The sequence below is a fragment of the Tetrao urogallus genome (assembly GCF_951394365.1).
Source record: "Tetrao urogallus genome assembly, chromosome: 20".
Classification (NCBI taxonomy): domain Eukaryota; kingdom Metazoa; phylum Chordata; class Aves; order Galliformes; family Phasianidae; genus Tetrao; species Tetrao urogallus.
This window is the reverse complement of record NC_136833.1, coordinates 6,738,033-6,852,431: the sequence shown is the minus strand read 5'-3', so window position 1 is coordinate 6,852,431 and position 114,399 is coordinate 6,738,033. Positions and strand designations below refer to the sequence as shown.

The 114,399-nt window shown below is 44.0% G+C and overlaps 5 protein-coding genes across 5 annotated transcripts; 2 read left to right on the top strand and 3 right to left on the bottom strand.

The window, feature by feature from the left end:
- Positions 1-5,058: 5,058 nt before the first annotated feature.
- Positions 5,059-7,515, top strand: HASPIN (histone H3 associated protein kinase; the record flags this gene model as incomplete). The annotated part of the gene is made up of 1 exon (XM_079545004.1): positions 5,059-7,515. The coding sequence occupies one exon, from the start codon at positions 5,059-5,061 to the stop codon at positions 7,513-7,515; it is 2,457 nt and encodes an 818-aa protein (XP_079401130.1).
- A 14,088-nt stretch (positions 7,516-21,603) lies between these two features.
- LOC306954136 (transient receptor potential cation channel subfamily V member 2-like) lies at positions 21,604-29,868 on the bottom strand (the record flags this gene model as incomplete). The annotated part of the gene is made up of 15 exons (XM_079545200.1): positions 21,604-21,734; positions 22,469-22,563; positions 23,340-23,458; positions 23,856-24,163; positions 24,252-24,318; positions 24,826-24,991; positions 25,686-25,756; positions 26,289-26,384; positions 26,513-26,671; positions 26,985-27,161; positions 27,404-27,702; positions 27,872-28,012; positions 28,455-28,607; positions 28,851-28,984; positions 29,627-29,868. 15 exons carry the CDS (start codon positions 29,866-29,868, stop codon positions 21,604-21,606), a joined length of 2,358 nt encoding a protein of 785 aa, XP_079401326.1.
- A 6,488-nt stretch (positions 29,869-36,356) lies between these two features.
- Positions 36,357-37,403, bottom strand: UBB (ubiquitin B; the record flags this gene model as incomplete). Its single annotated transcript, XM_079545026.1, has 1 exon — positions 36,357-37,403. The coding sequence occupies one exon, from the start codon at positions 37,401-37,403 to the stop codon at positions 36,486-36,488; it is 918 nt and encodes a 305-aa protein (XP_079401152.1). The 3' UTR covers positions 36,357-36,485.
- Positions 37,404-43,978: 6,575 nt separating this feature from the next.
- On the top strand, positions 43,979-46,914 carry CENPV (centromere protein V; the record flags this gene model as incomplete). The annotated part of the gene is made up of 5 exons (XM_079545300.1): positions 43,979-44,217; positions 45,112-45,210; positions 46,028-46,097; positions 46,338-46,452; positions 46,790-46,914. The coding sequence occupies 5 exons, from the start codon at positions 43,979-43,981 to the stop codon at positions 46,912-46,914; spliced, it is 648 nt and encodes a 215-aa protein (XP_079401426.1).
- A 1,680-nt stretch (positions 46,915-48,594) lies between these two features.
- On the bottom strand, positions 48,595-102,514 carry PIGL (phosphatidylinositol glycan anchor biosynthesis class L; the record flags this gene model as incomplete). Its single annotated transcript, XM_079545311.1, has 8 exons — positions 48,595-48,729; positions 49,100-49,233; positions 52,808-52,839; positions 60,006-60,071; positions 60,744-60,811; positions 66,296-66,386; positions 97,953-98,052; positions 102,268-102,514. 8 exons carry the CDS (start codon positions 102,512-102,514, stop codon positions 48,595-48,597), a joined length of 873 nt encoding a protein of 290 aa, XP_079401437.1.
- Positions 102,515-114,399: the final 11,885 nt, after the last annotated feature.

Below are 114,399 nucleotides of genomic sequence, written 5' to 3'. Positions count from 1 at the left end.
GCATGCTCAGCCTATCTGCCCCACTGCTGCCTGGAGCCCAAAGCCAAGTGATGAGTGGTGGTGCTGGGAGGCAGGAGCATCCTAAAGGAACCTGCTCTTCTGCTCTGAGTTCAAACACTTCTTCAGGTATCATCTGCTGGGTGACAGCTGAGCAGTGCCTCTGAGCACGGGCACAGTCCCACATAAACACCATCTGCTCGTCCTGATTCTTCAGCTGGAGCAGATATCAAATACATCCCATGTCTTTGTGATATGCGTCCTGTTCACTCATAACTGCCTCCAGCATTGCTGCTATTGCACTAAAAGCAAGCAAGTTCATAGCAAAGCACCAGTGAAAACAAGGCAGCCCATACAGCACTGTCCAGAAATCCCTCTGTCCATCCTCCTTTTCCCCAGAGTCACCTCCTTATCTGCCTGTGTGACAGCCCAGGCTACGATCAGACTACAAAACTTGCTAAGAGTTAAGCAGTGTGTTGCCTCCTGGCCTGGTTTTACTCTGTGACACAGACAGTAAATTTTTTGCAATTACTTTCCAGGTCAGTTAATCTGAGAAAGGATTTACACAGGTTAGGAAAAGAACGCTGCTCTGAGAGAGAGGTTTTCCTGTTATAGCTGTGAAGATGTGAAGCTGAAGACATCAACCAGATCCAATCACAAATTAAAAAATGGATGTGAAGCTGATGGAACAGCTTGGGTTGGCAGGGACCATAACGACCATCTACCACCAACCCCATCTGTTCTTGTGGATTGTTGGGGGTTTTTTTGGAGCCGTGAAACAGAAGCACTGCTGCAAGTGCTGTTTTTGAACACAAAGTTTCATTTTGAATCAAGCATACCTCAGAACATCCTGAATATCACTCCACACAGGCAAAATTAATGCTGACAGCAGTGCTGCTCGCATGCTTTTGCAGGTATCGTTCTCATCATCTTTTAGCTTTCATATCCTTATATTTTCTTGCTTGGAAAGCAAGATTACTGGTGTGTTCCTCAGAGTCTGTGCACTTTTCAACTGTTAGAGTCTCATTCACATGGGAGGAAGAAAATAAAATCTAACCATCACTTAAAGGCAAAAATTTAGTAGTTTGTCCTTCTCAAGGGAGTCAGGCTGTCCCTCTTCTGCAAGATATCTCCCTTCTCAAGTCCAACACTTTGAATTTCCCATGGAAACCTGCAGTTCTGTTCCTTCCCCAGCAGGCCATTTAGTCAGTCTAGAAATTCTCACGGGGAAGATTTCTCCTCCCATACTGAAACTCTCTTTCTCTTTTTATTCCTGACACATTACACCTACACATAACTACTTGTACAGCACACAGTAATTGCATTCTCATTATTCACAGGTAGTCACAAGATGCACATCTCTTTTCTGCCCAGACCCTTCTGCACATCTCTCCAGCTGTCAGTAGCTCCCTGGTGTTAATCCATCCCGGAGCAGAGCCGTGTCCAGCCATGAGCCAAATACAGGGACTGAGGAAATTAACCTCTGATCCTTGTCCTGACCTAAAGGCATTCAGAACGTAACAAGGTTGCACCTGTCTCTTTCAGGCATAGTAAGATAGAAATATTTTATGTTCAGACCAGTATCCTGGTGTAATATTACCTCTAAGTCACACCCAGAAGACACTGAGCAATGGCAGACAACCTTGGCCAGTGCAATGAATCAAGTGGAATCTGATGCTGGAAGTGCCCATTTTAGGCCCTTGTTCACTTCCAATTCCAAACGATGGTTCTCCAGACATAGCTGCTCTCAGTGACCCCCACTCCACTCTTTACTGAGCTACTGAGTGCAGCAGAAAACATCATCTCCCAAAGGCAGGACAGCTGACTCACAGAATACTAAGCCATTTCTGAAGCACTGGAAATGCTCCCGCAGCAAATGCATCATGCAGATAGGTGCCAGAGCAGATACTGAAAATAGAAAGGAGACAAAGAGCACAGGATGTAAACAGATAAACTATTTTAGCAAGGAAATGGCCAGGTCAGCTCTCTTCATGAGCATTTTATTTTTCTTTCTCATAGTAAACACACCTTTAGAACAACACCAAAGAAAAACAAGGGGAAGAGTTTAACAGGTTGAGAAAGGAAGTTCTCTCAAACCACAGCATGTTCACACCTTCACACAGGAAACAAACTGCGTTCAGAAAATGATAAAGTTGGTTGCAAGAATAAAGAAACACATTTGCCACCTGCAAGGAAAACTGCTCTGCTCAGCTTCCCTTCTAAGCTGACTTTGCAGTGTAAAGAAGAAATAGATTACTACTTACCAACGAAACAGTGACACAAATTCAGCCTCAATGCGTGCTCTCCTAACTGCACTCCTGCACACAATGGAAATCCTCTCATCAGGAGTTATGTTTAATAAAACACGTATTCATCTTAAATAGTAACTTAAAGGCACATCCCTACATCTGAGTATGCCTGACATCACTTTTTTGCTTCTTTGCCAAACTGTTATCTTCCCTGACCTGGAAGGGTATGCAATGGGTCCTGGCTGCACAGCTGTAGTCAGAGGCCTCGGTTGTGAGTGCTGAGGAGACCCTTCATCCCCTTGGGCCAATGGGGAATTGCATCACGTCAACATCTAGAAAGTCTAGGCTGAGGCCTCTGCCCTTTCTTCCCTGGAATTCTCAGTTAGTAACTCTTTTCAGTCGCAGGAAAACACACATAGGACTCAGACTTGACCCACAAAGGAGAAATTCCAGTAGCAACGTCCTCAGCCAGCCAGCCCAGCACCTTAGCTCTGGAGGCTCCTGCTCTAAGCTCTTACCTATTACCACAAGCAAGAGGCTGATGTGTCCAGACACACTGAGAGCCATGCTGCACACAGCAGCAGCAGTGTGGGAGCAACCTGCCTGCAGCAGCTCAACTCCATTCCAGCTCATCCACTCTGTTACAAGGGACAGAAAATTTCTCTTGTGAGGTTGTAATCCAATCAACTTCCAAATAAACCTGCCCCAACAGGCTCTCAAGCAAAGCACTTCATTGCTCATATCTGATCTTAAATCAGCACGTAGCACTAAATGAAGAATTACTTATGGTATTCCTCTGATAAGCTTTCCTGAACAGACTTCCACTTTACTGACCCCCACGAACTACCAAACCACTCACAGAGTTCAACACACAAACCTGCCAGCTGGCCACGATGAAGGAAGGAGAACCAAACCAAGGCTCGTCAATCTTCCTGGCATGTAAGACATAAGCAGCTGCTATCACTCCTGGGTAAAATAGCATTTCAAATTGTATCCTGCCCTACCCTGCAAGGATACAATTAAAAAGCTATCTCAGGTGCATCAGTTCTTGCCAGTCACCTTCCTATTCCTTGGCTATATTCCAGCAAAAATAGCTGAAATCTGTCAGGTGAAGCTGACCTGCAGGGAGCTAATCTCCCCACCTGGAATGGTCTGGAGACAGGCCAGGGCTCAGAGCTAAGATGGCTGGAGCAGAGAAGGGAAGATCAGCACCCATCCGTGGGTAGAGGACAAATGCCTATTTGTGCTTTCCTGGTCCCAACAGCATTCAGTTGCCTCTCCCCAGGAGAACGAGGCAAAGACACAACAGCAGATCTCACTAAGTCTGCTGCCGCGGGAGCCTGGCTGGGGTATGACGTTAATGACTCCAAATGAGTCATTTGCAAATCTTCTCATTCAGGGAGATGGCATAATAGTGCCACTGCAGAGTGCATTACAGTCAGGGCGAGGCGACACACCACAGCCACACCATCAACAAGGCTTTTGTACAGAGGATTTTATTCAAAACTCAGAACGCAAATAAATTTAGAAGCAGACACAGCAAGACTTCCATGGAAGCAGTACAAAAAACCATCTGTGGTTTGGATGTTCACTAATCCCTTAAGTGCCATCCAATTACTGCAAATGCCTTTGGCATCCACTGCAGCAATCGTGAAGAATTAAATGATCGAATGGCACTCATTGGAAATCACAAGTCACAGAACTCTATAATGCATTTAAGAAAAAAAAATCTAAAAAGGAAAACATCATAACCCACTGCAAAAGTTGACCTCTTTGGGAGCCATGAGGGACAACAAAAGGGATTAAGTAATGAGGGATGCTTAATTCAGAGAAGAAACTAGAAGAAAAAAAGAGAGAGATTGGGAGTGTAAGAACGCTGGATGAAGAAGAGGTAACTTTAACTTGCAGCTCCTCGTTCTCAGCACAAACTCCGACAATTAATTCTGTAGAATCATAGAATGGGTTGAAAAGGACCCCAACGATCATCTGGTTCCAACCCCTGCTGTGTGCAGGGTCACCAACCAGCAGCCCAGGCTGCCCACAGCCACATCCAGCCGGATTTTGAATGCCCCCAGGGATGGGGCATCCACAGCCTGCTTGGGCAACCTGTTCCAGTGCGTCAGCATCTTTTGAGTAAAAACCTTCCTCCTAATATCATAATTAATGACCTCTCCTAAGGGAAAGTAACCAAAACACTCCCAGCAGCTTTTCTGTGCCGTGACTTATCGGTGTGGTCAGGCTGCAGAGATCTCCAGGTGCTTCAGAACAGCCAGGGCTCCAGTAGCAGATGGGGAAGGGGGGCTGGGAAGGCTGCAGGGCTGCTGTGGGGGTGGGCAGCAAAGGGCAGCAGCTGCACGGCTGTAACGGTGCCTGGGAAAGGTACAGCAAGGCACTATGGCTTCAGCCATCAGTGCGGCATTCCTACACAGGCTGGGATCTTTTGCAAGACTTTATTCTCAAAAATAGGTGCAATTAAGAACTGCAAAGCACACACACACACACATATATATATATATGTCGCAGCCTACATACTCATACATCAGTGTATGTGTGTATTCGCAAAACGGTCTTTCCTTTCTTACTTGCAACAGCAGACAGGGCAGCCTCTGCCGACCCATTTCTATTCCTATTTCTATTTCCACTTCCTCCAGCTCTCCGCTCCCGCAGCTCAGCGCGGATCCGCAGGGCGGGGCTCCCTGGCGGCGCTGCCCGTCCGCCCCACCCCCCGGTCCCTCCGCAATCTCGCGAGATTTTGTTTGAAACGGAGGCGGGAGGCCGAAGCTCGGCTCAGGCCCGGCCCGGCCCGGCCGCGATGCCGCGGATGCTGCGCACGTACTCGCGCCGCGGCGGCTACCTCCGCGTTCTGCCGCAGCCCGACCGCTGGATTTCGCCCCCTCAGGACCGCAGACGGCTCTTCAGCTCCTCCTCAGCCGCCTCCAGCGCTCTCTCCAGCGCCCTCTCCAGCGCCCCCTCCGCCACCTCGGACGACCCCGACTTCTCGCCGCCGAGGAAGCGCCGCCAGAAGCCGTTGGGTGAGCGCCACGCCCGCTCCCGGTACCTGCGGAGCCGGCGCGGGGCGGAGAAGGAGAACCTGCCCCCGGCCCCCCTCAGCTCCCCGTCGCCCTCCCCGCCGCCGCCGCCCCACCGCCGCCGCCGCCGCCAGGGGTCGCCCTCCGCCGCCCGCCGCCCGCTGCTCTGCAGCACCCCGCACTGGGCGCCCCCCTGCGGCTCCGCTCGCCTTTCCCGCCGCGCCGCCGCGCCGCTCCCGGAGCTCAGCACCAGCGTAGAGGGCGGCTCGGGGCTGCACTGCAGCCCGGAGCTCTTCTCGTCTCACGACGCCTCTGTCGGCGGCGCCCTCGACTCGCCGGGGGCATCGCGGGCCGGCTCGGAGCGGCCGTCGCCGCGCACGCGGAGCGGGAGGGACGACGGGGCAACGGGAGCGCCCCGAGCGGCAGCACCGAGCGAGAGCTCGGCGCCGGGGCTGCGCTCGCAAACGGCCCTTAGGGCTCTGAGGGCGTCCGTGCGGGAGCCTCTGCGCGGAGCCGCGGCAGCCGCTCCCGTCGACGGTGAACCGCAGCGCGGCGCCGCCGGCTCGGCAGGGCTCCGCGGCGATGTGAAGGGCGATGAGACGACGGGGAGCCCGGGCGGACGCGGGGACGCGGCCGAGCGGCGGCTGATGCCGGTAGTGGTTTTGGAGCGACGGGACGAGCTGCTGCGGCTGAGCGGCCGGAAGGCGGCGTCCCCGCTGGGCGGCCGAGGAGCCGCGAAGCACCGACGTAAAAGCGCCGAACTGATCCCCGGGGAGGGCGGCACCTGCAGGAAAGCCTGCATCAGCGGCTTCAGCGCCAGCCGCTGGGGGAGACAACCGCGGCTCCGTCCGCGTGGGTACAAAAATAAGTGGCAGCAGCAGGCGGGAGCCTCCTTCGGGAGAGCGCAGTTGAGACGAAGAGGAAAGAAGAAGGGAGTGCAGATGTCGGGAGGGACGCGGGAAGCTGACTGCTCGTTCCTCGATAACTCCCACCGCTGGGGTAGATTTCGAGCATCTCTGTCGTTCCATAAGAAAAAGAAAGTGATCTCAGATGACAGTTCCTACGCCAGCATCCTTTGTAATCCCTTTGTGAATCCCCAGCTTTCCGGGCACCAAGCAACCCTGTCTTCTAGTAAGGCTGAGAGCTACGCCTTGTCTGCTTCCTCTGTGATCCTGCTGGCTCCCATGAGTTCTTCAGCCTTAGAGATCACGCTTACGGATGCAGAGAAGGTGTTTAGGGAGTGCCAGCAGGAGGAACCTATTGCTTTTGAGGATTGCATTCCCTTAGATAAGATGAAAAACTGCAAGAAAATCGGAGAAGGGGTGTTTGGAGAGGTTTTCCAGATCGACAGTGAGAGAGGACCAGTGGCCTTAAAAATAATTCCCATTGAAGGAACTGAAAGGGTGAACGGTGAAGCTCAAAAGAGCTTCGGAGAGATCCTGCCTGAAATAATAATTTCAAAGGAACTCAGTCTTCTGTCTGAAGAGTCCATGAATAGGACCGTAGGGTTCATCAGCTTGTACTCTGTGCACTGTGTTCAAGGGGCTTACCCTAAATACCTCCTAAAAGCCTGGGACACATACAACAAGGCAACAGGATCAGAAAATGATCGGCCAGACCTGTTTGGAGAAGAGCAACTCTTCATTGTTCTGGAGTTTGAATTTGGAGGCAGTGATTTGGAGAACATGAGAAAGAAACTGAGTTCTGTGGCTTCAGCAAAAAGCATTCTGCACCAGGTGACTGCTTCGCTGGCTGTGGCAGAACAGGAACTGCACTTTGAGCACAGAGACTTGCACTGGGGGAACGTGCTGGTCAAGAAAACAGATGCAAAAGAGCTTAGCTACGTGTTGAATGGGACTACGTGCACAATCCCCACAGCAGGGATCCATGTCAACATCATAGATTACACCTTGTCTAGGCTGGAGAAAGATGGGTTAACTGTCTTCTGCGACCTTTCCACTGATGAAGAGCTGTTTCAAGGCACAGGGGACTACCAGTTTGACATCTACAGACAAATGAAAGCGGAGAACTCCAATGGCTGGACTGACTATCATCCACACAGCAATGTCCTCTGGCTCCACTACTTGACAGATAAACTTTTGAAGGATGTAGTGTACAAGAAAAAGGAATCATCTTCTGCCATGAGAAAAATAAAGCAGCAGCTCACAAAGTTTCATAAAGAAGTACTGACTTTTGGGTCTGCCAGTGAAGTTTTAGGCACCAGCAGCCTCTTCCAATGAGTGAGGGAGTGCAGGGTTTCCAAGAACTGATGCTGCCCTTCTCCTTTGCTGTCTTTAATGAATGGTCGATTAAACGTTAGCAGAATGAAGTGTTAACATCAGTTAGCAATGTGAATGGTAAACTATCAAAAATGTGTAAAAAAAACCCACACAAAAAGTCTTCTGCTCTAGCATGTTTCCATATGTACTCTCTTTGAGGGGTGAGGGTGGAAAGGAAATGGATTCGACCTTGCAGAGGAGGGGGAGCAGATGCCTTCAGGCCCAGTTCATGTTTTGAATTCCACTTAGGTTATTAAAAGTTCTTTCCTCATTCTATCGATTTTTCTTACCAAGTTCTTTGCTTAAAAACAAAATCAACCAATCAAACAAACGAACCCCACGATGCTGCAGACAGGTGAGTGCTGGTAGCCCAGCCACAGAAAGGGGAGGAAGGCACTTTTAGTTTTCTAAACGACCTTTTGTTCATTTTGGCACAGCTTGTGCTTGGCGTGAGGCCATAAAAGGTAAATTTCCTAAAGTTTCTGTAGTTGTATTTTTAAAAACACTCTAATCTGCAATAATATGTTTTTTTTTTTCCCTCTCTGTGAGGACCGCTGTTAATGTGATCACATACTGTGTTATTTTAAAAAGTACCCGTGCTCCTGATACATGTTTGACAGCTCTGACCTTGTATGCTGACAGGATCCCAAAGCTGTGACCTGGTAGCAGTAAAGTGATTTTCTCCATTTATCTAGAGGAGAAAATGCACAGGGGGCTCTTCAGCCTTCATGGCAGCTGGGTGAGACAAACTAAAGCTGAAGGTCTTGCATCAAACTTGAATTCTTTGTTTTCAAGAAGTCCTAGGCTAACATTCCCATACATCAAAGAAACTGGCCTGCAGAGGAAGCTAAATCAATCCAGGTGAACATTCAATGTAATTATTATTGAAAATTAGTACATCCAGTGACCCAGGTGTATGAAGGAATGGAGAGGAAAAACCTCCCCATCTTCAAGGCTCTTACTTTTGCTATCTTAAGCTACAGAAAGCAACCTGACAATCTGCACTGCTTGAAATCGTTAGGCTGGAAATCACACTCTGTGCAGTTGCTGCAGATGAGTCCGCATTTCCTTTTTAAAAACTTTGTTTAATAAAATTCTGTGTATTAATCAGCTCCATATATTTTAATAGAAGGCATGTGACAAGAAAGGAATATGAACAGCAACACACAGAAGCTCCTGAGCAAGAGAAACGCCCTGATTCTGTTCTCATTCATTTGGAATCAAAGTTTTGTCCATTTGGGACAAAACTGAATTATGTTGCTCATCTGTTTTCTCTGCTAAGTTGGAAGGAGGATGGCAGCACCCGGCTTTCCAGTTCAGTAAGCACAAGTTTTTAAGTATGCACTATTCTGAAGTGTTGACCTTAAAGACTGCTCTATTTTTTACTGAAATAATGAAATTTGAGCAAGGCTATAATTATAAGGGAAGGAAAGATTTTTCACGTGGATCCAAACACTTTGGAAGGTTACAAGGGACAAGTATAATTTTGTGAAACCAGTGCCTCACAAATAGAATGGACACAGAGCAGGAATTCATAGAACCACAGAACCATAGAATGGCCCGGGTTGAAAAGGATCACAGTGCTCATCTGTGCTATGTGCAGGTCACCAACCACCAGACCAGGCTGCCCAGAGCCACATCCAGCCTTTCTTGTTCAGTTCTCAGTGTGTTTTGTGGTGAAAATAGCAAAACTCGGTGATATTAACAATGATTGCAGGCTTACTTCAGAACAGACTTTCATCTAATTGCCAAATCACTGAGGAGCTTGGCAATTCTGAGGGAAAAGAAGGCTATAGCAAAATACTGATTACACTGCAAATACTCTTTAACTCACTGGGATCCTGTTAAAGCAAAATGTATTTGGTGCTTGGCATTCCTTCCAGAGCAAAGCTTAAAGTGCAGGAATTAAGAAATTATCTCCTGCCTTGAGGAAACGCACGTGAGTGACAGGCTGAATGTGAACACAGGCTATGGCCTAACTGCAAAGGTACAGCAGCAAAAGCAGCTACTCAAAGTCCCATTTAGAGGTAGGAAAAAATGAAAATAATCATCTCTACTTACAGTTGTTTTCTTGAACGCTGGGTGCCCAACTCCACAGTTTAAGGGTAAGCCTGCAGAAGCGAATGGTAGCGGTTGGCCACAGTGAATAGCAGGAGAGGATGGCTGCCAACCAAATAGGAACACTTTAATGTTGAATAAAAATAGATTGGGAAACTCAACTGCGTCTGCCCCCATAAAATGCATGAGGTGGATGCAGCCCAATAAAAGACTGGGAGTCTTAAATCAGTAGTTCAGGCTGCAGTCCTAACAAGCAGAACGCTGCGCTGCGCTGCCCTGCCTCAGCATTCATTTGGGTAGTAAATGAATGGGAGCCCGAGCTGCTTGCTTTGGGAATTCTGTCCTAGCTGAACAGTTTGCTGTTCTGCAATCTTACCTCAGCCATCACCTTAAAGTGGAGGTTTTTAGGACAGCTCAAGACATGTGTGAGTCATCACTATGGAACCTTTGCCTTGCAGTGGCCCACCACTGCTTCCTTTCTAGTAGACAGAAAAATGAGACAGGTGACATGTTTTCTAATCTTATGTCATAACCGAGCGACCCAAATCATCTTGTTCTGCTGGTTGCTCCCTCCAAGGACTTTCACACATGGGACAGTGCTACAGCCCTGCTGATTATTCAGTATTACTCAGCACGTGGAGGAAAATGCTTCCTTAATATTAAAGCCCTATCTCCAAACATCAAATAACATTTTTCCATTTCTGTTTTACATCAACACAGCTTTTAAAAACTGTTCTTCTCGAGTTGCTGTTCTGTACATCTCCAGGCATTCACAGAGGAGGTAAAAACATGTGAGATTCCCAACAGCTTCCCACAAGGCGAGTGAAATGAAGAGGCTGTGAGATTTTCAGAATGCTTTGTTGCAGGTACCAGAAGTTGTCCTCAGAGCAGAGCCTCTGAGGAAGTGTAGGACTGCAGGCTGATCACTGTTCCCATTTGTTACCTTGCTGAGACACCAGTAAAGCTGGGATTATATTGAAAGTTTTGACGTAATGATGCTGCTGTTCTGGAAAATTAGTATTCTCTCAGGATGGAATCTCAAGTGGGTGAGAGAGTGAACAACTGGTCAATGAAGAGCAAGCAAGAAGCACATATCAGTGCTTGGATCATTACAGGACAAAAAAGTTTTAAGAAATCCTGGCAGCAAGACTAAGAAGTGCTCAGCTTTTCCATAACGTTTCACCTGAGCCATGCTGGCCTATTTACAGAAGTTCCACTTTTTGCTGGGAATGTAAAAAACCCCAGTCAGTCTGAAGGAACAGACAGCCAAAATACACCAGTATGGAGAGAGTCTCAGCATTAAACACTCTGTTTATATTTCCATTAGATAAACTCGTTATCTAGTGGTACAAATTCTTGCTTTATCTACAGTGTGTTTTCAAATAAAAAACGCAAGGACAAAATTGAAGCTGTCCATCCTTTCCTTCCCTTGGTGAACTCCACAAGTCATTCAGCTAGCAGAGATCTGATTGAAAACAAGGCACGGTCAGCCAAGGTTTTCTTGCGTGTAAATGACTTAAATCATCAGTGCTGAACTGCAGACATTAAGACCTATGTTAATTTGTTCATTTCATTAGCTGCTCAAAGCTTTAGAAGTTCAAAGGCAAAAGCAATGTGAGTTGAACGCTTTACATTTTTTATCAGTTCTTCTAGCACTGGGAAAGATTTTTTTTATGTCCCTCTGATACCAAATTAAAAATAGAACCATTACACAGTGCTTGGAACACAGATTCTAAATTTGGCTTTGAACCATTTCCCCAGTAAACTAAAAAGTAGCACTCATTACCTACCAGAGCACAACTGCATCCTCCCGTGATCCTGCTGTGGTATCTTGGAGACCATGCAATATCCCCACTGATGTCTCCAAGGCTGCCCCCCGTAAATCCAACTCTTGCGAAAGGAGAGATCCCTGCATATTTAGGTGTCCTTCCAAGGGAATGGAAAACACCCACCAACGAAATCCCTTTACAGCCGTTGTAATGGAGCAAATCTCACACGAAAAAATAGATTGACCTCACTGCACATTCACTGCTTACGGGTGAACAATAAAACCTAACCAATGTAACGTGAGGTCCAAGATACCCGCTAATTCTCAGACCAGAAGGCCGATCCTTCTGCACTGACTGCATGCAGACCCTCCCGCAGCAGCAGAGGTCAGACAGCCCTGCGCTGAAGGACTCGATAAACCATTTGCAGATGGAGTCGATGCCCAGCCGGCTTCGAGACGAGCTCGTTTCTCCACTGCATTACAGAAATACGCCACCAGGGGGCGCAAGCTGTTTGAATTCGAATGGATGCCCAGACCTTTCTGCTTCCCACCATTTGCTGCAAGCCGCGAGCAAACCTTAGCAATGCACTGAAGTGGGTTTCTCTCGGTTTGTTGTTAAAGAGGGTTCAGTTGTCATTCAGAATGCTGCAGTTAGTAACTTCCTGTATATTTTACACTGGATCCAGGAGCTGGGCCCTCAAAACATTTTGATTTCTGCAAGTCTCATGAGGCAAAGTTTTGGCAGCTGCCCACGCATGCGTTTATTATAAACGCTGCAAAGGACACTGCTTGGCAAATCAAAGTCGACACCAACAAATTGCCTACATACAAGCAGAAGAAATGGTTTTATCACACTGCGATATCTGTACATCTCGTGCACAGAATGGTTTTATTTCTTCAGTTACTTCTTTTTTTATACTCTACAGCTAAGATGGGATCGCTGGCTTCACCCTGCAGTCCTCTACCATACAGGGAGAGCGCATTCAGTGAGAGCACAAAGGAGGAATGTTTTATTTGTCACTACTTAGGCATGGTTGGAAAATCCCCAACATGGACTGTTTACGCTACCAGTGTTTTTACCTTTGTCTCCAGGCAATAGACGTAAACCCTTCCTTCTTCTCCTTGGATGTGATAAAACGGAGCTCCAACAAGGAGATCTGTCACCCCATCACAGTTCACACCAGATGGGCAAAGTTCAGGGCCAAAATAAGATCCAACCTGGGCTCCAGAAAAAAAAAAAAACAAAAACAACCAAGCAGCTCTTTCACTGGAATTCTCTATATATAGCTTTGTAGAATTAGCTCTTTGCAACAGTAAGGCAATTTTTAGAACAAAACATCACATATCTACTTATATGTGGATCGCTTCCCTGTTATTTATTACATTTCTGCCATCCTCAGGGACAGATCCTGCAGTCAGTGTAACAGTACCCAAATCGTTATTCAAAAATGTGACAGAATGAAAGGCAGAACAACGTCGCTGATGACGTCTTTTCCCATGAGCCATGAGAACATTACACAAATATAGTATGAACTCCATTTAGCTAAATGTCTTCCCAGCCTTTTTCAGATTCAATGATTTCTTCTGGTGTTCCCATAGCATTATGGAGTAATCACTGGGTAATCCACATCTAGCTAAACCAGATGCTTGGCTGCTCCCTGATTGCTACTTGTGGGGTATCTAACCAAAGAAAACATGGAGTAGTGACAGCCCATGGCCTCCAGCAGCCTGATGTGAGCAGCTGAGCTTTGATAATTTACCCAGCTGAGCAACTTCTCCCAGAAGATGAGGCCCCAACAGATCTCATTTAAAAAAGGCAGGAAATGTTCTCAGCCAGGGAAGTGCACACAAGAAGTCCAGGCTGCCTGGACACAGCCTGTTTCACAGCAATAGTAAAGCTAATTGATTTATTCAAACAATTATAATGGCTTTACTCCTGCTTCAAAGCACGTACATTTGTCTGGAGGAGAAAATGTGGCTGTTATTTGAATGAATTAGGTGTGTGTGGCCACTTCACCTGAATGCCACCGCAGTATATAGTGGATGACTAAATAGGTTCAAGAGAATGGGTGCTATGGAAGCATCTGTGAGATTTGAAGGCTGTGGGGATCAGATCTTCATCTTAAAACTACAGCTACAGTTCAATAAACTGCTCAGAGCACACACAGAAATGTAAGTATCATGGATGCACTGAAGAGAGGGAGCAGACACTTCATATATTTCACATAATTAAAAATTTGACAGACTGAAAGGGAGTTTTCTGGAAGTTTGGTAATGCAGCTGGGATCCTTGATTCTACAGAAAACCTTATTTGCAAATAAATGAGCTCAAGTGACAAGATTTGTACAAGCCAGGCATCTTTAGAACTTACTCCTTAATCTCCTCCAAAATAAGTTCTCTGGAATCAATAAGACAGAGGTCTAAATGAATCAAGAGAGCCAGGGCATCTCAGAATGGACATCCTGTTTATCTAATGCAAGACTACTTTTTCTTCCATCCACCACTAAAACATAAAAGCAGACACAGAGGGGGTGAATGGAAACATCTCTCTTCTGGATGTGAGCTTAGAGACAAAAAACATGGCTTTGATGTTGCTCCCTACTCAGCCCAAGCACGTAGAGTTTGACCTCAGCCATTTCAAGGGTGTTCAGCACATTTCTCAGTCAATGGTTTCCAGAAACACTTGCCCAGATACCATGGCAATGATTATCTTGTCATCAGTCAGTCTGGAGTCATGGCTTTCATTAAGGATTCTATCCCTGTGGAAGAAAAAAAAATAAAAAGAATTGTTTTATGGGACAACCTACATCTTCAGAGCTAGAAATGTCAGTGCTGCTGAAGGGTGCTTATGTTCTTTGAGCTCTCAGCACACGAGAGACTGCTCAGCACCGACATGCAAGGCAGACGCACACATGCACGTGCACAAGGATTAATGCTTTCTAGGGATGATGGCTGTCCACAGCTGACAGCTCTGCCTTCACAAGCAGCACATGGGGCATTTTTGCAATGAAGTATTTGTTATTGCTAGAGTCAATGCTACTGGGAAGAAAATGGAGTCAAGGAGAAAAGCAAGACTCCCAGGGAGATGCAGCAGATCAGGGAATAAACACGTGCCCTGAGCAAGATTTTCATTCTGAGGCCCCCATCAGATAGACTTTACACTTTGCCTCTTGGCAACTTCTCCTTGTGGAAGCCAGAGTCAGACCTGACAGATCACCATTCACAGCCCTCTATTGGCAGAGCCTGCCACTAAGAAAAGCACTGGAAAACTAAAAGTGAGAGCTTTGAAGGTGTGAGATCAAGAGCAGCGAGGAAACACAAGAGGCTGTATAATGCACATGAAACACAAGGAATCACTTGAGTGTTCCAGGAGCTTCTTGAGACACGTGAACTTACAGTACTTGCTGCAGTGTTTCCACAGCGTCATCCGTGAGCTCTGCTGCTTCGTGGTTTGGATCTTGAAGGGAGCAGTTAATCTGCTGCAGCTTTCTTGAAGGCTCAGGTCAGTTTGGGTCTGTGTTCCATACTGCACCACAGCAAACCTCATCTGGAGGAAGGAGATGGTAAAGCCAGAGCTGGTTATACGAGATGTAAGGCTGGATCCTTAAGTCCCTCAGAGTGCTGAGTTTAGTCCCAAACTTCACTGCATGGACACAGAAGGCACGAGCTGCAAACACTGTGCAGATGATCTATCTTTATCCCCGTTTCTATCACACATTTGTATGCTGGTGATGCTGTTTGGACCAACTCCAGGAACTGACTAATTTTTTTTTTTTTTTTTTTTTTTTGGCTCACAACAATTTCTCTGTCTGAACGTTCTGGATTTATCTATCTGGGCAGACCTTTTGTGACCATATGGCTCAGCCTCACTTTGTCCCCACACATCAAGCTTCATTTAAATCATTTAAAGTAATGCCTTGTAAGCCTCACTCATTTTTACGTCTTCTCTCTCAAGGTGCCCTGAGAGATTCACCAGGCAGAACATGTAGGCGAACTTCTGGCATGAAGACCAGCTCCTAGCTGCTCTTCTGCTCCCCTCTTCCTTGTCTTACTAACATCTAACTCTTGCTTTACAATAAGTAGAATTATTACCAGCATCTGTGTGAGTCATTTAAACAGCAGTAATTGTGTGAACTGGGGGAACCTTTGCAAAGGCACTGTGCTGGTGTTGCTCCTAAACCCATCTTGATGAAGCTGAGGAAAGCCGTTCCACACAAGCTGGCAGTGAGAAGAGTACAGGCTCTGTTTGTGTCCTCTGCAGTGGTGAGGGCCTGGTGATGCTTCTGGAGGCAAGCGTGTGGGGCTGGGGAAAGGCCAGTGAATGCTGGGCAGAGTCACAGATAGACTGAAGATGCCATCTGGCAAATAAACATTCAGCATCCCCAGCACAGCCCTGAAAGCCTCCTGGTGAAAGTAAGAAAGCAAGCTGTGCTTCCCCTGATGAGGCCCCATGCCATCAGGTCAGCCAGAGCTTCAGCCCTGGGTTGAGGAAAAGAGTGAGGCTGGAGGTATCACCAGGCTGAAGCTGTTGGCCTCCAAGTTGGTAACAGCCTGACGACTCCATACATTTACAAAAGCTTCCAGCAAAATTCCTTCAAAGCAAAACAAAAACAGAGCTCCAGATATGTTGGACCAAGTTCCCTGGAACATTCATTACTGTCTTTGAAGTAAGTGGCAATTCCCAAGCAGCAACAAGGAGAAAAAATGATCACCATGGGGCTAATCTCCCTCATGAATATTCCTGTGCTCATATGGAATTTGGTCTGGGAACAAAAGACTCCTCAACCCTGCACCAAGTTCTGCTGCTGTCATGCTGCAAAGCCAAGGTATTTAAACTTCTGGCTCACAGGGATTTCCAACACAGATGACTCAGTTCTTAGCACTTCAGTTATTCCAATTAAGTGTGCTGTACTTAAACTGAGGGTGAAAAAGAAGTGTGTTTCAGATTAACTAACTATACCAGCAAATTATCTGTGGTGCTCACATGCACGCACCCTCAGCACAGATCTGTTAGATCAGTTCCAAGAACTGGAGACCCACCAGCTCAGGCAGCTGCACTCCTCTGCACTGAAACTCTCAGCAGCAGAACTACCAAATGCTAAAAATGCTACCATAAGGAAGAGTGATTGAAACGATTACTGAAGCACATGAGGACAGCAGCCTCCACCCATTACTCCATCTTTATTTCCCACAAGCCAAGTTGAGAAAGGTCAAGATCTGAAAAAGCATTACAAAGTTCTGTGGACATCTCTGTTAAGAATGTGCGTGTTTACAAAGCTGGGACAAGCATGAAAAGAGAGGCATTAGCAGAGATAAAACACCATCATCTAACATGTAAAAGTCAAATGCAAATAAGGAAAATAGCAGAGCAAAAACCCTGATATTAAATCTAAAATAGTAAAGCAAGTTCCAGAGAACTTTGATAGACTTCTCAATGAAATGCTAAGATTGATAACATTTCTTCCCCGGCACATTGGAAGTACAAAGCTTGCCAGAAAGTCTGTGAGGCTGATCAGGGCATGCACTGAATCCTTAACCAGTGTTCCTTTTGGACAGATGGAGTAAATACGTGCAGCACCGAGTCTTTTGAAAAGGAGAGCAGACAAACAAAAGTCCACCTCCCCTCCACTCTCAACTACTACAAACAAATGAAAAGGATAATAAACAAATAAAAGGACAGAAGGACAAACGTGGCTTTGTGTTTGTATTTCAGAGTGGGAATTCACCTAGCAGCTGCTTTTCTCCCCCTCCACCTAAACACGAATTTCTGTGAACTGCAGAAATCCACAATGCAAACGAAGGACTTTCATTCCACTTCAGCCCCAAACACCCTGAACGTCCTACACCATAATCATGTTATTGGCCTACTTTATGGAACTGATCCAAGTCTCCTGAAATTACTTTGCTTCCAGACTACGAACTTTTATTATCTAATAAAGAACTTTAAAGACTTCAGGAAAATAAATACAGAGACAAGACTCACTCACGAGGTAGAGCAGGTGCAAGAGGGACATCGGTGCTCCCAGTTTGGAGATGAAGGAGGGCCAGAGATGCCAGGCAGAAGCAGTTCTCTTCCTGTGCTGACTTTTCAGCTCTGCACATCTCATTGCTCACAGAGATGGTGACTCCTCTGTAGATTTCCTAGCAGAGGTGTTGAGGTGTACACTAGTGGCATTTTAATAAAACTGCAGATGCAAAGAGCTACTGAAAGGCAAACTTATGTTACAAAGAAGTATACTTGGGCTTTTACTGATCCCTCATCTCTGTATCATTGACCCTCATTTGGTGCAGAGTAGCCCACAGTCACCCCCAGACAGTTCATACTGTGTAACAAGTGCTACTTGTATGCAGGGTGTGTTTCTACCAGTGATAAGTGAGGCAAATGTGCAAACACTGAGCCATCAGAGAAGTTAACTGTGTAGAAAATTATTTGGGAATGTGGGGACTGGGGAAGGGAAGAAGAACTGACAGAGATGGAGCTCTTAGCCCAGCATTCATTTTCTGAGCACCCTCTAGCCAAGAGCACAACAGGTCACACATATACACTGCTAGCTGCCTCCCGCTCCCCTCCTCTAAGGATTCTCTGTGTTTACAACGTTTGACAACCATCAGAGCCTGACCGTCCTGAAATGCTGCAATGCTCTGTATCTCACATATCAGAACTGAAGAAGATCACATCAACACCAGAAATAAAGCACTCTCTGGGCTCAGATTGCAATGACAGCAGCCAGCGGTGAGGCAGCCACAGCCACACACCCTTCTGATTCACTGCTGCTGGAGCAGCCAGGAAGTGGTGAAGGGGAACAGTTTTCTTTAAAAGGTTGCCTTTCTTTTTAACCCCAGAGGGATAAATTACATATATAGATGTTAAAATACAGTGAAGAAGAACAAACCTAATCACTAATCACAGCAACAGTCCAGCTGACAAATCCGCCAGCCGCCTCGCTTTGGAAATAACTCTTTGCAGCTCACGTAGACGCTATATAAAGCATCTGTTCTTTGTCTGAGCCCTTCTGCTTGTCACATTTCAAAGACTTCTTTAACCAGCTAACGAGGCAATGGAAAATATGCTCAGATGCACATGGGGTCATGAAGAGAGAAGGAATCAGCCGGGACGCAGATATATACACCTCCTTATATTGGCTTCAGCCTCAGAGCATGCTTGAAAAAAATAACAGGGAAAAGAACAGCAATAAAGTGTGCCATCTGGGGAGGAAGAGAAACCTGCTTCAACCTCTACACCTTAGGAAGCATACAAACTGGGCATGAAGCTTATTGGGAGAAAATGACGCTGATAAGCAGTGAGAAGGATTACTGTGCAGTGGGAAACATTTGAAGCCTGGTATAGATGCCACAGAAAGCAATGACCTGGCAAAGTGTGATGGAGGAGATGCAGTATGGGAGCTATACAGTCTGCATTTACCTCCTATTCCAGCCAGGGACCAGGCAACCTTGACCAAATACACAGGAGAGGATTCGAGCACCCACAAACCTACATGGAAGATAATGAGAGCTGCTGGTGTCTTCTCTCCATTCATGGATGGGCCTTCAGGGTCTTTTGGCTCATACACAGAGTGGACACAGGAGAGAAACTGCAGTTGTTGATTCACTGGGGTTGGAGAATCTTTTCCGTTTTTTTTCTCAGATGAGAATATTGCCAAGCCTCCCACTTAGCACACGGATGGATTTCAGATGCAGGATCAATGCAGGTGGACAAGAAAACACAAGGAGCAGAAGAGAGAGGGTACCTCACCGTTCGATAATTTCTTGTGCAAAGGACTGAAGAGTTCTGTGACAAAACATTGTGCTCTCTTAAGAGTGGTTTCCAAAATTCTGTTGGGCCATCAAAGCCGTGAACCACCTTCTAAGTCCTTCCTCTGGAAGGGATAGCAGACATCTCTCAAAGCAAATCCCAGACAGCCTTCCTGTTTGCTACATGACCGAAACGCAAAGTGGCTCAGTTGGTGAAACCAAAGGGGAGCCTTGTGCTTTGACTGAGGACACAAAAAAAATGGAAGGTTACTGACGTTAACCTCAACAGTACTGACTCACCTCAGCTTTATAGGAGGGACCCCACTGCAGAAAAGTAACTCCACAAAAATCTCCTTTCATCCACGATCAAAAAAACCTGTGCACACCAGTTTGGGAATGGCTAAACCTTCTGACCAACTCGATGTAGTGGTTTGCTGCATCGGTCTGTCTCTGTCTATTGTCCATCATTCTTCACTTGTGAGCTTTAGAGGGCTGGGGCTGATGTTCTGTGCAGTGACTGTGAAACACAAGGAATACCACAGTCCTGTTTCACAGTGAACACCAAATGTTTTTTTTGGAAAAAATTTAATGCAGATCAAAATATTAACACTGCAAACTAAAGAATGTGATTTAAAGATAAACAGGTTCAAGAAGCAGGTTACCTTGAAAGCAAGCTGTCACAGCCCACACCTATCAAAACCACTATCAACAAGCACAATTTTTCTTTCGTTGTTTATTAAGACTCCAGGAACAGACAGCATATCTGATTCTGCCCTTCTTGAGAATCTCAAAGTGTCCCTGTTACAGCAAAGCACCATGCACAGCAATAGATTACCATGTCAGATGATCCCTTTGTGCAATATGAGCACTTTGCCAAATCTTGGGAACACTTAGGACAAAGCCATAGATGGAAAAAGCAGCTGAAGGTTTTACAAAGCAAGAAAACATCAGAAGCTGGAGTGAGAAAAGTTAGTTACAATTCAGAGACCCAAAACAGTGAGGATGCAGAGGGAATCATCCAGCACAGGAGAATAATCTGATTTGAGCAGGTTATAAAAGTAGTACTTCTGCTGCCAGTCACACAGATGTAAATAAGCAACAGGATTAAAATGGTTGTATCCAAAAGACAAGTCTTCTAGATTCACTTGCTCAAAGTAGAAACAAGAGATAGGAGATCTTGAGCTACAGTTTATCTTACTGAAAGAAAGGTACCACCATCATTTGTAGACTGCAGGTTTTTCACTAATCTTTCCTTCTATGAAAGGTGTATCCAAAGCAACAGGTTCAGATGTGGCTAATAAGAGGTCATGAAAAACAAGAGATAACTTGCATGGCAATGAGGTCAGCACAGTACTGGGTGAAATGTAATCAGAAATTTGATTACACCTTGGAGTCCACACTGATCACATCTTCAACTTCTTTTTGAGAGAGGTTGATGTTCTGAAAATACGTCCAAGAATCAACACTTTCAATTAAGTAAACTTGCTATATTTATAGTTTGCAGAATAGTACATTATTATTTTTAAATGTAGGCTAAAAGTGAGATAGCTCATTTTTTCCTCCTCTTCAGAGCTTAAGACATTTCCCACCCTGAGGCAGTGTGCACAATACAAAAAAGCAATGAGGTTCTCGTAGTCAATTACAGAAAGATAAGAAGCTCACTAAGACTGACAGGAGACGTTGACCACATGAAGCACTTGGGACCATCTATCTCTCAGAAGCAATGTGTAAAATTCTGCTGCTGCTTTCTACAGAAGCAATGCAATCTCTAAAAGACAGATGCTTCAGAAATTCACCTAGAGAAGTTACAGTTCCAGAAAACTCACACATCACTTTTGTGCTCTTAAGCAAATGTGCACATTGTGCAAATGATTTCATTACTATCATATGAAATGGGAATTCTGGTGTGATCCCAGCACTGCAGGTACTGAGACAAAGACTTAGCATGGCTCACGATGACTGAAACCTGAATATTTGTCCACTCACATCTCACAACAGCAGTGTTTTACACAGAAGCCAGTTCCATCATTGACAACTTTTTATGCCTCTAAAATACTCTGTATTCCAAAGCTCTTCAGTGCAGGTTGTTGTGTTGTGACAAAAGAATAAGTTAACCCATTCTTAGATAGGTGAACTCCATTCTTTGCTTCTCTATGGCAAACAACATTATTTCTATGCAGCTCAGAAAGCACTGCCTTCCAAAGACTACCCCCCACTGCCCCTAAGATCTTGCTCTTGCACCTTTAAACATGGTAATAGGAAAGTGTCAGTCAGAAAAGCTTGAGGAAAAAAACGGTTTCTTCAGAGGAAAATTTATAATTAAAGTGCATGAAAACATTTAATGTCACAGGGTGAACCACAGTCATTGATGAAATGCACTTTAACACTGATAATGCCTTCGATTCTTCCAGCTGCTATAGGAAGAACTACTCCTTTGAAGATGGAAGCAAGGTTGCAAACAAGAAAACCCGCTAAAGATTTCTGGTTTGTCCCTTTAGAGGCATCATCTCAGTTGCTGATAGCTGGGGCTGCAGCAGTGACTGCTCCTCTGAAACAGCTGATCTCAGTTGTTTCTGTGGCACCTGTTTCCGTGATCTCGTCTCTATAGCAGGAGACACAAAAACAGCAGCCCTTTGTCAGCAGGAAGCTAACAAAGGGATCCAGTTTTTAGAAGATGCAGGTTTAGGGAAACCCAACATACACCCAATTTAGTATTTCAAGTGCTGAAACCTCCCCATTCCTGCAGTTCTGGCATCTAGAAAGAGACTATGCTGAAAGAGCAGGAAGCTGCGTAATTCTGATGGAGATTCTGCCCAAGCTGAGCAAAACATTTCTAGAGAAATTAACAGCTCTCCATACAGAGCTGCCTCCCAGGTACAATGAGGGGATCAAACAATTAGATCTAAGGCAGAATTTGGTGAAGTTATGAGTGTTAGTGCCCTGACTTATGCTTTAAAAGCTTTGATTTTAACACCTGCAGAATGAGTGGGTTTACATTTTAGCTTTTTTTATACAAAAATCAACATGCATTTTTTGGGGGTACTGATCTAAGCCAAAGGCAAGAACAGCCCTTGCTCCACTCAGCAGTGCTTCCTGCCTATTTCCAATAGAGATAAATAGGAATGGCCTCTCCTTTGCTCTCGTTATTTATTCCTGAACTCCAGTTCTTTATGTGCTCAGCTCACAAGTGATGCTGCTACTATTTAGTACTCTGAAACAATTTCTTGAGCAAACTGGCCTAAAATTTCTGTTACCAAAAGACATAACATGCAAACAGGGTGGCTGAGCAGGAAGCCAAAAGGACACAGAAGACATTTCCTCATTATTTGACTTTACCTTCAGGATTTATTTCCAAATCATTGGTGTTTCCAGGCTCTTGCTTGAGAACTCCCACTTCCTTTGCCCAACTTGTCCATTTTATTTCCTCTACTCTGGAGAAACAAAATGCAAGAGACACAGATGAATGAAGCACAGCATTTCATCCAGGTCTCATTGTCCTGTGGCCAACCCCATCCTGCTAACACAGACTTAATACTTCGATTGTAGCAACAGCACCCTACAGAGCTTTTTCTTGAGCAAAGACCTTCTGTAGTCTAAGCTCTCTGAGGTAAATCCCTATCCCTCTGCACGTGGTACGCTGGCCTATGCCACTTGTTTGTTTTAAAATACTCCAGTTCCTCCCAGGGAACATTCTTAATACAAAGGAACCTCTTAGATTCCTCTTTCTATGCACACTTCATTGCACGTAAAACCCTGGAGCTACAGAAGTGCTGCTGGCACTTTGTTTCTCTGAGTAGAGAAAAGTTTACCTGTGCTCTGAGCCCCTCAGTGGGTGGAGAAGTACTGCCTTTTCATGTTGCACTCATATTGCATGCTCCTGAGGGAAGGGGACACCAGCCTACACCCCTACCACCACAGCCAACTCCAAGCACAGCTACTTGCTGCAGTGAAGAAAGCATTGCTGCAGACAGCCTGCCACCATCACCACATCCACAGATGTGGGCTAAACAGCACACCTCTTGGTGACTTGCTCTCAAACTTTCAGCAGTGAAATCACCAGCCAGCGTGCATGTACCAGGAACATGTGGTTGAGACACACAGCCAAGTCAGTGTTGAAACTCCTGTGGTGGAGCAGGGTTAGCAGCTTATCATCCACAGGAATCCATCACTATGCTGGAGTTTAAGGGTAACAGCACATCTGTCTTACCTGAAGCACCACCTCTCATCTTTTTTATTGAGGCCCACTGACATCAAGCAGCCAGATCTCCTCTTTCCTCCTTGGCGCCACAGCCAGGCCTTCTCTATTTCTAGGATAGCAATAGCCCTCTGAAAGAAGAAGTCCATGTCAGGGGAAGAACAGGCCATGCAGAGCCCAGTCCCTCATTTTCATTAAATCTTCCCCCCAGTCAGCAAGTACTTTGACTTGGAAAATCACTTCAGAGATCAGCCTCAAAGTGTTCCTTAGCTTAACTGCATCAGGCCAAAATTGTAATTCACTCAAGTTACTTGTGCACATGGATCTGAATAGGCTTGTAGTCAGGCAAACAGCACGAGCTTTAAATACACCTAAAAATGATGTTAGAGTTTATCCCCAGAGTGGTAAATTTATATAAAAGAAAACTTTACAGTTGAGGTTTAGGACAAAGACAGTGTCATGCCTGACGTTATGAAATTCAAATAGGAATTTGGACCATGATAACTGCTGAGCAGCACTGTGTCTCACCTGCAGCTTCCAAACACTTTTGCTGTAACCAGAAATATCAGTGACAGTCTCACTCATGAGTGCAATCAGCATGTTGAGCAATAGGATGTAAGTGAGGATCACAAAAAGCAGCAGCAGAAGCATGACAAAGTATCTGAATCTGGCATGTTCGTGAAAATCCAGGTCACCCATCCCAATGGTGATCTTGAAGAGCTCCAGGGAGACACTGAGCAGCCCACCATACATAGCATGGCTCCCAGCACTCTCCATCTGAGCAACAGACTTGTTCTGAGAGAGTGAAGGAGCGTCCCCCATCAGCGTAACCAGAGCTACAAGAAAAACAGAATTTGAATCCTCCTCAGAAAGACATTACTTCCTGCAGCCCAGCCTATAACACGATGCTGATTAAGTCCTTACCTGCAGCAAAGCCAAAGAGGAAGATAATATAAACCAAGAGGAAACGCAACAGATCTCTCAGGATAGTCTGAAATAAACGAGGAGGAAGTGTCATTCCTTCTCAAGCAGCTGTTCCCAGATTATTTCAATGCACTTTCTCTTTCTCTTCTATCCTCACTGGGTTTCATACAATTGGTGGTCAGACTCCTTCCCTTCTCACCTCTGTTTTGCCTTGCCTTTCTAGTCCCAAACTCTCACATGGATCTGGAAACATTCCTCAGTCCAAGCACAGCTTTTCCAGGGAACTTAACACTGGCTTTGACTGCTGGATTTGTCACTTTCTGACCAACAAGTAAATGTCAGCTGCTCTAACTTGCCAGATTCAAAGATGGCAAAGCAGTGGTTTGCCACAACTGTACAACTGCACACAACTGTACTTGAAGGAGAAATCTAATCTCCTGCAATTTATTTCAAGTCCATATATCAATTCATTTTACGGTTTTCATGGTCTTGAGGGAATAAAAGTAACTGCAGGAATTCTATTAGCTCCTGACACATCCAAGTTTTTCACATAAAATGTCTCCCAAGCACTGACCTTCTGTATCATGACACTGTAAATGCCGATGCGCTGAAAGCCCCGAGTGTAATACAGCATGTTCACCCATCCCAGAAGCAGGGAGAACACCATCACTGCCACATAGTTTTCCGAACTTGCGCCATACAGGACTGCTGACAACAGCAATGAGAAAGCCTGGATGAAGCTGGAGAGAAGTAGAATGAGTGACACAGTAGTTTGCTTCAGCAAAAAGGCCCATTTGCAGTTCTGTTTTGCAGGGAAAAGTGAACATGTTTTACCAGGCTACATAGAGCACACAAAGTGACAGCTATTCAGGCACATAGTTTATATAAGCAAATCCTGTTACAACCAAATGTGCATATTGTTGCAGTTTTGTTATGAACTGGTTAATCTCACAGTATGGAAGCTCTCAACTGCTTAATGCAACTCATGTAACCGATAGAAAACAGAAAAAGAACTGTAACTCACAATTACGTGCACACATACATGCAAACACATGCATCTACACATCTGTCCTCAAAAAATATGAAGTCTCTTTCTTTTTGATCAAATTTATGACATGGTGATGATTCAAAACTTGAGCTCTTTTTCTAACATGCTCTGAACTGTGGAATAACCGAAGATCTGCCCTTTGCTGTATTCCACCACAAATCCAAAGACAGGCTCTACCCCACTAAGTCTGTTACAACAAAGGGTTATGACAAGATGCAGCAGGTAGGAGAAACAAGCAGGGAAAGGGTGGAAAGAAGAGACAGCGGCAGAGAATCAATCTTTCCTGCTCACCATCTCTCTAGTAATGTTAGGGCAACTTAGCAGCACACAGCAGAGAACCAATTTCACCCGTGCTTTCATTGCGCAAAAAACCTCAAGAGACATACATCAAGATCTCAACACAGCTGTCAGAACACATAGTCTTCAGGGACTGGCGTCTCCTCCGCAGATACAGACTCTAATTGAGAAAAATCAAGGGTAGCCATTCATCAGAGCAACAGAACATCCTACAGATCGATTCCTGCTGGCACAGCCTATCGCGCGGGAGAGAGGTTCACTCCACAAACTCCTCCTTGTGCTTTCATTGTCAAGATCCAAATTTTCAGTTAGTCACTCTTCCACAGCCTTACTTGTAAAAGGAGAAGTACAAACAAAGGCTAAATAATGGCTCAGCCTTATGTCCTTCTTAATAGTATTAATAGCATTAAATGCTAGAGATGCATTTTAGTGCCATAAATCACAAGTCACTCCTAATCAATTAGTGTTGTGAGCCTATTCCTCCTCTTGCCCTGGAGCCTGGTCTATACCACTCCTGTCATTACAGGATCACTCTGATACTGTGTTTCACAGCAGGGTTCTCTCCTGCCATCCACTCATGCACATTCTGACCTCAGAATCAAACAGAACCAAATCTGTTGCCTCCATGTCAGCGATGGTTTTGTTTGCTTGTTCTCATTCTTATAATGAGACTAGACCAGAGAGCCACATACCTGAGCAAAAATTAGGTATACACCTCCAAGCAAAATAATGATCAGCCCAGAGACCCACAGGAAGCCTCCAGCTGTGAACTCCACTGGAAATGAAGGCTGCAAGATAAAGACAAAGAAGCAAAATACCAAATAGTGACATTGGCACTTGTGATAAACACCCCAAGGTTTTTAAAGCTCAACTCCATTCATTCAGGTCTTTTTAGATAAAAGAATATTAGGCTTACCTTTACCCTTAAGGGCTGATAGTAGGCAATGGCTGTAAAGATGATCATGAATGACAAGTATGAGATAAAACTGAAGTAGAATCTCTTGGAAGCAAATGTTTCCCACTTCTGCTGAAGCAATTTGTTCAGTGGCTCCAAAACCACCATTTTGTACCGATTCTAAGAAGGAAGAAAACCACCATCAGCAACAAACATATCAAAGTATCAACAGAAACGTGAATTCACCAGAGGATTATCTTTTTCAGGGTTGGAATTCAGTGGCTGCAATTAGGCTATCCCTAAGGGTTTACTCAGTTAAGACTGTCAGTATGAAAAACATTACACATCCCATGGGAAGTTAATTCTGTTTGGCTTCATGAGAAAAGCCAAGCAGCTTAGGACAACCTCAGCTTAGGACAACCAAAGGATCAAAACCATCTCAAGGTGGTGCAAAAACTGTTGCTGTCTTTAACTTTTAGTAAAAAGCACTCACTGGTGTGTCACTGCTGTATGCCAGAATCTCCAGCACAGAGTTTTCCTCAAAGCTGTCTAGAGAAGACAAGTCATAGAGGGAGACGTGGATAGGTCCATAGGTCCATTCAGTGAACTTGCGGGACAGGTGCCTGTACACTGGGTCTTTGATCTCTCTTTGGATGATGTGTTTGAAGATCTGAAGAGAAAAATATCAGAAAAACATGTATGCAATTAAGATACAAAGTGACCCAAGTGACCCAAATCACCTTCAAATAAACACCTTGCCTTCTGCATTACCCACTGTTGTATCTGAACACCAGACTACTTGGTTCATATCAGGCAAGATACTACATCAGACCCTGCTGTTATGCTGAGGATGTATGCTGCAGTTGTCATTGTTTCCCAGCAACCCCAGGAATTCCCTCTATTTGTCTTTACCTCCACTTTGCCTGTCTTGGCAGCAAGCTGCAGGGGATTTAATCCGTCATAATTCACAATCTCCTCCAGTTTCACTGTTGGGTCAGTCTTCACACCTGCCTTCAGGATTTCAACGTATACTGTGCTCACAAACTTGGTGTTCTCCTCAGTGTCATCTGCAATCATCACCAGGGCATGGAGGACTGTATTTCCCTGTGTATCTTGCTCCTGGAGTCTGGCTTTTTGGTGGGGGTTGTTTAGAAGATATTCTACAACCTCAAACTGGTTGGTACAGGCAGCCAAAGAGAGGGGAAGTTCACCTGAAGAGATTAAAACAGCAGTTGGGAGGGGCAGCAGGAAGTGTGAAAAGAAATCGAAAGAATTGAAAGTGAAGTTGTGAACAGAGGGACAAACCCAGCTAAGACTAGTGGCATTGAACACAGTAAGGCATTAAAACAACCCAAAGAAATGTGCTCCACACAGGCTCACCAAAATAAAAGCAAACTCCCTCGTTCTTCTTCCTGAAGAATTCACCATGAGCTCTGGCATGGACGTCAGCTCCATTCTCCACTAGAACTTTCACTATGTCCAGGCTCCTTCTCTCTATGGCAATATGGAGTGCAGTCTGGCCTAAAGAAACAGGCAAAAACCCAGAAATCAGTACCAATATCAGAGAGAACAAGCAGAGGACTCTTTGGCAAAGCACTGTTAAAACAGTAAAGGATAACTCAGCTAGCAGAACTCATTCTTTAATAGCTAGGTAGTATTCCTTTTTCACTTTCAGAAATGCTTTATAAACTTTGCTACACAGATTCTTTCATATTTGTGGATTTATTAAACACGTATTATTTCTGTTTTATAGACTAAGGACAAAGTTGCAAAAGGCTGAGGAGGAAAGTGCCAGAATCAGAAATCAGAAATGGAAAGATGAGCAGGCTGTTACCGTAATTACACCAGAACTCTGGAAAGGCAGTGCCACATAAACACCAAATCCCCTTCTTTCTCCTGTACCTCTGTGTCTCACCTGTCTGATGGGGAGGTGCATCTGACTCAACACCAGCAGAAACCTTACCTCTGTAGTAACAGTCAGAGCATGCCACATTGACAAGCGGCCTGGGATTCTGTGTCTTCTGATCTATTTCCAGCAAAAGAGGGATTGTGTCATTCCTTCCATTTTTCAAATTCATCAGGGCTTTCATTAAGCAAGTCTTCCCAGTCTTTGCATCTAGTAGAAGAAAAAAGTATCAAGTAGGTTGTGGATATGTGTCTTGCACATATCTGTATTACCTGATTCAGCACTCCCACAACTTAACTCAGTGTAGGACCAAACCCAATATTTTTAATGGCTTTTGTATTCTAAGTCTGCAGCAGAGGCAAAAGCCTTAGGAAATATGCAACTAATGGCACTTCCCTGTGCTACACTAACAAGCATTGCCTCTGCTACCCCAGTTTCTGAGCAGGAGCCCACCTGTGTATTCAGAATTGGTGAGAAATTTTGAGGTCCTCCTTAAGTACTCAAGTAAGCCATCCAGTGCCTCGGGGCTGCCCCTGGAGACTGCACTGAAGAGCCTGTCTCTGTCAAAGCGATTGGGGTCCTTTTGGCTGCAGAAGAAACGCACAGTGTTAAGAAGTCCTGGAGACTGCAAGACAAGAGCATGCAATAAGTTCTAGTCTGTTGCGTAAGAAAAGAGGAGAGAGGTAAAAAAAAAAAAGTTTCTTAGAAAAAAAAAACAAAACTGTATTTTTGAGTCAAAGGAAAAATACAGACAGCTATTTCCCATAATGCTCTTAAGTGATTGCTGTTTCCATCAGCTGGAGCTCTTCCCAGATGCAGCCTGATGTGCAGACCTGGAATGTATCCTGAGCACAGACAAGCCCAAGAGAGCTGCAGGATCAGAATAGGTCCCACCACGTGGTATAAAGCACTACATGAGCTCATTTACATCCCTTTCTGGCAAGAACAGTTCAGATGTATAGAGCTCCATGCTAAGTTGCTCTTACACTCAACTTGGCTTATTTGGTGCTATTTGGTTCAAATATACCCCAAATAAACAACACACACCGTACCTTCCAAGTACGGAGAGGAAGGGCTAACATGTCCCCTTCCTACCTTTATTTATACCTCTACCAGACAGCTGTAATATTTTTGTCACTTTTAGTTTCAACTTCTGTAAAGTTTGTAGGCAGGAGTCAGCACAGATCAACAGTGATCCTATCCCTGCCAAATAACCAATAGTTACTCACTTGCTCACAAGTCCTGGCCGATAGTTCAGATTAATCATGACTTTAGGAGAGTAGTCACTGCTTTCCTTCTGGTAAGGTGACTCCAAGGGCCGGGGCTCTCCCTTCTTTCCATATTGTCCTGATCTTTCTTCCTTTGTACTAGATGCAGGCTTATCCTCCTGGATACTGTCATCTGTTTCTAGCAGTCCTACCAACCTGTTCCTCTGACATGGGCCTGACTGATCATTTGTGAAGTTATCCATTTCTAGCAGAGATGGCCTTGCAGATCACCAGATGTTGCCCACTGGGAGAATAAACCTGCAATAGCATGGGAGAATTAATACAATTTGTTTGCAAACCTAGAATGTGAGCCATGTGGCACAGACATAGAGGAAACGTTTCCAGGTCCAATGCTCCTACAGTTGACTATAGGAGTCTTGAGAGAAAAGATTCAATAAAGTTCTGCACAGTCGGGCGTATTTGAATAAAGGATCAATGTCTTAAACATGGCTCACCTAGAAAAGTAGCACAAGAAATAGAGACTGCCAGAAGTAGTACAAGAAATACAGACAACTCTTCGACAGAACAGCTGAACCCCTTTTGTGAGATGATCTCACCTGTTGGCAGCAGCATGGGTTCCTTACATAAAAGGCAAAGAGAGTGGATCTTTAGGAGACTACGATCACTGTTCTTGTCTCAGTGCAGCCAACACCAGCCAGTCACTGAGTGGCCAAAAGATAAGATTAACTATAGATTAACTTTTTTGAAACAGAGCAATAAGCTGGTTCATGTTCTCTCATGTTAAGAAAGGCACTGTTTCCATGGGGAAAATATTTGCAAAAGTTATATTCCTCTCATGTGTTGTTGCACTGCACTGGGGCAAAATATGAGAGAACTCCCTAGCCATGTGAATACAGGCTTCCAACTTCCAGCTCCATGGCACAGGCACACACACATGCTGGATGCCACACGGACACGCATAGTCCTCAGAACCTGAACACAGCTCAGCTCTCCCAAAAGCAATGCTGGACCCAGATGTGCCGTGCACATAACCTAAGTATTCATTACAGCACCCAGCTAGCCCACTTTAGTATTTTTTACCCTTCTGAGACATCCCTTCTTGTTTATCTGGATACATCCCAGATCCACACCCAGTGCAAGCTGCCTGCAGCCGGCACATTATGAAGAGTCGCAGTTTGTGAAGCAGCAAGGAAACATCCGCAATTACCAGCCTGAACCAGAGCTTAATAACTCTGTCCTATTCACATGTACTCCCTCCAAATGGGGATTTTCTCTCCCTTGCTGGGACTAAGCCAGACTCCATAGCCTATACCAGCAAGGAGGTACATGGACACACCATAAAGATTCTGGCTTAGATTCGGATGCAAGGCAGCACAGTTAGCTCTAAGCAGAAAGCAGCCACAGAATATCTTTATGCAGCTCACAGCAAGAAGTCCAAAGGCTGGTTTCATGACAAACCATTACAATTCAGCCATTCTGTTTAGTCTGCATTTTACTGACAAACATTCCTCTGCACGCATGAGATTACACCCTACAATCCCATTTCAGCCTCGTTTTGTCCCCCAGAACACTCACTGGTACATTTGCCAATCCTTCAGAGTGCTACTTGTACATCCATAATAGTTTGCTTGTTGTTCTGTCTTCCTTTCCCCCCAGTCATTACTCAGTTGCAGTTTCCTTCTCTCCACAGCTTCAAGAAAGTTATTTAGTGACAGTTGTTTACAGACAGAATGTCTGGTTTAAAAGCAAAAGCAAAATGGTCCTTAAAAAATACAACAAAGACCCTAAAATAAATACATCCAAGTCATGTTTTCCTAGGAAACAGGCAGCAGTCTCTGTTTGTCAGCTCAGTTTTAACTTCTCATGAACTGAGTTGTCCCCTTCTGCAACTTTACCGAGCCTTTTTGAGTAGTACAGCATAAAAAAAAAAAAGCCCTGTTGTCAAAAGAGGAAGAGTACAGCACTTACCCCAAGCTGCTGCCAGCTCCAGCCAAGAACTGATCTCACAGGGAGTCCCAACTGAGCCTTCAGAAGCCAAATAGCTTCCCCGTTGAAATGATGTCAAATAACATGTGTTAATAAGCATGAAAGCAGCCCACAAATTATTTACATCCATGCATGAGAACTCTTTTCTTCCGCAGAGACCGCCACACTCATCTCAGCACTCTGGTGATGGCACGACACTGGACTCCTAGTTGGTGGTGGTCCATGGAAGAATCCAACCTGTGAGAAGAAATAACTGCCTGATTATTTACTTAACTGTACAGCTTTTTGCAAAGTGAAGAAGGGCTTGCACAGGAAATGACTAGATAGATTTCTCAGTAAAAGAGAGAGCCAATGAGTGCACTGCTCTTATATGGGAAAGCTGGCTGGCTATTGCAAATTCATCATGCTTAACTCCTTCCTGCACGGGAGACATCTTGTGGCTTCCAACAGCCCATTTAGACCGCAGGGGATGATCAAACCCTGGCAATGCCAGAGCCTGTGGTTCAGCTGTGAGGTTTGTCACAAGACACTCTGCCCAAGAAAAGCATGAAATCAAGAATGCATGAAAACATCTGAAGTCGACTGTTCCTGTGGGAAGCCAGTTCTCACACAATTTCATGCACCACCATTGTGAGGCAAAGCAAACCCCAGCAGACAAACTAGCCAGAATGTTATAACAAGCAGCAGCTGCTCATCACATGGACAAGAGCCTTCACAAAGCAGCCCCATTCCTAACTACTTATGCCACTGGTTACTTAATTTACCCTGGTGCTCAGCTCCTGATGGGCTCTCCAGAAGAATCACCAAGTCTTGGAAAGGCTATTTCTGGGAGCACAGGTGGCCATCCACACAACAGACTGTAGCTGACACCGTGCACATGCACTAGCACTGTTCACTTATCACTCTGAAAACAGGACCCCTGGGACACAGAAGATATCAGACTGCATGAAACATCTCAGTTTTTTCTCTTCTAACAGAACTGTGGGCAGAGGACACAGCATGATCATTATTCCCAGTAGCAACAACGCAGGATGACATTCAGCACCTTTGATGGCCTTCCAAAGCACAAAGCCGCTCAAGAGTATCGTCATCCACGCTATGAAGAGCACTGATGGTTTACTAAGCCATATATGTGATCTAGAAATCATCTAGCAAATCTCGTTAATTAACAAAATGATATATAACTCTTTTAACCAACAGCTTGACAGCTATGAATTAGTTAACAAGCGCTCCAAAAAAGTTGAGAAGGGATGCGTCACATCCTGACATATTGAACTCTGGCTATGGATTTTTTCCAAAGCTACCACAAGCTTACAGAGAACCCAAAGCAATATTCAAGTGACAGGACAGCAGGACAATGTGGGGCTCCCGAGAACATTAATTTCCTTGGGTAACAACAGGTGTAGAATCAAGCAGGATAGTTTAGCATAAACTTCCCTCCCTCAGCTTTCATGAGTCAGCCCACCATTCTAACCAGGGAACAAAATCAGCCTACAAAAGTGCATCATAACAGATTTGGTTCTGCTCATCTGGTTTTAATAGTTTACACAGAGGAAGGCAAATGTGCAGTTTGCTGGGAAAGGAATCACTGCCAGCTGGGAGGTCAATGCAGCAAAACAGAAACATGGAGCTGCTGGGAGAACACAGAAACATCGGTATGCGTGCACACATGCGCACACACTTTCATAGGGAGGATGCTATGACAAACATTTGCATTTCCATTTCGGAGAAGGGAGAAGCAAGGCAGAAGAAAACTTCAAACCGCAAAGAGAGAAACTAAACGCTAAGTGAAATTTTAAGTTCAGGCAAAGAAAGTATTTCAAAATGAGCACTGCAGCACAAGTATTGATGTACGCTGTATGAAGAAGCACAGTAATTCATGGCAGAAAAAACAGTGACTCAAACCTGATTAAAGAGAATGCAACAGGAAGCAGAAGGGGGGACAGCTTTCTGAGAAGATGTGAATGAGCGTCTCCTAAAGTATGTGTTCTCTGATCATACACAGAGTATAGATGAGCACACCAATTTTTACCAAACACTGAAAAATACTTTTATAATTAATATATTTTCTGTATGCTGTAAACAGAAAAACAAAGTCATTTACTTTTGTCTGTTGTTTAATTACAGCTTTGATCTGTCGCCACTGTAAGGGGCAGCAGCTCAAAATCACCCTCACAAAAGAAAGAAGACTGCAAGAGTTGCATGTAGAGAGGAGCATTAAAAGATTTCCTGGAACAACGGGTGGGTGAGCATTTCACTCAGACCTCATGAAGGTCACAAGGCTAGAAGAGCAGACTGTTACTTTTAAAAGTGCTCTTTCAGACTTGGGGAAATATCAAGTCTTTTTGCAACGCCAAATTTTCGTATGACTGTTACACCAAACTCAAACTGGAGGGATGAATTTCAATTTATTATAGTTATGCAAATGGAAGCTTACAGTGTTAGAGGGACCAGATGGTGCCCAATTTAAAATCCAAATATTCTTAAACATAACTACTTTTCAAAACTTGCTACTGCCCCAATAACTCAATTATTTACACAACAGTGTTTTGCTAACTACTGGTCTTGCATCGCTGCATTTAAATGCTCCCATCTATATTACTTTTCAGGCCTTTGAAGGAAGTATCCACCTCTCATATACCTTCAGTGGAAGTGTCTTTGTACTCAATATATCCTTTTCTACAGGATTACAGCCTGAAGAAACGCTCCACTGACAATTATACAATCGACACAACACAAAATCCGCTTCAAAGTAGCATTTCTGTGCAGCAACAGTGACACCGGGTGGTCACTCCATGATCCTGACTTGCTGCTGCTTAACACTGAAAAACAGCGCAAGCAGCTGCAAGCGCACCCTTGTGAGAAACATTACTCTCCAGCCAGGGTAGCACTGCAACGCTACAGCACCTCTCAATTTCACTTCTTGTACTTCTGCTGTTCTGTGCCGTTTCTAATAAGTCAAATATAATTAACTTTCAGCATGAGCCTTACCTGGTGGGCTGGGAAAACAGCGTGTGGACACATAGGTAGTTTTGCACAATCAGCCCAGGCTGCACAGACCAGGCCTGAGCTGCTCCCCGGCCACCACCCCAGCTCGGTTTGGGCTGAAGGCATTGTGGTCACTGAGTGCACACTGGTGCTGGCGCACCCATGCCTATCATGTTCCCAGGGTCTCTGCTCTTGCAGAGCAGGCCAGGCCCCAAACTTAGCTCTGCATGAAGCCAGCTGCACCTAACGGCACTTAGGAAGTCTGGGTTCTGCACTGCATTTGAACAGCACTTCAGCAACAGTTCCCATTCAGTAATTGGCTCTGGAAAAACCTACCTGCCCCTTACAGACTCGTTCCTAACCCAAAGCAAACAAAAACCCCCTTGAACCCACAGCCTGCCTAATCTGATCAGTTAGCTACTGTGACTGTTACCATGCAGCACTGTTTAATTATTAAAAGAACCTGAGAAAGGACATCTCTTAATTATAATCCAGGGAAGATAAAGCAGCTGATTTCACTGGAGCAAATAATCGGCAGAGAAAGTAAATTTATTCACTGCCATATCTCCTCTGGACTGTGAGTTACTCAGGGAATTTATACACTAAGGAAAGCAGGGAACAAAACCTGCTGCAAATAATTCCAATCACAGCTGTGACTAGCAGAAGTGTGTTTAAATTGCCTACAATCAGCAGGTTAAATCTTCCCCCATGTTCACACCCATATTAAGAACACACCGCCAGTGTCAGCACTGCTGTTCCAGTCATATCCAGGACATGCTCAGTAATGTAAGATGTGAATGTGGTATTTGAGCGACGCTGCACCATGCGCCACCACTAATGAACAAAGTGCACTGGCACAGCACTGTGCATAGAGCACATGGATGCGGACTCCAATTGAACACTTAAGCAGCTCTTAGTATTCAACAGATCAAGGTCTCGACAGCCATGATCCTTACAGCCTGCTTAAGTTTCCATAAAAAGGAACTTGGATGACGACATCCATCCTTTAAGGTCCATTATTATGTGCCTGAAACGTGCCTGAACCATCACCTCAAACTTCACCTCGTATTTCCCAATGCCTGCTTGGATGGAAATCGGTTCCAAATGCTTTTGTGAAGGCCAGTGTTTAACCCAGAGACCCACAGCACCCACCCCTCTGCTATGCAGTACTGAAGGCATTTTCATTAGAGCTGATCAATTCAAACAGGCCCCCCAAACTGCCCACAACAGTGCTTACTGCAAAGAGCCCTTCCCCAGATAGAAAGTGTTTGATGCAGTGAAGCCTACAACAAAACAGCCCGCTTCCATTTTATGAGAGGAACAGAATGCAATTTGAAATATTAACATACCTAATTGGCAAGCCACGTACACAGCCTGCACCAAGGACAGTGGGACAGAAGTCGCACCTAACTGTGAGGTAATGGAATCTCAGGCCCACCTACCTTAACACAGCGCAGTTTACAACCCACTCCCACTACCTTAGTCCTACATTAATGTTGTTTGATAGCAGCTTTCTGAAGTCCTCACCGGAACGCTGTATCCTTTCTGGAAATACAGAATCAATTTAAGTTCTAGAAAGAACTAGTGACAGTAGTAGTGCTTAGACCTTAATTCGTGTTGATTCACCACCAAATACCTCCACAGCCCACATGAAGATTCTTAAGCCACCACAGAAAAAAGCCAAAAGGAATGTGTGTGTCATTTATCTATACTGGGTTTTCTAGCTTAAACTGAGACAGACAACACAATGTAATGTGCAACAGAAAACTTTATTAGCATTTCAACATACAGATCAGCAGTTAAGTTTGCATTTAATTTAAGACATTAGAAAGACTACAGTGCAAACACAAGTGCTGTGCATCTTGCTTGACAAGACTGCTGACAACTAATAGCCACCCCTGAGGCGCAGCACCAGATGCAGGGTGGACTCCTTCTGGATGTTGTAGTCAGACAGGGTGCGCCCGTCTTCCAGCTGCTTGCCAGCGAAGATCAGCCTCTGCTGATCAGGAGGAATGCCTTCTTTGTCCTGGATCTTGGCCTTCACGTTCTCAATGGTGTCACTGGGTTCAACCTCAAGGGTGATGGTCTTGCCAGTCAAGGTTTTCACAAAGATCTGCATACCTCCTCTCAGGCGCAGCACCAGATGCAGGGTGGACTCCTTCTGGATGTTGTAGTCAGACAGGGTGCGCCCATCTTCCAGCTGCTTGCCAGCAAAGATCAGCCTCTGCTGATCGGGAGGAATGCCTTCTTTGTCTTGGATCTTGGCCTTTACGTTTTCAATGGTGTCACTGGGTTCAACCTCAAGGGTGATGGTCTTGCCAGTCAGGGTCTTCACAAAGATCTGCATACCTCCCCTGAGGCGCAGCACCAGATGCAGGGTGGACTCCTTCTGGATGTTGTAGTCAGACAGGGTGCGCCCGTCTTCCAGCTGCTTGCCAGCGAAGATCAGCCTCTGCTGATCAGGAGGAATGCCTTCTTTATCCTGGATCTTGGCCTTCACGTTTTCAATGGTGTCACTGGGTTCAACCTCAAGGGTGATGGTCTTGCCAGTCAGGGTCTTCACAAAGATCTGCATGCCTCCCCTGAGGCGCAGCACCAGATGCAGGGTGGACTCCTTCTGGATGTTGTAGTCAGACAGGGTGCGCCCGTCTTCCAGCTGCTTGCCAGCGAAGATCAGCCTCTGCTGATCGGGAGGAATGCCTTCTTTGTCTTGGATTTTGGCCTTCACGTTTTCAATGGTATCACTGGGTTCAACCTCAAGGGTGATGGTCTTGCCAGTCAGGGTCTTCACAAAGATCTGCATGTTTACCTGAAAAACATACAGAAATTCCAGTATTAAGTAAGTCACCCATAAGCCCACACATGCTTTGTATATGAGAAAACGACTCACTAATCCACATTACATTAACATAAACTAGGATTTCAGTAAGCTATTACTAACCCTCTAATTCCTGTTCTCCAGCTCCTCGTTGGAGTAGTACCCAATACTTTTCAAAGCCCAAGCAGTACCCATGCAGCACAGAGCCAGCCCAGTCCTCCCCCCACCTTCCCCTACCTGCAAGGCAACTCACCCCCCACCCCCCCGCCGCGGGCTCTCACGTTGGCAGAGCTGCCCGACGCTGACTCAGCTCCCCGCTTCCGGGCAGCACAACGCCGCATCCGCCATCTTTTCGAACATCCTCCCTTTTTCTAACAGAATCTCTCTCCCTCCCCCCCCCCCCCCCCCCCCCGCCCCAGTTTTTAACAACGTCGTTAGGACGGATTTACAAACTCCACAACCACCACCCCTCGGAAACGCTACTCGAAGAAGACTCACTCCAACCCTTTCTGTCTCCCTGACTGGAAAAAAAACAAAAACAAAAAAAACCCATGCTTTCCCCTCCCGCCCCAGCACCCCCACCACACAACTCACGTCTCCGGCCCTGAGCGCAGCTCCCGACAAACACAATTCTCAATGCAGCAGCTGTATTCTGCGGGGTGACGCAGCGCCTCACGTATTTATGCGCCAGCCGCGCGACAGTCCCCGCCCCTCCAGCGCTGACGTATCCATCCACCCCTCAAAGTAGTCCCTCACAAAACCCCCCTGGTAAAACAAATACTCGCCTCCCTACCTCTCCAATCCCTCTTCCAAGAGCAAAGGGGGTCCCTGATGTCTTCGGCAGAGAGCTGAGACCCTTAAAAATCCCCGAATTTCGGAGGGTGCGGAGGGATCTGGAGCTGCGGTGAAACGGCTACTCCAAACGGCTGCAAGGTCGGCATTGATTGGTGTAGCAGTAAGAAAGGTGGCTGCTGATTGGCTGATAGGGAGAGGTCGTTGTAAAGAAAGCTCTGGAAGATTCGAGCGCTGCAGCGTTCTGATTGGTGCGCGGTGAGGTCAGCCCTGTTGCTAGGGCGGCCCTGTTCTGCGGGGGCAGATTTCGATGGGGGGGGGGAAGGAGGGGAGAGAGCAAGAAAATGGAGGGCGCGCAGGCCCTGTGGCGATGGGCGCGTTGTGTTTACGCCGTATCTTTTTGGCAGCTATTGCTTAGGGCAGGGAGAAAGGAGCAAAAGGAACCCCGTAACCACAGCATCACGGCTCATTTCTGGGACTGGAATAGCTGGGGCCGCTCCTATTGTGTGTGGCTGTAAGGAAAAGCCAGGAAGAGCAGAAATGTGTATTAGAAGAGCTGGAAAACGTTACACAGAAAGCCGGCGAGCGTTAGCAGCTGCTGCTGTGTCACGCTGGCTCTGCTCTCTCCTGAATCCTGAGCCACCCTCAGCCTGCCCTGCATGGCAGCTCCTCAGTGCTGAGAGCTCTGCTGCTGTTAGCTGCTGTCGGAACAGGAAGCCCTGAGCAGGTCACAGAGCAGCTTCCTGCTGTGAGCCAACGTGGCAGTGTGCTTGGTGTTAATTGAAGTTCATTATACCTTTCGGACTGGCTCTTATGTCATAATCAGAGTATGCAAAATCCAAAAAGGTTTTCATGCTGTTTCATTTGCTGCTCGGTGAATGCAGGTGAACTTGCTGGTAAATCCTGTGCTCAGGAAGCATGGGCGTGCTGTGAATAGCAGGATTTAACACAGAGCCATGAGCTGTATTTCCCTCAGTTAAAAAGAAAAACCTCTGGTTTCATTTCTTTTAGCAAGGCCCGCGTCTGCTCAGCACTTTGTGGTTTACAGTAAAAAGGAAATAAATCTTTCCAGCAGTTATTCAGAATGTAGGCAGGAAGGGAGGAAAAGAGTAACTGGAAAGCTCAGAGACTGTTCTGGGGCAGTCACCAACCTCTGAGATACTATTCAGCTATGCAGATTTAGGACAAAGGGCGGATTTAAGCAATATTACATGCATTTCCTTAACACTGCCAACTTTGCTCACTGTTTCCAATAGGTTCATTCTGCGTGCGCAGTGCCGAAGCAGTAGATGTTAGAGCCAAGGCAGCTAAACAAGGAGCTCTGAGAGGAAAGCCATGAGAAACTAGAAATAATATTTACAAATGTAAAAGGCCGTTGCTGCTAAACTGGAGATTTACCATAAACTAACCTAAAGCCTAGCCCGAGTGTTTTGGGCTTGCATTAAGGATTTCAGCACTTCCAGAAAATGCCAGAGCCCTCCCTTTAAAAAACAAACAAACAAAGTATTGGCAAAGCCTGTGACTAAACTGTTTACAAAAGCAGTTATTTGCTTTCTAGTTAAATATATCTAAGTATTTAGTATGTATACTGCCCTTCCTCCAGTAGCTCTAGGTGAATAAGCCACTGACTGTGGACTGTGTATAAATAAATACAAACCTGAAAATACAGAACGCCGTATCTTGTGAGACTGAGTGCACAGGTGGTTCCAGCCTTTGCCAGGGTGCAGAGCCTGCTGCTGGGGACACGTGTTTCTTGCCAGCAATTTCAGAAGTAGGTCATTAGGCAGCAGTACAAAGTAACCTGCTTTCAGGAGAGAAAAACTTGGGGTCAAATAAATGTTTCCAATGAATCTGAACATTCTAGAACGCGGTGTCTGTTTTTGTGTGCGCTACCATCTTAGCAACAGCATAGCATTTGCACATGAGCAATGTCAAATGAAGCAATCAGTTTATCTTTAGTTACAAAAGTTTAACTTGGGGCAGCTGGACAATCAGAGGATTCGTGTATGCACAGCAAGATCAGTACTTTTCCTTTGTCCAGATAAAAATGGGCTACTTGCCATACGGAAAAACAGTATATTGTCCTACCTCTTAGAATTACTCACACATATCTCAGGTTTATCTTACTGTATATGACACAGGATAATTATGTTTATCTATTTATGCTTGTGGAGATATTTTCTCCCCAAACCTGCAATGCTGCAATAAGGCCCGGTCACAAGACAAATAGAGCTGTGCCACGTTACTGCTTGTCCTTGTACAGCCAAGCTCAAGGGTTGCAGAAATAACAAGTCACAATTCAAAGTACTGTAAGATGTTATGACATTACCAAAAAAAGACAACTCTCTGAGTTTTGTTTTGTTTTTCTAAGCCTTATGCTAAGAATAACTTAAATAAACAAAGTTTTTAATAAGCTTCAAATTCAGGAGCAGAAAACTTCACAAAAAGAACTAGCTGGACTTGTAAAAAAAATAGGGAAATTGGGCAATACTTATTTGTCCCCCTGCCTGTTTAAAACGTTTTTTGACTTTGCAGCACACAGGAGACACAGCTTTGTTTTAAGAGCTGTGCTTCTACCATCAACATGCTTGGGCTTGCTTGTCCTGCTCTGAATGATCCAGAGGAAGATGTGGCAATTCGCTTCCTGATGTCAGGACACTCTTCACAGGGCATTTTACAAAGACATCAGTCTGAAATCACAGGTTTGTGCCTGCACACAATGCCAGTGAAAGCGACAATATCTGGATCTGTTCTAAAATTACATGTCTGTGTCTTTGCAGTCTGTCTCCTGCTTACAAGTCTGCTGGAGCCGATCCAAACTGCAGTGCAGTGAAGGAGCTCTCTTTGTTCCTGTTTTCTTTGCTGTGTCTGAGCAGGATAGCAGAGAACCATCTTGAAAAACGGAAAGAAGTGAGTCTAGAATGCTGTGAATAATTAACATTTTTCTATTGAACAGCAACACTGAAGACCATTCTGAACAGCCTTTGTCCGTCAGACCCTTTGTCTTCAGATCCAGCTCTTCCCTTGATAAGGGGAATATCCAGAAAGGTCCCCCCCATGATATTAAGACTAAAATCCAAACATTGGTATTTTTCTCTCCTGTACAAACTGTGAAATCTTTAACACCTCAGTGCTTTTAAGCATGGTGTTAGCTATAACTACTTCTAGTTCCCTGTTTGTTAGACAAAAAGCATCTACGGTTTCTACTTCCCTTAAACCCACAAACATGTCGCTGCTTTTAGTGCTGCTTCTGCAGTGAAAATGCCCTTACAGGCAGAATCCACACAGGCTGCAAGCCAGCTCTGCATAGCTGAGTCATTGTTATACAAGCAGAGCTGCATGGCACAGAAAAGCACCTTTGTACTTCAGCACTAAAACACATCAGCTGATGAACTTTGAATATGTGATACACCCAAAGAGAACAGTCATTTACTGGACTTTTCTTCCTCTTATCTTTCTCACCTCTTTCTGAATGTTTCTTCCTTTTCTATTGTGTTTCAGAAGTTTTAGAGGAAAACATTCTTTATCTTCTACTGCCACTAATGTTTGGTAAACGTTGGAAATAATCAGTGTGAGGGCTGTTAACTCTTTAGGCACTGGGCAACATCTAACAGCCACGCGTACATGTACCCCCAATCCCATATGCAACCACTGAAATTTAGGACTTGCAATCAGAATACCAGTAAAATTTAACATCAGCCAGAGATCTGCTGTAAAGTTCTAGCATTGTCTCTTCCCGTGAGGCCTAATTTTGAGCTTTATGAGTCCTTTGAAACAAATGAAAGAGGAGGAAGAATATTTTTGCTGTAACCTTCTGAAATGACTGCATTCTGCCTTTCAATTTTTTTCTTTCTTGCAGTTCTTTCCTTGAAACATCATAGGGGAACAGAATTTAGCTTCTCAAAATGCTTTCTACATTTAGTATATGGTGAATTAATAGTGGAGGTAAGTGGAAACTGACAGATTTGCATATATGACATAGATTGCACACTCCAGTTTTCACTCAGGAACTGCTTTAGGAGGGTGTACAGATGTTCAGTGTCTCCTAAAGCAGGCAGGTGTCTGTTTGTGAACTGATCCATGAGCAGCTCCTAAAACATGCTCTGCCTTTTAGTTTCGTGGTGTTCTTGTTTTTAGAGGACAGACCACTATAGGCTGAAACCTACAACTGCTGCAGGCCATACCCCACACCTAGGGCAGATGAAGCCATGCTGCAGACTACACAGACTTGGTTTCAGCTCACGGTCTCTAGTTTCACCTGAGTGACATTTCCTCCCAAAATATAAGGTGACTAACATGAAGTTGAGTGTGACTAAAAGTCTGGGAGTGGCCCAGGATCAGGCGCTCCTGAAGAACGTGCTGACGTGGGCCAGAATTTGTCACATACAGCATATTTAAAATGGTTCCATTAGAATGAATAACGAGTACAGAGGTTCAGATGGGGAATAACAGGAAACTGTAACTCAGCACCCTTTCCTATCATCAGTGAAGGGTGATGCTGAGCCACTGGATTGTTATTCGAGTCCTGCTATGTGCCAACTCAGGAGGCAGCCCACACACTGCAGATGCATGTTTTTAAAGCTGTTTTCCAGACCAGAGAGTGCTGATGGACGTTTCGTCATCGTCCAGTTGCTTTGCTATATTCCTGGATGAGACGTGACCCTCTGGTGCCTGTTCTGCTCCATACCAGACTAGTAACTCACTTGTTTACATCTCTCCCTGTTCCGCTTCCAGAGAAGAGCAAGGCATTAAGAATTGTTGCCAATACAAGTTATTGATTGTCGCTCCAACAAAATACATTTCCACTCCAGCCACCCTGGGTATTCAGCCTCGGAGTGATTTTTTTTCTCCCCACCAAATGCAACTTAGATGCCTACAAGTTCTTCTTTACCCCACATTGAGCAGTTTCACTCCAGAAACAGCGTTGCCCTACAGATGTTTGTAAATAATCTTTTCTAGGTTATTTACCAACAGAGGAGCGCTGTCAGAGGTTGTGTTTGTTTCAGGGGCTGTGCTGTGTTGTTTGTTTTCCTTTTAACTTAAAGATTCTGGTGACTGTTAAAAAAAACAAAAAAAAAAAGCGCCTAGTGGGAATCACATAAAAGCCCATTTCTCTGCAGAGCTGCCATCATGATTCACACCTCAGGAAGGACAGAGCCTCACTACGCTTCCAAAAGCACATAATGATGCACTGCAGTGTTGTTGAACACAGCCTTGTTTTTAAAGGAGGAAGGATGCATAGCTGAGATGTCACACAACACACTCAGGTCTGCAAAGCAGTTGACAACCTTGACTACGAGGCACCCTGTGTTTACAATTAAAGAGAAAACCTCATAACAATGTTTGCAAATAACTGGCATTTCTACCACTGTAGGGTATGTTACAGGCCAGCTGGCATCCTGAGCTCACAACCTACAGATCCGAACTCACCATATTCACTCGGGCATTGGGGCTCAGATTCCATAAATGTGATGAATTCACATTCACCTGCTGCCCCAAACCTTCAGCTTGGCCATTCCTTGGCTGTTTTACTCAGCAGAAACCTCGTCTTTGCGACCAAATCTCTATCAGATACAGCACAAGCTCGCTTTCCACTGGGGCAAAGCAGCTGACGGGGCGGGATTCTCCTCGCTACCATTCCCGGTTGTGCCCACAGGCGGAGCCCCCCGGCCAGCGGCGCCCCGCGGGCACAGCCTCCCGGGACGCCCCTATCCCGCGCCGCGACAGCGCCCCCTGGCGGCAACGGGCAGCAGGGCGGGGAGCGGCACATGGGGCGCGCTGCGGCGGGCAACGCGCGGCGCTCCCGGCGGAGCAGCGCGGCCAGCGCTTCGCCCGCGGGTAGGAACCGCCGGGAGCGAGGGAAGAAAGCGGGCGGCTCCCGGGGCGGGGAGCAGGCGCTGCCCGCCGGTACGTTCGATCTAGGGGCGCAGAGCGAGCGCTGGGCCGCCTTCCAGGAGCGGCACCGGCTGAGCTGCGAGGAGGCGGCGCGGCTGCTGCTGGACGCCTAGTGAGTACGGGACGGGTCAGATCCCATCGCTTGCACAGCAGTGAACACGGGCCCGGGGGAGGGGGTGGGTCTTCCGCACAAAGTGGCTTTTTAGGCTAATTCACAGCTCCTCGGTCACAAACGCCAGTGGGGATCGCATTCCCTCCCGCGGGAGCCGAGGCTCACCTAAACCCGCACCCACCTCCTGTGCTCTTTCGGTCCACAGCACATCATCGCCGGGCTGTAATCAGTAACTGCCCGTGGAAGTGGAAATTTGGAAGGAAATGGGTTTTCCTCTGCATTTAGCTTTCGACTCGGCGTGTTCATTCTGCAGAGTTGCTATGGATGCACCCTGGGGGAGAGGGAGAAGCTCAGAGATTCCTTCATCGTAAAGTTCCCCTGCAATTAAAATGCAAAATAAAATGTTTCAGTACATTGTGGAATGCACTTATCTCTGCTGCTTCCAGCTTTTACATGGAGGAGTATTAGAGCTGGAGCAGCTGTGGGGAAAAAATGTGGGAAAAGCCATTTCCCAGCTCCAAGAGGGCTGCATTGTGGGAACACCACTTTCTATCATTGCTGGACATGGCTAGTGCTGTAACTGAGGCCAGAATTCTGGCCTGGCCCGTGGCAGAGGAGCACACATCCTGCGTTACAGGCAGAGTACACTCTACTTCAACTGCAGTTCTTTCCTTTCGCTGTTTTAATAAAATCAAAAATGCAATAGGTGCAGAAGACAAAACTCATTCTCTGCTTCACTCTGGAGCACTTTATTTAAATACATTTCAGGAGATATTTTTTAAAGGTGTACTGCAAGCGCTCAAAGCAAAACTGAGTAATGGAGTAGCCTAAATGTTTCCTTGGCCAACATAAAAATCTACGCTCACATAACCTGACTGTTGCTTCTCTCTCCAGTGAGCACAGAGGCCTGGTCAAACACACGGGAGGCTGTCACTGCGGAGCCGTCCGCTTTGAGGTCTGGGCTTCAGCAGACCTGCATGTTTTTAACTGCAAGTGAGTTTCTGGTTTCTTGTTTCAGAAATGAATAAGAGCTCGTATGCTTTTCCAGTCAATGTCATAGAGAAAAGACTAATAAAATTGGAGAGCATCCTCTGCTCTGTTTCCATAAGGTATGTGCCTAATTATGTGCTGATCCAATGTGGGATCAGTGCAGGTGATTGCAGATGATGCACTGGTGGGCAGGACTTCAGGTCCCCTCATCTGTGCTCATGCAGAAAGTGATGGGAAAGATCTAATGACTACAGGTGCTCAGTGGTCTGCTTTATGTTTCCTTCAAGTACAGTGCACTCAAAGCACATCAATTCCCTTTTATCTTGGTCTGCTCCAGTAAATGTTACATTTCTGACACAAGTGCAAACTACAGCAATGTCTGATTTCAAGTGTTTCCCCCACCTGCAACTAGTTTGCTTCCAGTTCATGAGTAACCTTCGAATCTCACTTTCTTGTTTGCAAGTTAATTACCGTTAGAAAAGTTGGCGTACTGATCTGAAAGATTAAATGCATTTCTCAGGCTACAGTTAGTCCTTGGTATGTCTACTGAAAGTTGCACACATGGAAAAAAAAGGCATATAATGCTTGCTAGAGGTGAATGCCTTATTGCTTATCTGCATAGGGTCAGTCTGTTTCATGGGTGTGCTCAGCAAACACTACTGATATGAGTCCACTTTTGTCACTTACCTCTTTGAGGCTAATGAAACATTTTAGCTTGTAGTGGAACTTCCGTCATCAAGAGGTCTGAGCTGGTTCTGATCTGATTCCTGTATTACAACTCATCTGCTGCTTCTAGAAAGGTCTTCTCTTTCTCTTACAGTTGCAGCATTTGCACAAAGAAGCAGAACAGACACTTCATTGTCCCAGCTTCACGTTTCAAGCTGCTGAAGGTAGAGTAAGAATGCAGTAAGAACCTGGCCACAAACACTAACAGAAAGAAATTACCTAATCCATGTAATCTATTATTATTGTAAAAGATGTGAGTGGTTCCCAGTTTTCTTGCCCTAATTCTGTATCTCAAGTAGAGACAAGAAAGTGATATTTTTAAATTTTAAGTCTTAGCTATAAGTTCACAGAAAGTAATTAATACACCTATTTGTGTATCTACATTACTTTTTATTTCTGCTTAGGGTGCTGATAATCTGACAACATACACCTTCAACACACATCGTGCCCAGCACACATTCTGCAAGACCTGTGGTGTGCAGAGCTTTTACACTCCTCGCTCCAATCCAGATGGCTATGGTAGGTAAAAAGAGTAAACCTGGCAAACTGTGGTAGCAAAATTGGATTGAACTCCACTGGTTGCTAGCGTGAGAGCAGAGAGCAGCATGTCTTCATTTTTTTCCTAAATTACCAAACATCTAGAGCTGTAGCCTGAACCTGTGGCTCCTCCACAGCCTTACCTGTGACTTGTGGGCTTCCACCCATGACAATTTTGTCATCTAGACTCCTCAGCCTTACAACAGTAGCTGAACTGACAGCATTCACTGACAATCTCTGAGATGCCCCATCTGCAGAGCACACAGATGCATCTATCTCCTACTCTTTAGCAGGTTTCTGTGTGCTCTCTTTCTCTTAGGGATAGCTCCCCATTGTCTGGATGATGGCACCGTGCACAGCATTGTTACGGAGGATATCAATGGCAAAGAATGGGAGAAGGCAGTGAAGGAACATAAGACCATCAGAGACATGTCAAAACCCTGACATACCCTTCTAACAGCTGAACTTGGAGGACTGCCATGGAACTGTAGTCTGGGCATTTCTGAGTGTTGTTGTTATCTGTTTCTTAAATAAATATTTCTATTCTGCCTGTGCCATTCATTTGTGACTCTGAGTTTTAAAGCTACTTCTATTCAATAAACCACTCCAGGACTGGTACTTTGGTAATTCACCCTTAGCTATAGTAAAGTTTAATCACAATAAACAGAGCAAAGTTCTAAAAATAATGAAGTCTGGCTTACAGAAATGTCCTATATAAAGTATCCTCTATAAGATAATCTCTTGCTTAGGACAAAGAACTAGCTCATGCTGTTTTTTCTCCAATAACTTCAGTGAACTTACCATGGATTGAGAGTTAAGGGGTTTTGAAAGAGCTTACTAGGCTCAGGTTCAGTAAAGTATTTATACAGGTGATTAAATGTATGCAGTAGAGGGACCCTGAAGTTATCCACGTGATTAAAAGTACTGATTTGCTTAAGCCTGGACTTGCTTATGGCTTTAAGGCTGAGTTGGCATATGCTTAGGCACTGACACATGGCCAGCAAACTGAATTCAGCAGTCATACTCTTGTAACAGTGGACACGTGCTCGAGTACAACCAAGAACTCATCTGTTGTCTTGAGCAGGATGTGCTCACAGCAGCACATCATGATCTGGCAATGTAAGTTCTCATCTCGACTGCGCACTGCCTAGCAGTGTAGATGCAGGGAAGATGTGCCAGCAGATACAAGCCCACGTTAATGAGTTCTAAAACCTACAGAAACATGGAGTATTGCTGACTTTGCTACACTGTAACCCACAGAATGCCAAGTCATTCTTAAAATCTTCGTGTATCCTAAGGAATTAATCACTGAAAGCTGACATCTTCACTTACCTTTTAACACAAAGGGTGAGGATTTTTAGCTCCTGCAGATATCTTTCACATAAGTGGAACAACTTTTGAAACACTGCTTGCTATTTTTGTCTCCATGTGTTCTACAAAAGACTTAGTTACAGTCTGGGTCTCTTCCAACTCATTCTTAGATCCTGTTGAGATTCTTTTAAGTTGATCTCAAGCCCCATGTTCTGAAGCAAGAAAAAATGCTTGTGTTTCATGAGGGATGCTCTGGGAAAGGGGAGCCTGCAACACAATGCATCTCAAAGCAGCAGCAGTAGCAGCAAAGATCAGTGCAATTAGGAAAAAAAAAAAGTATACTTTCTGATGCTTTATTCATAAGCTTTGGCTTTTTAAAGTTCTGATTGAGTAAGACAGGTCTCGTGGTTCTGGTTTTATCTGTGAAGATAGAACATCTTGTAAAAGTCGCTCCTAATATTTGGATTTTACAAAAGTACCAAGAGATAAAGTTTCAAAGCTGTCTTCATAGCTGTGTCCAGAAGAAGAATAGTTTGTGCCATATCTTCTCTAGTGGAGTACTCCTTCTTTTGACTTCTAATTAGGCTAATTCAATTTTCATATCCTACTCAAGCTTCTACAGTGAGAAAACAGAGCTGTTAAACCCCCTTCATCTCAATGTATCAGGCAACAAGATTCAGGAGAAAGTTTATATACAACCTGCTTTTTGTAGTCTGAAAGAACAAACACTACACAGAGAGAATCCCGTCCTCTTGAATGTCTAATAATTGGGGTTTCTTTAGAGGTTGTCCTGGCACAGACTTTTTCTTTTGCTCATTCTTTTACTCCCTGAGTTGTAAGCGTTGTCTTTTCTAGAAGGTGGAGTGAATTGATCACTACATAACGTGAGAAAAGCATATAGATGCGGCGAAACCAGAGGAGCTGGCTGTGATGACACTGCATGGCTCTCTAGAAGGAAAAACAGTTGAGAAACCATTACAAAAACCTTCCTGACCTAAAATGGCTGCAGTTTTCAGTGTCCTCCTATACTTTACATCCTGGACACTGTAGAATTCAAAATTCAATGCACTATGACTACAGATGATCTCTGGGCTGTAAATCTGCTCAGCCCTGTCCTACTGTCCACACAGCACATGTAGCAAAGCAATTCATCCATTCATGTTTCACAAATCACTGAAGACTGTTCACTAGTGGTATTTATAAGCTACAGATATAGTTATGTGCGAAGCTCTCTGTGATGATGACCTGAGCCTTCTGACCACAGCCTTCGCAACGATGATGAGTTATTGTAACAGGTTAAGCAAATACAGAGCCTCACCCTGGCTTGCTGACTCTCTTCTTCTGTGAGTATGAAGAGCACATCTCTGGGCAGGAGGCAGGAAAGGGGCACATCCAGGATGGAGATGTACTTCCGCAGGAGATTTACTGACTCAAGGACAAGCACACGGCACCCTAGACAGAAAAAGAGGATAGATATGTCAGAACAACAGATCTGTTGTAAGGTAGCCATCTCTCCAGGCTCAGCAGGTCTTTGCAGATTCCCCTATACTGTTCTTTTTGCACAAAAGGGATATGTGACCTTGTTTTTGTGGAAGTAACACATCAGCCTCGTTCAATGGCAGTGGCTGCAATTCTCTGAGTGGCAGCTCTCACAGCATTTGTCAGACTTTTGATGAAATTTTACTCCTCCTGTGCTTTGTCCTTGAAAACAGCTGTTCACAAATGTATGTAGTGCCAAAAAGCAGTGCCACAAGTAAGGTGTGACTGCAAAGGAAAGGCTGCTTCATGGTAAGCATGCTGCAGGTTGGACATGCCTGATATAACGGAAATTTAAAATAGAGGTCTCTGGTTCATCAACAAAAACAAGATTTCTTTCCATTCCACTTCTTTGTTACAGAAAAAAATACAAGATTCAGGAACGGTTGTATCAAACATTAACTCAGCGTGGCAGTTACACTTCAGAGTTCTAGAATTCATTGCTCAGAAATTCATGATGAAGGGAGTGTATAAAGATTATACTGACTAGGATTTTTTTTTTCCCAATTTTGAAGAGACCTTTGAACTCAAAGGTTAATTGCTTTTTAATTTCTATTATTTCTTTTTAAACTATGTCTAAATTGTCTTCACTGATGAGCTCAGAGCTACTGCTAGCCCCAGTAAGAGCTTATAGCTCTCAAAAGAGCTGCTTTGGGATTTCTCAGGGCTCAGAACCTGCTGTGATCATGCCCCACGCTTTAGATACTGTATCATAGTCCAACAGGAAAGGGCAAAGTTGCTGTGCAGACATGCAGTCAGATACGCCATTAGATTTCCAATGAGATAAAGAACAATGTTGAATTGCTAAAGGCTGCATAATGGATCGTTTTAGTGACATGCTCACTTTGCTGCAATGAGCCTTGCTTTAATCCAGCCAAAGCCCGCAATGGCAGCCCTGACCAACTCCGAAACATTTCCTTACCTTTCCATCTCTTTCTTTCCTCTCACCTTCAAAAGAAAGGAGCAAAGCCCTCCTGCAGCTGCCGGCAGATGGCGGCCCGAGGCAGCTGCAAACGCACAGCCTGCCTGGGTCACTGCAAGCACCTACAGTGCTGGTGGCCCTGTGGTCAGAACCATGTCATTGCCGTGCCACATTGCTGCTCCCCACTGCAGCCTCGGCTGCTCAACCTCGCAAGGTCACCGTGTGGGTCCCTGTGGAGCTGCAGCTGTGCAATGCTGTCTGGGAGGACCGACAGCAGTGCCAAGCTCCCTGCAGTGTGTCCCTGGGACGTGCGGGAACGCAGGCAGCTGGGTGACCGGGTGGCCTGTGTCACCTCCTGATAGCCCGGCTGCTCACGGTCCTTCCTGACACGTCACAGACTGAGCAGCTGCTGTTTAGCTGCCATAAGGTTTCAGCCTGCTGTCACGAAGGATGCTCTGCAGTGATGAGGCTGTTGCTGCTCCATGCAGAAGTGCCCTGACAGCTTTTACTTGGCACTAAAAACACTTCTTGTTTCCAAGCGGCAAACCTGTGCTCTTTTTAACTCTAGAATGCACCAGCTCTCTTCCCCAGAACAGCAAAGCCTGCAGGTTCTGTTCCTGCTATTCCCCAAATCTCAGCAGTAAGGTCCCCAAAACAGCTGCAACCACACTCAATATTTAGCATTCATCACTTGGGCCTCCTGGGCCCCCATCGGTCAGATCAGGCAAAGCCATGGGCATTCAAGCTTCACAACATGAAGGGCACTGTAACAGCCTTCTGTGTCAGTGATATGACAAGGATCTCCACATGCTGACAGCAAGGGCTGCTCTGCATGGGAATGTGAGATGAAGTGAAGCAGGGAAGGAATGTACAGTTCAGTGAGAGATGGAAAAGGATTGAGAGAAACAGACTGCACCCTGCCAAGCAGGGTAAGAGAAGTGCTGCCATTGATGAGTCTACTCCTATGACACCAGCAGGTGAAGCTCTTCAGAGCCTGCTGTGCCTGTGACCTGGGCAGGACAGGATTAACAGTGTAATACAACCTCTCTAGGTTGGCAGAAAGGGCAAGATCAATATAGCTAGTGGATTAGACCTAGAATAGAAGCGCATAAAGCCTGTTTGGCTTGGCTTTCTACTTTCAAATTGCTTATGCAGCAAGTATGCCTAGAATGAGATTATTAGCAGATCTACGCATGCTAAGGGCTTGCACTGCTCCTGACAGACATCAGCACACCAACTCTTCTGAAAGAGTGGTGGTTAAAGCTGGACAGGGCCAGCAATTGGGGTGGATTCATACCAGCAGCTGTCTTGGCTTCTAGAAACAAGCCTACGTGCTTATGCCTGGCCTGGACAACTTGATTACAGATTATAAAAAGCCTGCTGTCTTTATGCTGGCTAAGGGCATTAGAAAGCAAAGCAGGATATTTAGGGTGCTCATTTGCATATCAGTGAGGCAATGCAAGGCTTAGCTGGCTTTTGCATTTGCAGAGAGATTTTCTCTGGATTCCCTGATCACATGAGCTTACACGGGTTCACCCGCAAATAATTCTCTCTTACCAACAGCAGAGCAGGACATTTCCATGGCCTGAACATGCCTTTCAGCTCTATCCAGACAGCCTCAATCCCAGCATCACTCTTGTTTCATTAAGCCCCTCTGATGCACAGCCCTGCACGCCTGCCAGATCAAATTATAAATACCAGGAATTTCAATGAGACTGGAACTATATTTGGAAAGGCTTAGCGTAAGCAGCAGCATGGGAGCTCCCCGTTCCTTTAGCATTTGTAGGTCATGTCAGATGTGATGTAATCAGAGCAGCAAGGCTTTTATATAGCTTCAGGAGTTTCATGATGCTGCTAGAGAAATGGAAATGCTATCTACATGTGGGTCTGTTTCAAACCTGAACCAATTTGAGGCACAGCCCATCCAGTCTATTCAGGACCACATTATGTCTGATGTCCATGTCTAAACCAGCATGAACTGAGCACGGAGCTGATTCGGTCTAGAAAATATCTGACATCTAGCAGCAACATCTACCACTGCAGTTCCTTGTTCTTTCTCTGTCCTGCATACAGCGCATACTCAGCTCTTTGCTGTTATCTCAGAGTTCCTAGGACAGGATTTGGCATTAATGCTGTTTTTCTTAGATGGCAGAATCGAAGAGACTAGAGTGAGAGCTGAGTTACAGGGCATTTTGCCATCTTGGCCCCAGCTCTCTCCACTAGATCTTGGTCTGCAATGTGCTACTATCAGGGAATAAAACTGATTTTGCCCTTACATTTAAGCAAGATCGCAAAAATCATAGAGCAGACACCAAGTCACACCACTGATACGGGACAACCCCAAAGGACAGGAAAGGCATAAGCTCCTCAAACCAGACAGGAAAGTGACTGCAGAGGAGCCTTAGCTGGTGAAAGGCTGCAGGGAGATAAAAGAGCAAGAAAGGGTTCAGTTGTGGGTTTCATTTGCATTTCAAATAGAGGTGGGTATAGCAGATGAAGGCCTGGACAGAACATGCATGTGAAGGATTGCCTAATGTGTGCAGAGTCATGACTGTTTGTGTGACATACCTTCAGGTAACTTCCTCTCTGAAAGCAGGTACCTGTGAAAGAAGAGATACACGTAGGTAAACAATAACGAAGGTACTCAAATCTTGATGTTATAGACATGGACTCTGTATTAACCCCTTTCTCTTAATACACATTTACAATAGTTGATCTTAAAAGAAAGTTAAGGAGCAGACACTGGAGGCATATGTGAGGCACTAGTAAGCCTCAATCCCCACATTAATCTGCCATTTCTTTTCTATGCTGGCTGCTGGGGACACAGCACAAATAAGCTCCATAAATCCAAGTCACTCTCAAACTTCTGTTGCACTAAGGGAAACTGTAGGAGGTTGCCAAAGGTTATCTTTGATAGCATTTGCTCTTACAGGTCTGTCTGCTGACCAGGAACATAGCTGACAGCTCCTGCTTGGGGACCAACTTCATTCTTTCTAACTTGTGCTGGCACTGGGACATCCAAAAATTTGCTCCAACTTGTTGCTCAGTAAGACTTTGATCTGTTCATGACTTTTACCTGGGAAATTTCTGTGACAAAAACATGTCCTTTGGAATAGAATGAGGGGACAACTTTTTTCTGCTCTGGCCCTATTCATGGTGACAGAACACCTATGCTTGCATCACCATTTGAATGCCTCCAGATTTGGACCATCAAAAGGATGGGAGGAAGCAGGTCTCCAGCAGATGGCACTCAGAGCTGTCCCAGACCCAGGCTTGCTCTTCCATTAGAAGAAGATATCCAAACAATGGAACATTTGCCAAAAAGAGAAAGGAAATAAAAAAAAATAATAAAAAAAGGAAAGTTATTTAACCCTGTGTAATATTTAAAAAGATTGTTATCATCTTATAGTGGTGTATTAAACAAAGGACAACATGACAGTTCATGTGTAAATCAGCCAGGATAAAACATACATTATATGTAAACTGTTATGTTTCTCCAGTCACTTTCAAACTAGGATTATCTCTGGCTGTTGGTTAAGTTCAAGGAAAAGGATTAGCTACACAGGAGTAGACAAAATAGGAAGTACTGAAATATGAATAGCCAAAGCAATTCAAAGCAAAAACGAAGCCAGAATGCAGGTCATGGCAGAACTCAAACAGCAATCAGGAGACATATGCCTTAAATAGATTTTCTTGCCAATGGTCTCCTCCAGAGCTGAAGATCAACAAGCAATACCATTTTCTGCTAAACAGTGGCCTTGTAATATTGGCTTAGCCCTCTTACGCCCCACTACTCAAGTCCTACTGTACAGACCAAGATTGTCAACGTTGCTCCATAAACACTACCAGCAATTTTTCAGAGGCAAGGGAAAGGTTTAAATATCTCCATTAATGTGTGCTCTGCTCTTCTGCCAGAAGTTTCTTCCCCTCCAGCTAGAATCTGGCCACCCAAAGTGGTGATTCAGCACTCAGTAAAGCTAGCAGGGTGGGAACTTATTTTAAAATAAACTTGAAGAGAGAAAGCAGTGAGGGGTGGGAAATTTGGCTACCTATCCCAAGTCCTAGTGCCTGTTCTGAGTGTGCTGCTGCTGTACTGAGAGTCTGTCAAAGCACTAACTGACAGCAAGTTAAAGGCTGTGAAGAGCTGCTCCAAGAGTGAACTAATAATCACCATTTCTGGCCACTAGAAACAGAAACAAAGAGAGATCCAGTTCATATGGAAATGTTGCAGCAGGAGCAGGGGGCACCTTCAGCAGGGAAGGAAAGTTTAATCCAGCAGAAAATGAAGGGGCTTGTGTTTGTGTAAAGGTTCAGAGATGCACAAACTACACAGTTTGGTTAAGGAAAGGGCTTCAACACTGCAGCTAGAGAGACTTGATACTGATCTGGAAGAACAGGCACAGAGAAACTCGGATCGTTTCCTTATCCTTTTTGTCCTGAGCCAAATAGTTCAGCTCTGTGCAGAGCTCTCAGAATGGACTCCACCCAGGTGCAGAGGAATTGCAGCCTTGCTCATTCCTATTTCTCAGGCTAGAGCTGGCAATGAACTGCGTGGTTGCAGAAAGAGAGAGAGAAGCAGAGGAAGAGAGAGAAAGCAACATGTTCATAAAAACTAGCCAATCCTCCCCCAAATCAATCTTCTTGCTCCCATCTCCACCCTGCTGAAGCTTTCTCCATGGGACGCTTCCAAGTAGGGGAGAGGTTGCAGCTGTCTGTTGTTGCCATTTCGGGAATGCTGTTTTATAGATTGGACTTGCTGTGGTTTGGGTGAAATGAAAGAGTTTGGCATAAAATCTTGACAAGTCAAACACAAACAGGCTCTTTTTTTAGCAGTGTTTTTGTGTTTTTCTTCCAAAGAGACCTTTTATAAAAATTCTTTTCTTTTAAATATAGAGCTCATTCCCATCCACCCATCAAATCCCAAAGGGCAGCTGATTTCAAGGTACTTCTCACTGCACCCCCTGTTTTTTTGTAGGTTTCAGATCCACATTTGAAACCAAGTGCAACCCTCTGCAAAGAAGAGCTCCAAAATACTATGAGACTTGTGATGGCATCCACCATTTCTGCACTGCAAGGACCATCCCTCAAGGACCAGCAGCTTTGAAAGCTACTCCTGCCTGTAGCTATCACCCAGCACAAAAACTGAAGTGGCCAACAAATCCCATTCTGCAAACTGCTGAATGGAGATCGCTCCCAAATCCTTTATTCAGCCTACTTCAATGAAAGCTGTCAGCAAAGCAAGTGGGCTAGCTCTAAAGTACAGATCCCTGATATCAGCCTGTGAAGGCAAGAAGGAATAAGTCAAGATGGAGCTGGGACCTCTGCCTCAGGGAACACAGAGCTTCTCTGGTTAGAAGCAGGACTGATGCTCAGGTGGGTGGATCACAACTTTGGTAATGTTCTCTTCAGTGAGAAATTGTTCACAGAAATCAATGACTTCACTCTCCAATTAGATCCTGGTGCCAAAGGTAAAACCCTTCACTGTGCTACACTGGATGCTGTAGAGCCCTGGGGAAATGCAGTTTTCAAGAGCACAGCAAAAGAATGGATGTCTTCAAGATACGCTGGGGCTCCGTTTAGGATCCTAACCTCTAATCTGCCCAATTAATCTGATGAAACAGATGTGAAAGAGGAAGAACAGTTAGTCTCCTAGGAATCACCAAGACATTAGAGGGATATACTTGCCAGATGTTGAATGGTTACTATCTGGAACGCCTCCTCCCTCCCTAACTGGACTTTCTGGCTGCCTTTCCGTGCACCCTGAACTACACCACGTAACAACATGCAGCTTCTTAAACACTATTCAGACACTCTGTACTCACGTGGATCACAGTGGTAAAAGATGGTTCCATCATTCAGAAAAAAAAAAAGTGGTGATTCAGAGATTTTTCCAGTTGACAGAGCTTCTCTTTGGCTCTGTGCTTAGGTCCCTGCACTGGGAGAAGAATGTGCAGTGTCACTGCTCCAGTCATGCTGCTAGCAGTGTAGTGACACTGGGAAGGACATTCCTTGAGGCTGCTTCTTCAGAAAAAAAAACCTAACAACTTCTTGGTGGAAGGGAATCCCTGCTGACTACCAACAATACAGTGCCCTGTGTGCAACCTTACCCTAATGGCTCTCACCACTCCAGTGCCCTTCCACGTTCCTGAATGAGCTTAGTCAAATTAAGGAATGAGATGAAATCTAGGAGGAAATACCCAGCAAGATACCAAACTGATGTATACCAGGCATGGGGCAGTCATCTGAGGGGAAAGGACAGAAACTTAGAGGATAAAAAACAGGACATTTCTTTCTTGACCTTAAGGACAGAGTCTGGGTCCAACCACAGCTACCATTCACAAATTCTCCCATCACTTAGGACATTTGAGACAGTTAAAACAAAATACCAGAAGTGAGCTGGGCTGTTAAAGGACAGACTGAAACATAAGATAATGCACCCTGTTGTTTCTCCAATCCTCTTTATTTTGCAGGAACCCTACAACTCTGCTAGGGCCTAAAGAATCCCAACCATACACATCAACGACACAAAAAAATCCTTTTCCAAGGTGGAGCAAATAATAGTTGGTTTGGAAGAAGGATTTACTGGGAGAAAGCAAGGGAAATAAGATTGTAGTCTGCTTTGAAAACATAAATGATATGTCACTCATTTGAAATACGTGGGCTACAGATGCTTAAAAGGAGTGAGGGATCAGAGTCCCATTCTAGCCCTGCACTGTACAAAGACCTGCAATAAAAATGGTAGATGGGAACCCATACACTATCATCAAGCTAATTATCATAGAAACAGCTTGCTTCTTGTTCAACATGTTCTTACAGACCTGAACTTAGAAAATCAATACAAGCACAACTGTGCTTTGTAGAGATGTAATCCAGTAGGCAGCTTTTGAAATCAGTACCTACCAAATATGGCTGGTCAACGGCCATCACTGTTTTGATACACTTATTTGAAACTGGCATTTAATCAGATCTGCTCTTTGAGGAAACCCTGGTGCAATCCACCCTCACAGTGCTACGTGCCATGGCTGGCATTCATAAATGGGGCACTCAGAAGTCAAGCTGTGACATGCAAGTGCAAAAGTCATTGGTGGCACTCAAGCTGCATCACAATCAACTCAAGAGAGATACAGCATTAAGCTCCCAAATATCATTTCTGCAGCGATATCACGGTCCCATTTACAACCTACCACTGAGCTGATGGATGTTAAGAAACATCCTGAAGGACTGAGAGGTGTTTTTCTAAACTGAACTGATGAGAATAGGCTCAGCTAATGATTCTTTGATGTAGCTTTTTATATGGCATCGTTGATATAAGTTTTATGGATGCAGTTGCTATAACAACATAATGCATGGTTAAATATAGTAGCTCCTATTTTCCACTCAGTTTGCTCTGCCCTAAGCAGACAAGGACTATTCTTTTCTGTTCTAGTTGGGATGAAATGGATTTGATTGCTCACTGAAGAAAACAAATGTTACAGTCCTTCCTCCCCCTCACAGCGGCCATTTCTCCCCACCTTAAGCAAGCAAATAACAAAATCAACAGCCCTCGGTTTGCTAGGCAAGAAGGCTTGTATAAAAATCAAAATGCAAGATGACTCATGCAAAGCTAGAACTCCTTGATATTACATGTGATCTCAGTGCAAACACTGTCATTTCAAAGTGCAGGAAAGAGGTTCTCAGATATTCCTGTCACGTATTATTTACCATGGTTATTATTGTAGTGCTTTAGTGACTGACCAAATACTAAGAAAGGGAATTAAGTGACCCTGATGTCACTTGAGACCTGTTCATTCTTGTGAATGTGTGTACAGGGTCCAGTCTTGGCCACAGGGAAAGCTCCTACTTTGAGGATAGAGGAGAATTATGTCCAAATCCAGGCCACAGGGAAAGAAATAGAGCTACAGAAAATTGCATTCAATTCCCTCTTCTTTGCTATGGAGTTGGTTTCGGGTTTTTTGTTTTGTTTTGTTTGTTTCTTTTGATGATTTTTGATTTTTTTCCAATCTGGAAAGCAGAACTAAAATACTCCCAGGGGAGAACAAAATCAAACAGCAATTTGTGTTTCTCCCCCATCCTATTCCTGGGTGTTTTTGGTTTTTTTTTTTCCCTTAGTATTTTTCCCTTGCAAAAGAAGAAACCCACTCTCAAACCTTGGCATTTCACAGATGTGAAGGTTAGGTACATAACAGCATCTAGACTCCTTGCAGGGTGTCACAAGGATATTTGGTGCAAGTGGAAGGAACATTGCTTCTGAATAGCTTCTGCTCTTCTGAACATAACTTCTATCCCAGATCCTAGAAAGGTTATTTACATTCTTAGCAGATAATGCTGAGCTATGATCATTTCCTGAACTGTTGTGCTTCTTGCAGCTGTTTAATAATTTGTATCTCCTGAAGCAAGGAGCTGTGGAATGGATCACATGCCCTGTCGTACCTCTGCTCTTGCAGCAAGCAACCTCTCAGTGGGCATAAGGTCAGTCTCCCAAACAGCTGAGTGTTGCTTTATCAGCCTTCTGCTTCACCCTTCCCACTTGCTGTCATAGTGGAGGCAGAGTCCTGCAGACCTCATTTAAAGATGGCTAATAAATAAACACATTCCACACGATACCTAGAGAAGAGAGTTCATTTGTCTTTTTGCTGCCGTGTAGCATGCGGGCCCTGGGGCAGCAACCTCTGCTCTGCAAAGCCCTGCTAGCAGGGGGTATTGTGAGAAGCCCCACATATGCTCCTGGTGCTGCCTGCACTAGCCAGTATATAAGAACTCACCAGGGCACTGAAAATCAGGAGTGGTACGGTCACGCTCTACTTCCTCCATGACACAAACTAAAAAATAATGAGAGCAAGCAAGACACTAAAAATAAAATTAACCTTTCAGTGACCACAGCATCACTCCTGGCACGCACAGATGCACACACTGAGTTGCCACGCTTATTTTTGCTGATTCAGGACCAGAAAAGAGATGAGACACAAACTGGTCCTTAATTAATGAGAGATGCTTATATATTCTGAAACAAGTGAGACCACCTCATCAGCTCAGGGCAATATTCTACTTAGGCTAAGGACTAATGCAAAGATCTGGGCTCAAGGGGCCTCCAGATAAAGAATACTTCTCAGGAAGTTACTCTGAGACAAGAAAAAGGTTAACAATTCCCTGTGCATATGTAAGAAACCTACAGTGCAAAGGTGGTAAAGTGATTTCTGTACAGGTACAAAGTGACACAAAAGCAGAATTGGGATAATAGTTGCTACAGCTGCTACCTTGTTTTCCCTATATTTCTTCAGGACGTAGGGGGGTATCTAACAGTCTGTCTTCCATTTCTATTTGCAAGCACTATGGCAAACTGTCTGAGGGGACACCGAGGGTCCAGGTAGCTGGAATCTCTCTGCAAACTCTCTGCAAATGTGTAAGCATCAGCCATCAACCTCTGTCCTTTGCTCACCCCTCAAGCAACATTGTGCTGGAAAGCATCTCACCACTTAGTCCAAACAAATGCACTGTTTACTTTAACTTCACTTCCCTTCTTTCTGTTAAGATATTTCAGAAGATCTTGGGAAAAGCCACGATCTCCTCTAACACTGAGTTCCAGCCACGAGATAGGATCAAAGATTCTCAGCATCTTCCCAGAGAAGCTCAGTAGGTCCCAGTATGGGATGTGTGGCTCTGTAGCTTTCTTCAAGCAAGTAAGAAAGGAAAATGACTATGATGTTGGAGATCCAGAGTTACTTGAATTGCACAGATGATTCAGAAAACAAATGGGTGCTAAAGATACAAGATAACTTGCAAAGAGTTCTTCTCATGCCTGGAAAAGACAGGGACGGCTCTAAGGGAAATCACTCTAGGACACAATGAATCTGAATGAGCAGTTAAAATAAAATATGGTTAGCTGCCTTGCCAGGAAAAAATTGGGTGATTTTTGTCTAGCATCCTTCCTACATCACAACACAGAATTTAAAGAATAAAGTGATAAAGCAATGAACTGACTTGGGAAGATCAGTAAATAGGAACTGCTTTAGTGAAAGAGCAATATCCTTTGCCCAGAGTAGTAAATTCAGATAATCAGATGGCATAGCAAACATCCTCTTGAACAATGGTGCAGGCCTCTCCAAAATTCAACTACCACCAGCTCATGCATCTATTCACATACTCACCTCAAACCAGAAACGCAACGATCTGTGGCACACTTCAGTGCAAGTGCATTCACTCACTGCACTAAGAGTAAGAATGCATCACTGCTCTGAGATCAAGAATGAGAAGAGCAAAAGAGGCCTCAGTGAAAGGAAAACCAGCAAAGCACCAGCAGGTGGAATAATAAAGGGTGCTGTGCGTCATTTACAACACTGTAGGCACTCCTCTAAATAGCATCACATCCCATGGCCTGGCACACAGGTATGAGCAAAGTTAATACTGCTCTTGGCTCTAGCTGGTAATTAACTGCTTACACACAAACACCACGTTCACTCTGTAACACTACAGGGAGGCATCCGACAAAGCACGCAGAACACTGTACCTTAAAGCAGTGTAGAGAGCAATGTGGTTAGCATGACCACTCACTCCTCCCGCATCAAAAGTTACCACCTGCAAAATAAAACCACAGAACAGTAAACATTTTGAAGAATAAAGAGACAATGCAATAACCAGCTTTGACATCTAACGCAGCGCTGTCCCTGCCCATTGTCTCCAAAGAGTTGTTTTTGTGTTGCACAATGTAGCCTTTGTGCATGAACTCAAGTTACAGAAACACAACTAAACAAATAAGTGAGGACACTCTGGAACTAACCAACTATACAGTCTAATAGCTTAAACAAGGGAGAAATGATAAGTATCATGTTCCCAATGGCAGGATGCTCTTGTTACTTATTATATAGCCAAAAGGTTACTTTCAGAGTAATCTCATGCAAACTTGTTGTTGTCCCAAGTAGTCCAGCTCTATGAATCACTCTCTCCTGAATCTGAGAACATACCAGAATGCCTGTGAACTGCAGGGTGAGACTATAAGCTTGCTGTGCTGTGATTCAGGACAAGATTGCTCTAATAAGAGCAACACAATTGTGCATTACTGTCCTGATTGTAATGAGACTTCATCACACAACAGCAATAGTTGATAATCTGATATGAGAATAAACCTTTTTAAGGAATCAGCTGATTGCCTTCTTTGTACAGCCAAGTCAGGCTGTCAGCTGAATGAGAAGAGCATGTTGTTTTTTTGCTTCTCTACAGGGAGAAAAGAGGACTTTTTAAATGCAGAAATAACATCTGAAAGTAGCATTAACAAGTTGCTATCCAAAGCATGGAATACCCTTGGCTCCCAGTCCTCAGAGCCACTCAATAACATACTGGGGCAAAGCATCCACCCTAAGTGCTCATTCTGCACAGTACTGTGAAGTAGGTATCAAAAGATTCCTGCTACCAATCTGGAAGACAATGTGGCAGCACAAAGCGTAGGGCAGACAGGGTATATATGGTGGTACTGGTATGGTTTCCATATGGTGAAAGTGACAGCCCTTCAACAGCATCGTTAGGCTTCCACACTGAAAGAGGCCAAGCAGCAGTTCTTCACAGCTCCTTTCTCCATGACCAGGAAGGAATCAAACTCCCTACATTTCAACAGATATTTGCTTCTTTGCCAGCCCGTTCTTTCTCGAGGGAAAAAAAAAAATGTTACCGCCTTGCTTACTCACCACAGCTCCCTCCTCAACATCTATTTTCTAAGCAAGGCTTGAACTACTGGGTTAATGATCAAGGGAAGATCAAAAGCCACCCTGCCCATCCTGCAACTTTCTACTCCACCCTCCAACAGAAGAGGCCCTTTCACACATAGGAGATACCGTGTAAAGGACAGGAAACAGAGACAGTGAAAAATACTTCAAATCCCACAGGCTCCAGGCAAACCTGCTAACAAGCCCATGCATCTAGCACAAGCCCACAGACAGACCCTCTGCTTTGCCCAGTGGCTGTAATTGTGTTGCCACCAAGTAGCAGGTGTCTTCTGATTTGGCTGTTTTTACTGTACATCAGCACTACTTGACAGTCTGTCTGCAGGGACTGCGTGGTCTGGAATGGTGCTCAGCTCTCCCTAAGATTATCAGCTTTTTAAGTAGCTCATCTGGGAAAGATGTTACTGAATTCTGTACAGCTTGAGGAACCAGCACAGCACTCTGCACTCTACAGATAAGAAATAGCGTGCTCTGAACTCATCTCTACCTATAGTGGAGCTCCCCTGACATGACAAGGTGTCCCACTCACTACAGGCAGAATAAATTCCTGAGCAGGTGATTAACAGTGAGAGTCTGATAAGGATTGGATTGGACTCTCACTTAACCTTTTAACCATACAGGGACAGAGCAAGCTTTGTCTCTTCTACCTGATAATTTATGTTTATATAACCTGTATAAATAAAACATCTTCAAGATTACCACCCTGCTGTAAAATGTGGTTGAAATCAGCCAATGGGCTCTAAAGTCTTTTGAAACACGCACATGCACACACACAAATTGCATTATACTTGTTTCCTTGGGAAACCAAACTATAAACTCAAGGCAAGCCAAAACACACATTTTCCTTTCTATAGCGAGCACAGGAGAACAAACTAGAAGACCAAGATAAGAGACTACAGTGAGCAGACTAAATAAGCTAATCACTATTTTGACAAAACTGGCTCAGGCCAACTATAGGAGCATAAAGCTGGGTTAGGAAATGTTCTTGACATGGAAATTATCTGCACAGAAACACCTTTGGAGGTTTTCCTTCTCCACATCTGTTCTGAAATAGGAGCTGCTGTTCTTCATATTGCTGTGGTTATGTAACATGTGAACCAAGTAAAGAGATTGCACGGAGTTCACTTTAAATTGATACTGCCTAATTTACTGTTAGGACAATTGCAACCTAATAGGCTGTGTCTCTTCAACTGCAGGAATCTGTAAACATAACTCCCACGGTACCTGCACACTGACCTGGTCACAGCAGCATTCACCTGATCTGCAGATAGGTCATCTTTGTCCTCAAAGATCCTTCAGGCTGACTGTGACACATTGGTGGTGCCCCCTATCCAATATGTAGCTTCTAGGTCTGGGTTCTAAAACAGAGCACCGATTCCACAGCATCACTGTGATGCTCATGGCTTATAGCAGGCAGCAATCACATGTAAATATATTCCTCAAGCTTCAGGGATTAATTTCATTGATGAAAAAAATCTGAACTTCTTTCTCACATGATGAAGATATTTTCACATGGGAGCATTTTCTTCCTCCACATGGTGCAGTTAGCTCGCTTCCTTCAAACACATAACCTGAACCAGGCAGATGATGAAATCAAGCAAACAATCAGGGCAGGATGAAGAAACCGGAACATCTTGAAACCCTGGGTTAAAAACAGGCTTAGCCAGTCCTGGGAGCAAAAGGGTAGGATAGGAAATACACTTGATGTGGAAATTATTGCTCAATGAAATCTTCAGGGCAAGAGGGAGTTCCCTCCCCACACCTGTTCTGAAATGGGAGCTGCTGCTGTTGGTGTTGCTGGGTTTTCTTTTGGGTGACCTTGGTATTTAGGAAATCGAGCTTTCATTAATGGAAACCAGAGCAGCAGCCAAGACAAACAGATCCAGAAATCCCATCCAGAGTGGGGAGAGCACAGAGGAAATTACTCAGTTACAAGCAGAAAACCCCTGAGAAGTCTGGAGTCCATGCTCCCTCTACATGCTGTCTGTGCTGCAGAAGCTGTGTGTCTCCCTCACTCTTTCTGGCACTGTACAGTGATTCAGAGCATACATACCTACTCAAGTACACTGCTGTAGACAGAAACGTCTTCCCTTTTTAAGAAAGACCATCCCATAAGGTGCTACAGCAAGAACCTGCATTCTAATAGCATCATTTCATAGGCCCAAGGGTCTGGCTATCCAGACTGATTTGGAGCTGAGCAAAGACAATGGGACTCTTCTGCAAACAGCTGAATGGATAATGTTTCCAGCAGCCTATGGTGGAAGGCATCTTCTAATCTCTTATTGCTGAATTCTGGTCTTGGCACTGCAGCTGCCCTGCTCACAGTCTGAATGTCACCTTGTAATCCAAGCTTTGCTGTCACCAAACCTGCAATCCTGAAGAGCAGAATTTCATAATCTGGGGCTGCCTGGGGCCCACACAATACTATGCAAATTCATTTTTTTTATATGCCAAATACTTTCTAATCAGGATCAAGACTATCCTTGGCTGCTCCCCCAGCACCACTGGCTTTTGCTTATAAATCCAGCAGGCAGGAAATAATTTCCCAAGTCTATAAATTAGTTTTGGATTTGAGCACACCAACTGTTAATTTCTGTGCCTGCTCTATTTAGCGTGGAGCTTGGATGAAACACGTCCCTGTAGCTCTCAACAAGATTGAGTTACTCTTGGACTTCCAGGGAAATTGTGGAAATGAGTAACAATGCAATGGAACAAAACTATGCCTAACACGGTGCCTTGCAATCTTTCAGACCTGCTGGAATTGCAGCATGCTTCTCCACTACCAGGTGACACATGTTCTGTAAATAAAGAAATACCATTTTCTGTGATAAGACTACAGGGAAAACTGGAGACATTTTTCTCACGGGGATAGTAAAGGCAATATATGTCTTCCAATCACGTTAACTTCAGTGAATTAGCTGGATGTGCTTGAAACTCTGTTAACTTACATTTTGATTAAGCTCTTTTAACACGTTAAGCTAATCCTATCAGTTTCACCATTACTGAAACAGACTCAGTTTACCTTTCAAGACAAGGCTACTGTCTGAGGACAGCAGAGATGAGCACAGACTGGCAAACACACAGCAAGTTTGCAGTTCCAAAATGCTGGAAGTTGGACAAAGGCAATTTGGTGCTTGCTTTCCGTTGTTGGCAAACTAAGTCTGCTCTTTCCTGAAAGGTATTACAGCAGATATTTGAGACCATGTGATTACCTGTGACACTGAAAATAATGCAAGTTCAGGGGGTGGTTCATGACCACCGTTCCCATGAAGATGCTTCAGTGGCCACTGATGCTGCTGACATTGTGCTAGAATCATTTGTGCTCATTGCTGCTGAAGGAACTGCTAAGGGCAATGCAACAGGCCCTGCCACAGCACTCTTCATTACTACAGCTACACCCTATAATACCAGCAGCACAGCAGGGCAAGCACTAGTGGTTCTGCATGCTTCTTGGTTCCCAATTCCCCACACTTGATTTTTCAGCTCACGCTACGTTAGTGCCAGACTCTCGCTTCCCCAGAAAGAACAGCTTGAGTTTAATTTCCTCTGAGGCAAAGATCTAACCCTCTCTAACGATCTATAGAAAGTTCTGGTGTTCTCAGAGTTTCTACTGGGATTCCAGTGCACTTGTCCCAGCGCCCAGGAGAGTCACAAAAACGCAATACAAATCCTGTTGTGTTAGGAGCTTTCAGATTAGATTAAAACCTATCTATTCACCGGATCAAAAGGCACAAAAGGACTGCACGAACACTGGATTTGTCTCTGTGCACAGCAATATATTCCATGGAAAATTAGCCACAGAATCAATACAATTGGATACATGTTGCTGTTTTGCATGCTCAGGGGGCTTTCATGCTGCAGGAGCTGCGGCTTCTTGTTTTGCACACTGCTGAAAAACTTCAATGTTTTTTTTTGTGATTTTGCTGCTAATCAGTGTGTGACAATAACATGTGTGATCACAGCAACGGTCAACAGAAAAGAACAGAGCACAGTTTTCCATGTTTTCTTTTCCTATTTGATGGAAAGAACTCTATTTCTAGGAACTCTGGTTTAATAACCTTCAATCCTGCCCTCACTAATCTAGCCTTCTAACATGCCTGCCAATGTCCTTCAAACCTAAGCCTAAACCAATGCCTAAATCCCAATCAGGCCCTTTTTAGCAATAAAACTTAGCAACACGGGAAAAACAATTGTTTTAAAATATAAGAAACATTTGAGGAGTTACTAAAACAAAACCTCTCCACTGTTTATTTCCCAATGAGAAGCCAAGAAAGATCTCCAGGTAGGAGTGGCCTAGAACAGTAGCTCAAAAGCGCTGCCTATGTGGTAGGAAGTTTCACATTACCAGGTTGATGTTGTTGGCTTCTATATGCTTCAGCACGAAGGAGGCAAGGAGCCGTGTGTCCCATTCAACAGAAGGATTGTCTGGAAGATCCCTAAAAATGACAAGTGCAATTAGTCACTTCAATCCTGAAAAACTTTGTAAGAACCATGTCAGAAAAGAGACTGAAATCAAGATATATTTATTTACCACTTAAAACCACTGAAACCTTACTTAGAGTCTTAGAAGTCTATATATTGGGAAGTGGAAGGGGGGAAACAAGGCTGGAAGGGAAACAGCAGTTCCAACACCCTCCTTTGCCAAGCTCTCCTTTTCTTCTGACCTCTACGGCAGACTTCCTGGCTGCTCTATTTCAAGCAGCACCTATTTTGTCCCATGATTCTTGTTCTCTGTTTGTCCCAGTCAAATTCCTCTCTCTACACATAAAGAAATAACTATTAAATATTTCTTTAAAAGCTCTTTTAAAACTCATTTTCCCAAAAGGCTTTCTAATTGTAATCTACTGGTGAATTACGTACAAAAAATAGCCTACTCTCATTTACAGAGGACTAAACCATTAACCTCAACCAAAGGACAACATAGTTGTAATTATATTGCGAGGATTTGATAGCAGTTCATCTATTTTTTTTAACTGCTTTGCATACTAACTCATCTGTGACAGAGTGCTCTCCCTAGGTATTTCAGATTGCAAGCTCCTACGGACAGGGACTGTGATCCAAATGCAAAATAACATCAGGAAGCCAATAGAATTATTCCATATTTACACAACTGCCAGCTGAATTTGACCTCTCAGTAATTACGTATGAATGATGCCAAAAAACATTGCTTGCAAAGTTAAAAAGGTTATTTGTAACAACAGCAAAACATGCAGCTGCCGAATACCAATGATGACACGTTCAACTGGTCCTTTGCTCAGACCTTCTCCGTCCTCCGATAGTGTGATAACTGCTATGAGGTGGTTGAGCAGAAAAGCAGCTTCACAGCCTTTTCACAGACACACAGGTTTCAGCTCTGACTGATCCAGCTGCGTGCTGCTGGGAGCAGGGGAGCCACTTCCCAACACTCCTCATGCCTCACTGACTCCCAAGACAGAAGGGCTGCAACACCTGCAGCAAAACAGGACAGCGTCTCCCTGGCTCATTCTCAGCCCTGGTCTTCATGAGAGATCTCCTGGCCACAAATCTTCCCAAATAAATAAATAAATAGCAGTTGCAGTAGAAGGAGGAACCTCAAGCACAAACTGAGCATTAGCATATTAACCATCCTATTTCATGGCTCTGTTCAGCACAGGCCAAAATAATGTGCTGTTAGAAACCACAACAATAAAAAAAGGCATTTCTATATAATACACATTCTAGTCATGCTCCCTGGGTTGACATTACTGACAACAGAAATTTTTGTTTGCCAGTCCCTGTTGTACAGACAGCATCTTTGCCTGATGTACAAAAGGCATTTGATTTTCATACAGAAAAGATCCTTCAGTACATCTGCTGTCTGTCCATCCAGTTAACAAACCTGCAAGTAATCTGCTCAAGACAAAAACTTTCCCATCTTCTGGTTGAAGATGAAGCGGCCCTGAAGGTATTACAAGTCCCACCACAATGCAGCAACCTTTATATTGAGCACATTTCTAAAACGTGCTTAAAAATATCCCAAGAACCCAAGAACATGCACACTGAGAGGAGTCTAAGAGTTTGAATGGCACTTATGAGATTATGTCAAGGCTTAATCTGATAATATTGGAGTGGTAAATTAGTCTAAATGGATTCTCTGCTGGCCACATAGAATGCAAATACCGTTGCCTATCTTGGACAGTGGACAAATGGAGCTGTGGAGGAAGTCCCATTAAAGTAGGAGTGCTCCAACAGCAAGAGGTCAGGAAAAAAAAAAATAGGGCTTGGTATTTACAATGTCCAGGAGGCTCCTGGTGTCATATCTGCTGCACTCTATTGGGCTGTCTCCAAAATGCTGCCGGGCAATGGAGCAGGTTTTAACTAGTTCAGACAGATAAAGATCCTCCTCCTTCAATGGAAATGAACTGCTGGAGGCAAGGGTTTAAAATCCCTGGAAACAAAACAATCTGAAGGCACGAGCAAATTAACTCAGTGAACACCAAAGCGATTAGATGGGAATGTTCTCCAAGAAAAAAAATCTATTTCTACCCACTTACTGCTGCTCATTCACTCCCAGTAAGAAAAAAAAGCTTTTTCCCTGTATAATGTCATTCATTGAGCACCAAAGATAGAGAAGCAAAATTATAACTCTTTAATAGCTGTGATGGCCCACTGAGACATCCTTAGCTCATTCAGCAAACATAAGAAGTGACACAAATTAAGTGACGTGCCCAAAGTCACCCAGAGAAATCAGCAGTAGGACTGCCAACACATCAACCTGAATCACTTCAGGATTATTATTATTAGTGTTTGCTAAGAGTTTAATACTTTGTGCAGTCATCACGATAGTACAGACCGTGCTACGAGCATGAGATCAATGGCTTTCTGCCTGTGCTCTGGAAATAGTAACAGTCCAGCCCACGTAAGGATGAAACACGACAAAGAAAACCAAGTTCATACAGCCTGTACCTACACACGAGATGTTCTTACAGGAGGCCTCTGCGCGGTAGAAGCGTACAAACTTTGAAAACTGCCAAGCTTCAGTACAACACATTCTTCCTAATATTCTACATCAGCGCTCAGCAAATTTGAAAGGTCCACTGACTTCCTGGACTATTCAAGTAAGTTGCATTTGTTACGTTTTTTTTTTTACTTTTAGGGCTTAGTATGAGAAACATTCAGCATTTCAACAGTTAATTCCACACTGCCTTTCTGGCTAAGGCTGATGATGCCCCTGAGCTCAAGGTCGAAGGGCTGAGATAAAGGACTATGAAGGAGTGAAAACTAGCACATTCCCTGGAGCAGACTGGAGCTTGTCCCAGGAAGAACCATTCCCCACGCTCTCTCTCCCTGTCCTCTGCCCCAGAGAGCTCCTTGCTGCTGCTGTCAGTCACTGAAACAGACCAAGATATAAATCCTGCACTGGAGAGCCCTCCCAGGTCACTGCTGGAGAGTGCCAGTGAGAGAGGTGAAGAGCTTTGGTCACTTGGCCTCATTTCCACCAACCTATACAGCCTGGAAGTGATCTTTATGGGCATTCCATGTGACTGACGACAAGCACAGGTGGCCAACAGGGAAAAATAGAGAGATGCATAGAAGAGGTAAAAAAATATTTTTAATGAAATGAGGTTTCTCTCCAGAAATGTTTTATCAGCTGTTTTCAGTGAAAATTGTGCTGTGCACCGTACAGGGGAATTTACAGCTGTGCCGAGGGATCTATAGACTGAAGGGAGAGAGAAATAGAGAATTATTCTGCAGTTGCAGCCAGATAGTGCTGGTTTCTGCTGATTTCAGCAGACCCAGATACAGGAAACACTGTACCTCTGAAAACAAGGTGCATTCTACCTTTATCCATCCAAGGCAATGCCACCATCAGTAGGGGGAACCAGACAAGACCTGCGGTTTTCTCCCTCACCTCCTTTCTTCCTCCTTGCCAAACTAGGCTGGCAGAGTGGGCGCTGGTATCTGCAGTCCCCTTCCCAAAGGTCTGCATAGGAAACAAAATGCAGAGGGAGGCACAACAAATCATGTGAGCAAGTTAAAGCAACATTCAACCTTGAGCAGATCTCGCCCAGCAGCCTTACAGCTGGCTGAATGAAAGCAATGTTAAAAATCTCTGCTTGATGCCAGCTCCCCTCCAGGCCGCCTCCTCTTGCCTGCTGTGGGCTGTGGAGCAGAGCTCATCTTCTGCCTCAGCCTTGGCCATGAACACCCTGTAAATGTTGCCAGTAATGCTGTCCTTGCCAGTAGCCTGGACAATTTTGTTCGGTCATCTTTCTAGGAATCTTTAGGCTGAAGGCAGCCACCTTCCTGTCATTGGAAAGGTGTCTCTAGAAACTTAAACACCTTCACAGATCTGTACTGCCAAGTGACACCTTTCTTATATGATATACTGCTCCATCCCTGTCCAGTTTTCCACTGCTTATCCTCCACAGGTCTTTAGCAACAGCCAGTGCATTTATAACATACAATCCTCTTTCAAAGTCTTCCATGGAATTCATTCTGTTCACAAACTAAGCTCTCATGACCACTCTGAAGGTGAAGTTAAATGAACAGTTAGCCTGTGTGACATCCACATGGCTTTGCAAAGACCAATTGGGCTGTCCTGGAAGGGACACTTGCAGTGAGATCTGTCTCTCCTATAAGCTGCAGAACTGGGAATCTTCAGGCCCCTGGGTGCACTGTGAAGCAGTGCCTCCCACTGTGTGGCAGCTTCCTGATGGGATCTGGCAAACACACCTCTGCCTTGACATGAAGCCTCTGCAGGTGATCATGGAGAAGGGAGAGCAGAAGCAGCGGGACTCCTTCTGGAAGGTGCCCAGTTGTCCATTAACACATTCTGAAAAAAAATCCTTCAAGGTACTACCATGATTTTCCATTCCATTACACACCAATGAAGTAAAGACAAAGGAGCTTTCTGATTTCTTATTGCCTTTTCATCCTGCAGCGTGACCTTAATCAATCCAAGGCTAGGGACCAGCAAACATTTTTGCATCATTTCTTCTCCTTAACCCTCCCTCCCCAGTGAATGATCGTACATTAAGTCAGCATAATTGGAGATGGATAGTGGATTACATAGGAAACAGGTGAACTGCTGTGCAATGGGCTCCCAGCTGAGAACAGTGACCACGGTGTGTTTGTTGGAACAAAGCACGCCCTTTGTATAGACTTAACTGTACAAAATGAACATCTGGGCAATTGAAACTGGATCAAAAAGCAAAAGATCCCACAGAACAAAATGACGTGAGCGCACAATTAGTGAAAAAGCTATGTGATGACTAGAGGCAATCAGTGACCTTTATATCATAGCATCAAAGTAATTGAAAGAAATGAGTAAACAGAAATTATTTCATGCTCTATAAAGTAGAGCAGAGAATTTTTATTTTTAAGATAATGCTGTGATAAGTTAAGACATGCTAGCCCCAGATCTTGAAGCAGAGCCTCTAAATCCTTCCACTAATATCTATTATCAATTCCTCCTCCTGTAATGAACAATAACAGGAGGGATGTACTGCTATTCAGCTGCATGTACATCTTTGATTCAAATGAAAAGATCCCCCTTAAACAAAAGACCGGCATCTTAAAGCATCATGTAAAACAGAGAACAGATGCTCTGTGCTTGTTGGAATGTAACAATCCACAATTTAGGAGAACAAGGGAATAAAGCGGGATACTAACAGTTGAAGACTGCAACATTTAGAAATAAAACATGCTTCAAATATTTAAAAAAAAAAAAAAAGCAGAATAGACTTATTCCTTTTCTCCTGCACTTAACGTCTGCAATGTGTAACATTAGACCTACTTTATACACATCTCAAAGGTAAATTAAGAAAGTTTAGATGCCTAAAAGACAGGTTAAGTGCTGACCTCACTAACGTGAGGCTGAAGTCATGCACTGAGAGCAAGAACACAAAGACAGGCAGCACTCTGCTCAGTTTCCTCCCAGCCCAGGCAAGGTGTGCGTGCTCCTGCAGCAGGCTGTACCTCTGCAGATGGTATTCCAAGCACCTCTGTTACTCCCCAGCAGTCAGTAGCAATTGGGTGACTGGGGAACAAACTTTCTGACTTGGCCACAATCGTGTGTTCCTGTGGGAGAAATAAGAATCCTTTGGGTTTAAATTCAAAGGAATTATCAGAGAATACAGGACTGCTTCTTTGCAAGGTCTATCCAAATGTCCCTGTACTCATTTTTTTTTTAAATGAATTATTGATGATTTCTCAGCAGAGTTTAATGTCTATTCACAGAGATGACACAATTGCTTATCATAATTTGAAATCTGGTATTCATTTGACGTCTGTGCCTCGGTGCCTTGTTGATAAATTACAGCACAAAGCTCTGTAGGAACAAGTTCATATTCAATGCCTTTAATCAAAAACAATTGATGGTACCTTTCAAGAACAGAAATGCATAGAAACGACAGTGGCTAAAGCTAGTTTTAAGAAGTAACTTTAAAAATCTAGTTTTCAGAAGGCATCAGGCCCAGATATGTAAGGACAGGAAACAACATTCAGCTCAACTAATTGTGAATTAACCTCTGATACAGTCCCAGCTTTCCTATCTCCCACTTTCCAGTTCTGTGAAAAGGAAATATTAATACGTTCCACTTATTTACCTAAGTTTGAGAACCTTCTAAAAGAAATGTTATGGCCCCAAAACATACAAAAGGCTGCAACAAGCTCCAAAATGCTGATTTGGTGAACTGTTCCACCCATGGCGCACAGGAACACTGCAATAAGGACAATGTCTTCTGGAGCAGCTAGGACTTCCTTAGGGGGTGCCAAACAGAGAATGAACTCCCAGATCAGATGTCATCACAAATTACTTTGCTTTCAGCTGCAAATACCAGTAATACTCCTTGGAACATATCCTTCCTAGCAGAAACACAGTAATACTTACAGTTTAAAATTCCCTAGACACTCCAGTGCACATAAGAAACACGAGTTATTTGGGCCAAATGCTATTCCAACAATGGAGACCCTGCTTGCCAAAGCACGTGATAGCAATTTGGGTGTCTCACCTACTGCAAGGTGTCACAGTGCAACACTGCAGCTAAGGAACTTGCCTTTCACAGGGTCATGCTGTTGGAGAATGAGAGTTCTGTCTACAGCTCCTTGTCTGATCCCACACGGCAAATCACACGTGGCAAACATGCACGTAAGAAAGGATCAATGCTGTGCTGCAAACATAGGACCTGCTAGAGGAGAAACGTGACTTGGGAGCCTTGTGCAATTGTCACACTCAGTGCGTGACATTCATGTTCTAACTGTGCTGCTTGAACATGCTCAGGAACTTTGTAGTCATCGTTACTGATTGACCAACTGCCCAAGGCACTGAGCACCAAATAGCTCAGCTTTGAATTCAGCTGCCAGAGAAAGGAGAGGCCTCTAATTCAGTTGTTTCAGTCTATGCTGAGAAGCCCCAACTTCAGCTTAAGCAGAAATCTACAGTGGGTTAGTTACAAGAATAATGAGGTGCCATAGGGTGTGTCGGTGAACCCCGGTAACACTGTAACAAAGAGTCAAGTTCAAGACCCCTTTCACCCTTGAGCTGCATGCTATATTTTAAGCTACATTCCCAATTTTCACCCCTGTGTGAGTTGCGTCTGTCTTTGAACATCCACTGCACGCCAAAATAAGGCCATTTACAGCCCTTTTCCCCTGATAGCCGTGATGAGAGCAGGATATACTACACACACCTCTACTGAATGGGGCCCACCTACCCCACATCAGGGGCACATTTTCACCCACTCACTGCTGAGCGTGGCTCCTGCACTACTTGCACTTTGCAGTACTGCAGGCTCACCAGCAGCAGCTTGCCAAGTGCTGGGCAAGACGCCTCCCTTTCAGTTTATAGAAGCTGGACTTCTGCAGGATCCGTTGGGGGTCATTAGAGAGTTCACTGCAAACATCAGTCAGAGGCCAGACTTCGTAGTCTCAGGAGAGCTGGGGCTGCCATGCTGAATTATGAGTCAGCACTTCCTCCTGTGGCCCACTGAAATGTGGTTTGGGCAGCAGACAATAGCGCAGTGTGAAACGCAGTCAATTCCACTCACGTCTTGGAGAGGCACGTAGATCATTAAAGTTCCTACCTAGTTCACAAAAACGTCCCAGAAAAACATCCCAGAAAAACAAAAAAAAAGAAAACCACCAATGTTTTTCTGAACATCCGTTGGTGAAGTGCATTTCTGGCACTTATCCCAGATGACTGACAAACAACATCTCTCAGCATTATCTGGTAAACTCATCTGTACACTTCTAATAAAAGAAACAACTTCAGACACTCAATTGTCCAGCATCCCAGAACACAACTGCCAGGCAAGGGCATACACGAAGCAGCTCTTCAGTTCTATGTCCTCCTAAGAGCAAAACGATGTGATGGAAGCACTCAGCAGAAAGATACAGCACCCATGGACTACAGCAGTCAGCAGCCTTTGGCAATTTTGCTCCGTGTTCCCAGAACCATCTGCTCTTGCCTCTATCTCCCATCTGGGAGGTGATAAACTGATCTGAAACCAAACAGGATGGACTCATCCCAACACCCAGCTCCTTGGACCCACTGATTTACCACCTCAGCACATCTGTGCCACTCTGGTATTTCTGATAATAAGAACACAGCACATTCTCCCCAGATCATCACCTCTATCGTAAGAAATGAGCATCGCAAGGCCTGTATGGAATCACCAGTTAGCTCTAGAATATCTCATAGCAGTGCTCACGTCCTAGTCTTTGTCATAGTGCCTAGGAATTAATCTGGAGCCTGACAGTCTAAGATGTCCTGATTGAGAACAAAAGGCCCAGCAACCCTACAATTCAAACTTATGTTTTACATTTGAAATATGAACCACCAGGAATACAAGGACTGTGAGGGACAGACCACAGGACTTCACTCTTCCCTTCCTCATTTCTTTTGTTTTGCAAAATGCTTTGAAAGAAGAACAGAGCAGCATGGCACAGCTTGGGACAGGGAGCATTAATCCACGCACTGAATAGCCAACTCCAACCACCAAGAAGCTGCCTGCACAAATCCAGGCACTACTGGCTCAAGGGCAGACCCCCAGTTTCAGAATGCTGGGAAGGAGGGCTCACTCTCCTGGCAGAGCTGCAGGAAGCAGACAGGTGGAGTGGGGATGCAGTGTGTTCTTTCTAGCCAGGATTTAACTACAGCACTGACACATATAATGTGCCCAGGTGGAAAGGGTACAAAGCCAAGGGAAGGAACAGAAAGTCTCCCTGCAGCAAAATCCTTCAGAGGCAAATGGCTGAAACACCCCAACACGTAGCTGCTGTTTCATCACAATGTTAATAGTGAATCCATTTGCTCTTGGAATAAGAAATACATTGTGTTGTATAGCCAAGAACTGCAGTTTCAATCCTGCCTCAGGTAAGTCAAACAGAACATTGATGTTGGCTTATGGCATGGGCTGGACTCTCTTAAACAAGGAAAGCTGAAAGTATAACTACCTTTACTGAAACTATGGGCCTTGATTTAGTCCATATAACAAGCAAAGCAGTCAGAAACCTCCAGAGAAAGCCTGCAGCCAAATCAGTCCCTCAGCCACTTCAATTAATCATCTAGCAAAACAAATGTGGAATAGTTGCTTTATGGACATTTATTTGTCATGCCAAAATTCATGTAACTGCAACTTCAGCAGAGATCTCAATGGGACGATGGCCTGATTCCAAATGCAGCTTCCCATGTCACAACGTGTCAGCTTCCCAATACCAATCCCATCCAAAAAGAGGTTTCCTGAATCCCCAGGCTCCCACAACAACCATCTCCTGCAACTCTCTTGACCTAAGCAGTGATAATGGAGCATTTTGTCTTGAAATCCTGGTGTAACCACGCTATATAACACTGAGGATGCTTGGAGCTGTCTAGTTAGGTGCTAATTTTGTTACAGCCATCAATTCACTTCCTCTTATAAGACAGCTTGTACCTAGAAGTTAAACATCTAATTGCGAGCTCCATCCCACAAACTTTACAGACACGCAAAGATTCTACTCATGCAAACTGCAGGCACTGTCTTGCCAGCCCCACTCATGTGCATGCCCCAATTAAATGATTACATGAGCAAGCTCTCAGCCAGTCCCTTCTATTTCCCTGGAATCACTGAATACCCGCACCGCAGCCAGGCCAGAAACTATGCTCGGAACTCAATTTGCGGCAGCTAAGTGGGACTCAGCAACAATGAACAAAACCAGCACAACGTGATGACCTTTATCGTTTGGGCTCCCTCTCCTCCTTGCTCGGACTCCACGCGAGCATTACACAACAGCTTTGCTATAGCAACGGCTCCGTGACCGGCAGTAACCCCGGCCGTGCTGCACGCCGTGCAGCCGCTGAACTTTGGCCCAGTCTCGGGAGCGAGCCTCCCACCCGCCTGGCACCGCGCGCCGGCCTGTTTACGCAGCTCGCAAGTGGGAGGCTCCTGGCAGCCTCCCTGCAGCCAGCAGGATTTCTAGGACCAGGCCAACATTGCCAAAGGCCTGAAATGATTAACTCTTGGGAGCTGGGCTTTCGCGCTCCGGCGGTGCCTGCGAAGGGCCCAGAGAAAGGAAGCTGCCCAGCGGGAGCGGTGCTTCCCCCGCAGCACTGAGTGCCGCAAAGACGCTCAGCGAGGGGTGACGGTAAGGAAACCTATAAGCTTTAAAGTAGGGAACAGCATCTTTTCTTCTTAATAAGTCACAGATGAGCAAGGATAATGAGCCGGGAACATAGTAATACCCCATTGAGCACTGCATGCCAGGAAATGCACGTACCTGCATCATACGGGGGTGCAGGAAGCTACTGGTCTGGAACTGGGATTGGGCAATGGCTGAGTCCTGGTCTCTGCTGCACGTTACCAGTAGCAGAAGGCACAGAGTTCCTCGGACACCTCATTAAAACAGTTGTTACAATCTCAAAGCACAATCCTGTAACAAAAGGCTGCAGATAACCAACCTGCAGCCACACCACCACCGTGCAAACAGCACCAACACTTCAGCACATCATTTATTTCCACACATTAACAGACACTCATTAACTAAACCCCTTACAAGTCTGGTATGGGGCAGTAAGCATGCAATAACCTCCACATTTTCTAATGAGTAACTCAAGAAAGAGCTCAGGCAGCTCTCCCTCAAGAGCCTGAGGCCACAGAGCTGAGTGGGAGCAGAGCGTGGTTGGAGCAGGAGTCCCTGCACAGCAAAGCTGCAACACCCACACTCACTCCAGGAATACATTTTATTGCCTGGGGCAAATAACAACCCATTTTTCAACAAGCTCTGCAGAAGCTCATGTCTTCCTGCGTGCTCAGATTGCACAGAAAATCTCTTAATCACCACGTTAACAGCTGCAAATTAACCACTGCTACACCAATACCATAGGAGCTGCTTAAAGTACCCCTAAAGCCTGCCAATGGTCAGCATGCCCACCTCTGCATCACCTACTTGTACTCTGGGCTGCAGTGATAAGACACAGCCCTGGATGACTGTTTCTGTCAATATTCTTGACTGCTTTCTCTTGTGTTCTCATTACCAGGACTAGTCAAGTCCTGAAACACAGCATTCTCCAGTAAAACCTGGTTATTCCCAGTAACAGATTGTATGGATTTCTCTCCTTTGCTATGATGACCAATTCACTACAGCAAGCCTGGATTCTGTAGACACAGCACTGAAACGCAGGAACCCCTTGGTAGTAGAACCCTCTCTAACAGCTACAGCTAAATATGAATGTTTCATTAAAAACAGAGGAAAGAAATTTGTTAGATCCTAAACACTGCAGAACCCTGAATCTTACGCTGAGAGCCTGTGATTCTGTCTCATCATTGCAGAAAGAGGATTGTTCTCCATCCTTTACCAGTAAGGCTGGCTGAATTCTCTCATTATCATGGATGAGTTCTGCATGTATTCAACCCTCTTAGCACACACTCTGCAAACCTTCAGCTCAGACCAAACCACTGGCTGCCAATGCTTCATCTTGCAGTATTATATAATATTTTTTTCCAAGGCAAATGATAAAGCAGCCTTGGCAGCCCATCATATGGCTATTTATGAGAACAAGAGAAATGCCAAGTATTTGGCTTATGAAACAGAAATAGTGGAAGAAAACATTTATAGCAATGCTACTGTTTAAGACCATAATTTATTACAGATGTGACCCTTCCTTCTAATACAAAGAACTAATCTCACTAATGTTGTGTAATGACGTGAACTAGAAAGGACTCAATGAAAAATATATCCAGCCTAAATAGTGAACTGCCTCTTCTATTTCCTGCCATTTTGTACTCTGAAATGAGCACAAGTTCTGATTTTTCAAGCATTATTTGCCAGACTTTTCAGTGCTCAGAAGACCTACAGACTGATTTACAGGAAAACGTTCATCCATAATCTGAAAACAGACTGAATACTTCTAGTACAATTCAGTTAAATATTAACTATTGAAGAAGAGAAAACGCACATAACTCAGCCAAGATTTGTCAAGCTTACAGTCACAGAAAATGTAAAGAATGTGCATGAAGGGCAGGCTATGTAATCAATTGAATGACTGCAATGCAAATAATAACTGCAGAGAATTAGACTGCAGCACTGAAATGAGAGAGCACTGAAACCACTGTGCAAGGAGTATGGCAGAGTGAGAGTTAACACATGACTTGTTAGAAGAGGGGGCATGACTTGGCATGGAACCATAGCCAAACTGCCTTCATTTCATGCTTCAGTTGGCACAGAAGGATCAGAAAACAAAATCTTCAACCCAATTCTGCTTTGGTTTCCTACACTGCAGTCTAAAATAGATTTTTCTTCCTTTTAATCAAATCTGACTGAAGAAGTTACAGCAGAGAAAGACGCTCAAAGGTGTGCAGAGCAGAATTCATTTCCCACATTTCTGACACCTTGTACAGTAAAGCTGAGGTTATGGATCATATATAACTCACTAATCTGAAAAATACCTTTTTTCCTAATGTGTACTGTGAGTCTGTGACAAACAAGAACATGCACACTTCCTATTAGCTTCAAGTTCTGCTTTCCCCTTTTAAAAAAAAGCTACTGTTGCATCATTGAAACAATCATGTTTTTCACACAAAGTTGTGCAAAGACTCAAACTGGCTTTTGTATCTCCTCCAAGACAACAGTAAAACTCCATGAGAAACCAGTAAATCCCATCCCACTCCTTTGACATTATTTTAGGTATCTTTTGTACTATTGTATTCATTATAAAGAAAACATCTGTGTCTTCTTAACAATTTATCAGCATTACTTACCTCCTACCAGAATACTTAGTACCTAGTTTTATTCACAGTTGTTTCATATTGGAAATTCTGCATCGCTGGCACTCTTTGTTGGTCCTTTGGATTCTCTCAAACAAAATTCCCATTCGTTGATGGAACCACATTAAATTTACTTTCAGCCTAGCAACTGTTCCTTTAAGAACCTTATTCTTTTGATTAGTTTGCTCTAATCTGAAGAGCTGCTCCCACCAATTTCTACTTCAAGCTTACACTGGAACAGAAAAACTTCTTAATTTCATGTATACTGATTGAACGAAGGCCAAAGGGAATAGAACCATTTAGCTTCCACGTGAGTACAAAAGAAAGGCTTCCTTGGCAATATAATTACAGCACACAGATCTTCTAAGAGGAAATGAAGTACAGGGATTTAAAAAGATTAGACCTTACTTCCCCCCTTTCCTTTTTTATGAAGGGCTCTCCTTCATTCACTGCTTCCAGTCTAACAGCATACAATGAGAAAACTCCTACCAAACAGGAATTGGGAGTGTTACAGAAAGACATTTAATTGGATTGGAATGTGTCAATGAGTTTTTTTTCACCACAGGTCCACCATTCTTATTTTGCCCACCTGCAGCTCTAGCCCCTTCCTGAAACTGATTAAAGTAGAAAGCAGTGCTTTCTGTTTCTGGCATGTTAACAAGGTTATGGGCAAGCACATACTATACTGTTCAGGATCTTTGTGAGGTCACATACAGCCTGGTTTGAAGAATCTGATCCATCTTGGTTGTTGCTGTCAAGGAGACCTAAACAATATTTCAGCTATTACAAGAGCTTGTTTGTACAAAGAACTGAGCTTCTGATCCATCACATCACCATTCCAACCACCAGATAAGGCTGCAGAACAGAAAGGTGAGACATTTAATGCTACTAAGCATATCATAAGCAGGAGGAGACAACTGCAACACATGGCAGAGCTAATTAAAGTAGGTTACTTCACTAAACACACTTACTCAAACTTCTGCATATCACGTTCATAACCTTGTCTTTGTCTTGAATGCTTATTCACCCAAAGTAACTTATAAACATTTACTATGTGCCATTGATTTTACATCTTTATTGCTTACAGACTCCCTGGGGCTTTCACTGGCAGCAGACAGGTTATAAACACCTACTGTCATTATGTCACAATTATAGGATCTCTTCCGATGGTCTGTTGGTTACAAGGCACAAGGTGAAGCACATGTTTTGCCTATTAAGTTAAAGCATGTTCAAATCTCCTAACGTTAGAAGGCTGTCTTTGTCTGTACAATAATGCAGCTGTGGACATTATCCTTCTAACAATCACCCCAAATGCTCAGTGGAGATGCTTTACACGTTGTAATAAATAGAATCAATACAGCCTAGAGTTAACTGCGCTGTCACGCAGCATGAATAAAGCACTCCAATGGATACTTTTGGCTACTGTTCAACTGGGATTTGATCACTGCTACTGCTATGCAAACTGCATTTTAAATGGCACATCTCATTTCTGCCTCCTGTTATTACAAATAAATCCTAAGACTACTCAAATTGGAAAAGCTGCACGTTTCTGTTTCTTCCTTTGTCCTGTGTGACAGAGACACTCCAGGAAAAAGACAGGTATCGCTGTAGAACCATTACTCTGGGTAGGGCTATGGCAGACAGGTGCTACACAAAAACTCCTCAACACATTTTTAAAAGTTAACTTCAAATCATTTGAATTCCATTCATGCATTTTTCCAGCCCCAGAGCGCACCTCTTTCTGCATGCTGCACAATGAACTTCCATGCAGTTGACTGCTGTCCCCTTACTTGGCTTTGCAGTGTATGTATCCCTTAGAGGACCTCAAAAAATTGCTGCCAAATTTCTCAACATGGTCACCTCTCCTCTGCCATTCCAAACAGACAAAGGTTGTTTCAGTTCACTGCCAAGGCACCGAAGCATGCACAGATCTCAGCTGATTGCAGAGCCCAGTAACGCCCTGAGGCAGGAGAGACTGTCAGCACAGCTGTCCTTGTGTGCTAAGGCAAACGTCCTGCTGGGCAATCTCTGAATCAAAATGGAAACACATCTTCTGAAATGCATTAAGGGCAAGGACAAGGATTGTAAATAGGCCAGGCAGGAAGAAAAAAGAAAATAAAATTTACAAGGTATTATTAGAAGTGTTTCTATTGGGTTGTTAGGAAGTACCTTGACCCTGATAACGTTTTGACAGCCTAAGTATTCTTAAGTATTTTATTTCTCTTTTTACCTGTTGCTAGCAGGAGTATATCTGAGTGACCATCTTCTGTGCCTGCCTTGCTTCAGACACACAAGACCAGAAAGAATATGTAAAAAGCTCTTAATGAAGAGAGGTGCAGAGATCTGCATGCTAATGGCAGAATTAGTTCTTGCAGGACAGCTTGCTGCAGCAGCACAGGGCAGCTGGGCACCGAGCTGCTCTAACACAGCAGAGTGGGGGGACTCATAGGAGTGAAAGAGATGAGTAAGGAATGCTTCCATAATAATGTGCCACTGTCAAATGTTTTGCTGAACACACAGCCACTGTACCCTCCTTTTGAGATGGAGCAGACATTATGGATGTTGCTATATGGCAACAGTGTGACTTGGAGAGGACAGAAGACCCAGCAGCGCTGCAGCCAAAGGCAAACATTCTGTTCCATACTGGAGATTTGCTCACAGACTTGTCTCACACGCCACACTCAACAGCAGAAGCAAACTGGAGCAGTGCTGTTGCCCAGGTTTTGTCCACAACCAGCAAACATGACTACCTCCTAAATCTAAATCCTGAGGGCTAAACATTCCCAAATACATTACTGTTAATGAAGATCATTTTAAGGCCAACCTAATCTGGGCTACATTGTTTAAACATTAAGTTCTGAAGGTTTACTTCTCTAATCTCTCTCTTTTTTCTTTTTAATTAATTTTCTGGTCATCTGTGGCTTAGGAAATGATTGATTCAGTAGATATCTACTCCCACATCTGGGCTTTCTTTAAACAAAGTCACAAAAATGATGAATCTTCCCCAGCATAATACTTTGTTTCCCATGTCCATGCTTTTGGTATTTAATCATAGCTAGAGGATCACACACTCAAATCTCAGCATGTACAGTTCACAGGATAAGCCAAAAATCATTTTAAGCTGAAGGCTTGCCCAGACATCTAATATCTTATCACAAAAATCTGAGATTTTCTTTTGCTCTGAGTCACCGAGCAAGAATTTACTTCACGGAACATTTGTAGGGAAAAGAAAAAAACAGCCAGTGTGAATCAATCTCCAAAAGCAGGCAAAAAGACTGGCACAGAGCATGGCAGCTCCAAGCTTGTGTCTCTCTATCGGGCTGCTCACAGGGCCAGCTGTGACACTGCAGAAGTGCCTCACAGGCAGACTCCAACAACGTGATAAGGGCAAAACACAGCCATGAGCCTTGGTGATGATGTACTACTTTTCACTTACAAGGAAATTCAGAAACACTGGGATTAATCCAGCAGTACACGCACAGCCAAAATTCCAACCCAACTCTGTGTGCAATGTGGGACAATTTAGATCCACACATTTCAAAGAAGTGATTTAGTTTCTTTTTCCAAGACCACTAAGCATAGAAGTAGCTAAGCATAGAATTTAAGCTTTCTTCTATTAGCAAGCAGGGAGTGCTGTATTTTTCTCCACTAGGCAAATTCTCATTCACAGTTTGTGCAGTTTTGAGTTGAGATGGAAGCTGGAGCTAAAATTATATTAGAACTTGTAGAAATTGATGGAAAACCTTACAAAAAGTTAATATTAGTCAGAGATTTTTAAAGCTAGCTGGGGCCACTGTGGTCATAATTCTCACTCAACATGCCACATTACAGCTCAACAGACCTCATCCAACAAATCTTCTCTTCATGCAAATTCTCCTGTATCATTATTGGGTCATTTGGATACAGCATGGATACAGCTCAAGCATTTTAGATATCCCGTTATTAGGCTCATCCTTTTGTCATCCTTCTGATGACTGCTCCCCCAGTGTCTTCCAAACATCAACATCTTACTTTGAGATACAGGCTTTAGATCAAGATTTACAAGGCAGTATTGGCAGTAGGTGGATGGTTGGACCAGGCAATCTTAGAGGATTTTTCCAACCTTAATGATTCTGTGATTCTATGCAGAACCAGAACAAGAGGCTCCCAAACAACCTGAGAAGAGGACCTACCCCTTTTACCTCTGCTCCCTCTAACTTCTGTTATTCTCTTGCTCTCACGACCTCATTCACATTCATAGTTACAGCACTGCCGTGGGAGACCATGTTTAACTGCCTATCTGCAATTATTCCCTAAGAGCTTCTCAGTGTCACTTCACATAGTCAGTGTGCCCAGGGGAAATACAGATGCACAGGTGAAGAGATTTGTTCAAGAGTGACAGTGCACAACATCCATTGAGCTAAGCTTGGCTTAAAATAAAGGAATCTTGGCTCTCATTTCCACATTCAGGTTACTGAAAACACAGCCACAAGCAAATGCGTGTGTAATAGTCACTTCAACTCCTTCATCTGTTTAAGTGCTTGTGGGTGCTGGTGAAGAAGAGAAAACAGCTCCAAGATGCAGCATCAGCAGATCGGACAGGTACTTCCTGCAGCCATGAAGTTCATTTTGCTGGTGAGATAAAGAACTGATATCCCTGCATCTTTCTTCAGGTTCTGCTGAGAGGGCAAAAAACAGCCATTGGTCTTTATTTTTCCACTGCTGAACTGAAGCACGTGAACTCACTCATATGGATTCAGTATTTGCCCTTGAACTGGTGCGAGCTGCACTTGGCACTCTCCTCTTAGATCAATATATAACCCAGGAGTAATCTTATCTGTTAGGAACAGGGATATTGGGGGGAGGAGCACAGCCTCTAGAGGTGAGGAGAGCAGCTCTTCTAAATGTTAATGAGTTAAGAATAGAAAGGTCAAATGCCTGCCTTATCAGAAGGCCCCGTGCGCAAACAGGCACCAAGCTACAGCCATCAAAGCACAAGCTGGGTACAAATGTCAGGAGTTGGTTATTGCAGCTGCAAGCAGCAAAAGCAGAATGGTGGAACTAGGAAACCTCCCCAGCCATATCTAGCTAATATACGTCATGGGGAAAGTCCAACTGCAAAGGCTGGCTGGAAATTGCTCAGGTATTACAGCTGCTGTGGAGCCAGGCAACACTTTTAAGTGGTGTGAAGGTGCTAAAAAGGGTACTGTGAAAGGATATAGTGAGTATCAGAATGAGCCAGCGTAGAAGTGCGTATCAAAACGCATCGTACATCAAACATCCTGTGCTGGCAGAGCATTACACTCTTGCAAGAGCAATCTGGTGCATCTGTTCTCTTGGAATGAGAGTATAAGACAAAAAGTCCTTCCCCACCTCCTTGTAGACACACAGAGCACTAAACATAGCAGAAGCTATCTGAGAACTCTGTACAGAGGGTCCACACAGCTTCAGCTCTGCTCTACAATTCCTCTTTAAGCATAATGCACAAAAGATTGGGGTGGAATAAGAGATGAGACAGCACAGGAAAAAATATATCTCCCTTAAATACCAAAACATTTTTAGCCCTGTTCTAATTAATCCTCTTATTGACATCCAGGAAAGAGGCTAAAAGTTGCATCACGCTGGATGATAATCTTCTTGCAGATACAAGCAATCAGTTTGAAGCAACAACAGAATATACCAAAAAACACCAGTGTGTGTGTGTGTTAGTTACTCTGCTGTGAGTAATACTGCGTGAGACCTGTACCTACAGTTTACCAGTGCTTTCACCTTTACCTGCAAAGAGTTCTCACCAAAATCAACACCAAGGCAATCCCCATTCTGAACAGACCAGCAGCAAGCAGTCATGTTTAAGAGCACTGTTGCCTCTCTCCCAGTGCAGGGGGTGACCCATGAGATGGCTACCTGGCTTTGGAAAGCAGACACAGGATAGCTACCTGGCACTGTTCCTTCCTTACTGCAGAACAAAGAGCACCATTCTAGTCAGCCTGTTCCCAGCTGTAAACAACTATCAAAGGATAGGGTTAATTACTGGTTAAAACACTAAGCAGCAATAACAACTACAAATAATGCAAGGCTAAATATATTTTATCCTACAAAAGGGATAAACAAAGTGCTCAGAAATCGTATTCTAACCATTAAGTAGCTATTTTAATTGGTATAAGATTACATTGAAAAAACAAAAAAGAAATGCACTCATATGAAGCCACTGTTCACTGAAAGACAATTTTGGTTTAGAGCTCTCATGTTTGCTCCACAGAGCAACTACTCTGCAGTTAACTGCACTAGCCTCTAACCCCAGCCATAGGAGAGAACATCATAACCTACTTAAATTTGCAGACTGCATCCTTTATGCAGCAGAGCTCCCAAATGGGCACAAATGGCTTATTTCATACACCAGCATTACTTGGCATCTGTTTATCCTGCAGTCTCCTGTAAGCATCTGTTCATTCGCTGACATAGATGCTCTGCTCTTCTGCATTACCAACCTCATTTTCAGCCCAGAAACTTCAGAGTTTATTAATTTGAAAGAGCACAAATACACAGCAGCATTTTTTATACAGATGGTATTAATGAGTGCTATTACCAATCGCTGTTTCAACCCAGAAGCTACTGTATTTTCAGCAATAGCTCCAATATGCTAACAATTTTGAGGGGAGAGAAAGCCTCTGTAGATAAAGAGGATTTTACGCTTGTTATTCACAGCAGGAACAACCAAACTTCTTTACCCTATGAGTCACATCCCAGAAGCTTCACGTAACTGACAGCCTCTGAGAGCTTCCCTCTAACAGCCCATCCTCAGCAGGACAGAGAGCACGCTGCACTGACTGTGCAGGAGCACACAGAAGATCAACAGCCCAGAAAGTCTCTTCCATCCGACGCTTCTTGAGCTAAGAGCTGAATTCAACTTAGTTCAATCTAGACAGGAAGGAACACGATCCAACCCTTCCAGCTACTTAGTGACATTTTCTGAGCAGCTACAACTTTGAATGGAGGAATTCTTCATCCTTGAACGAAGCTGTGGAGATTCTCCTACAACCCCTTCTGCCTTCATTACACAGAAGGCACTGTTCAAATGCTGCGTCAACGCGGATCTCTGTGGTGCGTACGTGCCTGCCAGCTGCAAGTCCTCCCCATGCCTCCCAGTCTGACGTGTGCTGTCACTTTCTTGGCTCTCAGTCACGGATGCCAGCAGTGGAAGAATACAATGGTATTACAGAAGGACCAACTTTTCTCTGTCAACCCTGTGTGACACTTGCACATTTAAAAGATGACTGCATGAGCACACTTCCTGCAGCCAGAAGTGTTTAAAGATTCAAAAGCACTGAACAACTAAAATATACGGCCTTGCACAACACTAAAAGCATGCTCAGAAAAGACAGCATGCAATTTTCTGACCTTTAGTATTTCCATGCTATCATTATTTTGAGGTATTCTGCTCTTCGGTTTTAATCTAAGACTGGCATTTTAAATTTCACCATAATAAACTTTCTCTACAGCCTTTGCATCTTCATTATTCTGTCTATGCAAGCCACAAGGTTATTTTTCCTCCCTAAATGTCCAATCTGCAGGGAACGGTTGTGAAACTCCATTATTTCCAGGAATTGCTGGCAATCTACTGCTGCCTGTTCTCAGTAATGCCCATATTTTCCTTGTTCAGCTTTAAAAGCCAAACTTGGTTTGCAAAAATGTCTGGCCTTCTCAATGCCAGGACTGAATAAAGACTAGAACAGGACAGAATTAGATGTTTCTACTACACTGAAAAGCCATTAAATCACATTAAAGTTCATAAAACTACAAGAATATAAAACTGGAAATAGATTTTGGTCTTACTATTACTCAGAAATTTTTTGTAGACTTACAAATAGCTTTTCCAAGCTCCATCTTACCTGATCCCTATGATCAAAACAAAGTACATCTTCTAAAGTTATAAGCACTTGGATTTAGATTATTCAGTAAGGTCAACGTAATTGTAAAGAGAGGCAGCCTGAGTTCTCCAACATGCATGATGTCTGCTTCAATAAGCAGAAATAAACAACACTGACATCTATTCTCAGCCACCCAGCAAGAAAACGTACTCCAAGGTTTTCATGGTTGAGAAAGTCTTAAGATCCAAAAAAGATTTCAAATGATCCTGCATCAGCCATGATCTGAAAGTTTTAGTAGAAAATTCCCCATCTAAATGTTACCTATGTCATTGTGATCTCTGCCACACATTGCAATTGGGTCAGAGAAAACAAGGGAATTACTCCAGATTTACTTTGGCAGATGAGGATCAGAATCTGGCTGCATTCAAGCAACAAACCAACAGCAGTAAAAACCTATACGAGCAATCATCTGCAGATTGTCTAAAAGCAGTCAAGATCTGCGATTCTGAAGCACTTCAGTGACAAAAGATTCCACCCCTATTGTTTTTCATCTCCAAAATATCTTGGACTTCTTTATGTGCTTCTGAGGCTCTCCTGACAGACACAGCTCTGAAAACAAACCTAACAAATTCACAATTTCTTGAGCTCCCCCCTGTAGCTAAATATCCTTGATTTCAGTTTGGGAAAGCAGTAATACATGAAGCGATGTCTGAGGCCTGCTTTCTGGGAAGAGGAAATCGACCATACACGATGTCAACTGAGTTCACTCCTAAATGCAAACCACATTGGGCTGTGGAGCATGATAATAAAAACCCGCTGACCTAGTTTCCTGCAGAACAAAATCCTCTGTCTTCCCTCCTCCCATTCCAAACCTAAATCTGATCTCCCTTCTTTGGAGAAAGAAATTAACCCTTTAGCTAGAAAGGAAAAGACTGATGATGAGCTTCAACACTTACACAGCATTGCACATCACTACATATAAACAAAAGTATAAATAATAAAGTATATAAACAATAACTAGGCTGTGAGACATGCACAACTTAAAAGGTCTCTTCCTCCAAAGAGATTTTTAAGTGTGAAATTTCATGCTTTAACCATTGCTTGGTAACCCTTTTCTATGTATTCTCTATGCAAGCATAAAACCTTCAATCGTGACGTGGCAAAAGAGTAACAGTGCAGCTGAGCTTTCTGAGAAACTGCTCCATCAAGCCACTCAAAAAAAATGTCTATTGTTCTCAAATTCTGCAGTGTCAACGTGCAAGTCATTTTCTGGTAGATGAGAGTTGATTATATTCACTCCAAGTGTTTGGCAAAAGCATTCACTTTTAATGGCTTCACTTCCTCGGTGATGCAATGTTTCATTTAAAGGGATGCCTGGGGGAACTTCAGAATGGACACAGAATGCAAAAAATAACGGGGCATGTCACAACAAACTCAGCCAAGAAAATACAGATGGGAATTGTCTTGTAAGATGCTTCAAAAGGCAGCACTGGATCATACTCCTACAAAGCAGCATCTCACTGCAGTCAGCCAGAATTGTTTGCAGAGCCTCAGACTGCTGAGACCACCTTCACCAGTTCCCAGTGCAACAGTCAACTGAAGCTTTCAATCATCTGTCAAATAGGGCTTTATTTTGGGAAAGACCAGAGATAAAGAAGAATGCTTTGCTTAACTGCTAAGCAGCTTTACAAGCAGCCTTTTACAATGAGGTGGCAAAAGCACAACCTGCAAGTGAAACTGCTAACAGAGCTCTGTGCTGCAGCCAGCACTTTCATCATCATTACAAGCAAGAAGGCCACGCTGTAACTAGTTTCTTTATACATTGCTCCTCCAGGAGCAGAGATAGCTTTGCCTGCACCCAAACAGTGCATGAATCTCCAGGACCCGAAACCGCTCCATCATCATGGAGCTCCATCATCATGGTCCATTGGCATCTGCAAGGTGCAGCAGCTGCCTCCTGACAGGCTGTCAGTCTGTAAGGAGAAGTTCAGGAGGCTCTGTTTTGTGAAGACCACACACCTTCATTGACTAACAGACCACTGGAAAAAAAAGACTGGAAAGTGACAACTAATAGGCATCTTCTAGCAGTACCATTTCACTTATGTAGTCGCTCTCTCACTTGGTCTAACTGCAGGGAAGCTGTTAAAGAGGACAGGCTCACAGAGCACAGAGCACTTAGCATGGTGCACTGAACTAACGCTGTAACCTTCAGGCAGTTTGAGACTTAAAAAAACCAACCAAACAAACTGGAATAAATTGGTCTGCAGAAGTTGTCATAACTACATCTGTTTTCTGGATGCTGCATTTTCACAGGTAAATACCATAACAGTTTCTGCTCCAAATGTGGAAGAAAAAATTCAGAGTTCTCATGGAGTCATTACAAAAATGGGTCAGGGTCAGAAACATCGTGATGGAAAAAGAGCATCTTATTCATCATCACAGATCCCCAGGGGGGTTTGAGTTGTACATGCTTATTTTATTGACAAAAACAAGTTTTAGCTTCTATTGTCTTACAGAGGAAGAGCAGCCTGAATTCAATTCTGGATCACACATCATCTGCAATTTGAGCCAAATCCTATCCACACAACTTTTATTACTGGGAGGATGTCAGAGGCAAAAGGCACAGCTGGATATTCAGATCCCAGACTGAGTTCTGCTTGTTGGCAGTTAGACAAACCAGCTTTTGATTTGTATGTAAACAGAGCCAATCTGAACTGGAAAGTCATTAAGAGGAAACATATTTTACACAACGCCCATTGTACAGTTGCTTTTCCAACTTTCCCTATCCTAATATTTTTTTTTTTTGAAGACAACTCTGTCTTCTGTTGTCAACTGTTTCAGTGCCAATTTCTGGTCTTACTGAAGTGAATGGCCAACTCCTACTCATTCTGAGGGGACCAGAAGGTGGTACTGAAGAAAGAAGGAAACAAATCCAAGTTTCTACAACTCCAGTTCTACCATCTATGCAGAAAAACTGAGTTGATGGAGACCCAAGCACATGTTGTATTAAAACAAAGAATTTGTAAGTCTGCATAAACAAAAGTATCCTCACAAAAACCCACTGAGCTTTTACAGCACCTCCAGTCCAAACGCTTCTATTCCTATGAAAAATAAGATTTTGATCAAGATGTAACTAATGCTTTTTTGCAAATCCTTTTTTCTGTTTTTATACCATCTTTAATTTAAAGAGAGCCAGAAAGGTCCAACCAAATGCCCCGAAATTTTTAGGGCAAGGGGAAATAGCATGGAACTTCCCTCACACCACGATCCTGTCTCAGAGGCCCCAGTATTGTGGACATCCTTCTTCTGCAGCCCAGCAACTCAACCCCTTGAGCCTATCAGAGGAGAGGATGCTTCCCACCCATCCCTCAGGCACTGCACACACTACTTCTCAAGTTCCCTTACTGGCTGCCAGTGTAGGAGATGCCTTCTGACTTCAATGGGATTTTGAAACCGAGCTGAAGAAATGAGGATTATATTGCTGGTATTCAGCACAACAGAATATCATGGCATTTAACGTGGCCCAACAGCCTTCAATGCTGTGCCTTGTAATTGGAAACATTCTGTGCTTTATAAGCCTAATAAAGTTCCCAAGACTCAGATACTGGTTATTCGGTCATTCCTCTGGTGGCTGCCAGAACTAGCAAAGTTAGATGAAGGGAACAGGGGTAGAACAACAAGTTTTTAACACTGTGATACCCCTGGACACACTGAAACTGCCACAGACAGCCTCAGCTCTCACAGCCCTGTTGTAATTGAGGCGCTCAGCATTTTGTATTGTAGCTACAATTAAAGTAACGTTATGAGAACACAGAAAGAAACCACAGCTCGTGTGAACAAGGCAGTAACCCTCAATCCATTGTGAGCAAGTTTAAGTGTTCTCAGTAAAAAAAACAAAAACAAAACAACAACAAACCAAAACACATTTTCCCTAAGTAAGTTGAGTCCAAATAGAGACTCAAAAGGTGAACTCATGCTACATTTTTTCCTGTTTGCTTCTCTTCTCTGAGTAACTTAGATACTATTTGGTCTAACTGGTACTCTTTAAAGAAGAATTAACCATTTTACCTTCTGTCCTAAAAGATTCCAGTCTGCCTATAATGATCAGCAAGGCATTTACAGCAGCAGGATAAAACGAGTGACTAGCAGAGACAGTGCTGGGCATTGCAGTATGGATTATCAAAGCAGCAAACCTTCCATAGGCAAAGGGGAAATGCTTGTCATTCTCCATTAGTCCCTCAGAGCATCTATTGGCAAAGCACACTGTATTGTTCCACTGCATAACTGGCAAAATAAATAGCCTAACACAGTTTGTCATGTTTAAAAGCCATGGTATAACTGGGTATAACTTGAAAATAATTTTAATCTAATGACTGTGCTCTTCTGCACTGGTAGCTCACTTTACTAGCACCAGTGAACAAAGTCCACTCAAAATAATGAAATCTTACATTTTGTACTGGAAACCAACAAACACATGGGCACGTCCTGCGTGGACACAAGTGGTCTCATTACAGAACTGCTCCAGTCAGCATATCTGCATTATCAGGAAACAGCCAGCACAGGACACTGACCACTAGCAAATTCAGAATGGGCCACTGAAGCTTCCTTTGCATCAAGACCACAGCTGTCTTTAATGAACATAAGGCACTTGTAAAAGCCATGAAGAAAAGAATAACAAAAGGCATTTCTGAAGGCACAAACTAGGTAAGAACAAAGAAGTGATTCCTGGTGGTTTGCCCCATTCTAGTGATTTCCCTGTCTTCAGCCCTAGTTGCTTTTTTGACTTTTGAAACATAACTTAGTATGTTTGACTTGTTTTCTCACTATCAACTTAGCAGTGCTGATGGTTTTTGAGCAGAATCAAATCTCATCAGCTTGGAGGAATGGCTGGGATATTTCATATTTCATGTTTTGGGATCAGTACTGAAGTTTTCATTCTGCTAAAATAATCTTGAACATTTTAAGCATAAATCTTGACGCTTAGTATTTTGATTAGAATTCCATAAAGACATTTTGTCCTTTATCAGCACTTCTTCCCTTCCCTCAACACTCATTCAAAGCCCTCGGGTTCTCTGGGCAGCCTCTTGCTCCTAATCAAACCCTGCTGTGACATCACTGACATGTGGGCTGCCAGGTCTCTGTCGACAAGCAAAGGAGAATCCTTCCATTTGAAAAGGACCACTGCTCATTTTCTGCAGCAGCAATCTGGGGGCCATGTCCCTGTAGCACCAAAAGGATCGTTTTCCCTTCCACCACAGACCTTTCCCCCTTATTGTACTGCAGGAAAGTTAATTATGCCACGAAGCTGAGAAAGGAGCTGATTCATGGGAGCTCCAGGAAAGCTGAAGGGTAGATTTCCTTATAGAGGAAAACATCTAACTTAGGACAAAACAGCCAAACCTAACATACTGCAATACAAGCCTTTGTTTCAGAAAGCAGCTTTCCTGGAAGGCAGACAGACACCTCAATCCCCAGAAGTATTTCCTCTTAAATTATTGCATAGAGCAACACTTACAATAGCAGACCTCTAAAAGCTGATTTCAATGTAAACCTTTTCATAAAGTGCTCCAATGACCTAAAATTAGGAGTATAAGCTGCCACGTGGTAAACGTTTTAGAAAAACGTACTGATTATAATGTCAAGCAGAGCATGTGGCCAACTATTTCATTACCTTCTCAGAAAGGCAACAATTTCAAGAACGCAAGTAAATAGAAGTGAAATTTGTGCATAGTCTTTACATAAATATCAAGGCAGCCATCTGACTAAGGCTCCTTGCTTTCCTGTGATGGTAAAGAGGGTTTGTATTCAAATATAGATTGATTTCATTGTAATACACTCTGAATACGCAACCAATTTTCATCTAAGATTTTCTGATCCCCCAATGTCATTCTTAATTAGAGAAAAATCCACAAAAAAAAAAAAATAAAGACCTTTACAGTGCTTCTGGCATAAATAAGATCAAGAAAACCTGTCATCACTGCTGAAACACACAGCTCTTCTAGAAGAACTGCATGGCAGCACTGTTAATCAGCACATAGCTTCAGAATTAGCAGCATAACAGAATGTCTAAGTGCAATACCACAAGGAACGTAGGAAGACATAATGTAACCAATTACCACAATTACTCTAGCAGAATAAAAACTATTAAATACTGAGCCTAAAATACAAGAAGGAAAGAAAAAGGATCAAGGAATAAAGAAAAGCATATGTAGAATAAATGCAATTATAACAAAAATTCCAGATACGTTTAGCAAGATGACACAGGTCTGCAAATGAGTGAGTCAGAAACTGGTATGAAATCACTGCCAGTCTTCCCAGGAGACTCAGAGGCCAGGATTTTGTTGCTGCACTTCTTCTGGTCCTCCATTTTCAGGCAGGCTTTCTTAATCACAGTACAAATTCTCACTGACAGCTTGCACAGAGTTCTCACGCTCTCAGCACCCTGCATACAAATCCATAAAGCCATCACCAAACAACCTAAGCACAGCAAAACCCAAACTGGATCAACTGGACGTACTCCTGCACTGTCCACGTGTAAGTTTTCAAATTCTAATCCAAAGGTTGTTACATATTTCATTCTCTGAAAGCTCTGAGGTGTTTTTGTATCCTTCTCATTGTCCCAGTCAGACTCACCCACTATTTAGGGGTATATTTTTCCCATGACCTTACAGACTCACTTCTCTGACACGGGGCCTTGTAGAAGGAAGTTTGTCACAAGTTAAACACAAGGAAGTGCAATACAGCCTGTTTACCTTGTACGGAAAAAAACAAAAACAAAAACAAATCCACACACAAAACCCAAGACCAAAACCAAATAATTTTTATATAGTAAAAAATACTTAAAAAATGTGAGCTTTCGTGCTGCCTCATAAAGAACTCACAGCTCGCCTGCAATTCTGTACAGGCAGACGTCTTCTCTACTGTGCACGAACCAGAGCCCTTGTGAACTTAAGTGAAATAATAAGAAGTGTATGCAGTGCCATTTCCATGGAAACTCAGAAACAGACGTAATGTTACTTGCTGTAAGTCTCTGTACTGAGTGGAAAATTTTCTACTTTTCCCCATTTTTAGCTATTATTTTCTTTACAGTGTAAACTTGGTCCAAATGTTTTTCTGTCACATAAAAGATGCAATTAGTCCTACTTTCTGTCCACTCCAATCACAAACAAAAGACTCAGAAGCTGCAGTAAAATGCCTGATACTTATCTTTCCATTAACTCAAAACAGACATTAGAAAAAAAAAAAAAGAATCATTTTGGCTTCGTTTTTGCTCATTCTCTTCAGAAAGTGAAAATAGCTTAGAAAACATCTCCTGTTTACATGCTATATTACAGATTGGAAGGGCTTTGGCAGATGTGCCCAACATTAGTGGGAGCTTAAATAACTTTTCTTATTAGATCAATTAGATTCCAATGTTTTCCATAAAGCAGGAGGGAGAGCTTGCTGCTCAGGAGCATCTATTCACAGATTAATTACTTACAGGTAAGTATCAAAATCACTGCATTTCATGAACTTCAGCTGATTTGTGGGGGCCTCCAATCCCTATAGCTGAAATGTGGGTACAGTTCGGCACTGTATTTGTGCAGAAGATTTGAGATGCTGTTAACTGTAAGTATATCAAACGCCCATTGAAGAAACAATGCAAAACAGTTGTCTGGTAGAGACTGAACCAGTCCTGCCCTGGTTGTACTTGATATAGTCATTGTTCAAGGTAAGGGACTGCTTAATAAGGGCTTGGTCTTTAACACAGATTTCACCATAGACAGACTAACTGAAGGTTTCTCTCTACAGGTTCACCTGTAACTCAAATGTCACGTTGATTTTACATCTGCCTGGCCAAATGAGATTACAGAGCACATCAATCAGCTTGTCTTTCAGATACATTCATTCTACATCTTGAAACTTCTACTCACTCACTTCTAGATTATGCAAAGAGAGGAGGAAACAGCATGACTCAGCTCTGCACTACAATGGCTGGAGCAGATCCAGACCGAGCAATCCTTTGGGCTTTCCTTTCCAAAATACAAGTCTGCAGCTTGGATAATGTAAAGCATCCAGTGCTTGCATAAGCAATGTTAATTGGTAGCATGCCAGCTACAGTCCTTAAGCATTGTACTGGTTCTTTACACAAATGCAAAATTATCTTCTGGAGAGTCAGGAAGAGAATGAAAAAAAAAAAAAGCCAAAGGATTTTGATCTTAGAGATGGCATATGGATGGCAGAACGCTGATGAGAACAGCCTTACAAACTGTATTCCCTACATACTAATTTCCATTGAAATTTAGCATGTTTCACATCAGACCATAGTGGCAAATACTTCTGTATTATGTGTAAATTAGAGAAGGGGTAGCAGAGGCATAGGAAAGCTACTGACTGGAAGGAATCTGGGAACTCTAAGTTTAAAGAAAATCAGCCCCAGTGCTTTACCTAAAGCAATGAAAATACTTCAAAAATTCAGTGTCATCTAAAAATCATTCCTCATCACCTACTACTTTGCAAACACCTGATCCACAGATGTTTTTCATAAAGTATCTCCTCTAGATGAGTTACTGCTGAGCGAATAATGCACTATAAGCATGCTTAACTTGTCTGTATAAGCAAGCTCTGAACTAAATTCAGCAAGAACTTCCCTTCAGGTTGGCTCCCTGAATGCACAACAAAGTTAGATGACTTGGTGGTTATCTCACTGCAACCTAACCTCTGAAATAAATGTCTCATACCTGAACTTGTTTCTCAGAACAACCTCATGCAACTGTAACGTTACAATATAATAGAAAGCACAGCAGTGATAGCAGGGTAGCAAAGTCCCAGGCTGCAACAAGTGAGGAGAAGCCCAAAACCAGCAGCTGTGGCCACAGAAACAATAGGAAAAAAAAAAAAAATCTGCTTACTTCAGGTAGGCAGGGATCTCCAGCAAGACACCTCACCTCCACTGCCAGCCCTTAAATGAGGTTTGGGAAGGGGTGGATCCTGGCTTTACCCCTTCTGGTCACTCAGGTGAATTGCTTGCACCTGAGCTCCCCTACGTTGGCCCTGCCCTCCCACCAGGTGCTCAATTACTGGTTCAAGACATGACTTAGCATTGCCACTACAACATCCTGTGCCTCAGAACTCTGGGCAGTGATACAGATCAGTCTTTTCAAGCAGTGCGTCCAGTAGCAGAACTCACACATTGGTCACTGATTTCATAAACGTGCATATCACTAACAATGAAAGCACCAAAGGGAAACAATCCAGTTATTTCTCTGAAATCACCCTCACCTTTCTACTGAGCAAACTGCAGTGCTACTTGCAAAAAGCAGTCCTCTGGACTGTGTGCACTGGGAGATGATTGAGCAGTACCAGGAAACTTGCATCACAGAGAAACCAAACTCAAACTCACAGTGCTTTATAGCATGAAAGACAAGCAGGCTTCTGGGCTCAGTGTAAATTGCAAAAGACAGTTCATTTAGAAAACCTATGCTCAGCAAAACTCTATGAAAAACTATGCAGCTTTTTTCCTTATTCCCCCAGAAAAAAAGTTCTGGGTACTATCATGTAATTGTACTACAAAACATGAAGCTACCCCAAGTCAGTTCATGAGAAGCAAACGGAAACGTCTCTTTCCATTCCAAAGGAAAAACAACTCCTGTGCTGTTTTCCTAACAGAGCTGAAAACTTGGAGAGAAACCTAAAGCTAAAAAAAGCAAAGAACTCAAGAGGATTCATATTCTGGACTGTGGTTTCTGTTGCCTTAGCTCAAGGGAAAATACATTCATGGGAAAAGGGCCTGCCTGGAGCCAGGCTTTTTTCAACTCTGACTTTTCTAGTTGGTGTGGCCTTAAAACTGTCTTCTTCGTAAACAAAAATGTTCTTTATGAATTTCATGATAGCTGTTTACAATTGAAACAACTGGTTGTACTGTGCTTGCTAGAAATCACTATTTATTTCAGTAAACATTAACCCCAGATGGGCAGAGATTGGGCAACTTTAGAGGCCTTGCAATGTTACCTTCTGAGTTTTACTGATTCCAAGTATCAAATCACCTTCTATTAATGCAGTGTCAAGATAATTCCAAAACAAATAAGTGTCAACTTCATCACCTACCTCCATATCTAGAGAAATAAAAATCTAAAGAAAACAACACATATTAAAAACAAACAAACAGAAAACCCATACAGAAACTGAGAAGACATTTCATCCATTTCAGACCATCCCATTAAACGCAGTCAACCACCAGCTCACCCACGGATGAAAAACTTGTTGGCAACTAACAAACCACTCAAACATATGAACAAACAGATTCCAAGCAATTCTATTTTTCTGTCTCCCCAAAATACACCCTCAGGAATTTCTGCTGTCAGGGTGGCTTCTTCGGCTAAAGCTGGCAGGATTCTCATTTTATAAAGTGCTCTGATGGCTACCAAAATAACATAGGCACTGCACTGTTTTACAGACAGCACAACTGCTGATGTGTTTATATGGTTATCTTATCATGGAACACAGACTTCAACTATCTGCAACTATGTTATAATCACGTGGGAGAATAACTGCAATGTAATGGTACTGCCAATCCTCCAAACAGTTTTATTTTCAGCACAAACTTGCCTCTGGCAATTCAGAGATTTCTTTGTGTCTTGGATAACACTGCAAAAATTGCAACAAAGAGCGATCGTGTTGCCCAAACACACTGTCCAGACCCCCTACAAGTTAGTTAGTTATCACTACTTGAAATGCTGTATTAACAGAGTTTCCTCTAAGGACAGTAATCCCCACTATATTCTTGATTTGCGTTCTGAATTAATTAGATTTTCTTAGCTAATAGTTTACATAAATATCTCATATGATCTTTTTTGACAGTCCTCAAACCAATATGTATAGAATGATAGAGTCAGCTGTCACAGAATATTGAAGTGAACTTCACTTCTTGTTTAAAACCAGCATAGAAATAATACTACAAATAAAGCCTAGTTACCTGTGATCAATGACTGTTACATTGGACGCAGGAACCCCCAGCAGACAACAACTTTGTTCCAGTTCTTTCTTACGAATCTCTCCTTGATTGTAATAGTTTCCTGCAAATAACAGCAACACTGTTTAGTTTAGCATGGAGAAAAAAAGACATTTACTGGTCAAATAGAAGTTTAGAAGCAGTTGCCCAAGCAGATTGTTCCAGAATTGCTGTTTGAGAGATCTCCCATGTCTTTAGCAGAAGCATGACTTTGGCTATTACTAAAAGGAGGACAATGGACTGCTTGGACAACCGGTCCGGTTAGACATGGCACTTTCTGATGCCTTTTCCAAACAAGCTCACACCAAAATTTTTAGCCTTTTAGCAAAAGGAATTTTTTGTTGTTGTTGTTTGGGCTTTCTGTTTTCTCGTGTTGTATTTTTTGTGAATCCCAAAGGCTAACTCTGCTTGGGGGCGGGGGAGGAAGGAGCTTTCTAAGGGTGTCTGCATGGACAAACAGGTTGCAGTTATCTGAATGCAAGTCACCAACAAAAACAACCCAGCAAGATCTTCTCATAAACACAGAAGAAACAGCCTCTCCAGTGAGGTGACTAAAACTGTTATCGCTGGCAAATTTCCAGGTTGTCTCTATGAAAGAGGTTAGTGGGACCTTAGTCCACTTTAAAGAGAGGTATTCAAAACAAATCAGTAATAATTAACCTCCTCAGGAAGGGCAAAAGAACCACTCCTCCTTCACTATTAGGCATGGTACCATGAACTCCCACCTGTGCTCTTAAAAGCACAGGCCCACAGAATCAGGCTGAACAGCCAGGTCAAAGTCCTCAGAAAGAACTGCTGGGACAACACTTGGAAAACTTGTCCTGAGTTGTATTCCTTAGGTGATTATAATAGTTTATAGTACACCCTGGACCACTTCTAATGAACAGTAGGCACCACGTAACACTAAGATACTGCAACAGAACACAGTGATGAAATTAAGAGGATTTTAGGGAATGAAGAATTCTAAAAATCTGTTTTTGAGATGAAGATTTCTCAGAAGTCTGCATCATTCACAGAGGACATTCCAGCAGAAGTTACAATTGCAAAGAACTTACAGAACCAAAAAAGGCAGGAACCTACTTTAAGGGTATTTTGGAAAAGTTAAAACTTGATAGATATTTGGAGACCAACAGCTGGTAGGGAAACACTTCAAGCACCGTCTCCTTTGCTGAAATCTTTTCTTCTCATCTTGTCCTCACACTACTTTTTTTTTTTTTTTTCTTGGAATCAGTCATGCAAAGTCTATGCCAGTACTGCAATGGTCCCTTGCAATATGCTACCTGTGCAGGACAATATTTGCAGCCCAATTTTAACTTTGCAGCAATTAAATGATAAAATTTAGCTGTGTATTAATGTATGATTTGAGTCTGTAGTCAGCTGTCTTGAATTACACCAGATTTTTTTATTGTTTTGGGGATGACTCATCTAAATCTAGCATTTCTCTAAAGAAATGTTGCAATCTGAGCACTCACTAGCAGCCTTGTATGATTTTCAAAGAGGTGAACAACAGCCAGAAAAAAACAACTTCTCTTCTTGCAGACTGTGAGTGAATGATTTTATAAGACTGTGGCAGTGGTTACCTGTGGGTTTGCTGAGGCACACGTCAGCTTGGCAGTCTGCAGTTGGACCACAAGTTCCAGCTTCAGAAGAGGAAATTTAACTGTGCGCCTTCCTCAGATGGACTACATGAGTACTTCATTTCAGATTGATTTCTTGCATGAGAATTAATGATATTTGTGTTTTAATGTAACGTAAGTTATGTTGCAACATAACACAGTAACTGCAGGTGATGTTTTTCCAAGTGGTGCCATTATTCTCAAAACACCTAACTTCTACTGAACTCAAAGGAACAGATCCATTTTCCCCAGCTTGAGAAATGTGTCAGGACATTAGGAATATACAAATGCTAACAAGAAAAAACAGCAGCTACTGAAAGCAAAAACAGCTGAATAGCTAATGCTGCTGGAACTCATCCATTGAGCACTCACAATAGAGAGCCAGCTACTACAGAGAACAAAACGCATTTATACAGTTATTAATTCAAAGATTACTCAGTGTGGAGAAGGCTGGTTTTTTTCCCCTCACAGTGCTGTAATTCTGATTCATTTCTATGGCATTTTGACTGATATGTGAGAACTGCAAATACAACAGTTCCTACGTCATTATTTTGGTTCAGTCTTACAATTTGCGGAGTCTTTGATCAACTCACTTGTCATCATCCATCATACAAACAACGAGAGGATAAACCATTTGAATCACCAAAAGGCTATTAAGAGGCAGAGAGAAAGCTATTAGCTCAGTGAATGCATTTTCCTATGTGTTGGTATTCCATTACAAAGACGTGCAAGACATGCAACAGAAGACAGTCTCAACCCCATTTAATGTTTCATGGCACTGAAGCAGGACAATAAAAAAGAGAACCTGAACAGAATAAAAAAGAAACACAACACTTCTTTGGAAAATTCTCTACTGGCAGCAGTATTTTAATCCTGACAACTGAAATGGCAGAACTGCATGTCTGTAATCTTGTCAGAGCTGTGAAAAAGCCAAATGGGATCCACAGACTTTTGTCCCTCAGCAAAGACAACTGAAAGCTCTGCACTAAATCTTTAATGGGGAGTATACAGGGATCATTAAAATCAATGTGCTATTAGACTTCAACAATAGCTTAATCCCTGTCTTCTCACCTAGATAGCCTGTTATGACAGAAAGGTGTGAGAACAAAGAATACAGAAGTTGGCAGAGAACAAGCTGGAGATTTCAGAATTACAGCAGTCCCTTTTCCCAAATACGAGCAGCTGTCAGTGGGAGATGTACATCTTTTTAGCCTGAAATACTCCTCTGAACAAACATTAAGACATTAAGTTTTCACCACAGGCTCACGAATTCATGTACAGCAGTGTGTATGGTCTGATAAATCAGTTAACATGAGGCTGCTTCCTACATCCAAAATAACTGAACAAAGTAATGATAATGAAATGCAACACTGCAGTGTTTCATCAAGCACAACAGTACAACCTTGAATTCACAGGAAGAATAACTGATTAGGTTATGTGCATTAAAAAAAATTATCTCAAGCTTTAGTAGATAACAAGAAAAGCACAAGATAGTAGTGTAATATGCTGGGAAAATTCCTTGTGAGATTTCTCCTCTGAGAGTCTTTCATTTGATTCAGGCCCAGAAAGGCCTCAGTTTTTGGTGATTGTGCTTCAGAAACAGATGTGAATCAAATAGAGGAGAGTCCACAGGAGTGCAAAGAGAACGATCAGAAGTTTAGAAAATACAATAAGGATTGAAAGAAATCGTGTAGTTTAGTATGGAGAACACAGGAGAGGCAGACAGCTTTAAAAAAAAGTAAGAAGCTGCTATAAAGGAATATTCTGATTTCTATGTTCACAGCAGATAAAACAAACAAACAAACTCAGGTCACTCCAAATTCAGGAAAAGGTGATGTGAAGAAAAAGCTAATGCAGCGCTGAAGCAGGCTACATAACCTCCCTGGGGGACACAAAGCACAAACTAGACATTTGTCTCTAGCAAATGAAGACACCGTTAGTGTTGCCTTTGGGCTGACTGATGGGCAGCACAGCCTCAGGTTATCTTCAGGGCTATTTTTCAATGATTAGACTGTTTTGCAACCAACACTTTTAGATGCGTTACTGCGAATATATCATGATATCAAAACTGGATCATCCAAAGCAAGTTTTCTAAAAGACCAGAGAACTACAAAATGCAAAAACTTTAACAATGAGTGCTTTTATGCAACTTAATGACATTTCCATGCAATCCTAGTATCTCAGTGCTGCAGCATGAGAATTGATTGTGAAACCGTATGCGTGGTTCAAATATAGATTTTACTACAGCCAATGAAACTGCCAAAAGCAGCATTTTGGCTGAAGACCCATACATGAGGCCACTCTCAAGCGTGTGCAGAATGCCCCAACCTAGAGGTGCCCCCAAACCACAGAGTCTCAGCAGTGCCCACTGTCACTGCAGCAGAAACCCAGAGGGCTGTGAGAATCAGCACAGCGATGACATCACGCGTGGCATCGCGGTGACATCACACTGTCACACCACGATGAGGCCACACCAACCATGCGCTGATACGTCGCTACAGCCCTGCCCGCTCCGCCCAAGTAGGCAACCCAGCGCTGACGTCACGAACGAAAACATCACAGCGGCCTCCGCGTGACGCCACGGATGGGAAGCCTGACCTCCACGGCCAGCGGCACCTGAGGGGCCAGGTAGCCCCACCGCTCCCTGCCGCATCCCCGCTCACCTGCGGAGCAGCATAGCACCGCGAGGCGGGCGCCGGCCCTGCCCAGGCAGAGCAGCGTGGGGGCGAAGAACATCACTTCGTCATCGGGGTGCGCCGTCACCAGCAGAGCGCTGACGTCATCATCCCGCGACACCACCGCGCTGTTCGCGGTGGAACGACTCCGCAGGCGGCGCGCGGCGCAGCGCAGTACCGCCAACAATAACAGCAGCAGCACCGCCAGCCCCCAGCCCCACGGCCCCGCTGCCATAGCGACAGCCGCCGCACACCGCTCCGCCGGGAAACGGGGACGGGAAACGCGAACGTTCCGCGCTCCCAGAAGTTCCCCTCTTCCGCCCTTCTATTCCCCGCCTCGGGGCGGGGTCACGCGGCCGCAGAAACGTGCACCGGTCCCCCTGCTTTGGGGCTGCTCTGCCGCACTCGGGCTGGGTGGCGGCGTGGCCCGGGAGCATCCCTATTAGCGAGAAATGGGCCCCTGTGGGACCTTAAGAAGTAACAAATGGAGACAAAACTGAGCTCTTCGACGCGTACCTCTGTGTGGCTGTGAGATACACGTGGGCGAAGTGAGACCTCGAGAGCGGGGCGAGGAGCATCTCCAGAGGCAGGCTGTGCCGTGCGCTTGTCTGTGCGGCTGTCCTGAGCGCGGCTGCGAGAGAAAAAAAGCGTTGGGACGCGCCTCAGGGGTGAAGTCAATCGCTGGAGACGTTACCATGCAAAAGGTGACAGGGAATAAATAAGGCAACGAGATAAACGGCGGCTTGGAAGCCGTGCTGCTCGAGGCATAGAAGAGCAGTCTATTACCCCAACCTCAGCTTAAAGAATAAAAGTGGGAGAGCAAATCAGAGGAATCGAACATCCGGAGAACACCTCACAAAACGGCTCCTTCACACGGGCTTTTCTTGGATACGTTGAAGCAAGCCGTCGGCTGTGGTGGGGTTAAAGACTTCAGCCTGGAGATAGGTTGATGTAGGCATTTAACGGAGTGGAACTCAGCTGTGGTGCTCACTGGCCAATAAAGCGCGTGTTTAATGAGGGAAACTCGCCTCTTTGCCACGGGCTGAGCACCTGCGTTGTGACTCCGGCTGGGAGCTGTGCAACATGACCGCGTTTCCTCAATGGGACAGCTTAATCTTGGCTGACGGTACGTGCTTCCCGTTACAAACCCGATAAGGGGATCTGCGATCTCAGCAGCTCACGTTTGCAGATAAAACGTGAGGATTTCAAATACCTGACGGAAAAGCCGTCGGCACCAGCGGAGCGTAACACGGCTCGACAGGGGACAGTGCTCATTTTTCTCATTCCGGAGGAAAGGGTAAAAAAAAAAAAACCAAAAAACCACCAACAACAAAAAAACCAGAAAAACGAGGCAGTTTCGATTTAAAACCTAATATTTCATAACGAGAGGCAGAGGCGCGGCAACCGCGGGGACCCCACACGGCTGTGAAGAGCCGCGCTCCGCCCCTCAGCCGCCGCCTGGCGCTTCGGCGGCCGTTATTTACCATTTTTCACTTCAGCCCATTCGCCTTCTCGCGGCCGAGGGGCGGTGTGTACGTGAGGGGTTCCCCCGCGCTCCGTCCGTCACCGCCTCAGCGCCGCTGCGCGCCTCATGGCGGCCGCCACCGCCCCCCCCCGCACAGAGCCCCTCAGTGGGGAGGGGGGAGGGAGCCGTACTCCGCCGCCGCACCGGCCAGCAGGTCCTGGAAGGAACGTAGCAAACCGCCTTCTTACTCCGGGACCCGCCCCGCTTTCTAGGGAGCCGACGCCTCCAGAGCAGCGCTACGCTGGCTGCGCGTTGGGAGGAAGGCGCGAGTCCCCGCGACCGGTAAAAAACCTCCGAGTCGCCGCGCCGCCGTTCGTTTGGTAGCTGCCAGGACCTGGCGAGAGGAGGCGGAGTCCTCCGAGACGGGGGAGGGGAGGCAAAATGGCGGTGGCGGTGGCGCTGAGGCTGAGGTGAGACGCCGCGACCGCCCAACCCTGCCGGAGCCCGCGGCCGCGCCGCCCCAGCGCCGCGCTGTCGGTAAGGGCAGGGGCCTGGCGGGGCGGCGAGAAGCACGGGGGGCAGCGGGGCTTTGGAGTCTCCACTGTGAGGAGGAGGAGGAGGAAGAGGAGGGGGAAGGGGAAGAGGCGGGGGCCACGGCCATCCTCCCTCCTCCTTCCTCGTCGGGCAGAGCCCCGAGGGGAGGGCGCTGGAGCCGGGGGGGTCCTGAGGGAGCGGCCGGGCGGGGGAGGGGGGAACAGATCGGGGGGGGGTGCCGCTGCCCGCGGTGCGTGCGTGAGGAGGGCGGGGGGGGGGTAGGGGGGGGCGCGGGGCCGCGAGAGCGGCCTCTGAGTGAGGGGAACTTGGGGGAGAAGTGCAGAGCGGTGGGGCGGGGGTTGCCGTGATCCTCCTGTGGGGAGAAGCGCGATCTGAAAAAAAAAAAAAAAAGAAAAAAAAAAACAGAAAAAAACCAACACCCAATCACAGTAATAATTAAAGAAAAAGGCCCGTTCTTCAAAAAAATCTCTTCGAAGTCAGTCTTCTGGAACGTGGGGCAGAAGTGCGTTTGTTCCTGAGGATGCTCTCCTCCTGCTGAGACTGTCAGTGGGCAGCTGCTTGTGCTGGGTTACGCCATTAGGACCCATCAGCAGCCACAGCCCCCCTCACCTCGGGGCTCCCAGAGGCCACCAGGGAAATGGCCTTTTCTGGAGTAATTCTGCCTCGGTGGTAGAGAACGTTGTGCTCACTGGTGTCTGTGCATAACAAAATGGTCAGTGTCCAATTGGTAGCAGTTGGATAAGGTTCCAGATGGACTGTGTGCTGTTAGTGTTAGACAGGCTCAAGTATGTAAGTTGTGAGGCTGAACTGTCTTGTTGTCCAAAACGGGCTTGTTCATGCGTCAGTTATATGGTCTTCATGACCATAAATATCATTGTAACGTAATAACAATAATAATAAAGATAACACTGCGATGAGGAGGATGTTTAGCTTTGAGTTTTGTGGCAATATTCTTGTATTATCCAGTATCTTTATGTATAGTTACACAGTTGTGTGCTGCTCAAACTCAGGCAGAGAGCTTTTCATTTTAGGCTTGTTGACTTAAAGGAAAAATGGTGCTGTTGTGGGTGTTATTGTGGTGTGTAAGGAGGCCCTGGGTACAGCTGAGATGTCCAAACAAGTGGATGCACAGCATTGTGTCACTGCATGTAGGGACCGTGCAGATCTGTTGAAATTTTGCACTGGAGTTTTACTCTGCAGGATATTGTTCGTGATTAACTGAAGAGCCTTGACATTTGGAAAGGGAGTATGTAATCTTTGAAGTGGATTTCTAACTAGCTAAAATCTAATGTCTCCTGTTGGGGGACGAAAGACCTTCATCCTCAAAAGTTCAGAGGAAACAAGCCAACCGCAGTGACCCTTTTTGCAATAGCGTGGTTAATTTTTTTCTTGACATGGCTTTTCTCTGTGATAGAATATGGACTGCTTAGGAAACAAAATTCTGTTGTGCTTTGTGTGCAGTTTGATCTGTCTGTTTGTAATACGCTGTTTGATGTTGGTCGCTGTGATGCAGGAAAGGGTGGCGCTTTGGAATCTTCTTTCTAAGGGTTAAAATTCCATTTGTTAGTGTATGGAGAGGATACTGCAAGTGTTTGCTTCCACAGGCGTTAGTTCTCTCTATTCTTTTAGGTACAAACCAACTACAGCTAACTCTTACAGTTTGAATTAAATTACAAAGTCGGAGTATATTTATTATTCTATATTATGCTGCCGGTTTACTCTAAATACATTGGAGTCCTGTAACCACTCTTTTTAGTTGCTCTTTCTGGGTGTTCCTCATTGTGAGGAGTCTTTGAAAGTGTCTCAAAAATGGAGGTAAAAGCAGTGACAAACGTGAATGCTTCCTTTCAATTTCCTCCTTCTGGTGCCCTCGGGTTCTTGTTGCTGCATCCTCTAATCTACCTCATTTCTCAGTTACAGCATGAGTGAGAGATGCTTACAGGGAAGGGAAGCTGACTGCTTCAACTACTGCTAAATGTCTGAAAGTAACAGGATAATATTCTGTATCAGAGAAAAATATTTTCTTTATTTTCTCTACTATTGTATTCTTAATATTGACATTTAATTTGTTCAAAGCTCTCAGCCAAAGTTTTGCTGAAATGATTTTTTTCTTCTGTGCTTTCCTACAAAATGGTTTCAGTGAAGGTTTTCTTGTACGGTCACAAGTACTATTCAAAATTCTTGTGTGTGTGGTCACTTAAGTTTAAGATTTTAACAATTGTTTAAGTTGGAACAGATCTGTGCCTCATGCAGGTGCTGTGCAATGCAGTACAATCCTGAGAACAGGCTACTAACCAGACAGTGGTTTCATAATGCAAACAAATGTTTCCTGGATGCAGGCTCGAACTCTTCGTGTCGTTTATGTTCTTCAGTCAAATCTGAATCGGTGTTTCAGATGGCAAGCAATTAGCAACCTGCTACCTGGTCTCTGTACTGTAAATGTTTGAAGTAAAAATTCTGACCTACGTAGAATGCTGTCTGTAAATATTTACTTTGGACTACTTCTAAATTATGTAAATATCCAGGAACATGCTGAATTTATCTGCAGTTTTAGTTTCTCCTTCAATGAGTCTCCATCGAATAATGATGTTTTGTGATGCTTCCTCTGTCTTCCGTGCTAGTTCAGCCTTTATCCACTGTCTGGTAAGCGTTGTCCACAGTCTGGGCCTACCAGGGCTTCAGCTGGTGTGCACACAGAAAGCTCAAACTTACCTTGGAGCTATGTTTCCTCCCAGTATCCTGAGAGAGATTTCTGTGTCCTTGAATAGCTTCACATCTAAGCCGCTCTTGTAGTGCTGCCACTCCCTGACTGATTTGATAGGCAGTTTTGTTTCAGGCTTCAGGAGGATGTTGGTCTGTGTGGTTTTGAAGTCAATGACTTCACCTGCTTATGATTTCAAAGGCTATTGCAAAATTAAGTCACTGTGTTGGTTAAAAAAAAAAAAAAAAAAAAGTAAGCCGTTCTGAAAAACCCTCCTGTTTGTATTTCTCAGCAGTAAGAAACTCGGGCAATTAAATTTTTATGCTGATGTTATTTGGGCAGACTGTTGACCAGGACTTAGAAATTGTGTGTGTGCAAATTGGCCTTGGGTAAACCTGAAAATAAAAATGCATTCACAAAGACGGCGAGGGGAACACGACCCATAAACGAGAAAAGACGAGATAAAATTATTAAATATGCTTAAACTAATATAATGTCTCTTTAATTCTTCCTTTTATGCCATGCGTTTAGTTGTGCCTTACGGTGCTTCGGGGAAAGTGCGTGTGGTTAACTCTGTCTGTAGCCCTCGTGCAGTCAGAGGCACATCTGTCCTGGCTGTGGGGCATGGGCTGCGGGTGGACATCCCATGGCAGTGCTCTCCTGCATGAATTCACCTGCATTCACACTGTGAGGAGGATGTCCAATAAATGTGGATATGAATCATGTTTTCATATGGAAAATCCATTTGGAAATGCATTTGCCTCTTTCTTCTCATGAACCTATTGTTTCATCTCTGTCACTATTGGAAAGTTAAGCCTAAAAATTCTAGTGGATTAGAAGTTCAAGTGCTGCTCAGCAAACCAGATGAGCGTACTATTACAGTTCAGCTGGAGTCTTCACCTATTATTCTATCACTGTTTCTGCTTTTCATGTTGTTTAAAATGCTTTCTTGACAGAGAAGGGCTGTCAGGAAGGTGGAGCTCTCCCATACACTTCACCTTTCTCAGTGTTACTCAAAACCTTTCTTGCAGAAGCAGCCGCTTACCTCTGGCTGATATTTCTCTAGATGTTGATATTTCCCTGTGGTTTCAAAGAGACTTGTATCCATCTAGAACCTTGACTTTTTTTTTTTAAAACTACCTGTTTTCTACCCTTCCCCCAAAGCAGAGGTGCTTCTACCGTTTGTGATTGAAGATCCCTTCCGTTCCTTGCCATTTTCTGTGACCTAGAGGCTGTTGTGTGAGCTTCAACAAGGACTGTATTTTTATCTGTCGTATTCTCTGTGTAGTAGAACATCTCAAACTTCATTGTTCATGTCAATAAATCACAATTACATATAAATAAATCACAAACTTTGTTTCTGGAGGGCCATCTTGATTATCCTGTGGAGTATCTAAATAGACCTAGACGTTATTATATACAGTAAAAGAAAGTTAATTTAACCTTACTGTCTTTTCAGTTCAGATTGAGAATGATTTTTGTATGAGCCCAGCTGACTGAGGAGAGAGTTGAGGCCGATGCTTGTTCTGTGAACCCTTTAGATGGAAGGATTGGCTTCTCTTCCAATACATCGTATTTTGTGAGCTGTGGGTTTAGTTAGTATGGATTAGTCAGGTTGTAGTTCCTCTTCCAAACCGAAGCTCTTCTGGAAAGCTGCTGCTCCTGATATGCTTTTGATGAATGGTCTGCATGAGGAGGCTGGAAATGAAAAATTGTGACCACAGATTTCTTGCATGCTAAGTGATGTAAAAAGCAGTTTTAGCTGCAGCAGACCTAACAGTGAAGGAACAAATTAATGTGCAGCAGCTGTTGTTAAGGTACCTATGCTTTCAGTCCCAGATGAAAAAGCAAAAATTGTCGTCTTGCAAGAATATTTTATGCATAGTGTATGGTACCTATGGAATTTGAGACCATCTTAATTGTAGGTGAAATGGGAGGAATTGGATGCATTGAAGTAAACTTCGGTGACTTTTTGGCACTGACTCCTGAGTGAGGATGACCTGCTGAGGGAGGTGTGGTGGTGCTTAGCACTGCTGTGGGCGTAGAATCTCTTGAACCTCTTGCCTTCTACAAACTGATTCACTGGAGGATGCTTGGGGTGGTTTCTGTTTCACATTACTGCTTTGTGGGTTAAGTTTGAATGATGTTTCATAATCAGTCAAATTATCCTGTGACAGAGATGGGATCTTTCAGAAGGGAGTTTCAAAGCTGCAGTTATCTTAAGAGAGGGGGGAAAAAAAATGCTACTTGAACAAGGCAACCCTGTAGGTTTGGGTTCTGGTCTTTGGCTCATGACATTTCCTTGTGGTGTGCACTAAGTGCCCAGTATTTGCTGTCTTGGGACAACCAGGAATGAGCCTCTGGTGGTTCTGAGAAAACCAAAATATGCTTTAAATGTCTTCAGGAGAAAAGCAGACAGTTTATATTCTAAAGACCCATTTTTGAAACCAGAACACCTAATGAGATTTGTATCCTTCTTTGGTTTAATTTGTTTCTCAACAGTACTTTTAGTGAAGGAACCGTGTGCGTCCCTGACTTTGATTTTGTAAATGGAGCACTTCCTCCTTCCTTGGTGTCCCTGTGACCTTCCTTGGCAGAAAAGAGCTGGATGTGTTCCTCCAGAGCTGAGAAGTGTAATTCCTAGACATAACCCAGAAGGGAGAAGCTCTCCTCTCAGCAAGTGAGAATTGGAGAATGAATCTGATCCCCTTGCATGTTAGATTTGAAGCAACTGGTGAGCAGACTGTGTACCAAAGCACTTTTCTTTAAAATATGTGCTCAGCACCGTTATTTATTTTTTGATGGGTAAGTGGGTAGCTAATTAGAAGCTTCCTAAGGTGTTAATGCAGCCTTGGTTTGTCCTGTTCTGGTCCCCCATATAATAGCAAAGTGCATAGCCTGGGTCCTGGTATCACTTATTAGCAACTTTTCTTTAGGCTCATAAATGACAGAAGAGAGATTGAAATACAATTTCCTGGAGAAGGGCGGCTTGTCAGTTGGATTTGATCGACCCCATTTGGAAGAGCACTAATTCTATTTGTATTGTAGCCACGAACAGGGGGAACTGGTACTTAAAGATGAGTTATCAAAATGTGATCTTGAGATTTGGTAACATGGTTTGGTTGCAAATCGCATAAGCAATTAAATAAGCTATATTCATCTTTTGGTATGGCAACAAAAATCCTTTTGAAGTACTCTTCTATAACTTATTCAATATTTAATGTTCCAAAAGCAATTACTTAAAAGTACTTTGAGGAGTTGGAAGACTTTTAATGGAAAACCTTCTGTTAAAACTTGAAGTGTAAAATCCTGTCTTCATTTTTGCTCTACCTTGATGCAGATGGAAAAGTCATGCTCATAGAAAGTAAACGTGACATCGTGAATTGGCCGCTGTCATGCTCCTTGACTTCTGTCACTTCCTTAATTGGCTAAATTAAGGCATGCCGTGCTTCCATATCCTGCAGAATGTGTCAGGCACTGAGTGGTGCAGCAATGAGTTAATGCCTTGGGTCTTCAGCTATAAGGCAATATTATATGCTAATAGAAATGTCAGGGTGTGAGAAAGGGTCGCATTCAGATGTTTGGGCTTCTCTCTGCATTTTATTTCTTCTTTTTCCCCAGATATCCCCACTGCAGCATTTATGGCTCGATTCACAACATTAGGAATAAATGGAGAGAATGCTATTTAGTGTTGCTAGTAAAACGAAACCCTACAGATGTTTTTTCTTTAAAAGTGTATTTGTAGTAGGGATGGAAATAGCAATTTTTTTACGTCAAGAATCTTATGGAAAGCGGGAGTGCAACTATGCAAGATTAGTCTCAAGAATTTATGGTACATTTGAAACATCTTTAGGGAAGAGAAAAAGCATTTGTTCATGCAGAACTGCCATGAAAATTCAACTGTTAGTTGTTTTCAACCTGGAGAAAACATTTGTTGTTTCTGTTTGCTCACTCTAACAGCGTATGCTCACCTGCTTTGTGAGAGTGTTCTGCAGCATAAAACCGAACGGATGCAGGTTTTTGAAGGGTGGAAGAGGCCTCAAGCTTTGAGGATGCTTTGGATTAAAGCCCTTCTAGCCACCACTGGAATAACCACTGCTGAAACTTTCTCTGCAGTCTTCATTTTCTTGCTGTATTAAATTTGACTAGATATCCCTGTATGAATTCCATGTTATGTTGTAGACCCCCTGCCTAAGGCAGAGCTTCCTTGCTTTGCTGCAGCTTTGTTACATCAGAGCTCGCTTCACGGAGGCTGCAGATTTTGTTTTAAACAACTCGATTGAAGCTTTCTTTGGCTGTAATCTCACTCGTTGCTATCGCGCTTAGGTTGCTCAAAAACAAGATGAGGAAAATTCCCCAAAGAATGTGAAATTTAATTAGCAAATGTTGGTTAAGTACTTCAAGATGGCACAAAAATGACTGTGAATGCAGAAGTGTTAGCTTGTTTCGTATGTCTGAAGAAAAATTGAATCTACCCAGAGGAGCAGAGTGGTCCTTCCATCCCAAGCTGCGAGCGGAGCAGCGAGGAGATGGCTGCCCTGCTCCTGCCCTCCTGACTTTCCCTCTTGTTGCCCTACACATCTGTCTGGCCATGTGTTGAATGGTTTGAATTGGGGAACTGGCCTGCTGAAAATAGTTATGGTTTTTAACCGTGTTTTTCCATGCAAAGGACTGCTTTCCTCTGGGGCAGTGCCGCCTTTTGCCCCCTTCAGATGCCACAAATCCACGAGCCAAGGCTTGGGGATGTGAGTCTGATTTCTGATTCAGTCAGTGACTTATTTCACAGTACTCTTTGATGATGCCTTGACCTTTCAGTGACTCATTTTCCCATGTGGGCACTGAGGCTTACTATGTAGTTCTGCTTCTTTCTGAAGCATTTTGAGACCTGCAGATTTAGAGATACTGTTCAAATTAGTATGGCCTCTTAGAACCAACTCTGAAATTACACTGTGACTCTTGTAATATCCAGTTCTGGATTATTTGTAACTGACTCAATATTCTCTGCATAGGACAAATGTAAGTGCAAGGCAAAGTTTCAGTACGAGCTGGGTGAATGAATGTGTTGCCATATCTTTGGATATAAACAGTGTTAAATAATTTCCTTGCCTGAAAAGCTTGAATGATCACACTTCCTGAGCGTACCCTCATAGTTCCCAAAGGTATCACTGCTTTTTCTCAGCTAGGAATCTTTAGATTTAACAGTATGTTTTTGGATTCTTTATGCTGACTTCCCTTTTATTTTCAATTTATTTTCTATTTTATATATTAATCATTTGACACTACTGAGTTTTCCCATCTTTTGGACATTCAATCTGGGAATGTCACTCCTGGGCTGGGATGCAAGAAGAATGGGCTGGGTTATGAAAGTAGAAAGCAAGAAATGTGTATTTCTTCCCCTTCTGATTGTCAGTGAGATGGACAGTTGGCCGGCATGGATGTGGCTGTGTGGAAGCATTCATGACCTAGCTTTATCTTTGTCAGACATTTAAGGCACAATTCCAAAGTCTACAGTGGTTCTTATGAATGTTTTTATGAGCAAAGCTCTGAGATTTGCAGAAGGACATGAGAGGAAGGTATGAAAATACTAAGTGAAAAAACATGATTTTGCTATCACAGACTGAGCAGATTTGGAATTTGATTTCCTGTATCCCAGTTTGCCAAGGATGCTAAAAATGAAGGTGAGCAGCTTCTGGCCCAGCATGGAAGAAGGAACTGGTGGAAGGTTCAGAGAGGCAGACGTGCTTGATAACAGTGGGCTTTACAGGAGAATTCTGGTTGGGTTTGTGTAGACTGAGACATGGTTTGTCATGAGGAAAGAGAAGATAGAGCAGAGAGGGAAGCATGGATGGGACTGTGTGCAGTCTGTACAGATGGTTATGGTTTGATGCAAAAAAAGACCATGTTTAAATCTAGTTTGAATGTGGGGGAGCTGGAGAAGTTAGAGCAGGAAGCTGGCATTGCCCTCCTTGGCCAGGAGATAGGTTGGTGACGACTAATCCATGCTCTGGACACGTGTAAGCAAATGCTGAAGAGGGAGGCAAGTGGGTGGCTGTAGGGTGGTCTGCAGAGAAATAACAGTCAAACTCCATGTATGTGCAGCCACAGTTGCAGGATCAAGGTAATAAAACAGGGAGAGAGGTGCATAATGTTGGTGGTAATTCCATGGGCAAATGCCAGCAAGCTCCCAGGCCCAATATGACAGAATGTAAACATGCTCATACTAAGAGATCAGCAGATAAGGCGGGGTCTGCAGGGCATGTAAAGAGGTCAGATAAGGAGAGTATGCAGGCACACAAACGTTTTTAATGGGAATGGCAGGTGTAGAGAGGAAGGAATGTTATCCTCAAGCCTCACTTTATGTACTGTGCTACAATGTCGTTTTTGTGATGAATGAAATGAGGCCTTATGCAGGATCCCCATCCTTTGGATCCCTCGGCACCTTTTCAGTGTCACTATGTAACCATACATTTTCCTCTGCTCTTCTTGCCCTTGGGGGGAGTGGTGCACCCCCGCCACTGAAAGCTTCTGCTTTTCTTTTTTCTTTCTTCACTTCCACCTCCCACTGACCTCAATTCTGAGCTATATTGCTGGTTTTATTGCCTTCTGCTGTAGGCAGATTTGGCTTCACACTTTTTTTTTTTGAGTTGTTGCTACAGAAGTGGTCATACTTCCAGTTCCCAATTGGAAGGCCATTAGACTGTATGTTTTCATATCTCTTGATCTGCAGGTTTTATATAGTACATACGGGGCATTTTTCTGTGTTGCTGGATTGATGAAGGATGTTCACACTTGTGTGCTGTGTCCCCATTCTGCCCTTGGAGCAACAGCTAGGACTTCATTGCTTTTGAATGAGTGAATTACTCTTTTCCTCCCCCTGCCCTGGATAAAATTTACTTGTTAGGTAAGCAAAGGGATCTTGGGTGTCTTTACCACCAGTGTCTGAGATTGCTCCCAGTGGCTAAGTGTATGGTTTACTAGCCATGGGCAGGTTGGGAAGACTTCAGAACTGACAATTGTAACACAAACCTAACAACCTGTACACTGAAGTTCTTGTGAATGGAGAAATAGCCTTTACAGCATCATGCAAAGTGAGCTTGAATCGAGCTTTCAGCACCTGAGTTAATGATCAACCTGCTGGTTTGTCAGAGCATAGAGAAAATAAGATGTGACATGACGGAGGTGAACTAGAGAGGACCTTGAATCACACACAGTACTTGGCTGTGTTCGTGCCTTATTTTCAGGTGGCTGTTCTCCTGGACCCTGTCTGCTTTTCCACATTCTTTGGATCTGCCCGTGGCCAGCGTGCCAGGGAAGGGAATAGAGAGTGTTTTTTGGTGCTCTCCCAGAACACTGTGCATTTTTGGCACCCTGTGCCTCAGAGTGGACACCCTGCAAATTG